This window comes from Hibiscus syriacus, unplaced genomic scaffold (genome assembly GCF_006381635.1).
Source record: "Hibiscus syriacus cultivar Baekdansim isolate YM2019G1 unplaced genomic scaffold, ASM638163v2 tig00110678_pilon, whole genome shotgun sequence".
Classification (NCBI taxonomy): Eukaryota; Viridiplantae; Streptophyta; class Magnoliopsida; order Malvales; family Malvaceae; genus Hibiscus; species Hibiscus syriacus.
This window is the reverse complement of record NW_024062822.1, coordinates 258651-388609: the sequence shown is the minus strand read 5'-3', so window position 1 is coordinate 388609 and position 129959 is coordinate 258651. Positions and strand designations below refer to the sequence as shown.

General features: G+C 34.5%; 2 protein-coding genes and 6 pseudogenes across 2 annotated transcripts; 2 read left to right on the top strand and 6 right to left on the bottom strand.

Annotated features, from left to right (window-relative positions):
- Positions 1–28130: 28130 nt before the first annotated feature.
- Positions 28131–30258, top strand: LOC120138141 (NEP1-interacting protein 1-like). The gene is made up of 5 exons (XM_039153725.1): positions 28131–28345; positions 28747–28925; positions 29264–29347; positions 29424–29591; positions 29665–30258. Exons 1-5 carry the CDS (start codon positions 28192–28194, stop codon positions 29785–29787), a joined length of 708 nt encoding a protein of 235 aa, XP_039009656.1. The 5' UTR covers positions 28131–28191; the 3' UTR covers positions 29788–30258.
- A 13374-nt stretch (positions 30259–43632) lies between these two features.
- Positions 43633–44858, bottom strand: LOC120138138 (annotated as a pseudogene).
- A 3857-nt stretch (positions 44859–48715) lies between these two features.
- On the bottom strand, positions 48716–49671 carry LOC120138067 (cold shock domain-containing protein 3-like). Its single transcript, XM_039153672.1, has one exon. It carries the CDS (start codon positions 49567–49569, stop codon positions 48841–48843), a length of 729 nt encoding a protein of 242 aa, XP_039009603.1. The 5' UTR covers positions 49570–49671; the 3' UTR covers positions 48716–48840.
- Positions 49672–50484: 813 nt separating this feature from the next.
- LOC120138106 lies at positions 50485–52511 on the bottom strand (annotated as a pseudogene).
- A 274-nt stretch (positions 52512–52785) lies between these two features.
- On the bottom strand, positions 52786–59786 carry LOC120138178 (annotated as a pseudogene).
- A 1876-nt stretch (positions 59787–61662) lies between these two features.
- LOC120138105 lies at positions 61663–62737 on the top strand (annotated as a pseudogene).
- A 22723-nt stretch (positions 62738–85460) lies between these two features.
- Positions 85461–91294, bottom strand: LOC120138177 (annotated as a pseudogene).
- A 10346-nt stretch (positions 91295–101640) lies between these two features.
- Positions 101641–103763, bottom strand: LOC120138048 (annotated as a pseudogene).
- Between the last annotated feature and the right edge of the window lie 26196 nt (positions 103764–129959).

Here is a 129959-nt window from a genome sequence, read left to right as displayed (position 1 = left end):
TTTAAAATTAAAATATTAAACTTATTTTGATTTGTTTTAAAAATATAAAAATATTGAAAATTAAATATAATTTGAATATTTTTATTTTTTTACTTTTATATCACTAAGGACATGTGTCATAATCATGTATTTACATTTATCATCTCCTAATTGAAGGGTTAATTAATAAAATTAAATTTAAATTAGGACTAAATTAATATAATATACAAGTATTGAGGATCAAAACTGTAATTATCCAAATTTCTATTAAATGCTACGTTAGCCCTCCGTTAGATTTTAACGACAGGTGGCTTAAATGATACCGATTAAATAGTTAACTGATCATATTGATGAAAATTTGAAAATGGTGATTGAAATATTTTTTCAATATTCGGTTAACGATTAATTGGGTTCGAAATCGGTTCATTAACCAAAATTATTAAATCTTATATATATTTTAAGCTTAAACCCATTAAAAATTAATGTCCATTATTTTTTAATCACACTAAACTCATTAAATTATTAATACCTAACTAATTTTTAATTCAAATAAAAAATATACATCTATTATATTTAAATTAATCTAATTATAAAAAATTATAAAATAATTTGGTTCTATCAATAATTCAGTTAATTCAGTTAATTCAATTAACGGTTAAAAAAAATTCAATTAATTCAGTTAATGATATTTGATTCTATCAAACCATTTCAACACCCCAAATTTAATCCTCGTCGTTCTTTTAAATTTTTCCGCCCCCCCCCCCCTCATTCTTATTAAAAGTACTAATGCAGCCAACACCTTAAGAGTTCTTTTGTTTTAAAATCTGTATGATTTGCCGACAATCATCATGTTATTTGGTTGGAAAATATCTTTGATTTTGACAAATTTCATCAAGAAACTTGACCCTGCCCTTAAAATATCTTATTCTCTTTGTTTACGAAATTAATATAAAAATAATCATTAATTAAATTTTAAACATTATCTCATTTTAATTACGTGTAAAAACCTCAAACCTAAGGAAAATTGAAATAAATGCCCTAAGTAATTATTTTAAATTATTACATAAACTAATTTTTTACAACTATAATATGGGTGGAAAAGAGCATTTTAGGTTAAAAATATATTTATAAAAATTGACTTAATAAATCTTAACTGCAGTAATAGTTTGTGTATAAATGTATCATATTTGATCCTTAAATATTGATTTTTAATTATTTTGTTAAAAAATATAATAATTTTCTTGCAATTGCATTAACAAAATTTAACACCAACGAGTTGGTTCAAGTGTTAAGATATCGTTTAAGTAAGTATTGAGTTGGAGTCCTTGTATATATAGAAAATCTTTATTGGGAGACTAACCCATCAAAATCAGTGCGACTTGGATCGGCTCGAATTAGTTAAAGCAAAGCCTTAAAAACCGGGAGGGCTAAAAAAATTAACATACATCTCATTGCCAGATATGAAATTGAAAACGACAACTGGACTACCCACAGATTCACGAAGGTGTTAGAAAGGCGTACAAATCTTCATTCTTAACAGCTTAATTAATATAATAGTTAATAATTTTTTAGGGTAATTATATATGCAAATGGGTTACGTATTGGCAAATCGGCCATTCATGCAGGTCATTATTTAGCTTACCCACCAACAGAATCAATAAGCATACCAATAACATTATTAAAAGGAATTTATAGTCACGATCGCTTGATTTTCATTGGAAGGAAGAAGAATTTAGAAGAGAAGGAGAGAATCATCGCATATGCAAATATTTTCATAATCCATAATCAAGTCAAAAACGACAATCCCACCCACATAATTACTTCAACCCAATTGCCCATGCTTTAATTTTGATATTAACAACTTGATTAAAATATTGGTGGAATTATTAATTAAATAATTAATTAGCACCATTAATAATTATTAGGTCTATCAAGTTCCAGAAATCTGGATTTTCCTTTTGACGAATTAAATAAACAGATCTTTGATTTTGCATTACTTCATGAATTTTTGAGCCTCCTTGACGACTATATCTTCTTTTGTTGTTGTTATGCTATCTTATATATAATATCTAAATCATATATATTTATATAAATTTTCATTTTAATTTATTATGTATATAAATTTTGACATATTTATGTTGGATTAAAATTTTCATTCTGTTGGATTTTTCATTAGAAGTATCATGGAAATAAAAGTACAAATACTATTAAAGTTGTATTTATAATTTGACGAGGGATAAGGTTAGAACTACATACAATAACTGATTCTTAAATCAGTTATATAAAGGAGTATTTCCCCAAGAAAGAGATATCTCATATTTTCTCTTATCCCGTCATAAAGTTTATACTCAGGGAATTCTATCTTTTTGTAAGATCACAACTATAATACAATCTTCAAGATCTCGATCTTTTAAGTAATCTTCAACATGATTTCATGTATTTTTTCGTAAATAGTGTTTATTTAATTTTTGATGGTTTGACATAATTAAATCCTAATTTCATTTCATGTTTTGTAACACCCTAAATTATGGGTTAGTAGTTTCGGGTTTACCGAGAGGTAAGTGGACCCCATGAATTTTATAATTTAAGTCATTGGACTTAATTAGGTCGGTATCGGGCCCAATTAATCATAAAGAGAGTTTTTGAATAGTGGAAAGATAATGAAGGACCAAAAGTTATTATTCATTTTTCAAAAGATGAAGCCTTTATATTATTTCAATTATCTTTTTCCTCTCATTTCTTATTTTTCTTTTCAAAGGTCAAGCCAAGGTAAGAGTTTAAGCGCTTTTCAAGCATCATTTTCATTCATAATCCCCCTAGCAATGTCGTTTTAATGAATCAAACTTTGAGTTTTTATAGTTAGAGAGAAAAATGGGAGTTTTCATCAAAATCACCAAGGAGTTTGGCTAAGCAAGAGGGCTTTATTTCTGGTTTCTAAAATCAAGGTAGTGTATTTCTAATCCTTTGGAGTATTAATCTTTCATAAATTTCAAGTAATTTTAAGATTGAATTTAATCATTTTAGGGTTTATATTTGATATCAAGATCAAATGATGTTTTAGGGGTTTAGAAAACATTTTTATGCTACTTTAAGACCCTGGTTAACTCCCCAAAGATTTAGCACATGATTAGGAACCAAACTATGACCTTATAATGATTTTTGGGTGTTTTTCTGAGCCTAAATAACTATTTAGGTTCTAGTATCACTATTAGGATGAACAATATCGATACTGGATGAATTTGGGCTAAAATTAGGGATTTCATGCAGAGTATCGATACTGAGGGAAGGAGTATCGATACTGAGGGAAGAAATATCGATACTGACCCCTTGGTATCGATACTGAGGGTTTGAGTATCGATATCGGAGGCTCGATATCGAGACCAGATGCTCGGTCTCGAGATCGCTGGTCTCCATACTGAAAAACTGGTCTACATACTGAAGGCTTGGTATCAATACCCAAAGTGGTTGAGTGACATCAAAATGTCAACTAGACTAAAGAGTGAGGAGTTTAATATCGTTTAAGATGAGCATCTATATTTGGTATGAGAGAATTACTAAAATCACCTTAGAGGCTAAAATTACCAAATTACCCTTACGAGCCTTAAAGCGAATAACTAAGAACGAAGGATCATTATAGAGGACAATCGATAAGCGATATGATGAATTATCAACCTATGAAATATAGGAATCATGTACTACGAGAATGTCAATGAATGGTGTATGTACAATCGTCCCTCTAACATGAGAGTGAATTAAAGGAAAACGTAACAAAAGCGATGATTGCGTGTAAATGTATTGTGATGTGGCATGCAATTATGTGCAAGTATACACAACCGAAGCAAGTAATACAATAGTGAGTGAGTATCGTCTCCACAGGGATTGAAGGTATTTCAAAAGCAATATATAACAAGTAAGGGTTGTCACAAACTAAGTCTAAAACTAACTAAATCTAAGTATATTTACAATGATATAAATAAATGAAGTATATATGTAGCAGATGGTATGTATAAATAGTGATGGAATGTTGTGGCAAGAATAGAGAAGCGGAGTGAAATTGTTGTGGCGAAAATTTATGAAATTGTAAAAGTGTGATAAGATAAGAATTTAAGTAAATTGCAAAAGTGCAAAAGTAAAAATTGAACTGGGAATGAGATAAGATTGACAACCTAACACAATTGAGCCTTCTAGAGTTAAATGGCATTTTATGGCAATAATATTCTATGTTAAGGATGATCTATGCTTTTATGAGTATATTGCCCGACAAGATTTGTTAAAATGCTCCTAAACTTTCTCAAGCAAGGAACCTGATAAAACTAGTTCTACTACAATACCTCTCAGCGTGAATTGCAACACTAGCCTATCGATTAAGTCATATCCCTTTTAGTCGAATGAAACCATTTCCTCATCTCTGAGGTGGGTTAAAACTTCCCCATCACAGTTTGGCTCCCTTTCACATAGATCTAACCTAGCTCTCTCGATATTAGGAATCTATACTAAGAAAATGACAATCTCTCAAAAGCTCTTACAAGATAAGCATATTACGCTACAACAAATGACAATCTCTCAAAAGCACTTACAATGCTACAACGCATAAAGATAAAAACAGTGAGAAAAATCAACATTTAAACATAAAAACATCCAAACTATCCATTAACATAAAATAAAATCATCCAACATAAATCTAATACCAAATAAGGTAATACATAGTGTGGCTAAGTTCATAAAAAAATATCCAAGTTAGTACAAACCCAAGAAGATAGAAATTAAAGCACAGGAGAAGAAAAACTCCCAAATGAGCTGCTACCATAACCTAGCTCCTCCACCATGCATCACCCTAGCAAGCTAGCCTCTCTCGAGATCTAGCTACTACCTTATTGAAGCCGGCTATGGAGGATACCACAAAAAGATGGAATAAGAAGAAGAAAATGGAAATGTGAAGTCGCCTCTCTCTTAGGTCACCTCCCAAAAAGCTCTCTTAAAAATGTAGGGTACCTTGGTATTTATAGAGAGAATATTTTTAGGGTTTTGGGCCCAAAATTCCTTTTATGCCTAGGTGACACCCTTCCCACGTGAGTGGGTATTTATTGTGGCAGGTGGTGCCAAATGTTGCAGCAGGGGTGGTGAATCACTTGGCTGGACAACTTGGCAAAGATATATTTGTATTTCGTTGCAGCAAGCCTTTCAGCGTTTCATCTACAAAGTGCTACATTAATAATTTATCCAGCATGCTACAGCGGCCACATCTTCTCTTTAAGCTTTCATTGCCTGAACAACATCAAAAAAACAAAACCTTTTCCCTCATCAACACCAGTTTTCAATAAATTTGTATTGTAGTAAGACTTTACCACCAAATGCAACTATATGACCTAAATGCACTCTAAATGCTATGACATGGTCTTTAGAACAAACAATAACCTAAGTAAAAAGGCACAAAATACAACTTTGTTACGACGTTATCACACCCCCAAACTTAAGCTATTGCTTGTTCTCAAGTAATGTATAATAATTAGCATAAATTAATGCTATGACAAAAGTTTAGTTAAGGTAGTGGTGTTGAGATAAAATTTCAGCGCTCAGAAATATTCAACTTTAACATGCTAGACAAATTAAGATTTCAAGAACTTTTCCCTAGAGCAAGACCATTTGCATAGTGTGTGTGTGTTATTGTATCCAATCTATACTTAACGAGGTTAGAAAAATTCTAATCAAGTTCCCTATTCTGCTTTAGTATTTCTTTACCAATTAAGTATACAATTACTCCCATTAGCATTATATTAATATAATTAATTTTTTTCACTAGTACGAGGAGAGTCCACCTATCATAACTACCATTTCACTCTCTAGATGAATTGGAGCAAACATTTAATCCCCAAGCTAGTTAGGCAGAGTCATATCGTGACTACTTTCATTCACTCGTATGCTATAGTTGTCATTTATTGAAATGCGGTATCCAGGCACTGCTGTAACGAAGAGAAGTGTCCCTCTACAGTTATGTCGAAGCATTTATTCCCAATTTGACACAATTCATAAACATACAAGAGTTTAATTCAATCATATATTTATTAAGTTCATTATTCATAAAGTTATGCTGCAGTAGGCAAGAGTTCTTTCATAAAAAAATTCTAAGTCCTTTAAGCATAAAAGACATACAATCGTGTATCAAAGGTTCACAAAGAATCAAGCTCTAAAGTTGGCCATATCAATCCTAACAGTCATGTACATTAAATTCACAACCATGGCAAAAATTTATCATCATCGGGCATCCTTAACTTATTTCAATAAAAACTAACTTAACCTAACTAAATGCCATAACATAATTCTACTAGTACTATCGATGCAAATGTTTAACTATGGCCTATACCTCCCTCAAACTTGAAAGTTTCATTGTCCTCAATGCATGAATACTAAATTAACTAAGCTATACTACATGAATGTAAAAACTACAAGAGGTACCTCATTGTGGTGTGGTCTTATCCCTAGTATGCCTGGTGCGTTTGCGTTTTGGGGTGGATTCTACTGGCTCGATTTGCTGGGTGGTCTTGGTTGGGGTTGTGGATTTAGATGCCACAATAGAGGTTTCAGCTACATACCCTACTGACCACTTTAAGCGGTGTCTAGTCAGGCGTGGTTCTACCAACTATGGTTGTACATGTGGGGGTGGGATCTCTTCAGTGTCAGCAATAGAGTCAAACACTGCTTCTTCATCGATCTTTTTTACATCATCAGGATGGGTGGGACTTTGTTGCCCTGGCGAAAGAATCTTATCATCCTCAGTATTGGACTAGGGGTGAGTATCAAATAGCTTATTGTCTTAGGGCTCCATGGGTTTGATAGCATTAGAGTGGTTATCGTCAGATTGATCAACTTCAGTGGGTGGGTCAATAGATTGTTTGGTATGGCGGTTTGCATCTTGAGGGGCTTATTCAGAAAATGTTGCGACAACATTTTTCTCCTCCAAAATATCTTCGAGGAAAGGAGGGAAACTATCGGTGTTCAAAGTTAACATCTCCTTGAAAAGGAGGACATAACCGCATCCATTTGCTTCACATAGCTGAAGAAGGTATTAATCTTGATCTCCAACCTCTCTACTTGTTCTTTCGTTTATCGCGAGAAGGTCACTATGGCCGTCATTCTTGCCGTAGTAATAATTTTTCACCTCTTTTGAGGATCTCTGAGGATCTCTTTGGGACCATCCTCTTCAAAACCCATAAGCTTAGGAATCAACTTCGTAGTTATGCCAGCCTTTGTTAGAATGTTTACTTCGAACATCTCCTCCACAACTTTTTTCTTTTTGCATATGATGGTGATCAAGTTTGGAAATATCAACGTTCTTTTTTTCACTTGAGATAGTTATAAACTTGTTCGATAATGACCTTCCGATATTGATCAGTCACCCAAAAATAATGTAATGCAAAATAAGCATTTGCTGCAGTGAGACAATTATGGTGTGATATAGGCATTAATTGAGTTTTAATGAAGTTATTTTATACCTTTACATGAGGCTTGAGACAACGTCTTTCCATTTTCCACTTGCTCGGGTTTTCTCTTTTCCATTGTGACCCTTGGAAGCATAAATCATCCAAGACCCCCATGTAGGTTTCAATATTCACCTCAACAATAAATTGTGTAGGTTGGTTGGGCATGTCCTTCAGCTTGAAGAAACGGTTAATGGCAGTTGACATGAAGCAAACCTTCGTCCCCCACACCTAGATTTCATGCTTCGTAGGTTTAGTGAGGTGAGCGTAAAATTCCCTCACAATGGCTGATGTGACATCACCAGATGCTGAACAAAAGCTTCTCAGTGGTATTATTACTGTGACAAAAGTTACTTTATGGGGAAGGCTCTTCACTTTCCTCCGACATAATAAAACTTTACTCCAAGCACACTGACTGACCTTTTATATGCTAAAATCTCTCATCAGCCACATCATCTTTAAATTTCTCAATGGGGGTTTGTGTATGCAGTTGAGAGGAAGAACCCTCACCGAAAATGTTCTTCCATCAGGTTATCTCAATTATGACAAAAGAAAACATTGTTTTGGCGAAAATAGAAGTTTCACGATGGAAACAAGAAAAAGAAAGAAAAACTCAGGCGGTGGTTATAACAAATCGGGGAGAAGAAGAAGTTGAGAGAAAACTTAAAAATAAAAACAAAGCAAAAAGAAATAGAAAAGTAGTAGGATGTTTTAAAGAAAAAGTGGGTGGTTTTGGGTGAGCTAATGCAAAATGAAAGAGAAAATTAAGGTAATAATGAGATAATATATATGACCGGTTAGTTTAAAAAGTTAAAAGGAATAAAAATAATAAAAATAATCAAAACAGATTTGTTTCACGGTGCAAACTCTGAAACATCATGGAGAAGAAGTGCTAACTTGTCCCACAGTGTTGGGGCTCCATTGTACACCTTGAGGTATTGACCATTCACCTGAAAAATTGACCCATCTTTTTGGTTTTTTATGTCCACATTCCATGTGGGTGCACATGATGCACTTGGAATAATCCAGACCATCGTGATTTCAGTTTGCCTAGAAAAAGCTTCAACCGAGAGTTGTATAGGAGGACTTGTTGACCTTCATGAACTTATCGTGACAGAACATTTTTGTCATGCCATCGTTTGGTCTTTTTTTTATACAAAAGAGCATTTTCATAATCCTGAGTACGAAATTCCTCCATTTCATTTAGCTTTAGCAACATTTTCTCACCATCCAATTGGGCATCCATGTTGAGCTTCTTAATCACCCAATAGGCCTTATGCTCTAGCTCGACAAGAAGATGACACGCCTTGCTATAGAGAAACTTGTACGGGGATATCCCCAGTGAAGTCTTAAAGGTTGTTCGATAAGCCTAGAGTGCCTCATCGAGCTTCGGGGATCGATATTTCCTATTAGGATTCACCACTTTTTCGAGAATCTGTTTGATTTTGCGGTTAGACACCTCAACCTACCCATTAGTTTGGGGGTGATATGTTGTAGTAATTTTTTGTCGTACCCTGTACCTTTGTAATGCCTTAGCAATCAACTTGTTATCAAAATAGGTACCTTCATCACTTATAATGGCTATAAGTGCTCTAAATCGTGTAAAAATATTCTTATAGATGAGCTTGAGTACAATATTTGAGTCATTTCTTGGTGTTTCTACCTACTTGGACACATAGTTCACTGCTATGAGTATGTAATGATTACCAAAGGATGATGAGAATGGTCACATGAAATATATTCCCCATACGTCGAAATTCTCTATCTCCAGAATGTTTTTCCATGGCAATTCATGTTTTTTCGAAATATTCCCAGTACGCCAACATCGATCGCATGACTTGTAAAATTCGTATGCATCATTAGAAAGAGTGGACCAATAAAATCTAGACTATAGGACCTTTGCAGAAGTCCTAACACCTCTAAAGTGGCCTTTACAAGGTGCGATGTGGCAATGGAATAAAATATCATGTTGTTCTTCTTCATAGATGCACCTCCTAATCACTTGGTCAACACATTGCTTGAATAAATTGGGTTCGTCTCATTGTTAGTATCGCACGTCATGTCTGAACTTTTTCTACCATGGGTATTTAAATTAGGAGGCAAACACCACTAATAAAAGTTAACTATGTTAGCATACCAAGGACATGCCGCGATAGATAAAATTTTCTCGTCAGAGAATTCCTCATTAATTTCTAGATCATGGAATTCATTTACATTATCTAGCCCAGATAAATGATCAACAACCTGATTCTCAGTTTCTTTTCTATCTTTAACCTCTAAATTAAATTCTTGCAGGAATAGTATCCACCTAGTAAGTCTAGATTTGACATCTTTTTTATTCACTAAGTACTTAACGACTGAGTGATCTGTGTGCACAATGAACTTAGTTCTTATCAAGTATGCCTTAAACTTACCAAAAGCAAATACTACGCCAAGTAATCTTTTTCAGTGGTTGTATAGTTTGTGATTCATTTAGTGTGTGACTAGTATAATAAATGACATGAATTTTTTTACCTCGCCTTTGCCCGAGAACTGCTCTCACAACGTAGTCACTTTTGTCACACACCAGTTCAAAGAGAGCTGTCCAGTCAGGTGGGACAACTATTGGCGTTGTGACAAGTCTTTCCTTCAGCTTCGTAATTCGCTGAAGAACTCTTTGTTGAATAGGAATTATTGATTCTGCCGTAGCAAAAGAACATAGAGGCTTCAAATTTTTTTAGAAGTCTTTGATGAATTGCCTGTAGAATCTTGCATGTCCCAAGAAACTTTTTATACCCTTCACGGTGGTGGGTTGAGGTAATTTCTCGATCACCTCAACCTTGGCTTTGTCGACCTCAATTACCTTCTGTGAAATCTTATGTCCTAGCACGATTCCTTACGTCACCATGAAGTGACATTTTTCCCAGTTGAGCACTAGGTTCACCTCTTCACATATTTTCAGTACCTTCGCCAAATTGCCAAGGCAATTGTCAAAATTGTCACCCGATACAGAAAACTCATTCATAAAAATTTACAAGAAATCTTCCACCATCTCTGAAAAAATGGCTAAAATACACCTCTGAAATGTTGCCGGAGCATTACAAAGTCTGAACGACATCATTCTAAAGGCATACGTATCATAAGGGCAAGTGAATATCATTTTCTCTTGGTCTTCTAGTGCTATGGCAATCTGATTGTACATTGATTATCCATCGAAGAAGCAATAAAAGGACTTGCTCGCCAATCGATCTAGCATCTGATCGATGGATGAGAGGGGAAGTGATCATTCTTTATCACCTTGTTTAGCTTTCAATAGTCCATACAAATCCTCCAACCCGTGATGATCCTCGTAGGTAATAGTTCATTCTCCTCATTGCTCACCATGGTCAAGCCTCTTTTCGTAGGCATGCATTAAATCGGCCTGACCCACGAACTATTAGAGATGGGGTAAATCACACTAGCATCCAGCCACTTGATGATTTCATTCATTACCACTTTCTTCATAATCGAGTTAAGTCTTCATTGTGGTTCAATAGAATTGAATTGGCAATCTTCTACCAGAATAATGTGCATACAGATTGTTGGGTTATTCCCTTCAATTCGGTCATAGTCTACCTTAAAGCTTTCTTATGATATGCCAAAACATTTATCAAACTGCATTCTTACTCAGGCGTTAGACTAACATATATTATAACATGAAAAGTAACATTATTACCTAGATAAACATATTTTAAATAAGATGGCAAAGGTTTGAGTTCCAAGGTAGGTGCATGTTGTATAGATAGTTTTAGGGGGACAAATTCATTAAAATCTAAAGGTTCGAATCGTATACCTAGTCTAGCTAGCAGCAAACTAGACTGCTGCACCTCTAGAGAAAATTCATCGGGCTCCTCAATGCCTTCATCTTCAATGAGCCTTCCGTAGTATTCAAGCTATAAAAAGTTGATGCAGCAGAACTTTGCAGCTTCATCATCTACCGTCGAGTCCATATCCAACATACTTTGGCATTCATTCAACTCATCCATATACTTGAGTGTGTTGAATACATTGATAGTTACACTCTAATCAGCTATTCGCATGGTGAACTCTTCTTTCTCGTAATGAGTGAGAATAAAACATGTGGCTAGAAAAGGTTACCCCAAAATGATGGGCACATTATTGTTGACCTCACAGTCGAGTATAAGAAAATCAACAGAAAATACAAAATTGTCAACTTTTACTATGACATCTTCAATTCTGCCTTCAGGATGCACATGAGATTGATCAGTTAGTTGTAGGATCACGGTGGTAAATCGATCATTACTCATTCCAAGCTTCAAGAAAATAGACTTGGGCATAAAATTTACACTTGACCCAATGTCACATAAGGCTCTTCCCACATATTTATTATCTATAGAACATGGAATAACAAAACTGCTAGGATCTTTTCGCTTCAACAGAAGTTTAATGAGTGCAGAACAATATTATTTCGATGTGGGGACATTTCAAAATTTTCCACATTTCTCTTCTTTGTGAGAATCTCCTTGAGAAACTTGGCGTAAGTATGCATTTGATCAATGACTTCTAAGAGCGGAACATTGATATATAGTCGGTCAAGAATGTCAACAAACTTGTTGAATTGGATATCATCATTATGCTTCTTCAGTCTTTAACGGAAGTGTGGTGAGGGTCTGACTTCTTCCACTATAGGCGGGGGGAATAACTTTTGCTGTTACATTTGTTTGTCCTGCATCAGCAGGTTTACTTGTGGAACCCTCATCATTTTTCTTATACACGGGTAATTCTTCTTACATTTCAGGTTTTGGTTGCACAATGATATGCCGAAAATCTTCTTGTTCCCCCCTAAACTTATCTTCTTGGTTATATTGGGCACCACTCCTCAGCTTGAGCGCACAACATTGCTCTTTTCTATGAGGCTTAGTGACCCCAGTATCAGTAGGGAGACTGCCTTCTTGGTGAGCATGTAATGTTGTAGCAATTTGGCCTCCAATGCTCTCAAAGACGAGCTATGACTTTGCAACAAAGCAACTTGATTATGAAAAAGTGTGCTCTGTCTTTTAATTATCGATGAATGTTCATGCAGTAAAGCCTTTGTTGAAGCCATAAAATCTTAAAGAGTAGCTTTAAGAGAATTAGAATTTGAAGTAGAAACTTGTTAACATTCTGTCGTGGCATATGTTGTTCCTGAAATCCAGAAAGTTTGGTAATATTTTGTTGTGGCATGTTCAAGTTGCTTGCATTATTTTTGTTTTCCCCTTGATTACCCCATGAGAAGTTAGGATGCTGATGCTGGGTTGTAGGTATTAGAATAGGGGTTGTTGTTGCTTCGATTGAAGTTTCCCAAGTAATTGATAGATTCTTGATTTTCAGGGCATTCACTCTCATGTTGATTGCCATGACATAAAAAACATGTAAAGCTGGCCATCACCTTGCTGGAACACTACACACTTTTCAACATATTTGTTATAGAAGAAAGTTGGGCAGACACTGAATCCTTAGCATCTAACTTGAATGTCCAAGGTATATTCTTTCCAGTTCCAAGCCTTGAAGAGGGAAATTGATAATCATTGTTGGTTATCATTTATAAGATGTTGAAGTCCTATTCGGGTGATTTATCAAACAAATTGCAATTTGCTGAAGCATCTAACATCATACATGTGGGTGCATTCACTCCATCATAGAACATCACGACTTGGGTCTCGTAGTGAATATGTGATTAATAGTACACTAGCGAAACAAACTTTTGTAGTGGTCCCAACACTCATATATTGATTCGTCATCAGCTTGATGAAAAATTGCTATTTCATTTCGAAGTTGAGTGTGCATGTTGGGCAGATTATACTGCAATAAAAAGCTTTTGCAAAGATCAGCCCAAGTTTCTATCGAGCCAGATGAAACTCCACTAAGCCAAGCTCTTGCTTGGTCACGCAATGAGTAGGGAAACAACTTTAGTTTTAGCACATCTTTGTGCACTCATTCCTACTTGAATGAGTCAGAAATTTCCAAGAAAGAATGTGTTACCTTGCATCTTCGTTAGGCATGCCACCAAACTATCCGATTGAATTTAGCATGTTGAACATGACCAGTTTAAGCTCAAAATGGGCTGTTTAAATCTTGGGTGCTACGATCCTTGGGTTGAGATCGTCCAGAATAGGAGCTAAGTGATCTCAAATAGTTCTCGATATCGGTACAAGTCCTTCGTTCCTAAATGCTGCAGCATTTGGATCTGCAGGATCTTAAACTTGCTGAACACCTTGGTTTGGTTTATTGTTCATTACTCGATTAACACATTGGGTACGTCGTCTTCTACGAAATAAATGATCGATTTCCAGAACTAGAGGATAAAGTGGTTCCTCGATAGTCTTTCGAGTTATGCAACAATAAACCTGAAAAAGTAATAAACAAAAACAATAAATAAAACGAAAAACAAAAACTAACAAAAACTCTTGCTATAGAGAAACTTTTAAAAATTAACCAACTGTCAATCCCCAACAACGACACCAAAATCTTGATGGCGTGTAAATGTATTATCTTGTGGCACAAAATTCTATGCAAGTATACATAATCAATGCAACCAAATACAGTAATGAGTGAGTATCGTCTCCGCAGATATTAGAGGTATTTCAAAATTAATCTATAGCAAATAAGGGTTGTCACGAACTAAGTTTAAAACTAACTAAATCTAAGTAAATATTTACAATGATATAAACAAATGAAGTATAATTGCGGCAGATGTTATGTATAAATGGTGATGAAATATTGTGGCAAGAATAGAGTGAAGTGAAATTATTGTGGCGAAATTTATGAAATTGTAAAAGTGTGTTGAGATAAGAATTTAAGTAAATTGTAAAAGTATGCTAAAGTAGTAAAATAAATTGAACTCTGGGAAATGAGATAAGACTAACAACCTCACACAACCGAGCCCTTCTAGAGGTAAATGGCATGGATTTGCTATAGCAATAATATTCTATGCTAAGTATGATCTATGCTTCTATGAGTCTGTTTCCCAACAGGATTTGCTAAAAATGCTCCTAAACTTTCTCAAGAAAGGAACTTGATAAAACTAGTTCTACGAAAATACCTCTAAGTGTGAACTACAAAACTAGCCTATAGACTAAGTCTTATCCCTTTTAGCCGAACAAAATCCTTTCCTTATCTCTAAAGTGTGTTAGAACCTCCACATCCCGGTTTGGCTCCCTTGCTCACGTAGATCTAACCTAGCTCTCTATATACTAGGAATATATACTTAGAAAATGATAATCTCTCAAAATCTCTTACAAGACTAAGCATATTACACTACATCAAACAACAATTTCTCAAAAGCTCTTACAATGCTACAACACATAAATATAAAAACAGTGAGAAAAACAACATTTAAACATAAAAACATACAAACCATCCATTAACATAAAATAAAATCATCCAACATAAATCCAACACTAAATAAGGTACTACATGGTGTGGCTAAGTTTATAATAAAATATTCAAGTTAGTACAAGCCCAAGAAGATAGAAAATGAAGCACAAGGAGATGATAAACTCACAAATGAGTTGCTACCGTGACCTAGCTCCACCGCCATGAGTCGCCCTAGCAAGCTAGCCTCTCTCAAGATCTAGTTGCTACCTCATTGAAGCTCGACTATGGAGGACACCACGATAAGGGATAAAAATAAGAAAAATGGAAATGTGAATCCGTCTTTCTCTTAGGTCACCTCCCAAAAAGCTCTCTTAAAAATGTAGGATACCTTGGTATTTATAGAGGGAATATTTCTAGGGATTTAGGCCCAAAATTTCTTTTGTACCTTAGGTAACACCCTTCCTACATGAATAGGCGGTTATTTTGGCATATGGTCCCAAATTTGCAGTAGGGTGGTGAGTCACGTGTGGCTGGACAACTTGACAAATATATTTTTGCTATTTTGTCTTTTCTGCTCCAGATCTACTATCCATCTTTCACCGTAGCAAGTCTTTCAGCGTTCCATCTACACAGTGCTACATCATCAATTTCTCCAGCATGCTACATTGACCACATCTTCTCCTTAAGTTTTCATCGCTTCTACAACACCACAAAGACAAGACATTTCCCTTAGCAGCACCAGTTTTCAATACATTTGTGTTGCATCAAGACCTTACCACCAAATGAAAAATGACCTAAATGCACTCTAAATGCTATGAAATAGGCTTTAGAACAAACAATAACCTAAGTAAAAGGCATAAAATACATTTTTTTACGGGGCTATCAAGCGACTAGAGTGACGTTACTTAGAGTTGAACCTGAGTCAGGTATCGGCCTTGCGGATAGTCTAGGCATTGAACAATAACCTCAGAAATTGTCATAAAACCCCGAGAATACGTAGAGACTTTGTCAGAGGTAGAAAATGACTAAAATGCCCTTAAGTATCAAACGACCAGAATAAAACAGACTAATAAACTCTCGTACCACATTCTAGATGAGAGAACGAGCAAGATAACAATTAGGAAGAATATTAAACGAGAACAGAAATAACTTAAATAACTAAATAGATAAGTATCATAAAACTAGCCTTTATGTGACACTCAGGAAACAGTCAGGACACCTGAGTTACTTTAGCAGTAGGACGATTGTCTTATTGTCAATATGTCTAGGTATATACCAGTCAGTGCCATGTCACTTCTTCTACCAACTGGGCGTGGATGCCCCAAGACTCGATGGAGTAAGTTGACATGGTGTACGTTTTTTATGTAGTTCTGGATCTGACCCCAGATTATACATGGATATAGGTAGGATAGAGGGGTGCATGAGCTCTGAGATGTAGCCCCTCAGTCGTACCATGATGCCTACCTCTACTTGTATTTTGTATAGTAGTATATGTAGGCTAGAGGAGTGTGTGAGCTCCTATATGTAGACCCTCAGCCGTACCATGATGCCTACCTCAGCTATGCGTATATGTTTATGTGATGTATAGCAGAGTCGTAGTCACAGTTATTATGGTAGTGACTCTTTAGTGGTGTACTCATGGCGAGTCCCTTAGCAGATAATTAAGGGAAGAGCGAGACTCATACTTCAGTAATAGAATAGTAAAGCATTAAGTAGGTAGCACTTGATCTAGATCATGCATGTACCTACCGTTCAGTACCTAATATTTAGCACACTTATGTTTATAAAACTTTTAATGTTGCTCTAGATTAGTGATTATATTGTTGGGCTTTGTAAGCTCAGCCTTTGGATGTTTCCGTTGGCATGTTAGTAGATCGAGCAGTTCATGGGGCACCGTTGCAGTAAGACTTCCAGCTTCTCCTTCAAAGTATTGTACTGTAGCTTTAGTGGGCATGTGTATTCATAGAACCTTACTTATGTATTTGAGTTATAAACCTCAAGATGTATTATTGTATTTTAAATTAAGTGTCATGGAGCTTTGGTTTGTAAAATGTTTTAATAATTGTTCTTTATTGTTTTATGATTCCATTAAATATGTTTTAAAAGAAAACAAGCATGTTTTGAAATTTAAGGGTTATCTCGATAGCACAATTAGGCCCAATCGGGTTTAGAGTGTTACTTGTTTATTATGATTTTTGTTTTAATAAGTGGTCTCATCTTCTCATCATGTTGAATTATTAAGAATCAATTGATATTAAAATTTGTGATTTAGGGATTAAAACTTCCGACAACCTATTATTTGTTCTTCAGTTATAGTGCCCGATTGATTAAAAGAATTATGGGTCCACCGCATAAAACAAATTAAAGGAAAAAGTTGCATTTGATATGTTATATTCTTAGTGTATGATTTTCCTTTTTTTAAATTAGTTTTAATATTACTTTACGTAATTTAGATAATCCTGATATAGATGCAATTGGTTTTATTCTTTGGTATTCGTGAGCCTATTTTGGCTTTTTTATACGTATGTTGTTTGATAATATATGAAATGTATATTAAATTCGGTTTGATTAAAATTTTAATTTTAATTATTGATTATTAAGTAAACTATTTTGGAATAAATAAATTTGTAATTTGGCTATCTTTAATATTTTCTGATATGATAGTGGATTCATTGAAACAAAAATGTTATCAAAATGACCTCTTTTGCGTAGATTAATTTATTTGAAATATTAATATGATTATGTGTTCTTGAGGTTCATGTGTTTATTAATTGACCCAAATGAAAGTTTATTTGGTATTCTAAGGTATTTTTATGTGAGGCATTACATTAATCCAAAGATTAGTCTTTTATTCTATATAGTTTACTGTCAATGTTTGATTACTACAAAAAGAGTATTGTTTACTGTTAGTATTATTATCCAAAGACTTGGTATTAATGTAGTGTTTGGTATCTTGTGATGCGAATTAGTCATTATTTTGAATTTATTGTTTGCTTATTTGAGCCTGTTGTTTATTTTGTTCAACTAGTTCTTCTGCTACCACAGTTTCTACTAATATCAATTCTATTGTCGTTCTTAATGAGACAAATTTCAAGGAATGGAAAAGGCATTTACTTATAATGTTTGGTTGTATGGACATAGACCTTGCATTAAGGGAAGAACAACCTGCACCATTCACTACGGAAACAACCCTGATGCAAAAAGGGATTTTGAAAAGTGAGATTGTTCAAATCGCATGAATCTAATGATCATGCAACACAACACTCCCGAAGCACTCAAGGGTATAGAATCTAAAGATATTACTAAGGTTAGGGTTTTCTTGACGAAACTGAGAAACGTTTTGCTAAAAACAATAAGGTTGAGAAAACATCACTTCTGACATATTTGATGTCTATGAAGTATAATGGTCAAGAAAATGTGAGGGAATACATAATGGGAATGTTCCATATTACTTCAAAACTTAAGGAACTTTATAACGAGCTTTACGAAGATCTACTCGTTCTTATGGTTTGGAATCGCTTATTACGTAGTTTGATAATTTTAAAATAAGTTATAACTGCCAAATGGAGAAATGAACTTTAAATGAGCCCATATCTCATTGTGTGCAAGAGAAAGAAAGGTTGAAGTAATATAAAACTAAAAGTGCTCATTTGACATGTGCCTATAAATATAATGGCAAGAAAAAGAAACATCAGAATGAAACTGATAAGGTTCAAGCTCAAAAGAACCAAAAATAGTATAAAGCTTGGTTTTAAGGGCGCAAGGCCCACGAAGACGTAAAAGGTCCCCTGGAGTCTAGGCGTAAGGCGCAAGCGTGCGCCTTTCGTATACGAAGCACACTGTTTGTAATATATTATATATATCAAGTGTAAACTATATTTTGTACTAAAAATAACATGATAAACAATATTATAATTCTTTAAAGATCAAAATATTCAATACCATTACCCTAACAACTAACAATTAACATCACACAAACTAACAAAAAAATAAAGTCCAAATAGAAGAAATAAAAAGCAAAGCAAATATCACCATTTTAATGTTTCGAGTTGTAACATATAAACAAAAAATAAAGCAAAGTCGAAAACAACTACATCAATACATTATCACTCCAAATCATTATCATCCTCGTAACCATCTCCATCATTGCCATCATATTCTCCATCTTCACTAATATCCTCTTCTATCTCATCATCATCATGCACCGAGTGGGAGCCGATCTAGGAGTAGAGCTAGAAGTTACACCTTTTCCCTTGCCAAATTTGGAGGAAGATGTAGAACTTTCATTTGTAATCCTTGATACTCTAGTCAAATACTAGGATTGTATGCTTTAGCAGCTCTATCAACTTGATTTCATGTCAAGTCATCGTCATCAAACTCAAAATCATCTTTATCGTTGTTTTCATCTTCCATTTTTCCAAGTAACCACTCGTTACTCTCATCAATATCCTCTAAGAGAATGACTATATATATCAAAATGCTGGAGGTATTTTTGGCTTACCAATGGCCACTTTGATTCAGTCTATTCTTGAGAAATAATCATCTTCCTCAAGTTGTATCCTTGATTGTGGAATTGTGCAAGAATGATGAAAGATCTTGAGGGTAAAGGAGAACCGCACACCTCGCTCCCTATGGTGAGTCACCATCGTAGATCCAGTGACTCACTAAAATGAACGGTTGTCCAAGGCCTATAAAAAGCCTTGAAAACTTGCAAAGAGGAAGACAACAAAAAAAGAGCGCAAACGCAAAGAAAGACGGAGAGAACACCACATAGCAACCAAAACAAGCCGAAAGCAAAAAGAAAGGAAAAGAGATCTTACCTCCGTCGAAGCCCAAACGTCATCGAAAAAGTGATTTTACCGAAGGTAAAATCTCAGATCTAGTTCGATTGACTAGCTTTTAGCGAAAAAGAAACTCGGATCGGGTAGAGGTTGTTTCGATCTACATTTTGAGCTATATTTATATTTTCCGGCCACCGTGATTAGTGACCGACGATCGAAATAGTGACCGGAATAGTGCCCGGCGGTGGCTGACCGGTGACTCTCTCCTTAGAGAGAGAAGCAAAAGAGGAAAATGAAGAAAAATGAGGGAAAATGGTCATTTAAGGCCTATTTATACCCTCCTCAAAACTACGTCGTTTTGGGGAGGGAGTGTCTGTGTAATTTCAGGACTGATAAATCACGTATGTGGTCCTTGTATTATATAATCTTCCATTATAGCCACCGAAATCAGGTTTCTATATCTTTTAATTTTGTCTTCGCATTTTATTTATTTTTGTTTTAGTCACTACTCGTATATTTATATATATTTAGGATAAATATCAAATTTTGTCCATATTAATTTAATGATTTATATTTTATTCCTAATAGTAATTAGGAATAAATTACACTGTTAGTACTTATATTTTATAATATTTCGAATTAGGATTATGATTTTTATTATTTTTTAATTTAATCCTTTAGTTTTAAAATAATAATTTTAAATATTATTTTTAGAATTATTTACTATTATAGTACTTTGCATATTAAGTATTTATTAATAGTAACCTTAATTTTTATATTTTCTTGATTAAATCATTAAAATTATTATATGTAATTGGGTTATATTAAAGGGATCATAAATTAAATTAAATACAAATTTGTTAATTTATTGCAAAGACATCAATTAATAAACCAAGGTACCAATTTTGGGCGTTGTGGGGGTGCTAATCATTCCCCACACGTAATCGACTCCCGAACTCATTTTCTGGTAAGCAAGCCCTTTTTGTGTTATTTTAATAATATTTTTATAAATTTTATTAAAATAACATAACATTTTGGTGACCAATCACACCTCCATAAATGATTGGTGGCGACTCCTCAAAATTGTGTTTTATCTTATGCTAGAAGAAAAACACTTACTTTTTCGAGACGAGATTTAGAAAACAACGACATTTGTTTTCGCCGGGTAAATACCGTCTCGACGGCTATATATATAGTCATTCCTAAATATACACTTCTTTAGTGCATTCATCATTTTAGGGAGCTTTCCAATATACTCAACATGAGATCAATACAATGTGTCTTACAAGGAGTCCTAGAGACTCAATTTTTTTTGCTTCTAGTATTTTTCTACAAGTTAACAAAATAACAAATTATTAAAAAAATCAATAGTAACATGGATAATAAAAAATAAAGAAATAAGAAATAATTAAACGAACTTTTATTTTGTACCGACTTTGACGTAGTTGGATGCACTATCCGTCACCACTTGGACTACATTTTCCTCTCACACTTCCTCCACCATCTTATCAAGCATCTTAATCAGCAAATTTGCATCTTTGACAATTTCTGGTACATGTATGGATTTAATGAACACAAAGCCCATTAGAGAGTTGACAATGAAGTTCACAATATCTTTTTAGACGATAAAATCATGTTATCCATCCGAAAATATTGAGTAATCTTTTTGTGTCCACTCCTTTTTGTGAGCCTCTATCACCTTTTGAGTGTAATATACTTCTTTCTTAAGGAGAGTAACTCTACTATCATGCATACTTGGAGCTTTTAAGTCGGAACCATATTGTCTGATAGTTTCACACATTTCTTTGAAGCTAGAGTGACTTGTCGCATTGAATGCTATTTTGACATCATAGAAAAATCTTACAATTTCCCTACAAGATTTCTCTCCCAATTCTTTTTCACAAGCTTCATGTACACCTCCCTCTTTGTTTGGATTAGCTTTAGGAGAGACAAGTAAATCCATTGGACCCTTGACTCTTGGTTTTTTGGGTAAGGATCTCTCACGCTTTTGACTTGAGTTACCCCCACTTGAGTCTAATATGTCAAGTTCTACTTTGTCATCATACTCGTCAATACCATGAGAAAACTCTTGGGTGACACTAAATTTGCAACCTTTGTCGCTTCCTTTTTAATCATGTAGTTATTCACTTCCTCCCTTACATGCTCAGGGTAATTAGGACACTTTGTTGCATTCCTAAATCCTCCAACCAAGTGTTGTTTCATCTGAAATACTCATCCTTTACAAACTCTTTTACAAAAATTGCAAGTTCAATTGTTCTTATTCGTCAGCTCTGTCGTTCCATATTTTCTTGCTGGATCCATACTGGTCGATGATCCAATTAAAGCTCTCGACCCCATAATTTAATTTTTAACAACATAAAATTCATATATGAAACATTTTATTAGAAATCGAATTAAACACTATATTAAAAATCAAAATTCAAACCAAACAGTAAGTCATAACTTAAGATGTTAAATGACATTATTTTTGCATTCTATTTCTTTCATTCTCTTAATAAATTAATATTTAATTGAAATTAAATATATATACCAAACTATCCATTATTAGTAATGAACTAGAATGACAGAATCCCTATATTAAATTGTAATATGCAATTCAACAATATTAAATGGTAATCTTCAATTTGGCATGTTTTGGGCATTGTAGTCATAGAGAGGAATATTTAATCAATTATAATACTTTCTGATTCGTTGGTTTAAATTTAATAACAAATTGTAATCGGTAATTCGGCATGTTCAGGTATTTTAGTCATAGGAAGGAAACAATTTTAACTTTCTGATTCATTTGTTTAACTTTTAAATGAGACTCCATATTTTTTGTTAAAAAAATGTTGAAGCAAAATCAGGGATCCCGACTGCAATTTTAAATTCATATTTTGTTATGGTTGGATTCACTGAATATTTAACCAATTTTATTCTTTAATATTAAAAGAAAAACAACACAAGTTATGCGGAAACTGAAAATAATTGTTCATCCAGAGATGAAGATAGAATGGAGAAAACAGAACAGGAGGAGGAGAGAATGAGAATTACATGGTCGGTGATGGCTGCTACGACGGTCGATTGTGGTGCGATGATCAATGAAGAAGAATACGGTGGTGGAGAAGAGAGGCGTATGATGGAGAAAGATTATTAGGGATTATGTTTGGTGATTGTATCGTGAGTGAGAGTTTTTTTAAGATGGGTTCTTATAATATTATAATATAATAATTTATTAAAATATTAATATCTTAAAAAATCTGAAAGGCGCAAAGACACTACATCCGAAACCTGATGCCTAATGCCTAGAGGCGCACGCCTCCGGGCGCCTCTTGTAAATCACCTCAACTCAACCTAGGCGGGCGCCATCTTCATCGTCAAGCTGCGCCTCGCGCCCAGACGCACCCGAGGCACGCCTTTGAATACCAAAGGATAAAGAAAGTTGTTTCTTTGGTAATAAGTCTAGACACGTGAAGAAAGATTGTACTAATGTCATGCTTGGTGTGCAAAGAAAGACATGATTCTTACTTTGGTATGTTCTAAGGTTAATTTAACTTCAGTACCTAGAAACACTTGGTTGATAGATTCTAGTGCTACTACTCACATATGTGTTTCTATGCAGAGTTGCCTAAACTATCGAAAGTCAAATAATGGTGAAAGACACATTTTTGTGGGAAATGAAAAATCGATAGAGATGAAAGAATCTGGATATTATTCTTCATTTGGAAACCATATGTTTACTTTGTTTTTAAATTCAAATGTTGTTGGAAATGGTTATTTGAATGCGTATGACAACCTTTATTTACTAGATACAATTGCATCTATAATGAAACCTCATACGTGGAATCAGATGGAACTAATCAAAAATTAAATATGAAATATTTGGCATCATTATGACATAAGCGCCTAGATCACATCTCAAAAGATAAAGTTGAGAACTTAGTGTCTATGGTATTTTGAGGTCCCTTGATTTTATAGACTTTAATGTATGTGTTGAATGCATCAAGAGAAAACAGACCAAAAAAAGAGATTAGGTGCCAACAAACCTACATACGTCTTAGCATTAATTCATACAGATATATGTGGGTCATTTCCTATGACATCATGGAATGGTCAAACATACTTCATACTATTCATAGTCGACTACTTACATTATGGGTACTTATATCTTATTCATGAGGAATCCCAGTCTTTGGACATGTTCAAAACTTATAAAGCTAAAGTTGAGAATCAACACAACAAAGAATTAAAAAGTTAGATCTGATTATGGTGATGAGTATTACGGTAGATATGATGGCTCAGGTGAACATCATCTAGGACCATTTGTCAAATTCCTAGAGGAATATGGTATTGTCTCACTATACACCATGCCAGGATCACCTAGTATGAATGGTGTAGTTGAGAGATGTAATATGATTATTAAGGATATGGTAATGAGTATGATTTCTCATTCTACCTTACTTGAGTCTATCTAAGAGAAGCATTAAAGACAACAATGTACATTTTGAATAGAGTACCCTCTAAAGCAGTTGTAAAAACACCTTATGAGTTTTGGATTGGTCAAAAGTCTAGTTTAAAGCACTTTCATAATTGGGGATTTCCAACTGAGGCATGCCTTATAGGTCACATGAAGAAAACTTCTAAGACGGGAAATGCAACATTTTTTAGGATGTTGAGTTTGAAGGGAGAAATAAGGTTAAACATTGCTTTTGTGGAGGAATTAAATTTTTATTGAGTTTTTATTATCACTTTTAATGATGTTAAGGTTCTATACTGATTAATCAAGAAGTGAATTCAGAACTTCAACAAGATAATGTTGAACAACTCTCTATTCAAGATGAGGTCATTGTTCCAAAAAGAACAACCTCAACTACCTCAAGAACAAGTTCCATTAAGGAGATCCATGTGACAAAAAAGAAATGTTATTATAGATGATTACATTGTTTTTCTTCAAGAAAATGATGATGATAATGAAATGATGGAAAATGATCCAATCAACTTTCATTAGGCCATGAAAAGTGCTAACTCTAAAAAGTAGATTGATGACATATGAGAAGAGTATAAGTACATGCAAGACCATAAAGTTTGGGAACCTATCCCATTACCTGAATGTGCAAAACAAATTGGTTGCAAATGGATATTTAAAATCAAGAGGGATGAAAATAGTAATGTGGAAAGGTATAAGGCACGTCTTGTAGTTAAAGGATATACTCAAAAGAAAGACATCGACTTTACAGAGACTTGCTCTCCAGTTTCATCGAAAGACTCTTTTAGTTCAATTATGACGATTGTTGCTCATTTTGATCTTGAATTATACCAAATGGATGTTAAGATTGTGTTTCTAAATGGCAACATTAAATAAGCAATTTATATGGTACAACTGGAAATCTTTGAGTCGGGAGATCCAAATAATACAATTTACAAATTAACTAAATCCATATATGGACTCAAGCAAGGTTATCGTCAATGGTATCACAAGTTTCATCAAATAGTCATCACTTTTGGTTTTAAGATGAATACAGTTGATCATTGTGTATATCACAAGTTCAATGAGAGTAAACATATATTTCTAGTTCTATATGTCGATGACATTTTGCTTGCCACAAATGATGCATGTTTGTTAAATGAAACCAAGAGATTTTTGTCTAAACATTTTGAAATTAAAGATTTTGGTGATGCTTCTTTTATCTTAAAAATCCAGACACATCGAGATTGGTCTCAGGGTATTCTTGGATTGTCACAAAAAATTACATCGATAAAGTACTCAAAAGGTTTGGCATGCATAGTTGTAAACCAGCTGGCACCCTTGTTGCTAAAGAAGACAAATTTAGTCTTGTTCAATGCACTAAAACTAACCTTGAAATTCAAGAAATGCAAAAGATTCCATACACATCAACTATTGTGAGTCTGATGTATGCTCAAGTAGGTACACGTCTGAATTTTACATACATTGTTGTGATATTAGGCAAATACTCAAGCAACCCTGATATGAACCATTGGATAGCGACCCAGAAGGTTATGAAGTATCTTCGAAGAACAAAAGATTACATGCTCACTTATAGGAGATCATATCATTTGGAGGTCATCGAGTATCATGATTCTGATTTCGTTGGATGCTAAGATAGCAGAAGGCAATATTTACATGCTAGCTGGAGGAGATATCCTAGAAAAGTACCAAGCAGAGTTTGTAGCATGTTAAGAGGCATCAAACCATGGAATATGACTGCGAAACTTTTCCATTGAAATGTATACTTTGGAGAACGTTGAAAGACCACTTAAACTATTTTGTGACAATAAATCAATAGTTTTATATTCCAACAACAATAGGAGCTCATCTAAGTCAAATCATATTGACATAAATTTCCTAGTTGTGATAGAGAGAGTGCTAAATGGACAAATATCCACTGAACACGTTGGAACAAACTTCATGATAGCGGATCTGCTTGCAAAAGGTTTAGCACCTAAGGTCTTTCATGAGCACAATGCTCATATGGGTGTTTTGTTTGCTTATATTTGTTTTTCATACATTTATACATTTGGTTATTTTCTAATTAGAAATAAAGTATTTGGATTATTCATTCTCTTTTATTATTTAAAGGCTGACCTCACTTATGTTTAAAGAGGACTAGCTGGAAATAGACACGTGTGGTTCACACTGCATGTAATTTCCATGCTACGCTCCATGATCAATCTATGCAATTTGATTATGTTTGTATATGTGACCATTGATGGGTCTAGTCATGATTAATATTGCAGAGGCCACTTTGATCCTATATGGATATAGTTGATGGAGGGCAGAGTTATAAGTACATACAATAACTGATTCTATCTTCTTAGAAGATCACAACTATAAGGCAATTTTTCAGATCTCAATCTTCTAGGTAATCTTCAACAATAGATTCAGGTACGCTTTTACAAATCTAGTATTTATTTTATCTTTGATGGTTTGAAATGATTATATTCTGATTTGATTTCAAGTTTATTATGATTTAAGCTCTAACAATTTGCTCGAGAATAATTTAGAAATTCAAATTTTTAGTTTTGTTTCGGTAGTAGGTGCTTTTGCATATTGATAAACATGGCTATGAAAGGAAGCATCAGTCTTCCTTTCCCAATTATTTCATGGAAACTTCCCTAATAAAAAATGAATTGAAAAATGAGGAAGGCTTTCTTTAAGGAAAAATGATGTGCTAATTTCAAAGGAAAATAACGTTAACATTTCGGAAAAATCAGAGCAGACGAGTAAAATACATATTTGAAAAGATGGGGTGGTGGGTTAGTTGGGACTTCGGAAAATAGCAGCATGCGAGAAGGTATCTCATCACCGTAATAGACACCACCAAGAAATGACCACTTAAATAATTAATTATAATTATATAAATATATTGATTATTATTTAATAGACTAAATAGAATACTATATCGTTAGTAATTTAAAAACAATAGACGAATAATTCTAAAGAATTATAACTTAAAAGAAGTATAATAATTATAATTATAATTATATTGATTATACAAATATATAATGATTTGTTATTATCCAAATTAATGATGATTAAAAAAAAGGTTTGGTTGCATGAACCGACCGATAATGTCATTAATTTTTTTTTTGATAAAATCATCAGTAATATTATATTTTTATTCTATTTTAATTATCAAATTAGAAATTAACTACGATATTAGCACAAATATATATTATGTTGTTCCATATTTTCAAATCATTTATTCTCTTCTCATTATTAGTCTATATATCAATTTTTAATAATTTTATTCGGATCATATTATCATATTATTAAAAAAATGAATTGAAGAATTTGAGATAGAAGACTCGAACCAAAACTTCTTGAGGTACTACATTTTTTTTTTTTTTTGGAATTACTCAAGATGTAGAGTTCTACTATAAAATATCTCATCAATAGGATAAAAAATAACTACTTACAATAAAAAATAATGGTCAACACCCCAATGATTATAAAGATAATTACGTTTTTATTTATATTCTACCAAAATTTATATTTAAATTTAACACACAAAAATAAGAGAAAATAAGATTTTAAAGGTGAAATATAAATTCTTAATTCTAATTATTAAAAATAAGATATGAGATGATCATAAAGAAAGAGAAAATGACATAAATATAAAAAAAATCCATATTAACATCATCCTAAATTTTTAGCAACCACGTAGGGAGAGAATGAATAGCTTGGTTAAAAAGAATAGCTTGGTGACCAAAATATAAAAAAGTAATAGGCTAATGATTAAGTAGTTTACCCTAAATACACATATGGAGAGAGAATGAAGAAATATATATTTGCTTTAGTCTAGAAAGACAGAAATTTTCGTGTTTCAACTAAAGCAGGTAGAGAGAGAAAACAGGGGCTGCATCAGAAAAATATTGGAGCTTTAAATGCTAGTTGGTTGATTCTCCTCTCTTAAGCACTAAGCATACCCACCCTACCTCTCCTTTTTTCTTTTTTTGTTATTTCCCTCTAATTATTTTTATTTATTTTTTCATTATATATAAGCTTCTTCTCAAACCCCCCCTGTTATTCGTTGATCACCTGGAAAACCGTTTCCATTTCATTTCTCACTGGATTCCAACAATAGAAAGGAAAGAAAATAATGGATTTTAACGCATACCCATCTCGTTTGCCCATGTCTTCGTTGTCTTTGTTTGGAGATTTCATTGAAAAGATCAAATTTTCTTGCAATTTCGCTGTTTCTGCCATCATTGGGAATATTTTCTCTGCTATCTTAACCTTCTTCTTTGCATTAGGTTGGGTCCTTTTTCTCCTTTGTTCTCAGCTATGCTTCATTGTTTCTTCAAAAGCTTTTTTCCCCTCTTTTTTTGAATTTTCGTTGATGATTTAATTTAGAACTGCTTCTTCATTACTATTTTTCTTTTATAGTAATCAATATCATTCCCTCGTTATTATATGGACAAAAGATGGATTTTATTATGATTCTGTTCCATTTTTGTTGGATTGCAATTATATGAATAATGTTTTTGCGTGCCGACAAAGCACTTTGGGATTAATTTGTCTAACATGTATGTCCGAAATAGACCCTCACTTTTTTGTTTGGTTTCTTAGGATTATTTAACATTAACGTTTTATTGCCCGAGCTGAACTTTAGCCTTTTTATACTAAAAATTTTGCTAATGAAATTCATCTACAGTGGGAACCTTGTTAGGGGCCATGACGGGGGCTTTGATAGGACAAGAAACGGAGAGCGGTTTTGTTCGAGGCGCTGCCGTTGGGGCCATCTCCGGTGCGGTTTTCTCGATCGAAGTCTTCGAGTCTTCCCTGGTTCTTTGGCAATCTGATGAATCCAGGATCGGATGTTTGCTTTACTTGGTGAGCAATTTTGTTTATTGCCCTGGTTTTATATGTTTAGTTATTACTTTCTAAGAAGGGATATGAAAAGAGAAAATCCATTCGGCTCGTTGAGTACTCGATGGCGTCTCGGCAAGTATCTTGGTTCGATAGCATCTTAGATGCCTGTGGCATGCCTTGAACCTAGTTTGAGTAGCCACCATTAGCTTTCTATGATGCCTGTGGCATGCCTGGACCTTGGATTCAGGTAGCCTCACCGATGAGTTCCAGGAAGCATGTGCATGAGTTTTCGACACTTTGATGGTAGTAATTCTTCTAAGCAGAGTTTAAATCATTTTTGTTTCACTGGAAATTTTCAGATTGATGTCATTGCAAGCCTTCTAAGTGGGAGACTTGTTCGAGAACGAATTGGTCCCGCGATGCTGAGTGCGGTCCAAAGTCAGGTAAGAATCTCTTCGCAAATCGATATTACTCTCATCAAATAGCAATTTACTAATGATTTTCAGTTTGTCCTACCAGATGGGAGCTGCTGAAACAACTTTTGAGGATGTCCAGAACATATTTGACGTTGGTGGTTCCAAAGGATTGGCCGGAGATTTGGTCGAAAAAATCCCAAAGATCAAAATCACAAACAAGAACAACGTGGATGCTTCCGGGGACAAAGTTTCCTGTTCTGTTTGCCTGCAGGTACAACACTAGTGAATCTTTTTTCAGTAAAACTAGTTGCATAAGCTTCTTATCGGATCGAATCTTTTTACAGGACTTTCAGCTCGGAGAAACAGTTAGGAGCTTGCCGCAGTGTCATCACATGTTCCACTTGCCTTGCATAGATAAGTGGCTCACTAGTCATGGTTCTTGTCCATTGTGCAGAAGGGATCTGTAATCTCGTTTCTTTTTTCTCTGTAAATTGTACAATTAGAATAGTTCTTCATAGTTTATTTATACAGTCGTTTCTCACCGGTGCATGTGTATTCGAGTAGCCGAATTACCCTATTCTTGATATCAACTCTTGCCATAAAAGATTTTGTTATGAAAAGATTTACAGTGTCTAGTTAAGAATCCTTGCAAGAATCATCTAGTGTTCTTTTATCGGTTAATGGCCGCTGCCGGTTTGGGAACGATCTTATTATCGGATCCGACTTTGAGCTTTGGATGCATTGGAATTTGAAGGAAAACTGCACTCTCCGGTGGAACATTTTGATTTAATACAATATGCCCTCCCTCCAATGGAAGTCGCTGATATCGTCATTCTGGAAGCAAATGTTGCCACTCATGATTCTGGCAGCTGATTTTAGTTTATTGTCCTACTGTTTTAGGCTCTTTTCAATTCAAAAAAAAAAATGAAAGGTCTGAATCTGTGTATATAATCTAATCTATACGCAAGTACAAGTGTGTAATTATCCCTTTAAATCATAGAAGAAGAAAATAATAATAATTGTTCCAATGAAATCATTATGTAATTTGACAACAATAGCATCATCACAAATTTTTATTTTTCTCTTAAACTAATTATTCCTTAAACAAATCACGCCATACATTTTATGGATAAAGAAACAAAAGAAAAATAAATTTAGTATCAACCAAAAATATATTCTCCATTTCTTCGGGAAACCTTTAAGATATCTAATATTAACATCGTCCATAATAGGCGTTATTAAATTAATAACCCAAAAATTATTTATTTTTTTTGGAAAAGCACCCATACCTGATTTGTTAAAAAAATTACCTCTTAAACTGCACACATAGGATTAATTCGCGTCCTAAGAAACTCAAGGAATAACCTCACTTTGGGCACGAGGTACTCCAACGTGGACATACTTTTCAGAAAGTGTAATTTAATTTTTATTTTAATGATCTTGTGTTACACATAACGTGAGGGTTCAAAGATTCACGTTCACAAAAGATTTGAAATTTGAATAGATTCCTGAACCTCACACTCTACACAACGTGAGATATCATTTACCTCTCTTCGTGGGGAGTGCGAGGACAACTATAAATAGGATTCCCCAAAACCAAATTCCTCACATTTCTCTTCCAAAAAATCTCTCTCATATTTTCTCTCTTATCTATTCAATTAGGATTATTATGACGGGATTACTAAGACTTGATCGAAAGCATGTATTCGATTATTGGGGGACAAATATGGAGGTAATTGTTATTTATTTATTTCGAATAATTTATTTATTTATTTAGTTCGAATAAATTAGTGATTTGTTTATTTATTTTAAATTATTTATTTATTTATTTATTTAAAGGGGTATGAACGTTCGTTGACGTGTTATATCAATCGTTTCCCGAGGCCTCATGTCGATATTCTTCTATATTTTCACGAAGCCGGTTTTGGTTACGTGAGCACTATAATTGGTGATACGAAATTGCATCCTCCATTAATAAACGCATTGCTGGAACGGTGGAGACTAGAGACGCACACGTTTCATTTTCATTATGGGGAGGCGACTATTACCTTGAAGATGTTGCATTCTATCTTGGGCTGTTTGTTAATAGAACGACAATTACTGGTATGGCCCATGGGTACTGGATCGGCTTGTGTGAGCAACTGCTTGAATTTACTCCGATAGATGACAATATGGATGGAGGGAAGATCAAGATTAAATTTTTAGACGATAATTTTTCAGAGCTACCTGCCAATGTTGATCTAGAAATTATGGAGGTAATTTTTGAAATCTATGTTTATTTATTTTAATTTTTTATTTATAATATTAAAATTTTATTTTATTTATTGTAATTTTTTGTCGATAAATTTTTAATTTATTCGCACCATTTTTATTTTGTAGCAATTTGCTTGTGCTCATATTTTACAAGTTATTGGGGGATCTTGATGTTTGGTAAATCTCAAAACAAAGTGTGTCTGATGTGATTGTATAATCTATGCGTTTTGCAGGGTTCTAAATATACGAGCTGGGGATCAACATTATTGACTTTTTTGTTCCGAGAACTATGTAATGATGTTGATCCAGACAAACAAATAATTGAAGGTTGTTTGATATTGTTACAATCGTGGGTTTGGTTTCGAATGTCATTTTTACAGTTGATCCCTACATATGGATGTAAAATCAGGTAATTGTTCAGGTTTCATTCGGATCCTGCCAGGTCAGGTAAAATCGGATACAAGTCGTGTCAGTTTAATTTGATGGTTTGAATCGGATCAGGTCGGACCCAGGTCAAATCAGTTTGGGTTATTTTTAGTTTGATTTGACATCAGGTTCAGTTTGGGTTCAAGTCGAGTTAATTTCAATTCAGATTGATGTCAGTTCAGGTAAAAAAGGTCCATGTCCGAAGGAGTTAAATACCAGGTTAATTCAGGTTCGGATGAATTTGAGTAAGATCTCGTTCAGATCTGATCACACCATTGACAAACAAAATTCAGGTTGGATCTTACTAGATACGGATTGACTTAAGCCCGGGTCATTTATTTTTGGAATAATTATTTTTGCCTTTCATGAACGTTGAATTGCAATTTGTAATTGTATATGACTTAGAGTAAATTACAAACTTGCTTCAAGGAGTTTCTACAATGCAATGACGACGAAGAAAGATCGAGAGCTAAACAAAGATACAAGGAGGTAAAGCGGGAAGCCAAGAAAACAGTGGCTAAAGCAAATGATAATGCATACGAGGAAATGAACAAGAGTTTAGAAACCAAGGAAGGACAAAATGACATCTTCAGGCTTGCAAAATCCAGGGAAAATAGGAAAAAAGATTTAGGAAGCATTAGGTTTATTAAGGACAACAATGGTGTTATTTTAGTGAAAGATCATGATATTAAGAGGGATTTGGGTAGTTACTTCTTTGGCTTATTTAATGACGGTGCCTCTCCCTGTAGAGATAGTATCGTTGATGGGTCAGCCGACCATCATACTACGGCCAATGACTACCCTACAAGTAGAATTGGGTTTAAGGAAGTCAAAATGGCTCTTAGAAAGACGGGGAGGGATAAATCTGTCGGTACAGATCAAATTCCTATCACTGTGTGGTTGGCACTAGGAGATGAGGGAGTTAAGTGGTTGACCAACATCTTTAATACTATTTTAGAGACTACCAAGATGCCAGAGGAGTGGAGAGAGTCTACGGTGATTCCAATCTATAAGAATAAAGGAGATCCCCAACGTTGTGGCAACTACAGAGGTATTAAACTACTCAGTCATACCATGAAGCTGTGGGAAAGGGTGATAGAGGCTAGGTTGAGACAGGTTACTAGGGTTTCGGAAAACCAATTTGGCTTTATGCCAAGCAGGTCTACTACGGAGGTGATTCATCTACTTCGACAGCTTATGGAGAAATATAGGGAAAAAATAGAGATCTTCACATGGCGTTCATTGACCTTGAGAAGGCATATGATAGTGTTCCCTGCGAAACAATATGGAAGACCTTGGAAACGAGACAGATCCCAACTGCTTATATCCGGGCGATTCGCGATATGTACTGTAGATCTACTACATACGTCAGGACTAAAGTTGGCGACACCGAGGCATTCCTAGTGGAAATCGGACTCCACCAAGGGTCGGCTCTTAGCCCTTACATCTTCACCTTGATTATGGACGACATCTATTGTGCGACACCAGACGGTGTTCCATGGTGTATGCTTTTCGTTGACGACATTGTCCTAGTTGCTTAAACAAAAACTGAGTTGAATAGTAAACTGGCAACCTGGAAGACTGCTTTGGAAGAAAAAGGTCTACGGATCAATATTGAAAAGATAGAGTATTTATGTTCAAACTTCAGTGGGAACCAAAACGATGAAGTTGTAGAAGTATGCATCGAAGGACACGTTCTCCCCTCAAATGATTGTTTCAAGTACCTAGGGTCTATGATATATAAAGATGGAGGTATAGATGATGACGTTACACACCGTTTAAAGGCGGGATGGCTAAAGTGGAGGGTTGCTACTAGAGTTTTGTGTGACAAGAATGTGCCTCTAAAACTTAAGGGAAAATTTTATAGAATGGTAATAAGACCAGCGATGCTGTATGGATCAGAATGTTGGGTAATCAAGAAGGATCACGTAAGGAGGATGGAGGCCGCAGAAATGAGAATGCTTCGATGGGCATGTGGTAGAACTATGTGGGACATGACACCAAACTCTACTATTAGGATGTTCTTGGGGTGGTGCCTGTATCCGAAAAATTGAGGGAGGGAAGACTACGGTGGTTTGGGCATGTCCTTAGGCGAAAACTGTCGGATGCGGTCAGGAAGGTAGAGTCGATTACAATCGACGGTGCCAGAAGGAGAAGACGACCAAGGCGGAAGTGGGAAGACTGCTTGAGATCTAATTGTAAGGATTTAGCCCTTACCGAGGACATGACCACTGATAGGAAAATATGGAGACTTAAGACCATGGTAGCCGAGTAGTGCGGGTCACAACCACAGGGTGTAACATCTCTGTCTTCTTTTTAATGCATTTGTAGTAATTTTCATGACTTCTATTTTTTATACGTTTCTGTCATTAGAATTTATGAAGGCTTAGAACTAGGGTAGCGAAGTAGTGTTGCCTTAGTTTAGGTTTTAACCCATTTGACTTTATACCTTCTCGTAGCTTGCTATCGTTCACTTTTATGTATCATTATCTTCATGTTTCCTCTTTTTAATTTTAGTCGGGTCTTACGTTTCTGTCTATATGCAGAGATTTTTACGTAGGGATTTATTTGCAGGGATTACTTCCCATTACATACGCGCATATGAAGATTGCATATGAAGATTGTTCAACGATGTATTTATAAATTTATTTATACATGCATTGCATTTTATCTTTATTTTTAATTGTCTGACTGCCGGAGGTCTTCCACGGAAGCTGCTCTCAACCTGGCGTTGGGGGTAGCTTACTATTCTACCTCCCTTTTACCCCATTACATATGGAATAGGGTTTTGTTGTTGTTGTTGTTAGAGTAAATTACAAAAAAAATATACATAATTATGGATCAATTTTGGTAAAAATATAATTTGAAGGACTAAATTGAACTAACGTGAAATTATAAACAAAAATTTAAATAAATTAAACAACACACATTGATGAGGGATCAAATCGAAATAATTTTAAAATTTCAAGTTGAAATTATTATAAAATTGGACTAAATTATATCCATTTATAAAGTTGGTGAACAAAAATTTATAGGGTTTGGAGCTTATAATATAATTTATAAAATATAAAATGAAGCTTATTATGCGATTTATAGAGTATGAAGTAAATTACAAAAATATAAATAAGAATTGGTCAATTTCAGATACAAATATAATTTTAAAGACTAAATTAAATAAATATGAAATTACAAATTAAAATTAAATAATTAAACAACATAGAGGGATTAAATTGAAATAATTATAAAATGTGAAGAAAAATTATAAAATAGATTGAATTGTATTCATTTCAAAAGTTGAGGAAAAAATTGAAACAATTATAATATATATATATATATATATATGTATACATATATATATATATATATATATATATATATATAATATGTATGATGAATGTTATGATAATGTAATATATGTATATATATTATAATGTACATTATATTTATACATACAATATAAGCATATACTTATAAAAGTATATAATATAAGTATACAATATACTTATAATATACGGATATAATATATATATATATATATATATATATAAAGTGTATATATATATAAAGTATAAATTATATACTCTATAAAGTGTATATATATAAAAGTATAAAATATATACATAAGTATGTATATATAAGTATATATATGTGATGTATGTACATAAGTATATACATAAGTGTATATATATAAGTATATAATTAAACATGAGTGACTAAAATAAAAGATTCTAAAATTAACATTTACATTTAATAATTATGGAAATTAAAGAAATAAGGGAAAATTAAAAGTAATTAGAATGTATACATGATTAAATTGCATCGAATTGAAAATTCAAGAAGATGTTTACAATTAAACCATACTAAAATTAAAGAAATCAAAAACCAATTTACAAAATAAAAAGCAATGGTTGTTGAAGGAGCGTGGGCCTAATTAACCAAAAAAATCTTATTGGACACTTATCCAACTTCCCAAATTTCTCAAAATTTTCTAATTTCCTTCTCAATTTCAATTTCAATTTCCCTTTATTCCCTCCAAATTCTCAATTTCCCAACTTCCCAAAATTTCCCAATTTCTCTATAATTCTCAAATAAAATAAAAAGTTCCACACAAAAAAAAAATCTTTACTTTAAAAAGCTTTCTCCCACCACTCACTTTGAATATATATATATATATATATAATTTCAAATAAATTCATCTTATATGTCTATTTTAAAATTTTATGTTAAATTATATTTAAATTATTAATTAATTATTACATTAAAAATAAATTAAACTTATAAATATTTAAATTAATTTTATATAATCTAATAAAATCATGTTCAATAAAAAAGTTATTTAATGAAATTAATTTAATGAATATAATTAAGATTTATAATATAAGGATTATAATTAATATAGAAAATAAGTTTATTAATTTAATTATCATAACTAGCAATTTGTTCTAACTTTTAAAATCGATTATATTAATTATCATAGTTTATTATAAATTTAAAATCTCACAACTTAATCAATTGTAACTTATAAGTTAGGTAAATATCAATCATGTCAATAAAAAGTCGGATTATTTACAAGTTTAGTCAATTACATGTCAGGTTCATAATATGTTAGGTTGATAACAAGTCGGGTAATACCAGTTATTTACCAGGTTAATCTCGGGTTCGAGTTCATATTAGTCGGAAGTAGGTCAAGTTTGGTTATCATATTATCAATTCAATCCGAGTTCAGGTTATTCTCAAATAGGGTGCAGGTCGAATTTAGATCCACATTTTCCAAGTCCAACTCGGGTTCAGGTCAACACTAGTTCAAACTCGAGTTAGTTTCAGATCACCACCTCTCAAGTCACAAACAATTTTGACTCGAGTCAGTTTCAGTCAGTTTTACAGGTCGGGTCAATTTTTTACATTCTTATTCTTACACAGACGACCCCATTTGAATTTTCACTACTTTGGATGTAATTAAAAATAAACTACGTGTATCTATTTAAATTATTATATGTTTTTTGGGTTTTACAAAAAAATTTATTTTATTATATGAATGATAGGTGAACTGTTACACTAACTCCGGCCCACCTACCAAGAACTTTGTGTGATTTTAAATTGTTGATCGAGAAGAAGACAGATAAGACAATCGATTTTATAATTTTTTTGTAAATTAAATATCAATTTTTTATTTTAGTTTATCTAACTTAGTTTAAAAATATTTGAGTAGTTCGTGTGGATGTCGTACAATTATGATGATATTAGACTGCGTATTCCAGTTGAAATAGGTCTTAGTTCGGATGTTTGGATGTCGATAGTCTTGTTGATAGTCTATGTGATAATCGAGTGGCATCTTACTGATCGCGTGCTATGAAAATTTAAATGTGTTCGATTCCGCTATAACCTCCAGACTTGGATGCCTTGCATCACGTAACGCGACAAGGGAAGACAGGTGCTAATTGGGATATGCATCATAAAGAATGAGTGATGCAGTGGATTGTGAGATTACATAGACGACTCATTTTCGAACCCATATTCGACTACAGTGTTTCAAATGATTACATGTTGTGGTACAAACAAAATGGGAAATCTCATACACTGATAGAGGAGGAGCAAGCACGAGAAATTTATTTACGTCCCTAAAATCGTATGTCGACACAACATGGTTCTAGAGGGGAATCAAGTCTGCATAGAGGAAAATACATTGCAGCCTCATCATCAGGAACGAAAAAATTACCTACAGAGGATTAGATACCGCTGACACCGCCTATATTCACCCACTCGACACATTCAACATTTTAACATATGACACATCCTATGGAATTTTTTTTCACTGACGCATTTTGTTCATATCCGGCGGTCGTTGTCCCTTTCCATTGCCTTCCTCCACCAGTTCAACCATATTATCCGTCACCTCCATGTGCATCTGTTCTACCATTGGCAACGGACTTCGACTCTGATAGTGTTGAGCAGACGCCATCGTAGAGCATGTTCTACACCGATCTTAGTCTCAGTGCCAGTGGTGGTACTGAACATGTAGATGGTGCTGACAATGATGATGATGGTGGTGGTGGTGGTGGTGGTGATGTTAATGATGATGAAGATAGAATGATTCGTAAGAATCCTCGTCGGACTCGTTGTCCACCATGGTGTGGAACGATGGACATAGGAATCATTATTTTTTTCTTGAAATGAAAAATATATAATTTATGAAAAAACTTGTTCTAATTTTTTTAGTTAATCGAAATCCATTTTCTTTTTTATGAAAATAATATTTGAAAATAATGTTCTATTTTTTATATTATGAATTAAGTTGTGATAGATCAAATATTCAAAATATCAATCAAATTATCCTTCAATAACATGATAATTTATTTAAATAATGATTTATAAAGATAATAAAAAAAAGAACTACATGAGTTGTTTAAAGCTCTTTCTCTCAAAGTTCACGGGCATAACGTAACAGAACTGCCTCTTCGTCCTCATGGTCTTCTCATAACCAAGTTACTTCTGCATTACTTGGTGAATATGATTCTTCATCAAATTTTACTGTCAACTCGATGTTCATATCACCAACACGTGTGATAAGGTTAACATGTAATGTGCTTTAGGGTCGGGCTTATCAATGAGAACTTTAACTTGCAACAAAGACATATGTTGTGTTGTAGATTTTTTAAGCTCCGTTGAAATCAAATCGTGACATTGAAGGAAGTGTATAAATAAGTTTCGGAATGGAAAACAGTTGCAGAAAATCTCGCAATTAATATTTATTTTACGAAGGTATCCATCCAACATGGTTATCGTTTGTTTTTATAGATATATTTTATTCCAAATCTCGCGCCTTTTAGAATGTGAGACTTGTCATGTCAAATCAAAAGGTGTTGCCACTTTAGAAATCTCTGTTACGTCAAAAAACTTTGTGGAATTCGCGTTTTACAGAGTGTGTGTTTCCTGTTACGTTAGGAATCTTTGCTATGTCAAGAATCTCTGTTGAACTCGCGTTTTGCACAGTGCAAAAACGTTGCTTATAAATAACCTCCTGTTGATATTGTAAATTTTAACACATTGTCTCTACTTATAAGAGATTTCTCTTATGGTGGCATGACTTGACACGAACCTTAGAGATCTTTATGTCAATATTGGTTCTATAAGTTATGCCACCCGAAGATGACGTCTTTTATAAAAGTCATGGCCTTTCTCGTGAAAATTCTTGTTTCATCAAAATTACCTTTTTTATCAAACCAAGAATTTTTTATTAAAGACATCATTTTCAGGTGGCATCCTCTGTAGCTTGTACTTTAATTTTTTTTTTAAAAATCATTTTAGCATTTTTTTCATGCACAAAATAAGTTTTAGAACCAATTTTAAAGTGATTTTTATCTCGCTTACAATATATCGAATGTCTCCATATTAGCCTCAGCTGAAAGTAAATTCCAATATTACTCCTCTAATATTATAAATTATGAAAATTTTGAGATTAAATTTCTGAAAATACCTTTAGAACATACCTATAAGCACTTGCGATTTGGGTTGGAAAACTATATACCTCGTATCGGAAAACGCAGGGTATGTTAAATATTACTAGCGAAAAATTTCTCAGAACGTTTCAATAACTTATGAACCTCGCGTTCTGCGTAACGCTAGGTCATTAATATCAATATTAAATTATATTCTCTGAAAAGTGTGTCCACATAAGAATATCTAGCTCCTCGTACAAAAGCGAGACATTTCCTGACATTTCTTATGATGCGAGTTAGTCATACGTGTACAGTTTATAAGTATTTTTTTAATAAATATGATGTGAGGGTACTTTTCCAAAAAAAATAATAATTTTTAGGCCGTTATTATTTTAATAACGCCTCCGTAAAATAATATCTAATATTACATGAGCATACACAGTAAATATATTCACATCAGAATAACTAACAGGAGTGTTAAATCGTACCTCTTATGATTTTCTTTTATTCTCAAAAACAGTGAACAGGGATCAAATATTTAAAGGAACTAGTGTAGATGTCGTTTCAATTTAAAACGACTTCAATAAATAAGCATTAGAAAGCGTGTATCAAAATTTAGGACGCTTTGACAACCAGGTATTCAGGATGAGGTCCAACCGCCGACTCATACCAATGCTTGGAAGAATTTAGGAAAATGTTGGCCGCTTTTAATGCCATAATGCTTTAGATTATGGAATTTGGGAAATGTGTTTAGTTTCATGTGTAAACTACAAGTATATAAAGTTTCACTTTTGGTACATTTTAGTACTTGTGCTTTCAATTTTTATAAAATCACACCTAACGTTTAGTTTTTATTTCATTTTAGTACCCGTCGTTAAAATCTTAACGGAAGAACTGATGTGGCATAACGTGATATTTTTTTTTAATATTTTTCAAATTTCCACTTCAACAATCAAATAACATATTTTAATTATTTTTAGTTAACCAATAGGATGGTGACACATGTCACCACCTATTGAAATAAAATGAACCCAATTTTACATTACGTATATTTAATTTATACTCCATTACCACCATAGAACAATAAATTTTAATTAAAATAGGACTCAAACCTAGAACCTCTCCAAAAAAATTAGTGTCTAACCATTAAACTAGTCCATAAAATTAGTTACATAACATCAATTTTATATTTAATTTATATAATTATTTAATTAAAAAATAAATTATTTAAAATATAAAATATTTTGTTCATTATAAATCAAATATTTTAAATTATATTGTTTAATGATACGTAACCGTCAATAGCTATAGAAAACAATTTGAGATATGCGGAGTAAAACTTGGTTTATTTACCGCAACGACGGACTTGAACATTTCCAGTCATGGTTTCAGGAGGAAGCAGTAGGCAACACAGCCCGCAGTAAAATGTCATTAACCCGTTTGACGATTGAACTGTCAATCCACCGGAGTCGATATGATGTGATCCGCGTAGACTAACTAATTCATATTTAGAGTTTGTAATTATCATTTTAATAATATTATTATTTATATTTTAATAATAATTTCTTGAGAAAAAAAACAAAAAATTATAACGTTATTGATTGCTGGCAAATTATTTTTCCTTCCTCAAATTATTGGTACCAATTGTTCTCAAGCAAAATACAAACGACAATCAATTAGTTTAATAATGATTTTTGCTGTTTTTGTGATCAATGTACAAAAAGTTTAAAAGTTTAATGGCTATCAGTATAATTTACTTTATTTTTAACTCCCCCAGTGACCCATTTATTCTTTCGTTTTCCCCTCCATATATTAGCATTGAATCAGTATGATTGCTGCTTCATTATTATATGTTTAAAGATCAATGTACCTCAGATGATTTAAAAGAAAAGTTTGAATTAAATTATGAGATATTTTCATATTGATTAACGAAATGATTTATGATATATTTGGATATGAAATATCCAATATATTTTTATATGATATTTTATGAAAATATATTTGAATGAAATTTCTAAACTGATTTTTAAGCAAGAACTACTCAAAGTATGTTATGTGATATATGCATTTTTAATTATGGATTATTTTCGCTATGAAATACCCAATGCACTGGTTTTGATAAATGGTAATGAAAAATGCTACTGATTGGAAATGTTGAATTATAAATTATATGAATTTAAAGTAAAGCCATTGTATGTTATAGTGAGAGTCGTAGGTACAATTGACATGTCATGAGGTGAAGTGATTCTAATTCTGATATGGTACATTCTGTATCGCACCGTTGGTGCAAATGATATGATTGCACTTGGAGTACATAGTCTAAGTTTGATGAAAGCACTGAAGTACTTATTGCACACACTCGTCTGACTCACGTACCTTGCATTCTCATAAATATACATTGGGCTACGATTTGAAAGTAAAGTTATGAATCTGAAATAAATTATGAATTTGGAAAGTTCTGAATATGAAAATGAAATTTCTGAGATATATTTGAATGAAAAGAATTATGACATGATTATTATGTTCGATATTGATTATCATGGTTTTGACAAAATTATGAGATGATGATTTTCAGGTTTCTGATGAGGAATAGCTGCTTGAATAAGTCGGTTTGAATATTTAAATTATTATAATATTATTAAGTTGTTTTATATATGATATCACTTTAGCTTATTTATAATGTCTCACTAAGTGTATACTTAGCTTGTGATGATTTTCACGCGTAGGTAAAGAAGAGCAAACGAAGTAAGTAGTTGAGCTTAGCATCAATCAACCAAAAATAATTACAGATATCAATAATGACATTATATTATTTTAATTTCCTAGATGGCATGTATGCAAATAAGATATGCCTGAGATATATAGTTATGAATATAAACATGATTCTAAGATATGTGAGTAAAAAAAATATAATTTTATCAGAATAAGAAACATTTTAAATTAGATGATTATCGACAGTTTATTTTATGATAGAAAACAATATAGACCTATCTATTTGATGCCTAAAACTGTTGTTGATTTGGATGATCTAAATATTATATTATGATTTTACGTGACTAATTTATTATATTGAAAGGATTAAATTGGATAAGTTTTAAAGAAGGAAATTTGTACCGATTTTTCAACTATAAAATGTTTGTAAATGTTATGTGACATCTTTGACTCGTATTCGGGTATGTATACGAGTTAAGGGTGTTACATTAATGACTTGACAATATTTAGGATCAAATTAAAATTAATACGAAACATGTTTACGATGATAGCTATGTACATTTACATGTCTTATTTATCTTCAATCATTCAAGGAGTGCATGTTTTAAAAATTAAACGAAGAATTCTTGAAACCCTAAATAGTTCTCTCAACTTAACATCGATTTTTCTTATTTATTTGACAGACGACGGCATCGACCTTGATGTTGGTCACTGCCTCATCGATCGTCCACATTCCTTGATTTTCATTACTTTCTTATATCGTATCTCTCTTTTATTTTATTTTCAATAACGATGTCTTTATGTATGTGTGTTTTATTATTTTTGATAAAATTTGTATAATTTTTATCTTCTAAAATTATTGCCATGTCAATAAAAGTGTCCTACAAAACACGTATATCAACTGATGTGAGGTATCTCTGTCAAAAAGAACATTATTGTTTTTAGCAATATTTATGTAAATAAATTTAAAATTGGTATTATTCCTAGAAAATACCATGGTTGGAACTAGACGATTAATTGATTGCTTATTCAAAAACTAATGAAGCTTAATTTTGACTTTGAAGATGCCACGAATAGACTGTTGCCAAAAGGTGAGGGAATTCATTCAACATTGTTATTGATTAAGATTTTCAATAGAAGTGGAATCTTATATCACCAACAAATATCTCCTCTTTCTCTTTGCCTTTACAAACCGTCACTAAAATCTCTTGACAATTCATTGTTCTGTCCAGCTCTAAGGAAGTTTAAATCTTTCACTTTGGTTTACGAGCTGTGAACCATAATATCTGAGATCAAAAGTTCAAAGTTTCTATTTCTTTTTTAGCATTTATATATGATTTTTTTTCCTCAAATTTATTTTGAATATATAATCTATTTCTGAAATAAAATGATTTGCATATGAATATGTGTATTTCAAGATTAAGATATGCATGGTTTGAGTGACCTACCTAAACTGATACAATCTGGATTTTGTCCTACTTTTCCTTTGCTGCTGTTGTTGAACTTCAATTGGGAAATTAAGGGCTTAGAGGACAAGAAAAATGGCAATGGCGAAGCCGATTCGGATAACAGAAAATGGTCGGATTCCGTTTGAGTTTCCGGTGGCCAAATTTGCTAGGCCATTGACTTGCCAGTGCAGATGCCTGAACCGGATCCGACCCTGTTGCCTTTGCAGTGGCAGGATCCTCAGAAGATTTCAAACTGCATGAAAAATTAATGTCGTATTCAGTTATTCCAGTACCAAGTTCATAGGCATGATGAATTTAATGAACTGATTATGGAAATTTACCTGGGAACATTGGGACAGAAAGTGATGGTATAATCAGCTCCGGTGCAAGTGAAAGTGCTAGTGGCATCATCAAAAGCATAGCTATAGGATTTGGGGCAAGCTGACTTGAACACTTGCGAGTACATGGACGGCTTACAAGCGGCCGGACTATTGTAGGCTCCACTACAACAGTACTCTGGGTTCCCGAACGCGTCGCAGGCACTCTTACAGGCGCCTCCGCCGTTGATTCGCAGTTCGGACGGGCACTTTTTATTCAAATCCGTCAAGCAACCGGTGGTGGCACACTTTCCTGAGACTCCATTTCCTTCCACAAACATAGGTAAATTGTAACCATCAACCAGGCTCACGTCGTAGAAGTCTTGTGATCCCGAACCGAGGGTGAACTCGGCTAAGGTGGCCGGCGGGATGGCTCCAGCTCCGTTGCATTCAATTTCACCGGAGCCGCAGTCACCGGTAGCGCATGAACCGCGGCCGGAGTCATCGAAATTGCAGCCTGTTCTACCCCAGAACCGACCTGCCCATCCAGTAGGAGCCTGGAAAGAACGAGAGGTGCCTTTTGTGAGTTCAAAGCCTGTACTTTCAAGCTTTGAACTTCCTGGGTTAGCTAGAATTCCAGGCCATACTGTGTAATCGCATTTGTTGATGAATATGAAGGTTGCAGCCGTAACACCTGCAAGTGAAAAAACAGAGGATCGTATCAGTTTACTTACAAAAAAAATGAAAATGTGAACCAACCCCATTTTTTAAAAGCACAATTCGCATTACCTTGAAGAAACACAACGAGAATAAAGCTTAAGAGGTAATAAAAGAATGGCGATGACTGGGAAACAGAGCCATGAGTGTAATATATTCTCTGCTTTTATTGCTGAATGCTTGTTTCATTCAATTCTAAAAAATGGAATAGAATTTGAAGAAGGCTGAGTTGAATGGCGGTGGGGGAATCTAATTATCTGCACCACATCCTATTTATAGCCAAGCACCAATCAAGACAGTCGATAGACACTGCCAAATGACTCCCTCGTTGTCATTTGTTTGCTTCTATGGCTCCTTTTGCCTAATAATTAGTCTTTTTTTTTTTCTAAAAAAATCTGTTAATGAGAGTATAATTCCAGTTGTTAATACAAAAAGTTTTTCATAAAGTTAATAATAGTTCTTTAGGAAAATAAAATACTACTCTTTGGTTTTGTGCAGGCAAACATTACTATTTTTCTTGCAATATATATGGATTTGTTAATTTGAACTTGTTTTTCGGAAGGGAGATGTGATGCTCAATTAGAAACTGAACTATGAAATAATCTTTTCAAAGCATTTTTTTCCCATATATATTTGAGACCTTTGGAGCTTAAATTCAGTTCTCTAAAGGGATTCCTCTTCTTCAGTAGATTTTTACAATGCAAATCCAAGAATTGTGCTCGTCTCACAAACCTCTGACCAGCAGCGACTGTCCCAAGATTAATGCAAGGTCGTCGGCTTTTAACCACATTAATGTTTTAGATTTGTTGCGGTAACTTCCATCCAAGTTCGTTTTTCGTTTCATTTTAACAGTCATCTCTAACTTTTACAATGGGATAGCTCTTCAAGTGACCTAATCACCCTTTCATATATTTTTTTAAACTATTTGGTATTTTATCTGTTGATTGACTAATCTAAATCGATTATTAAGAAAATTTATTAAGAGAGTGAGTCCCCTAATACGATTTATTTTATTCATAACGTCTAGATTCAAACTTGTTACAATCTATGATTAGAAAGAGTTGCTCGGATTGTGTGTGCCAGGGACGAAGCCAGGTTATGGATGGGAGGGGCAGCTGCCCCACCTAACATTGACAGACTAAATACATTTTAGGTCATTAGATATTTTAAAACTATTACAATTAAGTCATTGCCCCCCAAATTTCTCGTATAATTATTTTTTGGATACCAATAGTTTTAAAACTAATAGAACCAAGTCTTGACCCAAAATTTATCTGATTTAATTATTTTTTAAGACATATAAATTTTAAAATTAGTATAATTAAACCCCCAAACTCTTAATTTTTATGATTTAATTATTTTTTAGGATCATGTTTATTTTAAAATTAAATAACTTGCCCAAGGGATTTAAATTAAAATTATGGTAGCATTTTCGGTTGCGTTTCATTTAACGCGATTATGGAAATAACAAGTGATATTGCAGTTAACTCGATTGCGCAATAATGATTTTAGATAATATCTTTACCATTATATAAAGATCATTATTATGATAACGGACCACTATTTAAATCCTTTTTCCCCTTCATAATTTAATCCTATCTCCCTTCATAATTTAATCATGTCTCCGTGGATGTCTCCAAACACCTTTTTTCCCTTCTTTTCTTTGTTTAGGTATGTTATCTCAATACATGAACAAAATAATTCAAAAGGAAAGAAAAAGAAGACAAAAGCACAACAGCCTCAAAGGGTTGAAGTTCTATGCATGATCAGTTGAGTACTTTTATTTGAATGTCGTTATTCTTTAATTAAATAAATTTAATCACCAAGTAATCTTTAACGAAGTATCCAATATATCTCGAGTTTTAAAACTTCTATTTCAAGTTAATATGATGTTTTCAAAAATATTCAACACCTGCCTAACAAACATTCATAGTAAAAAGATTACATTTTCAAATCCATCTCACATTTGTTGGAAGGCAACTTGATAAATAAATTCATAATAAGAATTTGGAGGAGTTAAATCACAATGTTCATATTATTGGTAGCTTGGATTTTCATCTTAAAGCTCAAACTAACAGCCTCCAAATTGTTACCAACTCATGTTTGTAAAGTCTATCCAAGTGGTAAAGTGAAAAATCAATGATGCGCACTAAGGGCAAAAGTTTTGATGTTAAAAACTTGAGAAAGACGTCAGTATTTTTCCTGTAATCATTCTCTTTCACTAACAAAATAGCAATCAAAATAGAGCACCTAATCTTAGTGGCAACTCTAATCTAATCATGATTAAGTTTTGCTAAGTTGCATATGTTTTCGATGTAATCATGGTGAAACAGACATAATATCCTTTCTAATATATGTATACTATTGTGTACTGAATTATTATTTATTATAATAAAAATTATCTTTACATATTAATTAATTTAAGATGATAACAAAAAAAAACACATTCGAATGACACAGTTGCTCGACTTTAATGTTCAGTCCCTTTCTTTTTCTCACCCCATTCAACCTTACGAATGCGACTGGCCGACCGTTTAAGGCCAAGCATCGGATTGCAAATGATTTTTTTTTTTTGGAATTGTTTAGAATCTTTAAGATGAAATTCTATCATTGAAAGAATCAGAATTATATAACAATAACGTGTAGGGCAACTAAGCTACTTCATGGGGGGGGGGGTTCCAGGCTTGTGAGTCTTTTAGGGTTTGTCCAGAAGCCAGATGTGAAATTATTCCACCTAGCAAGCTGGACGGTTTTGTTTATATGATATCATCGGTCGGAAAGTAAGAAAGAGAGGGTGATGAGGATGCGCTGTGTGATGTTTGCCACTTCTCAGCCCCATGAAAACGAATCATCGGTCATGACGATGCACACCGTTCGCCACTTGTCCATCCAAAATTACACCCATGGAACACGTTATACTTCCACTACACGTCAAATGATTAACCCGATTACTTTTTCATGTTTTTCACCCGATTAATTTGATTGGAAATTTTTAAATTTAGATCGACTTAAAATATGAAAATCAAGGACTACTTTGATTTTAATAAGCTCACAATATAAATCCGTGTTGGGAAATGGATGATACTTATATCAGCCCAAATCTTTAGCCCCAATACGTTCCCCCTGAGACCACTAGTGATAGATGATGCTAATAAGTATGGGCTTTGTTACCTTATTAAAGAGTTGCCAAGTCATTTTCAAAAACAATATTCCTACTTGAACAATCGCCAATTGCCTAGCCCCTTCGATCCCACCATAAATTTTGGGAGCAAATAATGAGAATGGAGAGCTTTTATGGTAAAAAAGAAAGCAAGCCCTTTCCCAGAGCTTAGATCAAGCATCATGATATTGCAATGACCACACTCAAGAGACCCTTTCAATGGTTAACTACTCCTAGTATGAATATCAGTCAATAGAATGAAAAAAATGCAGACCCTACTCAGAGTGATTAAAACAATATGATAGAGAACTTAAACTTCTTGTGCTTGATGTAAATTATCAATAACCATTCACTTTAACACAGCTGCTAACAGCTTCTATAAGACGTATGATCAAACATCTTCATCACTATTTCCTTCCTTCACAGAGCGTCAAAAACTTCAGCTGGACATAAGAAATATATTAAGATCACCTATAAAACAGCTCTGTGCATACATCCTAGCTAAGAGAGAAGAATCAACATCACTTTCAATTTAGAAGCTGTTATCTAACAACTACTAACTAGGACGCTATGCAACAAAACAGGCATCTATAAAGACATGGGGCGTGGCATAAACATCATGCCTACACCAAAAAAAGCTAGAATCCATTTCATCAAGAGGATCATAGAATACAACAAGATTTAGAAAATAACTTACTTCAAAGCATATAGGATCAATGCAGAAGCACAAAATATTTTAGAGAAAAAGCACCTATAAAACAATATAGAAACAATAATTCACACTTGAAAAGAGATGATGAATTGAGAAATAACCCGAAGGCAATGATAATAATCCAAAATAACCAGAACAACGAAAATAAATTTTAATCCAAACCATCTCAACTATGGATCAAAACTGGAAAATTCTTCCCCACCCCAAACACATAAAAGGGGAAAAAAGAGATGGATAATCCAAAACATCCTTATGTATAGCCTCTAGGAACCATAGAACTCCAAAACATAGGAAAAGAGAAATATTTACTATTACTCTTTCTTTACCGGGCATTCAAGTTTAAGCTGAAGCCTTCAAGTTCGGACACTCCCTTGCAAAATGCCCTGCCTCGCCGCATTTAAAGCATTCTGTTCCTTTGTTATTATTGTTGTTGCAATCCCTCGCCATATGCCCAAACCCTCCACAGTTAAAGCAGCCTCTGCCACCGCCACCGCCACCACTGTTTCTATTGCAGTCCCTGGCAAAGTGCCCAAATTTCCCACAGTTGTAGCACTTTCCAGCCCCACCACCGGCATATCCGCCAGCATCCCTCCTACAATCCCTCGCAAAATGCCCCGCCTCACCACAATTATAACACGAGCCCCCGCCGCCACTGCCGTACCCAGCGTTATTGTAATTATCGTTATTGTCATACGAGCCTACGTCGTTATAGCAATCCCTAGCAAGATGATTCGTATCCCCACATTTATAACACCCGCCGCTCCCGTTCCTCCTATCGTTCCTCCAACCGCCGCCGCCGCGAGGATCCTTCTTACTGATTTGTGAGCCACCGAGCGCGGTGACATCAACAGCCTGAATTTTCCCACCGTTTCCTTGGGAAACGGTGAACTCAACAGATTCGCCCTCGGCGAGGCTACGATAGCCGTCGGATTTGATGGAAGATTGATGGACGAAGAGGTCTTCGCCGCCATCGTCAGGATGGATAAAGCCAAAGCCTTTCTGGTCATCAAACCAGAGGACCTTGCCGGCGGATCTTGTTTGCTGTTGCTCTTGCTGTTGCTCAGCCATCGGAGCTGGTTGCGAGATTTGGTATAGCAAAAAGGAAGAGACTTTTTGATTTGTTTGTTTTAGGGTTTCTGAGTGTGAACCAACAAAAGGCGAATTTATAGGGGAAATTATGGGATTTGAGAAGAAAAAAAAACTGGTTAGGGGCAAAGGCTACTCTAATTGTTGGGGGCAGCACGGACTTTTTATTCCTCAACTGGTTAGGTTAGGAATTATATGTTATTTTTGCATAAATATTTTAGAAAAATGACCTCCAAACTATACATGATTCTCATATCAGTCCTTAGAGATTTTTTTTGGGTAAGAGATATTTCTTAAGCTTTATTTTTTTTTTTTACATTTTATACAAAGTGTACAACATTCAATAACAATAGCCACACCTTCATCAGTTGATATTATTTTAGTCATATATCATCAAATTTTATCAATCAAACTACTTAATTATTTATATATTATCATTTAAGCTATTTATTGTTAATATTTGATAAAGAAACTGACGTTGTAGTTAAAAATAATATAATTACACATTTTTTTATTACTTACACATTTTATTTAGTTAGTTATAATTTTAATTTTATTCAATCGATTTAATTATTTAATTATTTTGAGATATTAATTCTCTTAAATAATATCTGTGATTAAAAAAATAACGTAAATATAATAAATTATATTAAAATGATCATTTTATAATTTACCTCGGCAATACTCATCCAAATTAAACATCGAATCAACTGGATATCAATTGTTATAAAAAAAAACATGCATTTTCTGTAAAATTTGCAGGTGTGGCCTCAAACCCTATCAAGCATTGGATACATGTAAAACACATGGTCATGAGAATGAGCAGGGGAAATTGTAAGTTTCGGTTGCTCAGAAAGGGAAGAAGGAAGAATTGTTTGTGTAGGGGGGTTGATTGGGACATACGGTCCACAGTTAGTAGACTTCAACATTCCATTGCTCAGATTTCTTCAACTCCCTTTTATACTCGGTCCAATCAATACCTGAAACAAGTTCAAATACAATATTAGATCAGGGATAAGCCATGAAGATTGAATGAGGGTTCAGGGTTCATTCACCATCTGCTGCAGCAAGTGAGACCATTATGTCATCAATTCCCTTCTCCATGCCTTTCAGCCCACACATGTAAACAAAGGTGTTGTCTTTCTTGAGTAATTCCCACAGCTCTTTTGCATATTCAGCCATTCGGGTCTGAATGTACATCTTCGCTCCTTTATCATTAGTTTGTTCTCAGCTCACAGCAAAGTCCAGTCTGAAGTTGTTTGGATTCTTTTCCTTCATTTTCTCAAATTCCTGAGCACATAACATTTGGACATTCCATTCAGAGAATCAGACAAGTCCATGAATTTGTTTTTCCAGCTTTGAATGCTTACCTCTTTGTACAACAATGAGCTACTTGTAGGAACACCAAGGAAGAGCCATGCCAAACCATTGAACTACAGGTTTGTAAGTCACTCATTAGAACAATAAACATATTGATGAGTTCATGCCGCTGGTAATGATTCTCTTGTTTTTTTACCTTGTAGCCTTCATGCTTTTCAAAGAACATTTTCCACAAAAACGATCGGAAGGGAGCGATTCCTGTTCCAGTAGCAAGCTGCAATGAAGTAACCGAGTGTGAAAATGTTGTTTTGGAGCAGCGATTATCAATATGATGGAATCTGCATTCTACAGTGAATTAATGAATGATAATCTCGGTCATATACGAACCATGACGATTGTGGTATTAGGATCTTTCGGCATAAGCATTTCCTTTCCAACAGGTCCTGTGATTTTAACTTCTGCCCCAGGTTTCAAGTCACCTGAAGATTAAGATCAAAGCATTTTAGCATCAGTACAGTAAATCAACTACAATATCCTTTAACAAGTGAACATTATGATGAAACATAAAGAGTGATGCATTCGTACACAAGAAATTTGAGCAAACTCCTTTAACAAGTTCTCCTTGTTCATTGGTGTATACCAGACGTTTCACACATAGGGATACCTGCAATAATACAATAAGATCATACAAAAAAAAAAAAACAGTAGAGCTGCATGCTAATAGGTATATAGATATCCGTCACAAGATTTGCATCTTAAACTACAAAGAAAAGTAAGATTTGAAGGCAAACTCACAGTTTTAGAGTCCCCAAAATCACCAATAGCACTGATAGCAATAGAGTATAATCTCAGCTTGTGAGGTTTCCCATTCTTGTCAACGCCATCAGGAATCACCCTATGGATTGCCCTTCTCTGTAAGAAAGTTCTCCTGATCCAATCCAACCAGCCAGTCAGTTAAGATGAAAGATTTGTTTTTTCATAGATAATTCCATAGATATGCAAGTCTCCATTACCATTGAATCATCCAATGGTTTCTCTTCTTTTTTTCACATAGACATACGTGCAAATATGTTCAAGGATTTGATTTTGGCATACCCTCAGTGCTGAAGACCATATGCCAAGTCTCTCCAGGAGCATCATCACCGGTGATCTTAGTGTTTAAAAGGCATCTGCCAATGTAGGGCTCCTTTGGCTTGAACTTGTTAACCACAATACCTTCATCGTCCTTCTTGGATTCATTCACAACTTTTTCAGGAGCTTCAGTTGTAACCTGGGCTCGGACCGAAACCAATCTCCCTGCACTCGACACATCTCTGTAGTAAAACGAAACCTAAAAAAAGAAACAGCTCACCAACTGCATGTATGATGTTTTAACTAGTACAAACAAGAGTTGTTACCTTCTTGAACGTGATTCTTTCAGGAGAAATGATAGAGGTTCGAGTGGTAAGAGAGGTGGGATTGGTACAAGGAAAGGAGACTGCAGCAGTTACAGCAGCCATGGCTATTGAGGATGAAGAAAGAAATAAAGAAATGTTATTTGATGTGTAGTTGTTGGTGAAGAAGTAATGGGATGAGATGAGGAATTCTAAAAGGATGTGGTTGGTATTTTTCTCTATTCATTTGAGTTTGGATGCTGAATTGGGTGGAGGAGATTTGAAGCCTCTACGAGGATAAGTCTATGTGCAAATGTTTATGTGAATTACACCATTTTCGTTTATTCGTAACTGTTCAAATTCAAACATAGAGATTAAATTCGTCGAATAAAAAATACAATATGAAATAGAAGATGGAACAGGGGGTCCAAAGGGTCCACCAATGATGAATCTGGAAGAAAAACGATGGGATATTGACTTGTACTTGATGGGAAAAGTGATTAAATCAATGAAACTCCCTTGAACCTCTAGACTGATACATCTCTAATCTACTTTTTGCTTCTGGTAGGATTCTGTCCACTGTTTCGTCCTGCGTCATGTTGGATTGCTTGAATACCCATTCCAGCACCGTCAGCACGGCTTGGGGGAGTTCTTCGTGTTGGGGAAAACGGGCCACACGAACGTAATTTAAAAAAAAAAAAAAATGGCTGTCCCTTTTTCCCATATGTATGGAGTAAGGGGAACGTAATTTTAAAATTGATCTAAAATGTCAAGATTAAAACCACCAAAGGTTGTACAGCAGATAAACTTATCAAACTATTGAATATTGAAACACAATGGAAAAGAACCGAATAAAAAACAATAAAGGAGAGAACACACTAAATTTACGAGGTTCGACGAGAATATCTTCTACTCCTCGGGCACCACACCAGATGATAACTTCATTATATCGCCAATATTACAACAAATGGAATTCTTTGAAATTCCCAAAGTGGGGAGAATGAAGAATACAAGAGGAAGAGAGAACTTGTTTTTAGGATTATTTCTAATGGAAATACTTAGGCCTATTTATAGTTGAGTTTCAAGAACAATATGTTCAAAATTTGGCCACTTACCAAAGAATTTTCCAATGTGTATAAATTAGCAACCAAATATGAAATTCACATGTTCAAAGTTTGGCCACCAACCAAGATGAAATTTTCAATAAGTTGGCCACCAACCAAGATGAAATTTTTAACTTGTCAACTTAATTTCTAGACAAATCTAACACTTCGTTGTCGGGTACGTGGAAGGCAATGTAGCATAGGAGAACTAATGCAGAGTGCTTAACAATTTCTTCCCCGAAATACACTAGCTGAGTCAAATGCTTTGCGCCCCCTGCTCTAATGATTGACTTCGAGTGACCAAGGTGAAGGTAGTTGTTGGTGCAAGCGAATCTGGTAATAGCAATGGCAGCCTCATTGGAAACTTCAGCTTCCCTCTTGTCGAGAAATTTAAACAATGGGGAAATCATCCTCGTTTTGGTTGCTCGAAAGGTCCTCGCCAGATTATCGATGGCCTTGATACAAGGAATCAATAATTCTGAATCGGCCTTCCGATTATCTTCAACAGCTGATCCACAACGAGCTTACAAGCATGAGATTTAGGCTTAAACGCAGACCTTCTCAAATCGGTATCCTGCTCTGCCACAGTTGTGATCTCCACCAACGCCATGGCCGAATTAAACCGGACTTCTTTGGTTCCTTTTTCTAGCAAAACAACAAAACATAGCAGCGCTCTAGACTCGGTGATACTACGACAGATGGTTGAAACCCCTTGGCTAGATGTCATAAAGCTCTAGCTGCCATTGCCTTCATATAAGCCTTGGTAGCGATGTCTTCTGTTCTCTTCCCTTCATATTTGCCCCAGACATCGAACCATTCTGCTGCTGCTGTTGATGATGAACTTGATGAAACTTCTTGGCATTGCCCCGACTGTTACTCCTAAAATAATTATTACCCGGCATTGACATGGTATTGGTAACCACACTGTGCAGCTGATTTGGCATTTGCTTCCCCATTGGATGCGGAATCGGATCCCGATGATCATCATCGACAACATTCTTCATATTATTGGCGTTCAAATTAGTACTGCTTGCCATAATCATCGTGTAGATCGACGTTGCCTTGTTACTAGTAATGGTGTATTTGATGGGTTCTTGAATGGTTTCAAACGCTAAATGACTGACGAGTAACCAGGTTATTTTATGCTAAGCGATCAAATCTTGGCATTTTGGGTAATTAGCAGCCAGCTCTAACACCGCCCAGGCTGTCACGGCCTGAACTTTCATCGGAGCTTCTTTGAGGATTTTCGCAAATACTGTGACAACACCAGCGTGGATCAAGTGCTCAACGCATTCCGGGTCCCGACCCTTGCTCTGGCTGCGTTTTCATGGCCTTTGTTAAAAAGTGTAAATGACAGAAATATACACAGTAAATAATTGCAATGCCTTCATATTAACTGGTACACTGCTTTTATAACCATGGTTTAGCTAACCACTAACCACCTAATAAACTAATTGACTTAGCTAACCAACCTAACAGACTAACCACTTTTACATGCACGTGTTGTATTAACAACAGTCTAACAGATAGCCATCTTGTTGACGAAAACGGGTAAAGAAAACAAAAGAACACGAGAATTTTACGAGGTTCGGTAATGTGCTTACGTCCTCGGTGCCTAGGCGGCGCTAGAAGTTTTTTTTATTCAATGATATTTTAGGTCTAGGTTACATCTCTATTTATAATAGAAAACCCTGGTACATAATTACAAAATTAACCCTGTACCGTACCGCGGGGCTACGCCCCCGCACCCCCAACCCACATAATTCGTAACCCCACAACGAGACTTTCTTTGTAAGGACAGTTGATGTTCGCTTCGCTCACTCCGCTCCATCTCCTGTCCTCTTTACTGGTATATTTATGAGCCATACCTAACAAATCTCCACCTTGGCGAATATCCTGCCTCTTGAAAATTCAATGTGGGTTGGGTTACCTTGATTTTTTAACAACTCGAAACATTCAACAAGTCCAAGCAATGCTTGAACTTGTCTGTCGTAACTGGCTTGGTGAACATATCAGCGGCATTCTCATCAGTATGTACCTTCTGAAACAAAACCTCTCCAGATGCAACCAACTCTCTGATCTTGTGGAACCTTACATCAATATGTTTAGTTCTAGCACGATACACCTGATTCTTAGCCAAGTGAATAGCACTTTGATTATCACAAAGCAACTGAACTCCACCTTGTTGAACACCCAACTCCTTCACTAAACCAGTAAGCCATAAAGCTTCTTTTGCAGCCGCTGCCATGTACTCAGCTTCAGTTGTAGATAGAGCCACAATAGATTGAACAATAGACTTCCAACAAATAGGCCCTCCACCAAGAGTAAAGACATACCCTGTCGTAGATCTTCTATTATCCAAGTCACCTGCATAGTCTGAATCCACATATCCTACAACCAAAGGATTATCCCGCTGACTCCCAAAAAACAATTCCATGTCCCACAGTACCCTTTAAGTACCGAAAGATCCACTTGACTGCTTCCCAATGTTGCTTACCAGGTTTAGACATGTACTTACAAACTTGACTAACAGCATGAGCTAAATCAGGACGAGTACATACCATCGCATACATCAAGCAGCCAACAGCATTAGAATACGGAACCTTTGCCATATTTTCAGCTTCCTTATCTGTCTTAGGGCACTGTTCTGATGAGAGCTTAAAGTGATTCGCCAATGGAGTGCTAACTGGTTTCGCGCTGCTCATCGCAAACCTTTCTAGCATTTTCTCAACATAACCCCGTTGAGATAGCCGCAGTTTCCTTGAGTCTCTGTCCCTGCAAATTTCCATTCCAAGAATTTTCTTTGCAGCACCTAAATCTTTCATATCAAATTCCTGACTCAATAAAGTTTTCAAACGATAACATCATCCATGTTCTTCGCAGCAATCAACATATCATCAACATACAGTAATAGAAAAATAAAAGAACCATCATCAAGGCTCTTAACATAGACACAACAATCATACTCACATCGGTGTAGCCAATCTTGATCATATAGGAGTCAAACCGTTTATACCACTGTCTCGGAGACTGTTTTAACCCGTACAAAGATTTCTTCAATTTGCAAACTAAATGCTCGTTTCCAGGTTGAGTGAAACCTTCAGGTTGCCGCATGTAGATCTGCTCCTCTAAATCACCATGCAAAAAAGCAGTTTTTAACATCCATCTGCTCTAAATGCAAATCCCAACTAGCCACCAATGCAAGTACTGCTCGGATTGAAGTGTGCCTGACCACAGGAGAAAAGATTTCATCATAATCAACTCCTTTCTGCTGTGAAAAACCCTTCGCTACCAAACGAGCCTTGAACTTCTCCCCCTCTTTTTCTGTTACTACTGGTTTCTTCTATACACCCATTTGCAACCAATCGGCTTCTTACCCTCAGGAAGGGGAACTAACTCCCATGTGCGATTGTGATTCAAAGACTCCATCTCCTCAACCATGGCTGCCATCCACTTGTCGTTTTCCTGACTAGTAACGACATCATGAAAAGTAACTGGATCATCACTGCTAACAGTAAGTGCAAAAGATACCAAGTCTTCAAAACCCAATCTGTTCGGAGGCTTTATATTCGTCCGTCTCACCCTGTCTCTGACGAGACTATAATCCTGCAAATCATCCGTAGTGGAACCACCAGAAGTCGGTTGAGAAGTTTCTGGTTTCTCAACTGGAAACTGCTCAAAATCTACCACTGTCGTGTCTTGCTTCTGCTGCAACATAGACTGTTCATCAAAAACGACATCTCTACTAATCACAACTTTCTTCGCAACTGGATCCCAGAACTTGAATCCTTTGACACCTTTCTTGTAACCCAGAAAAATGCACTCCTTCGATTTTGCATCAAGTTTGGATCTCTCATCAGCAGGTACATGCACATAAGCAGGACAACCAAAAATCCGTAAGTTATCAAAACTAACATCATGACCAGTCCATACCTCTTCTGCAACTTTCCCAGCCAGCGATGCCCTTGGTGATATGTTGATAAGGTAACACGCCATGTTAACAGCCTCAGCCCAGAAGTGTTTGGGAAGCCCCGCATTCAACCGCAAAAATCTGGCTCTTTCATTCAACGACCTGTTCATTCGTTCCGCAACACCATTCTGTTGTGGTGTCTTGCGCACTGTAAAATGCCTCTGAATCCCATGCTCCTTATAGAATTGTAGGAACTGTGAATCTGTGTACTCCGTACCATTGTCAGACCGCAAACACTTGATTTTTTGTCCTGTTTGGTTTTCTACCTCAGCTTTCCACAGCTTGAACTTCTCAAAAACTTCAGATTTCTGTTTCAAAAAATACACCCAAACTTTCCGTGAAAAATCATCAATAAAAGTAACATAGTACCTAGATCCACCCAAAGACGATGTCGTGGAAGGCCCCCATACATCAGAATGCACATAATCAAGAATCCCTTGAGTTGTGTGCTTCGCAGTCTTGAAACGGACTTTAGTCTGTTTACCAAGAACACAATACTTGCAAAAATCGAGCTTACAGCTTTTGACACCATGCAACAGTTTCTCTTGTAATTCTGCCATACCACGTTCACTAAGATGAGCAAGGCGCATATGCCACAATTTTGTCGTATCATCACATGACTCAACAGAGTGAACTCCACCTGCAACGGTACTCCCTAACAATCTGTAGATATTCCCTGCAGTCATCTTGCCTTTCATCACAATCAATGCTCCTTTAACAATCCGAATGGTTTCCCTATCCTCGTCAGCCTTAGGGATAAAAACCATTCTTGTGCAAAGTGCCCAAGGAAATCAAATTCTTCTTCAAGTCTGGGATATGTCGAACACCACTCAACGTCCGAACGGAGCCATCGTGCATCTTAATTCTGACATCACCAATACCACAATATTGCAACATCGATCATCACCCAAATAAACCGAACCAGAATTAACCGGCCTGTATGTCGAAAACCATTCCCTATTTGGCGTGATGTGATAAGAACATCCAGAATCAAGAATCCAAGCATCCGTCAATTGTGTCGTTGAAATAGAAAGCATATCACCCTCACTGCAATCAGAATTATCATCCTCGACCACGTTCACAGACTTGGATGAGCCATCACGCTTCTCATCAGTCTGCTTTTTCAACTTCGGACAGTCTCGCTTCATATGTCCCGCCTCCTTGCACTTGTAACAGTGAATCGTCTTCTTATCCCTGGATTTGGATCTGGAATTCCGCTTCCCGGACCCTGCCTTCTCTGGCTTCCGTCCATGATCTCGATTACCCTTGACATATAAGCTATCGGCTTGAGAGCTTTCCCCTGCATTCTGCTTCCGCTGGTTGTGAGCCAACAAGGCTGCAGTAATCTCCTCAACATTGATAGTCTCTTTCCCATATGTAAGAGTAGTCACCATGTGTTCGTAAGAGGAGGCAACGAACACAACAGAATCATCGCTCTGTCTTCATCCTCAATTTTCACATCAAGCCGAGCCAGATCAGAAACGATTTGATTGAAGACATTCACGTGTTGCGCCAAATCGTGATCGTCCTGCATCTTCAGCCCATACAGTCGCTGCTTCAGATACAGTTTTGTCGTTAAGGATTTGGACATAAACTGACTTTCCAACTTCCTCCAAATTTCGTCTGGAGACGATAGATGCATGACGTGATACATGACCTCGTCCGCCAAGCATAATCGTATGGTTCCTGCCGCTCGCTGCTGCAATTCTTCCCAATCTTCCTCATCCATCGACGCCGGCTTTATAGGTCGCAAAGCCTTCAAGATCCCTTGCTGCGCCAATAGATCCTTCACCCTCGTTTGCCATAATCCGAAGTTACCCTGACCATCGAATTTCGCGACTTCGAATTTTTCTCCTGACATCTGATACCAATTGTTGACGAAAACGGGTAAAGAAAATAAAGAACACGAATTTTACGAGGTTCGCAATGTGCTTACGTCCTCGTGCCTAGGCGGCGCTAGAAGTTTTTTTTATTCAATGATATTTTAGGTCTAGGTTACATCTCTATTTATAATAGAAAACCCTGGTACATAATTACAAAATTAACCCTGTACCGTACCGCGGGGGCTGCGCCCCGCACCCCCAACCCACATAATTCGTAACCCCACAACGAGACTTTCTTTGTAAAGACAGTTGATGTTCGCTTCGCTCACTCCGCTCCATCCCCTGTCCTCTTTACTGGTATATTTATGAGCCATACCTAACACATCTAATAGCCTTCCATTTTCCCTTCTTCGACTAATTTCAATAACGGTCCAACGCCTCCTTCGATAATCAGTTTTCCATACCGATCATTGTCTCTGGCTAGCAAAACAAGTGAAGCCGCCGCGTCGGACTGGTTGTCGAGTGAACCGGTGTAAAGAATTGCGATTTGTTCCCAAATTAAGCATAGAATCGGCTCATAAGGAAGAGAAAGAGTCTCCCTACAAACCATGGCTCATAATTTGGCTAAGAAACCACTTGATTCGGATGCTTATGTTTTTTTTTTGGGTCAGAATATCCCAAGTTTCTTGTCATTGACGTAAAGAACAATTTATTACTGGATTAATAAAAGAACGTTGGGTATTCTTTTCTTCTTATAGACCTCGACTTTGTGTCGGTAAAAGTAATTTTTTAAGGAGATCCATTCTTTTTCTTTAAAAAAAACTATAACAAGCATGCATATGTAAAAAAAATTACTTATATTAGGCACCCAACTGAACCGAGAGATACGTGCGTTTGGGATCATAGTAATTCTTTAGATGTGTTTAATTAACCTCCGATGTTTACTAATTAATTATTTATTCATTATTTTTCTAATATTTGACCATTAACGTTTCATTTTAAGATTAAATTTTCATATGTCGATGGAAATATTTAGTTTACAAACGCTTAACACTAAAAGAATATGGACTATTTTACCCTAAATGAAATGTTAAGGATCAAAATGTTATATAATAAGAAAGGGATAAGTGTTTTTTGATTAATGCTTGATTTTTTTACCATAAAATAAATCTAGGTTAAATATTCTAAAAATAAATAAGATCAAAATGATTATTTTAGTAATGTTAGCGTTAATTTATACATTATGTCTTTCGTTAACGATTTTGATGTTTGTGATGAACAATTCCATTCATGCCCAAATTGACTCATATTTTACGTCTACATAATCATTAAATTTGGATTTTTAATTATTTAAAATCAAGAGTGCCATAAAGAAAAATTAAATTTCGAAGCCACCTCTTCAAAACCAATCAATAAGAAAAACATATGACATCGGGGAAGTGATCATGGATAAACATCCATGTACGATATCATTTAAGGTAACATTAGTGATTTATTGTATTTTTTTAAAAAAGGGAAAATATTGATGTTACAATATTATTTAAAATTTGATATGAAATCTTTAATAATTATTAAAGTTATATTGAAAGATTATTATCTTTAAAATTTTAATATTCAAAATAAAAATTTACTTATAAATCAATGATTATTATGTAATTTATCCCTGAAATTTTTATCTTATACCCTTTTACATTGAAATATAATTTAGTTCCCTAAACATATACTTATGATATTTACCTCATATTTAATCATTATAAATTTTCATTTAATCGCAAAAAGTTACGACAAAATTAAAATCGTCGAAAACTACTACCTACCAACAGTATCACTTGTAACTGGTGATAAATTTGTCTAATCTTTTATTAACATGAAAAATAATTTTATCAAGATGGTTAACATTAAAGCACCAATTCCTATAGCAAACTACACATTTAATAACGCATGCACTCATCCCTATTATAACGAACAGATGCGAATTTTTTTTCATTATGTCAAGTGAAAAAATTAATTGCCTCAATAGTTCAGTTTGAAATTTATTTTACAATCAACGATAAATGCTATAGTACATAGAAAACTTATCATGTTAACGCTACGAATTTATCTAAATAATATTTTTTTATTTAAAATCATCATGTTGATGTAACGAGTTTCAAATCATTGTAATAAATGTCATAAATACCTAAATAATTTGTTTTGTGCTATATTGAGCTAAATAATTTATATTGAACCAATTTTGCCAATAGATGCTCCCGCAACTTGGGCTTTTCTACGTCTAACCTTTGACCGTATCCAATTTCTATTCAAACAAAGAAACCTTCCAACGGCTAGTTTCTTTTTCATCCCTTTTTACAAAACGATGTGCCGGCCCAGCCAGCGCTCGCCTCTAACGGTCGAATTTCATATGTATTACCGTTTAAACTCGGTCATCATATCTCCATATATATTTCGCTTTCCCTCTTTCCCCTATACAAACCTTCCATCTTCTTTTTTCAAACTTTCAAAAACAAAAAAGACTCAACTTTCCGACTACCTGATTCCTCTTTTTTCCGGTTATTTTCAATGGAGACCCCTTCATCAACAAGACGAGTTTCAGGGTCCATGACTCTGGCTTCTTTGAAAAACAGCAATATCACTTTTTACAGTGAGTTGATTTTTCATTCTTCTTCTTCTTCTTTTTAATTAAAGAAATCTAAGATTTTATAATCTGGGTTTTGTTAAGTTGTTCTTTCACTAATCCTTGTTTCTTGATGTTTTGTTTTGTAGAAGGAAATAAGGAAGAATCTGACAAGAGTGTGTCGAAAACAAGAACAACGAATGGGAAACGGCAAAACGAAAGGGCTGCTCTTATCGATTTAACGAATGACTCGCCCATCGTTGGGCTTGCAATGGAAACGCCGTCGTCTACTGTAGGTAAGCAGCGGGGGTAGTAGAGCCAGGAGCATGATGATGACTCCTGGTTCCGGTGAGGCTTTGTTAAGAGGTCAAGTCAAGACTCTCTTGCAAAAAGTAGAAGAAGAAGGTGGTTGTGTGAATTCATCAATGGGGATTTTGGCTCCTACTCCTGCAAATACGCCACAGCTCTCAAATCTTTGTGTGGATAGGTTGGGTTCAATAGTGATAGCTCTTCCTGTAGTTGAAGAACAATGGAGAACAACAATGGAGAAATTACAGGAAGCGAGTCTTGAATCACAGAAAAGTGTGGTAACTAGGTCTTTGTTGCTTGATTTCTCTGAGGATTCATCAGAATCCTATTTCGAGGATCAAGGAAAAATTAGTACATGCAAAGAGGAGGATGGTAGCATCTATGATGAGGATGAAGTTGACGGCTACTATGAAGAAGTGAAAGAAGTGGACGTCGATGATGATGGAGGAGATATTGACGAGCTTTGTGAAGGTTTAAGCAAAATAAGAATGGAAGAGATGTTTAGAGGGAAGCACACAAGATTCGTATACAACAGTGATGAGATGGAAAGGGAAGAAGATGATGCAATGCGGTTAAAGGCATTGCCAACGCCCAAAGGCAAACACCTGCACTTTCATTTAGAGGAAGAAGATGAATGATTAAGTTTTCTAGGTTTTGGTGGATGTAGATCGGTTGTCTATCTTGACACCCACCTCTGAGCTTTTTTTTTTTGTCATTTTTACGGCTTCTTTTTCGAAAAGATACCATGAAAGAAAGATTGCACATATTATTATTCATGTGTATTGAGTAATAATCTGATAAAAGTTCATCATATTAATTATCCTTTACTTGCCTCGTTTTCTTCTTCTTTATTTTTCTGTTACATTAGAAAGTATAAAAAACGGAACACGTAAATATAAAACGACACGTGATTTCTACCTTTCCCGTCCAAGCCATATTTTTTCATTAATCGGACTCCGATAAACATTATGGATGTAAATAGAAATAATAAAGGGTTGGGATATCGATCTTACCATTTTTTACTTTCACATTAACTTTGTGGATTTTTATGGATTTAGATTTAAATAACTTGGACACCGTGGCATGTAAATCCACATTAAAATAAACAAAACATATAAAATTCGTGAATTATTTAATAAGCCAACAAACATATAAAATTCGTTTACCTAGTTATTCTTTTTTAATATTTTATATTTAAATAGTGACAAAGATAGGGGTTAAATTGACTACTATATGAACTTTTGAGTTTAAATCGTGAAACCTAAGAAGTTTAATGATTAATGACATAATTTAACCATTTCCCTGAATATATAAAACCACGCTCAAAATAAACAAAACAACGTCAACTAAACTTTCAAAAATCAACCAACAATAAAAATATAATTACTTATTGAAATCCAATTTATTTACATCTGTACATGTAAAGTTACAGGTTGTGGTGAATGAGAAATTGGCTGTTGTATCATAGAGCTGCGTTTTTATGTGGTATAATAGGACTAAGCTAGGCATTGGACCCCTTTTATCATGAAGGCCGTACAACCCCAAAGTTAATCTTTCATCATCTTCTGATGATGCCCTTCCTTCCCCGCATGTCTTTTGCTCCGTATCTTTGTCCTTTGATCTTGTTCTTTTTGCCATCGATCGACAAATCTTTTTCCATTTTCTACCTTAAACAAAAAGGGACAGAACTCCATATAAGATATAACTCATCACTATCACTGTATCACTGTTACCCCCCAAATAGCCTGTGGTCATGAAAACGGAAAACCACTTGCCCACTGGCTATTCAATCCCCCTGCGAGAAGAGATATTCAAATTCTTTTTGTCTTTTCTTTTGTAAATTTTGGGATTGATTGTTCAAACCATCTTCAGTCATGCCCTAACTTGTGCTTGAAAATGGCTACATCATTAATATTGTCTATAGACACTCGTTTTTGTTTAGGTTTTACTTTTATTTTTTTATTATTATCTTTTATTCTCAGGTTACAAAATTATACATGCCCGAAACCAAGGCCTAGACAAAGAAAAATCCGGCCCATTACAAAGGACCCAAGAGGATCCAGAAGCCTAAAACCAACCCGACCCAATATCCGGCCCAAGATCTGAACCGTCTTAGGCCCAAACAACCCAAACCACTAGGGTTCTTCACTTCTACTCAGCGCCATCCTAGATTCCAGTCGTTGGATCAAATTTGATCCAACGTTCCAAGATGACCCATATAAGTGTTTTAACCCTAAATATCTTCCAACCACCGCAGACAAGGGATCTGGATCGTTCGATGGCGCGCGTGTGATGCATGCGCCAACCCTTTGACTTCCCAGCCACGTGAACTGCCATCGGAGCTCCCCGCCGCCACTGTCACGCTGCTGTTTTTATTCTACAGTGACCACATACGATTTCCGTCAGTCAAAAATTAGTCTAAAAATTAAACAAATATGACGAAATCCCGAGGAAATCAGGGCTCTTTCAAGAAAAATACCCTCTTCCCTCAGTCATCAACATGCATCGCCATAAATTAAAGGGGAGGATTTAGAGAGAGGGGGAATCGAAGAAGAAAAAAGAACAGGGGAGAAAAACAGAAAAAAAAATCAGAGAGGGAGAGAGGAACTAGTTCGAAAAAAAAAGAACAAAAACATAAAATAAACCCAAAAAAAAGAAAGGATGATAAGAGTTACCTTTTGGGTAATATCTGATCTTATCAGCTTCATCGTGGGGTGAGGAAACACCCCAAAAGTTAAAACGTTATGTTTGTTTCTTCATTGTGAGGATTTAGGTTTAGAGGTTTGATTTGAGTCTCGAACCGTTGAATGAGGTTGTTCGGGGCCTAAGGGTGTCAAGAGGAGCGCTTTAGCCTCTTGTCCCTCATCGGGGCCATCGATTCGCAGTGGCTGATTGGTTTGTGTGGGTTATGTTTCAAGGAGGCGGGGGGGTCGTGGGGGAGTTCTCTCCTTCGGGTCTCTTTAGAGGTTGGCTAAAAGGAAAATGGAATAGGATTTAAGAGAAAACCCTTAAACAGGTTTATATCTCAGATCTAATACGACGTTGTATAAGAAAGGTGTTCAACGTATTTTGTTCTTGGGTTAATAGCAGCTTTGGTCCTTGTAGCTTTGTAATCTCACCCGTTTTTACTTTTGGGGGGCAAATCACATTTTAGGTCCCTCTAGCTTTGTAATGGATGTAATCAGGTCACTTAATGAAATTTTATTCTTCCATTTCGAGCTCCTTATCTGTTTTGTGTTTCATTTTAGCCCTATATTTTGTATTATATCTGTTTAAATATTTAGATATTCAGCTGTTAATTTTGCGTAGTTTTCATTTTGGTCATTATTCAATGGTTTCTGTCTGTTTCATTTTGGACTCAATATTATTTACTTTTCATTTGATCATTATTTGTTCATTAATGTGTTTTGGGATAATTACTTGGTTATAAATCCTGATTTGTTATTTATTTTATTCTAGTTTTTTATCTGCCTAAAAGATTATTATATACTTTATGTTTAAGGTTTCAAATGTAGCATCAGTTCATTTTAGTCACTATATTAGTGCTTAATGCTTGGGACTTATTGCCCATTTAATCCTCACTGTTGTTTTAGTTTTTTTTAATCCTTGAAGTGATTGTATGATGTGTGTGTATTAATAATTGTTATTCTTATGTACGATTGCTTTGCATCTTATAATTATTTTCATATTTTTATAAATAGTAGATATTAACGTTACAATATTAGTATATGTGTATACATTCAATGTTTTAGAACCTCTATATATTCATATACGTGTGTTTGTTTTTCTTTAGATTCGATATTTTTCAAAGACTACAAAAAGCTCGTTTATTTGCTAATTTTTAACATTTTTATCATTTGAATGTTCTTCGAGAACACCGATTTGTAGAACGGGCGTGGAAAGCATTGCTTGATCGAAATAGTGTAATCGAATACGACGTTCGAACGAAATGTGAACTCTAAATAAATTTAATTTATTTTTTTAAGTGATAATCAATTCGTTTTTATTCAAATGATGTAATGGTGTTGTCTTAAATATCAACTTATTTTATTTACACAAATGTCAATATTCATTTTTATATTCGATTTGCGTTTTCATATATCGATGAAGGAATATGAGAGATAGTCTTCTCGTCGAATGATGAGCAAATATGAATATTTCTTGTCGAATTAAAGGATTTTCCCTAATAAATAATTTGAAGCAAATTAATCAAACTTTAATAAATGAATCACATTCTAACTATATATTTGATTCACAATTTCCATCTTTTACGAGAACATGTAAGCGATTGAGTACCAATTTTAGGCGTTGTGGGGTTGTTAATCCTTCCCCACACGTAATCGACTCTAGGACCCGTTAAATCGAATTTTTGGTAAAAGCAAAAATTTTGTCTTACAAAATGATTTTCTTTAATTGTTTAAAAATGTTTAGGTATTCAACTTACCTATCAAAGGTTGATGGCGACTCCCATTCAAAATTAATTCAAAATCGCACATTTTTCAAACAAAAAGTCATAATTGTTTTTTAACTTAATTGTTTTTCAAAAAAATGGTTATGACAGCTCAGACTCTTCTAGGGATTTTTTAGAGAGTCGAGCTGTAAATCACTTACACATTGTCGTTGTGGTGGAAATTATAAGTTCGAGCCTATAGTTAACTTATGATTCATTATTGAAGTTTTTATTTTTTTCATATTAATTATCATCTATATTTTAATCTTTGTTTTCAGTTGTGTTCAAGTTTCTATTGAGAGTTTTTTTTAGAGTCAAAGGTTTATATATTCCTCCTCACACACATCACGTGCATTTACATGACATAAGCTCTAGACTCGAGCTTCGTTCCAAACAAGTGGGGTGAACGCTTTACTCTCATAAGAATTTATTCTTCGTATGAGTTTTAGAAAATAACCTCTGAGGTACACATACCTTATGACTTCGTAGGAATTTATTCCTCGTTTGGGTATAAGAAAGTGAATCCCCTCGAATTGAACTCGATCCATTAATACATGTAATGGGTTAGGATTGAGGGTTTGGCAGCCCAAGGGGGCATCGATACCAAGGACAAATCGAGTACCCTTACCATGCATATAGTGAACCGTAGAACAGTCACCCTAGGTATAATCATACCAAACCTCTGCCGTCAGTAGGTACCCAAAATAAGTGTACACAAAGGGGGAGCATTTCTAAACTTTTACCTTTTGCTTTAAGTTCGTAGAATATATTTACTCTCTTAGAATAAAAGCATGTGAACTAGATATCATGCGGTTAGGATTATTTTCTTGAAAATAAATCATTTTGGGTAGAAAGCATGTACGAGTAGGATTATTATCTAATGAAAACATGCTCGAGTAGATATCATGATTGGGTAGGTGTTGTATTTTTTATAGCATCTTTTAATTTTATTGTTTATCTTGCCCGTACTAATTTATTTCTTTTGTTTTGTATCATTTTTTTTTCATTGCATTTCATCAACAAACATAATATGAAAGTGTTAATCCGCGGGATATTTAAGAGAAAATTTTCACAATGAGAGATAAAAGTTTTCAATCAAGCAATCGCGTACGTAGACATGTATCGAGGGCTAAACGAAGTTCAGAGGATAGAAGAAGGAGACTTGCTCGAAGATAGTGCAACATTTGAAACTAGAATGATGATCCATTGATCCCGGGAGTAATCCAGTAGATTCTTATTTACGATCATATCATAGCTAGTCATCAAGGAGTGGCACACTGACTTCAGCACCGCAAGGACATTAACCGAGTTAGGTTTCAGAGCATTTGAGGGCATCATTTTCAAGAACGAAGATCCGAGGCGAAGCAGTGATTACTTCAGACTCAACATCTAAACGAAAGCATGTCTATAAAATGGACTTTCTTGTAATGTGAAGGCTTTTATTTCTGGTGAAAATTATTCTATGATATTCACCATTGGGATCAACATTTTTTGCATCTGTATTTGCATCTTTGCATTCTGCATGACATTCATTTAATCATTTTACATGCATTAATCATATCTCGTGGGGGACTATAAGGAAGTATTTCTAAATGTGTAACTTCATTCCTACAGTAATGAGAATGGATGCAAAATTCGAGAAATTGAAGAAAAACTAGAAGAGAATTTGCAAAGGATGCAAATAAGTTGGAAGCTAAAATGGAGCAAACCTAAAAGGTCACTGTGGATCGCATTGCTAAACCAAGACAATCTAATTGACCAAATTATAGCAAAACTGACTGGGCTCAATCAAGAAAGAGGCAAAGAGAATATTTTCTTTACCAGAGAAACCTCTGATTTGTGATGGCACATGCTAATCCACCAATACTCATTTCGCCCGAAACACTTCCAAGCCACCAAGTAGGCTTCTCCACCACTAAAACTCATGCAACTATGTTAGATCATCGTGATAAGCCTATTGATCGCAACATTTCAAATCCTGATAAGATGAAAAGAGCCAAGAATGAGATCCCTGAGAACTTAAAAAAGTAGTGTAGAGAGACATTCAAAGGAATGGGAGGACAAAGCTCTCATATTAAAATGGATGCAAGAGAATTAGTTTTAGTTCCCGACTTGGTGCCTATTGATCGCAACATTCAAATCCTGATAAGATGAAAAGAGCCAAGAATGAGATCCCTGAGAACTTAAAAAAGTAGTGTAGAGAGACATTCAAAGGAATGGGAGACAAAGCTCTCATATAAAATGGATGCAAGAGAATTAGTTTTAGTTCCGACTTGGTTCTCCCGCCCAATTTCAAATGATCGATTTTGAAAAGTACATGGAATCAGTTGCTCTAATGCCCATCTCACGATGTTTATTCGAAAGATGACCGGATACACCAACAATGATCAGATGTTGACTATTACTTTCAAGATAATTTGACTGGACCCGCTTCTAAGTGGTATAATTAATTGACTCGTACTCAAATCCTCTCTTGGAAGGATTTGGCTTGTTTTTTTTGGGTCATACAAACACAAGACTTATATTACCCCTGACGAACAACGCTGCAAAATATGGAGATGAAGAGTGATGAGAGCTTCCGACAATATGCCAAATGATGGAGGGATTTGCATCTCAAGTGCATCCACCAATGATTGAAAGAGAGTTCATCACTTATTCATCAACACATTAAAATCTCATATATTAAACACATGATAGGAGCTGTTACTAAGAGTTTCTCTGACATCATCATGTGTGGAGAAATGATGAAGAGATGTCAAGAATGGCATGATAAGATACACTAGAAGTACTGACATTGAGGAAGGAGATGAGATTAACATAGTGGGATCTTTTCTAGCTAATCAAGGGACCAAACCTCATAAGGTGTTCCGCGAAAGGACTCACATCAATCCAATTCCAATGGCGTATGAAGAATTGCTCCCAACGCTGGTTGAAAAATCCTTATTAATCCTATTCAATCCAAGCCAAAATAGTCCCCATATCTTGAGGTCTATGATGTTGATGTCGTATGCAGTTACCACATAGAAAATTTCGGACATTCCGTTGAGAATTGTGGGGCATTGAAGCAAGGTCCATAATCTGATTTATTCAGGGGCATAGACAGTCGAATAATGATGGGGAACTAATGATAACAATAAGAGATCTTTGCTCTACTAGGAAGCATTTTACAATTGCATTAAGAGCATTGCTTTGTTTGAACTCGTTTTTGTTCTATCTTAAATTTTTTTTAAATATTTTAATGATTGAATTTATATTACCTTCTAAGGTTGAATAATTGAACAAGTTTTAATCTTGTAGTTCTTCGAATATTGAATGAATTACAGATTCTTTTAGTTGTTCAAAAATTATAGATTCTTGACATATGGCAGGTTATACATCTTTTATACCATCCAAAACCATAAATAAAGCTCCCAATTCTTTACACGGAATAATTTTAATTACTACCAAAAGACCAAATTTGACATTACCTTTTTTGAGACTTTGAAACATTGTCTTTATCTTTTTTGAGACACAAAACGTCATACATTTACCTTTTGTTAAGCCAATAAGGCCATACCATCGTCTTCTTAGACGCAAAACCAACATTTTTTTTCTACCAATAAAACCTGAAACATTGAGTACAAGATGTTCACTTGAACGTGAACTTTCCTACAAGAAGACACAACGTGGGGCATCTCGCATCAATTTTTCTTAAGATGAGCCTGAATAGTGAGACATGCAGGGAGCAAGAAGAAAAAGGAAATTAATTCAAAATAATTCTATCATGCATTAATTGTATTGTTTCATGTGAATAACATTAATCCTGAATATCTATCCCCCTGAGATACCTCTTCTGCAAAGACTTATGTGTATAAATGATGAACATCTTTTTTTCTTTATCCCTTCACAAAAGAAGAAAATATATATCCCTTGTGTTCTCATTTGAGCATGAATTATATTTTCTTCTGATTCAACCCTAACCAAGTATCACCCTCCACACTGAGGGGCAAGTTAAAAAATATGCTCGCAATGAGTGAGACCATCAATCCATATAAGATACCAAAATGTAACCAAATGCCAAGTACGAAGATCAAATCAAGGTGAGTATAAAAGCAAAGAGAAAAGAAGCAAAAAAACAAAGAAAAAACAAAGGAAAAACAAAGGAAAAAAAGAAAAAATACAATAAGCATATGCAAAGAGTCCCTTGAGTCAACGACGCTTCGAGCATAAAACCATAAGATTGACGAGTACAATCATTCCAAATCAATTCACTAGAAGATCATGGACATCAAGAAAATAAAAGACATACGAACAAACTCAAATCGAGCAAGATAAGATTGAAGGTATCATAATGAATTGATCATTGGTTCAATTACCCTTAAACACTTGTTTGGACCTATTTATTTCTTTCATAACCGTAACCATAGCCTACATTACATGTCTTAATGTCCCTTCTAATCATACATGGATTTCTAAACAGAAGATACTATCTTTAGATCTCATCCTGCCCATCAGGATTAATCTTTTATTACAAAAGGTTTTCTAAATCTTTAATACATGATAGAAAAAATAACAAAGGGGAGCTCAAACGTAAATTTTGAATAATGTCTTGAAACCAAAGGAGGATTCGAGTTGAAAACCTGAAAAGTCAGCTCGAATATAAAGACTGTGCAGATGTTGTATAGAAGGTGATATCACAAATCCCATGACAAGACATCACATAACCCGAATGTGCTTATAAAGTTGAGAACCGGAGAACACTTCCAGTAGATGAGCATAGAAGCTACTCCATCCAATCAGTGAACATTAAAGAAATTAGAATGCCAAACCTTTGACCAAAGACAACAACCTGAGACATTTTGCCCTCTCTTACTTAACCCTACCCCAAAGATATCATTAATCTTGACACTTTCAATAGCTATAATTGTTTTTGAAGGATTAAGAGGGTGATTAATTCTTTGATATCCAATGAACTCTTTTTTATGATTTTGTTCAATGAAACTTAGAAAGTGACATATTTTCAAAATTTTTATTAAAAATTTTTCAAAGTTCTTTAATTGATATTTTTCAAAATTTTAAAAAAAAAAAAGAAAAACATTTTCAACAAGACAATCTCTCTGGAGTAGATCTTTTATTTGACACGTGTCTCTCAGGCACAAAGCTCATGCTTAGAACCAGTGCTGGAGCAAGAAACGATGAATGTTGGGGCATTTTTTGGAGGCCATATCTTTCTGGAGTACAAGATCATTGAATTAAGCAGACAATCATTTTAAATGAGGAAGAAAGGCATGAAGACCAAAATGGAAAAGCAAAGAAAGTGGAGCCCACTATATATAACTGTTTTATCTATTATCACAACATATTGTTGCTTTGTTCTGGTGATTTCCCATGCATTAATGTTGGAAGTCAAAGCATCCCACTTATATTCCTACTGAGTTTTACTATTTAGTGCCCTTGCAACGCTATACAAAAGCCATGAACACCATGCAAAGAGTTTCCCTGGTTGAAAATTTTAAACAGAAGACATATGAAATGATGAATAAGTTGCTGACTATTTGAGGACATCCAAACTCCCTTGAGCTCCACAATTCATTCTTGTTCTATCTGATAAGAGATTTCTGATATTTATGAATCTTACCAGTTTGGCATAGTCACACAGTGTATGGCTTCAACTAGGGTCAATGATCAGCACCTTACAAATTGGCTTTTAAAAATCATGCAAAGCTAGGATGAATTAATTCGATGTTAGTAATTGAGAAAACACCTTTAATTCCAGTTGTTTCTATGGGTCTAACTATCATCCTTGGCATAGATATGTCTCATGGTTTTCTGGGGCAGTCTGATATTCCTCAATTACTGGTTGTTAACTCCAGGTAGTGGTCTTTGATTTCCCGCTACAGAGCAGCTGTGCGTATACAATCTCCAAGCTTTAAATGATATTTTCTCTTTTCAAACTATATGACAGGGATGATGATAGTATCGTGAGTGAAGCTCTGCTGGATTTCAACACAAATTCAGATAGAGAAACCCAATTTTTTTTATCAGGGGAAGCTATGTTGGATTTCTACACAAATTGTCACGAGTCAAGAATTGCAAGATGCACACTAGTGCAAACAAAAGAGAATTAAGATAGAATGAAGACTGCTCATGCAACCATTCCCATCCATATCAAGAAACATGCATCAACCTGCACATACACATCACATGAATTTGCACATTTGCATCATACATTTATCATCTCATTGCAATAAAAAAAAGGGAAATCACAGTTGGATGATGACTAACTTCACACGAAGGAACAATGTCATCTACAGTCGACATCCTGAAGTGAACGATCAGATCTTCTAAAGAATTTCCTAAAGCAGACAGTCTATGAGACTTGAGATTGTGTCTCTCAAAACAAACTTCGTCTCGCTTAAGAAATTTTCCACAAATTTTGAAACAAAATTGATCTCACTTGAGATTACTTTTCTCAAAACAAATTTCGTCTTGCTTAAGACAACTTTCCTTCGAAACACAAATTTGGAAATTGTTTCACTTGAAACAAAATTGATAACCATTGAGATTGTTTCCCTCGAAATAAGTTTTATCTCTCTTGAAACAATTTCTCTTGAAACACAAATCCTTGTGATTGTTTCTCTTGAAATAATTTTTTTCTCTCTTGAGACAGTTCCCCTTCAAACACAAACATTGAGTTTGTTTCCCTTGAAACAAATTTTGTCTCGCTTGAGAATGTTTCTCTTTAAACAAGTTTTATCTCTTGAGACAGTTTTCTCTTGAAACATAAACAATGAGTTTTCCCTTGAAAAAATTGTCTCTCTCGAGACAGTTTCTCGTGAAACAATTATCCCTAATGATGGCCAGACGTCCTCATCACGTAGGAATAATGTCATCCACCGACCAGATCTCCTCATCACGTAGGAGCAGCATCAACATTAGATAACCTGACTTCCTCATCACGTAGGAACCGTGTTGTCTCCCAAATTATCCCTAAATATGGCTAGACATCCTCATAAGGTAGGAACAATGTCATCCACCGACTAGATCTCCCCATCACGTAAGAGCATGTCACCCTTAGATAACCAGATTTACTCATCACGTCGGAACCGTGTTGTCTCCAAATTTACCTAAAAACTGCCAGAACTCTTCATCACGTATGACCAGTGTTGTCCTCAGCAACAAATTATCTCCAGATTTACTTGATTTCCTCAACAAGAATGAACACGTCATCTACAAAAAACATATCAAGTTTCAAAGCCAAATAGAGAACCAGACAAAAACTCATTGTCTAATCGTCTTTGCCCTATTCTTGTTAACACAAATGAGCAAATAGGGGCAGCTGTAGACACCCCGTTTTTTTTGTTCTACTTTTTTATTATTATTATATTATTATTATTATTATTATTATTATTATTATTATTATTATCTTTTAATGAAATTATACATGCCCGAAACCAAGGCCTAGACAAAGAAAAATCAGACCCATTACAAAGGACCCAAGATGATCCAGAAGCCCAACAACCAACTCGACCCAATATCCGGCCCAGGATCCGATCCGTCTTAGGCCTAGAACCCAAACCCACTAGGATTTCTTCACTTCTCTCAGCGTCATCCTAGATTCCAGCCATTGGATAAGATTTGATCCAATGGTCCAAGATGACCCAAATTAGGTTTTAACCCTAAATATCATCCAACTGTCGACAAGGGATCTGGACACTCGACGATGCGCGTGTATCCTTTGACTGCCCAGCTGCGTAAACTACCACCAGAGCTCCCCGCTGCCATTGTCACTCTACTGTTTTCATTCCACATTGACCACGCATGATTTCCATCAGTAAAAAATAAGTCTAAAAAATCCCATTAAAAATATGAAGAAATCCTCATGAAATCCCAAGAAAATCAGGATTCTGTCAAGAAAGATACCCTCTTCCCAGTCATCAACATGCATCGCTATAAATCAAAGGGGATAATTCAGAGAGGGGGAACTGAAGAAGAATAAACGGAAAAACATAAAAAATCAGAGGGGGAGAGAGGAACTAGTTCGAAAAAAGAACAAAAACATAAAAAAAACCAAAAAAAAAAAAAATAACAAAGAAAGAGGAGAAGTTACCTTTTGGGTAATATCTGAGGTTTCTCAGCTTTATCGTGGACGAGTAAACACCCCCAAAGAAAAAATGTTCTATTTTTTTATTCATGGTGAGGATTTAGGTTTAGGGGTTTGATTTTGATCTCAAACCGTTGAATGAGGTTGTTTCGGGACTTAGGGGTATCGGGAGGAGAGGCTCTTTTCCCTCATCAGGGCAACCGATTTGCGGTGGTCGATTGGTTTGTGTGGGTTATATTTCACAATGTGGTGGGTCGTGGGAGAGTTCTCTCCCTTCTGGTCTCTTTAGAGGTTAACTTAAAGGAAAATAGAATAGGGTTTTAGAGAAAACCCTTAAACGGGTTTATCTCAGCTCTGCGACGTCGTATAAGAAAGGGGGTTTTCAGCGTGTTTTCGTGTTTGGGTTAATAGTAGCTGTTATCCTTGTAGCTTTGTAATCTCGCCCATGTTTTTCACTTTTTGGAGGCAATCACAGTTTAGGTCCCTCTAGCTTTGTAATGGATGTAATCAAGTCACTTAATGAAATTCCATTCTTCCATTTTGAGCTCCTTATCTGTTTGTGTTTCATTTTAGCCCTACATTTTGTATTATATCTGTTTAATATTTATATTTTCAGATGTTAATTTACGTAGTTTTCATTTTGGTCATCATTTAATGGTTTCTTTCTGTTCCATTTTGGACTCAATATTGTTTTTTTTTTTGATCATTATTTGTTCATTAATGTGTTTTGAGATAATTACGGTTGTATCTCTTGATTTTTATTATTTTATTCTAGTCACTTTTTTATCTGCCTATAAAATTATTATGTACTTTATGTTTTAGGTTTCAATTGTAGCATCATGTTCATTTTAGTCACTATATTGTGCCTAATGATTGGGACTTATTTCCCATTTAATCCTCACTGTTTTGTTTTTAGTTTTTTTTAAATCCTTGAAGTAATTGTATGATATGTATGTGTATTAATAATTTTTATTCTTATGTACGATTGCTTTGCATCTTATATAATTATTTTCATATTTTTATAAATAGTAGATATTAATGTTACAATATAGATGTGTATACATTCAATGTTTTAGAACCTCTATATATACATATACGTGTATGTTTCGTTTCTTTAGATTCGATATTTTCAAAGACTACAAAAAGCTCGTTTTATTTGCTAATTTTAACATTTGTTATCATTTGAATGTTCTTCGAGAACACTGATTTGTAGAACGGGCGTGGAAAGCACTATTTGATCGAAGTAGTGTAATCCAATACGACGTTCGAATAAAATGTGAACTCTAAATAAATCAAATATATTTTTAAGTGATAGTCAATTCATTTTTATTCAATGATGCAATATGTTGTCTTAAATATCAACTTATTTTATTTTATGCAAATGCCAATATTCATTTTTATATTCAATTTGCGTTTTCATATATCGATGAGAGAATATTCTTTTGGTCAAGAAATATGAGAGATAGCCTTTCCGTCGGAGGATGAGCAAATCTCAATATTTCTTGTCGAATTAAAGGATTTTTCCTAATAAATAATTCGAAGCAAATTAATCAAACTTTAATAAATGAATCACATTCTAACTATATATTTGATTCACAATTTCCGCATTTACGACAACATGTAAGCGATTGAGTACCAATTTTGGGCCTTGTGGGGGTGCTAATCCTTCCCCTCGCGTAATCAATTCTCACAGTTAAACCAAATTTTTGGTAAACGCTGACCAATTGTTGTCTTACAAAACGATTTTTCTTAAAATAATTTAAAATACATTGTTGAGTTAATCGATTGACGGAATCGGCCAAGAGGGGTGAATTGGCAATTAAAATTTTGGTGGAAGCTTTTGCAGAATATTGAAAGTAATTGCACAGCGATTTAGAGTGGTTCGACTTTATCAACCAAAGTCTATGTCCACTACCTTAGCTATCCACACTAAGGATTTTCCAAAATTCACTAATTTGTTCTTTCTTTTGAGGCCAAAGAGATAACCTTACACACCTCAAGAATATACCCCAATTCTTGAGAACACTCTTTCCCAAAGAGAAGATTACAAATTTGCAAACTTACAAGGAAATCCTCACAAGGTAGATTGTTCGCACAATTCTAGAACAAGAAAAGAACACTCCAAATAATTACAAATGAGCACAATGGTGTTCTTGAAAGGAAAATTGGCTTGATTTGCACAAACTTGGTGTTTGATGCTTTCTCTCTTGTTTCTCTATTTTTTCTTGTTGGTCAAAGGCTTCAGAACTTGTTTAAATACACCTTGAATCACTTCTGAACGTTGGGGATGATTAGTGGATAATAGAGCCATTTTAGTGTGAAATCATTTAATAAACAGCTTGGAGCGTGAAGAGAATCGATCCCTAAGTGTAAAATTCAAATATTTCGACCATTGAACAGTAGGGGGAATCAATACCCCTGGGGGAATCGTTCCCTTCGAGCATACTGGAATTCTCGGAGCCAAACCATTCAGGGGGGAATCAGTACCCCCTTGGGGGGCGGTTCCCTCTGAGCAATCTGGAATTTTTTGCTTTGAAATGGTTCGAAATATTTTGTAAAATCGTTTTGAAATTATTTTAAGATTAAAACTTAATTTTACACTTGAGTAAGGATTTAAAATGAACTTTGAAATACTTTGAGTAATATTTTGATATTTGATTTTAATATATCGAATATGCTTAGAAAATCATTTTCAAAATTAAAATTCTTTTAATTTAATTTGTTATATCGAAACATCAAAATGTTTTCAACAATCTCCCCTTTTTGATATAACAAACATTTAAGATTTTCTAATTTCAAATGAATTTTGATTTTGAAAAAAACTACTCCCCCTTACTTTAACACTACTCCTCAAAAACGCTTTTATCTCCCCCTTTTTGTTAAATCAAAAGACTCGTAAAGATTTTAAACAAGGTTTTGAAATCATTTAGCCAATTGATTATAAATATATATAGCTTAAACTGCTAAGAACACAATCAAAAGGTTAGCCATTAGTTTCATAATCCAATATTTATAAACAATGTGAAATGACAAAAATTGGTCATAATGCAACTATATATAAATGATTCAAAATAAACATTAAGCCCAAAATGAAGTGAAAATCAAACCAAATATATAAGCATGTAAGTTCAAATCCAAATATCCAACAAATTCAAACACCCAAAAAAAAATCCATGAACATCAAAATGTTTTACAATTCAAAGTTTTGAGTTCGATAAATCCATTGTCCCCTTTCCTTATCCTTTTTCCATCTTGCTTTCTTCAAGGAAGTAAGATTGATTTGGTTTTGAAGAGGGATAGAATATCTGAAGAGACCCTAAGACCGAGTTTGATAAACAAATTACTAATGACAACCATAACCAAGGTTTCTATATTCTTGGAGGAATAGTGTTTATGAAAACTCACTAAGATGATATGTGGTATTAATCTTCTTTTTATGTTGGATACATTATATCCACCATATATCTATGTTCCTAAGGGAGGAGTACCTACCTCCGAATGGTCTAAACCACCAAGATATAATGAAGAATCTATCACGATAAGTTCTTAGGGTACTCTCACTATCCTTACACTTATATGGAATCCACAGTCTCTTTTTCATTAAACCAGTTATCTAGTCCAAAATGAGTAGCGATTGTGCCGGAGTCAATAAAAATGAATTGTCCTAAAGATAGGATCGAATTCCTATAATTTCATATCGGCGCTCATTTTGTACAAATACTATATTGGAATAGAAAAATACGGACTAATTGATGATAAACCAAAGGTTTGAGTTTAAAGTTTATCAAACTTCTAGGATTTAAGAGTAGGAAGATATTGAAAGTCCATATCTTCTATAGCTTGAATCGAAGGGATACGTTCTTCCCGGATTTTGTATGACTCAAAACAAGTATGGTAACTATGATATAGATTTTGTCTACAACCAAGTACGTGAAACAAGAGTTCAGAATGGTCATATTTGGGTTATTTGGATTGGGTAGAGGAATAAGAGGTCGGTTTTGACTTGAGCGATTAGATAATGTCTTAGGTCATTTAGGATTTGACATGTTTTAAGAATCGGAATAGGTAACCTGCAAATTTAAACACATGTATGAAATATCAAACCCAAAACTCAAATGAGTCCTCGATATTTCAAGGTTCTCTAAATCGAATCCTAAAGGGCAATGTTTTGAAAACTATTGGAAAATAATGTTTGAAAATCATAACGCATAGTTTTTATGAAAACAACATAATTGAATCAAAAACATTAATTAAAACAACAATTCTCGATTTTTTTATTTCGAAATTAAAAAAAATTGAGTGTTTTTGACGAAATTGGTTGTAAAATCATCATATAACCAATGCCCGATGTAATGTTCATCTTAGAACTAATCAAAACTAGTCCTAAGTTCAAAATCAATTAAATAGAGGATTTTGAAATATTACCTTGAAAATTTGGATTTTATGAGAATGCGATGTTTTTGCAAGGATTAGAAGTTGAAGAAAGATCTAATTCCAACTTGTATTTGATGATTTTGGCAAATGGAGATTTAGAGAGAAAAAGAGGATGAACAACGTTTAAGAAAGAAGAGAAGTTTTGAGAGAATGGGTTTTCTGGTCGTGATATATCCAGAACCCGTGGGGGTATCGATTCCCTCAAGGAGGGAATCGGTTCCCATTCAAAGGAGGAATCGGTTCCCTTATGGGGTATCGATTCCCTCTGCCAAATGTTTAAAAATATGTATTTTAAACATCCAATAGTGTTAAATAATTAATCCTAGTGGTATTGACAACTCATATTTCGAAAATTAACTATGTTCAAACAATTGGTATTGGCAACTCATATTTCAAAATTAACTATGTTTAAACAATCAAATTTGTCATTAAAACATCATTTGAACAAACAATTAATTTTCACTAATAATCATAAACTCCCCCTAACTAATAGCAATGAATGCAATCAAAAATTACCATTATAAGCATTTTTTATTTAATCTTAAAAGTGCTAAAAAATATTTTAAACACTAAGTGAAGATAGGTCGTTAAACCTAATTCTCTCCTAAGTGTCCAAAATCTTTCCTTGTCTAAGGTTTTGTAAAGATATCCGCTAATTGGTGCAAAGTATCAACAAATTCTAGAACTACATCTTCCTTAGTGACATGGTCTCTAGTGAAGTGATGTCTAATTTCAATGTGCTTAGTTCTAGAGTGTTGGATTTTTTAGTGACAAATAACACTAGTATTGTCACACTTGATAGGAATAGTACCTACTTCAATTCCATAATCAAAAGTTGTTGTTTATCCATAAAACTTGTGCACAACAACTACCGGCTGAAATGTATTCTTTTTCAGTGGTAGATAATGCAACACAATTTTGTTTCTTTGAAACCAAGAATCATCATATTTCCAAGGAATTGACAAGTACCGGAGGTGATTTCCTATCTAATTTGTATCCTCCATAATCCGCATCAGAAAAGGCATGCAAGCTAAAGCTAGTCTCTAGGATACCAAAGTCCTAAACTAGGAGTGTCCTTAGGGTATCTAAAGATTCTTTTAACAGCTAGTAAATGTGATTCCTTAGGGCATGATTGAAATCTAGCACATAAGCAGAGAACATAAGCAGATACTAAACATAATGTCCGATCTACTTGCAGTTAGATAAAGTAAAGATCCAATCATTGACCTATATAATTTAACATCTACACATTTACCTCCTTCATCTAAGTCAAGGTTTGTTGAAGAGCTCATTGGAGTGTCATGAGGTTTGCCATTTTCCAGTCCAAACTTCTTGAGCATATCTTTGATGTACTTAGCTTGATTGATGAATATCATCTTTTCTTTGCTTGATTTGGAGTCCTAAGAAAAATGAGAGCTCCCCATCATGCTCATTTCGAATTCACTTTGCATTAGCTTAGAAATTCTTGGCAAAGAACATCATTAGTAAACCAAATATTATATCATCAACATAAATGAACTACTAATAAATCTTTACCTTTATGCTTTAAAAACAATGTAGTGTCAACCTTCTCTTTGAAAAACCTTTTTCAATTAAAAAATTTGACAATCTTTCATACTAAGCTCTTGGAGCTTGTTTTAAACCATAAAGTGCTTTTGTCAATTTAAGAACATGATCCGGAAATTTTGAATCTTCAAAACCTGGAGGTTGTTCCACATACACTTATTCTTTTATAAAACCATTTAAAAATGAACTTTTAACATCCATTTGATGTAGTTTAATTCATGAAAACATGCAAATGCAATAACATTCTAATTGCTTCCATCCTAGCTACGGGAGCGTATGTTTCATCATAGTCTATGCCCTCTTCTTGAGTATACCCTTGAGCAACAAGTCTAGCCTTGTTTCTCACTATATTACCACTCTCATCAAGCTTATTCCTAAATACCCATCTAGTACCTACAGTAGATTTATTACTATGCCTTTCAACTAATGTCCATACTTTACTTCTCTCAAATTGATTTAACTCTTCTTGCATCATAATCCAATTCATCATTTAATGCTTCTTTAATATCTTAGGCTCTATGCATGAAATAAATGCAACATAATTACAAATATTTCTAAGAGAAGATCGAGTTGTTACCCCTTTGGATGAATCACCTATAATTTCACCATCCTTGACATAGTTGTACTCTATTGGATAAGATACTTCCCTTTCTTCAATAGTTGGATTCTCAAGAGGATCATGAGTTTCCTCATCTTTCGTTTCTTCCTTTGATGATGATTTTCCAACGTCATGTCTAACATCATTTGTATTTATAATACCTATATAATCATTCAAACAAGAATCCTTCCTCGGAAGGAGATTATCATCGAAACAACATGTATAGACTCTTCTACAACCAAAGTCTTTTATTAAATACTCGATAAGCTTTAGAATTTAAGGAATAACCAGAAAAATTCCTTCATCACTTTTAGCATCAAATTTGCCAATGTTTTCTTTACCGTTGTTTAAAACAAACATTTACATCCAAAAGGATGAAATAGCTAATGTTAGTCTTTTTATTTTTGAAAAAGTCATATGGAGTTTTCTTTAAAATTGGCCTAATCATTACTCGATTTACAATATAACACGGTATTTGTGGCTTCCGTCCAAAAATATTTTGGCAAATTATTTTCACAAAGCATGGTTCTAGCCATTTCTTCTAAAGTTCGATTTTTCCTCTCAACAACTCCATTTTGTTGAGGGGTTCTAGGTGCTGAAAAATTATGGCTAATACCATTAGAATTACAAAACTCAGTAAATTCAAGATTTTCAAGTCAGTTCCATGATCACTCCTAACACTAGTTATAGAGTAACCTTTTTAATTTGGATTACTTTTGAAAACGTGATTAATATTTCTAATGCTTCATCTTTAGTACTTAAAAATAGAACCCCAAGTATCTAGAATAGTGATCTACCAAGACAAATGCATATTGTTTTCCACCCAAGCTAGTAGTCCTAGTTGGCCCAAAAAGATCTATATGGATCAATTGTAAACTCTACTAGTTGATACGTTATTAATGGATTTAAAAGAAACTTGCTTTTGTTTTTCCTTAGCACAAGCTTAAAAATTTTATCATTATCAAATTTTAGTTTAGGAAGCCCTCGAACCAATTCTCCCTTGAACTAATCGTTGCAAAACACTCATACTAGCATGTCCTAGTCTCCTATGCCATAACAAATCATCATGCTCATCCCTAGCAACTAGGCACAAAATAGTCATATTAATAAAATCTAAATGCATCATGTATATATCCATATTTTATGACCACAAGCATAATCGAAAATAGATACAATGTCAATCAATTTTGCAATCATTTAAAATAAAACATTGTATCTTTTATCAAATTTTTTTCAATAGATTATGCTTTTAACTCATTCACATATAAAACATTATGCAATGTTGATTATAGAGATTAAGAGCACATGCATAAGTTTTTGAAAATGTTATGCATTAAAACTTTATAATATTTAAACAAAAATCTATGCATAAACATTAGAAAAATTTCAGGTCAAATTGTGCAAAACCAAAGTTCTTGAAAAATCGATATCAATTGTTAAAGAGATATCAATTACTTTTTAAAAAAATTTTGACCAAAAATTAATATGATGAACTAGAGTTTATAAAACATTACAAAAAATACCATGTTCATCATACAATTTTTTCAACATACATGAGATAAAACATAATTCAACATTTTAAAACCTCATGCATGCATAAACTAAATGAGCAACCAAATAATAAACATTAAGTTTAGAGGTTACTCATTCCCTTTTTATGTGTGGCTAGAGCATCTTGAATATCATCATCTTTATCACCATTGCTCTCACACGCCCATTCCCTTTTATGTGTGGCTAGAGCATCTTGACTCATCAGCTTTATCACCATTGCTCTCACACACCTACAAGAGACATTTAAGTAGATTTTGGTATCCAAATTGCTTTGGATCCTTGAACATTAGTTTCAACCTCTTGTTCCTTTTGGAACCCATACTTGTCTAATTTTTTAATCGTTTCCTTTCTTTAAAGGATAAGTATGTTCCTTATGACCATGATAATGACATGTGAACATATTGTCATTATTGAACTAGATGAATTATTTAGAATGATCTCTTTTTCTCTTGTTAACATTCAAGCTTATCTTTCAAATTGAAATTTCATTTTTCAATACTTTCAAATTTCATTTTTGAGAGTCTAAATCCTTTTTCAAGATTTCATTTGATTTTCAAAATCCATTTTCATTTCTAGAAGAAGTTTGTTTAATTTGAAAATTTCTTTTTCAAAGTTTTAGATTTTATTTTTGAAAGCTCTAACTCCTTTCTCAACATTTCATTTTGATTTCCAAGTCTGTTTAGCTTTCAAAAGAAGATCATTTTTAGCAATAAATTTAGAAATCAATTTATTGTATTTGGAGTTCATGGTCTCAAACTCCGAAAATAATTTATCATAAGCTCTTGTAACTCATTAAAAGATTTTGAGTTTGATATATTTGAGTTAGAAGATACCTTTGGCTCTGTGAGAGCTAATAGAGACATCACTTTTATTTGGTTCTTCTTCTTCCTTTCTCTATAGATCTCCTCAAGCTTATCCCACATTTCCTTGGCACTGAACAAGAAGAAACTCCTTTATATACATTAGGATCATTGCACAACACACATGTGCATAGCCTTTGAGTTTTGTTGAGCTTCCTTTCGTTCTTGAACACTCCACTTATTTGCCTTCTTAGTAGGAGAAGAATATCCTTTCTTGATTATCATCCAAGCTTCCATATCAAATGCTTTGATGAATATCATCATACACCTCTTCCAATGATGATAATTTGTTCCATTAAAGTGTGGAGGTACGTCATAGGTCTGGATTCTTCCATGGAGAATGATCGAAAGTAGACGCCATCTTTATCGATTTAACTCTTCCCGGATCAACTCGAGGCGATTAAACCTTCAGATGAGTGAGGCTTTGATGCCAATTGTTGAATTAATCGATTGATGGAATCGGCCAAGAGGGGGGTGAATTGGCAATTAAAATTTTGGTGGAAGCTTTTGCAGAAAATTGAAAGTAATTGCACAGCGATTTAGAGTGTTCGACTTTATCAACCAAAGTCTACGTCCACTACCTTAGCTATCCACATTAAGGATTTTCCAACAAATTCACTAATTTTTTATTTCTTTTGAGGCCAAAGAGATAACCTTACAACAACCCTCAGAATATACCCCAATTCTTGAGAACCTCTTTCCCAAAGAGAATATTACAAATTTGCAAACTTACAAGGAAATCCTCACAAGGTAGATTGTTTGCACAATTCTAGAACAAGAAAAGAACAATCCAAAATAATTACAAATGAGCACTAATGGTGTTCTTGAAAGCAAAATGAATATTGAAAGGAAAATTGGCTTGATTTGCACAAACTTGGTGTTTGATGCTTTCTCTCTTGTTTCTCTATATTTTCTTGTTGATCAAAGGCTTCAGAACTTGTTTAAATACACCTTGAATCACTTTTGAACGTTGGGGATGATTAGTGGAGATAATAGAGCCATTTAGTGTGAAATCATTTAATAAACAGCTTGGAGCGGGGGGAATCGGTACCCCTCATGGGGAATCGGCTCCCTAAGTGTAAATTCAAATATTTCGACCGTTGAACAGTAGGGGGAATCGGTTCCCTCCGAGCATACTGGAATTCTCGGAGCCAAAATATTCAGGGGGAATCGATACCCCCTTAGGGGAGAATCGGTTTCCTCTGAGCAATCTGGATTTTTGGCTTGAAATGGTTCGAAATATTTTGTAAAATCGTTTTGAAATTATTTTAAGATTAAAACTTTGAAATACTTTGAAAAATGAACTTTGAAATACTTTGAGTAATATTTTGATATTCGATTTAATATATCGATATGCTTAGAAAAATCATTTTCAAAATTAAAATTCTTTTAATTTAATTTGTTATATCGAACATTAAAATATTTTCAACATACGTTTTTTAGATATTCGACCTATCTATCAGAGGTCGATGACAACTCTCATTCAAATTTTTTAAATTAATTCAAAATCGTCCATTTTTCAAATAAAGGTCATAATTGTTTTTTTAAAAAATGGTTATAACACTGTAAATCTGTCATCGAGTAAGTGAATGAGGCAAAAAACCATCTCCTTCCAATTTCCGTAGAAATTGTCCTAAACTAACCATCATATTCATAATCCTTTTTTTTATGTTAGGTTATTCACTATCATGGAATATTATAGGCAAAAAGAAAAAAAACAGCACATAATTTGTAGAAACCGATGGTTGCACTGTATTAAAGGCATAATTAGTTAATTAGTACCTGATTGGGAAGACAGTTGGCATCATAAATATTTTTATTAGACGGAATCTTGTGATCTGCCAGTGTACGAGTTGAGGCTGAGCTCAAGTGAAGCTCGAGCGCCGGTGTAGCCATCTTCGGACTGTACCACCCCGAGTGGCGGCTGTCGGGTTTCATGTTGCTACAAAACTCATTGATGTACTCGCCGTGCATGGGGAAGAGAGGTAGGGTTTCGATTCGTGTACCTGTATCAGCTTCTTCTTCTTCATAATAATAATAATATTCTTCATCCTCTTGTCCCTCTTCGTGTATCCCTTTGATAAATCTTTTCGGCTTGAAGAAAGCGTAAGGCGAAGAATATGCTCTTTCTGTGCTGCTACCATATGCTGATACTGAGCAATCCTGGGCATAGATAGTTGATAGTAAAAAAAAGTAGAAATTTCTATATAGGATCCTCTCCAGGTGAATTATTGGGGGGTTAATTACTTAATTTAAATAGAGATTCGTTTTAGCTTGAAGAACAACCTCTAATCTGTTGGCCTTTTTACAAGGAAGCACAACAAAAGGTTGTTTCTTTTTATAGATGTTCAAGGGATCATGGGATGAACATTGGCATGCAGAAATATGTTTAGTTAAATTTCTTACTATTTTAACAGTACTTACCTTAAAACTCTTTCCATTGTTATAGACCCATACCCATAGTTCCTTATTTGCCTTGTAAGCACATCAGTAGAGGAAGACGATGAAGGAGAATAACCTGCAAACGCAACGCACAATATAATTTAATCCCTGTCTACGTTGGAAAGAGGAAATGGAAAGAGAAAAGGGAAGAACCAGGAGTTGGTTGTTATTTGCAAGTGTGATGGGGCATGAATGATGATGAGTTGTGGAAGAGGAGAACCTAGTCTTCTGCCTCTCACGAGCCTTGTGGTTCTGAAACCAATAAAACCATTCTGCATTCGATTTACCGTACTGTCTAAGTGTAGCACAGATCCTCTGAATCTGATCACCACTCGGGGACCTAACTCCATTGTTGTAGTAAAGCTCCTTCAATATTCTCTGCTCAGTGGTGGGACTCCCCGTGTATACTTTGCCTGCACAGAATGCTCCCTTTCCCACTGTCACCGCCACTACCATCTTGATCATTTGAACCTTGTTGGTTTTGCTGCTGCTGCTGCTGTTGTTGATGGGTTCCATGATGGAAAAGAATCAAAGAGAAGCAAACAAAGATGAGTCAAGAGAAGAATCAGAGAATGTTAATTAATCAAGTAAAAGTGTAAAACTGCATGAAATGGAGGGATGAAGAGAGGATATCAGAGATAATATCTCAGAGAGGACTGATTGACAGAGAGATGTTCATAAAAAAGGAAGGACAAAGAGGGCATGGAAAGGAGGATCAGTGAAAATTGCTTGGATGAAAAGGCACGATGAGTATTATCATGATTAAACCAGCCTTTCTGATGAAAAAGAAGGTCATAAATTTTAAGAGTCCCAGAACCAGATGACAAAGATACTTGTTACAATGCTTTTCTCTCTAGCATTCTTGGCTATGACTTATAGTGCTTTGATTACCCTATCAACCGCTCATTTGCTTTTTTTGTTTTTGTTGTTGTTGTTGTTGGGATTTCAGGGATTTTGCTTTGATTACCCTATCAACCACTGCTGATGTGCTTAGTTTTCTGCTATATGAAATATGCTTTTAAGTGGAACACAGGATATACCTAGGTCTAGCAAAGTTCAGTTCTTGAATTGAATTTTATCATATGAGATGTAAATACTTAGCTGTGGTCCATGAAATAAATGCATATATGTGTGTGGCATTAGAATATTCACATGAAAATGAGAGAAATACAAAATGATTTAGATGTGGGGAATTAATGAAGATAACAGTTTCTTGTGATTTGGGCATTGAGGAAATAGCAAAGTAACTTCACCTTTCTCATTTGAGCATGTATTCTCATTATGTCTAAATCATCTTAATATGAAACTCACATGATGAATGGTGGTTATGAAAAAGTAACCCTAAGGAAATCATAAATTCCATTTGGAATGTTTGATACAAAAGATTGCTGGACTTATTACATATGACATTTATAAATTTGAGACCTGACATACTGATTTTCATGATTTTTATCTTTTAGAAACACCCATCCTTGCTTCTAAGCTATATAGTCCTACCTTATATTTAGCTAATATTTCAGCCCACTTTTGTCTTTTCAGTCTCAAATTGCAGAGATACGATTATCTTTAATCACCTTGTTTTTACTTTGCAGCCATCTCTGAATTTCTTGTGTTGCAAAATGTTATAATGTCCATCAATTCAACATGTCAATAGTCTTTATCCCCTTTTTCTACAAATTCAGACTGCTGCTGCAATCCCCTTTTATTTATTTTCCTTCTTTCAAACTTTTTCAGATTGTGTTTAGTGGATGATTATGACATTACCATCATGATGAGATTGCCGCTCCTTATCATGCACGGGTTTTCTAGCTCCACCCAAACACTCTTTTAAAACCCTTTTTAGCCATGATTTGCCACTGAAAAAGGTTTTTCTACGGGTAATCATATCCCTCGTGCTGTTATTTTCTTCTCCCATATCTCTAAACATAACATCACAATATCTCACCTCTCTCTATCTGTTTGTTCTCTCATCAATCCTTCTGCCAATGAGCATGGTCTAAGGCAAACCCTAGCAGCCACAATCTCGCTTTAATAACGGCAGTTGCTCATAAATACATTTAGAGCTTCAACAAAACCTACTTATAATGGATGATTGACACTGAAGTTCTGATAACAGACAGTGTCTTAATATACTTATAGTTTACAGGATCCTAGTGTGGACCGAATTGTGACGTAATTAGGGTTTGGACCACCATTTTTGGTCTAATTATTTATTTATTTATGTTTGTAATATTTGTATTTTTAAGTCCAAAAATTTCGGCTCTAGTACAAATACGGATGTTCCATCTACACGTTATTTCATACATATTTGGATTTGGTTAGAGGTGAGATGCAGTGGCCTGGAAGCTCAAGCTTTCATTCCCAATGATTTTCGATGGCTAAAGCTGCAACCCTCAATATTATTCATCCTTATCATCATGAACCGATACGATATCTCAGTTTGAAATTTTTAGTGCAGATTAATAATGCCATGTTTGATCATAAAATCAAATATTAAATTCTAAAACAAACTGATTTAGCTAATGAGAAATTACTTCTCAACATCGTAAAGGAAAACAAGTACATGCAACCATGGACCGAGGAAAGATCTAATGTTAAATGGTACAAAATTATTTTATATTAAAAGAATAATGATTTTATAATATTTAAATTTAAAATTGAGAGAACTAAAAATATTGTTTAACTAACATTTAAATTAAAAAAAACTAAAAGGTTATTATACCAAAATTTTGACAGAAATATCTCAGCCCCTTTTCAAATTCCTCTTTTCCTAAGTTGAAACTCCCACAAACCCTTGTCAAAGGAGGTTAAGCCGAAGCCAACTATATGTCCGAACTCCGACGCCGGAGATTAATGTCTCTAAAGTTGCATATGTGTCTATTATCATGAGTGTAAGTGTTTAATGTCAAATGATTGAAAGTTGTCTTTAAATAGATATTACTGTACTTGTTTAATTTAATAAAAATATATAGTTGGTGGAGGCAAAATGATCCGTCCCTAAAAGTTTAAATTTTTGTTTTTTAAATATTTATTTTATTAAAATTGTGTTTTACTCTTTAAATTTATAATTTTTTTTTACTTAAATTTTTTTAAATTTATCTCTAATTATAAATTATATTTTTTTTCTTTTGGGAAGATGCAATCGTCTTCTTGATAAATATTACAATACAATTGTCGGGCACGCAAGTAGGAGGAAGTGCATGCCAGCCGATCAGCCTTCTAATGATCACCTTAAAGAGATGCGTATAGGATCTACAATAAAATGTTAAAGGACTAATAAAACAAAAAAAATCAATTTGTTTTTAAACAATGATAATTAGATTTCATTACTAAAAATAAAGAAATAAATTAGAATTATAATACATTTAAACATAGAGATAAAATGAGGACAATAATCTCCAAAAAAAATCATACAAAAGAATTAAATTTAAATACACAAAAAAATGAATTTCCCTATGAGAATGACGTCTAATATCAAAAGAATTCAATGACCTTTTTAAAACTCCTTATCACTCTTGAATGAACGCTTTACGAAATAATAAATGAGTGATGAGCGAACCAAATTATTTGGCAGGTTATTTCGCTACGCATTATGATTATATCGACAAATAATCTTTTACCAAAGAGATGATCTAACTATACTGACCATAGACAAATCAGTCAAAAAATAATATCGTAAGCCTTTGTGCTAGCACTAAAACGACTGCAAAGGTGTGTGAAAAAGTTTCAAAAACCATAAGGATCTTGCCACATAAGCAGATAAACAGCTACAAGCTTAAAGAAAAATATGTCTTAAAAACATTATTCTTATTCAAATTTGAAAAGAAAAAAAAAGGACATGATATAAAAAAAATAAGAAACTAATATCCTTGTGAATGGGCATGGGACCCGAACCCGATGGGTTTTCAAATGTGATGTTTGGGTCGGGTCGAATTCGGGTTTAGAGTGAAAATACCCGACCTGACCCAACCTGTAAAAATATATTTTACCTTGTATATTTAGAATAATTATAATAATACCCCATCTATATATTATTTTTTTTAATTAAATCACCGTTTTTATTGAATAAAATAATATTTTTTATTTCAGGCCAGGTCAGATCGGGTTCGGATTTTATATCAAATAATCGGTCGGGTTGAGTCAGGTTGCGGATATATATATTTTCGGGTCGAGTCGAGTCGGGTGAAAGATGTAAAATTTTTGGGTCTGGTCAGGTCGGCCGAAACCCAAACCAAACCCGACCCAATGCCATCCCTAATAAACCAACATTGAAATTGATTCCACCACCACTAAATAAAAAGAAAAAAGATAAGATGACATAAATAATAAAAGAAAACCTAACTAAAAAATTGTCATTACTCCTATTAATTTGAATTATAAAAAGAGGAATCAAATATAATAAAGAATTTTATTTTTAAAATCAAGTATAATTAATTGTTATTAGTCACAATCCTGATAACGATACCACCAGGTCTGTTATTCGTTCTCTGTTTTTATTTGAATTTCAATCTGGGTTTATTTATATATGGTTGTTATTTGAATACATCATTGATAATTTATTGATTTTGCTTTGTATTTTATGTATTTTGCTAGGTTTTCTATCCATATATTTGCTTAAATGTAGGCCTAGTATATGTTACATTGTGCGATACAAAGGTCTCGTAGTTGTTTAGCTATTGAATGTAAACAAAAGACATTTCTTTAGCTAAAGGATTCTGATTTCAATTTCTTATATGCAATGCACGTTCCAATGATAGTTTTTGTTTAACCCTTGGAAGGAAGTGGATGATGATGGTTTTGGTGAGAGGTTTGGATTAATACTGTTACCTTAATGACATTTTGGGGTATACTCTGGACAGGATCAAGCTCCCATCAGGTGCCAAGAAGATTGTTCCAAGTGGTTGTCGAGCCATGATCAGCCAGGTTGCAGGTGGTTGAGGACTGAGAAACCTCTTCTTAAGGCTGGTAATGCTACCATAAGTATAGAGTAAAGAGGAACTGCTGGCCTAAGGTCGTGGTGGGCTATGAACCCAGTGGAGCATCCCCATGGAGGTGTGGTAACCATCACACATTGGCCATGCTAGTACCGTTAGGCGGGATGCTCCTCCCAGACAGAAGGTTGGTCTTATCGCTGCTAGGAGGACTGGTAGGCTCAGAGGGCAAGCAGCCGCTACTGCTGCCAAGGCCGATAAGGCTCAAGTCTTGTGACATTTCTTGTGTTCTAGTTTTTTCAGCTCTTATTGCATGCAAGTGTATTAAGCACATTTATGCTGAAAATTTTGTTTGCATTTTGGGAAGTGGTAATTGTTTGGACTTGTTTTTTGGAGATTGTTTTCAATTGAGATTTTTACTCAAGTACTCGATGTATCCTTGTTATGCTTTCCTTACTACTTTTCCACAGTACTTCTCTTTGGTTGGAGTTAGAGTTTGACTTTTTATTCGTATCTGGACCCTGAATTCTTAAGTCCTATGTTGCTTGATTCATTTATACTCTGCAGTTAAGTTTGTCTTGATATGAGAAAAACTACAAAATTTACAAATTACAATTGCCTTACTTGCAATGCAATAGAAAAAATTACTCACTGAACTGTGTTCATAACTCTTTTGAAATAACTGTTAGTGAACTATTCATATCAGGCACAAATAAACATCGATCTTGGTGAAGAAAGAATATGACCAATTATTTACAGACTAGATCAAAAATGTTAGTCTGATTATGTGACAGTAGAAGTGAAGTTTGATTCACAGTTTACCTCTTTGCTCCGAAGATAAGCTTCGTTTTGCAGTCAATTTGAAGCGTACACTGCAAATGGCTAGATCGAAGAGGTCAGGTCCTTGGAAGCTATTCTCTTGCACAGTGTGTCGTAATTGCTGAGGACCTCAGTTAATCTTCCTTTAAGCTCCCCAAGCTCCACTTGCAATGTATGAACTACATGAATTATACAAGACAGTTAACAGATAGTTTAATCAGATTCCACAAAATGTTTAGCCACATTCTATATGTACTAAACTATCATTCAGGATTGGATTACCCCCCGATAGATGTTGTGAAGTCGTCTTCATTGTGGAAACCGAGTAGTTGAGGCTGTGGAGAAGTTTAATTGCCAAAGCATTTGCAACTTCTATTTTGTCTTCTATCTCCTCCTGCAATGATTTGTCCAAAGGACTATGTATAACATAATTGTTATAAACTGAACCAATAACAAATTCTTAATCGGATCTTATGTTAATTGCGGAGTGATGGAAAAATAAGAACTTGATATCGAGTACACATACCCACCGCAGAAATCCACCCCCAAGCCACTTCAACACCGTCCTTGAACTCACAAAAGTTATTAACTGGATGACATACCTGGTTCTTGCAGATCATTGTGCCTTCTCCTCTTGCCAATCACCATACGTTGAGAACAGCTCCAGCAGCACTCTGGATTACTGTAGTTATTTTATAGTCCAAAAAGAAACAGTTGAATCGGTTCAAAAAAGCATAACATCACAGAACAAAATTATATTTTTTAAACAATCACAGAACAAAATTATGATATATTGGCACTTCAAGATCAATATTAACCATTTATAGCCGAAATTACTACGATTTCTTTCTATAGTTAATGTACCAATTCCTCTCTCTCTATTTTAGTTTGCTTTATTTTGTTCAGTTTCAGTAAGCTTTACCGTATAAGAGGTGTATTTCCTATAATCTAGAGTTCTTTCCATAAAGTAAAAAGGCTTTATCTTTCTGGGTTATCACTAGTAATTCTAATATATGCTATAAAGCAATCAAAAGCTCACAAAATTTCCCAAACAACTATGAGAGAAAATCCCCTTTTCACTAATGAAACATTCAGTTGTCATAATTTCTCAGTTATTTTCAGTGGTTATTCGGAGGATTTTCTTTAAAAAAAAGGTTTAAAAAGATTCGGGTTTACCTTGAGCTGAAGATGAGAACGGTTTTCGCACTAGAATATCCGTTAAGCTACCCTCCGTCGGCGGTGTCGTGAGTATAGGAGATGTCATAGTTCGGGGGGAAAAAAGGGAAAGAAAATCTTTAAATTTCTAATTTTATGGGTGGGGATATTAGAAACAATTTTCAAAATGAATCTTACAATTCTAAGGGATTTGAGCTTCTGTAAAACGGGATCGACTGTATCCGATCGCTGAGAATAGTGGTGATTCGATCGGCTGAACTCTTCATTGCCACAATCAAGGTTAATTCAACAATTACGAAATGATTAACAGAATCCTCTCGTGAGCTTGCAAATGTATAGAGAAATCGGAAACTTACAGGTGAAGAAGCTGAGAGAACAGATTCAGAGACGCCCATTGCTGGAAGCTTCAGAAACGACAAAAAGAGTACATTTTTTTTTGGATTAAAAATTTGTTTGTACTTTTATAGAAGTCAGGTTAACGGGGCAAGACGACCCGAAAAAAATCTTAATATTAAAATAATTATCCAAAATATACCCTTTTTTTTAATATGTGACTAAATTATTTTTTAACTTATCTATGTGTTTAACGTTACAAACGTTAAAAATATTAAAAATATTAAAATAACTTTTATGATGATTTTAATATTTATTTTTTAAAATATTAAAAATATTATGATATTTATAAAAAAACTAACTTTTATTATATTATAAAATAACCTCAAAATCTTAAATCCTAAACTTAATCTGTCGTTGCCGTCTTTTCGGGCCACGACCACTGCCACTGACATAGTTTCTGTCATCCTCTTACTCATACGTTGTCGTAATTTCCGTCGATTGGTCGTCGGAATCGTGTGGGATCGCGATTTTCATCCTAAGATTATGGGTATAAAACGTTGATTCATCGTCGATCAGTTACGATTTCATAGGAGTTTTGGTCGGTAGGGGAGGAGAGGTCGGGTGGAGCTTCATCGATGACAAATGGCGGTGACTGATTTGGATTTAGGGGTTGAAATGAAGGATTTTAAAGTTTGGATTTATTTCAAAATTTGTGTTTATTTCAAAGTTTGGATTTATTTCAAAATTTGTGTCTTGTTTTTAAATATATATATATATATATATATAATTTATTTTTATTTTTTAAAAGTTAAATAAAAATTTAAAGTTACTAGGTGACACGTGTCCTTAACAAAAGAATTAACATCATGAATGTCCGGACACGTAAATGGGTAATGTTTGTAATGTTAGGCACCGGGATGAGTAAAAAAAGTTTAGACGCCTATTGAGGGGAAAAGGTATAGGATTTGAGCATTTATTTTTGGTATAAGCAAAAAAAAAAAACATTTTGCTAAATTATTCTTTAGATAAATTACCTAGGCGTCGCCCATTATTAGGTTTCAAAATTTATAAAATTTTAAATTTCATCACTAACACCTTTTATATGTTTATTTTGATTACTCTCTATTAAATTATTGACGAAAATAATAATATCACCCCCTTTAATGGAGAAGACATATTTAGTTAAATTTGTAGAAATGATTTTAAAAATGAATTGATATATAGAATTAGAATTATCTAAATTATCATTTTATTTGTTATAAAATTTTATTTATTTCAAAAAGCATACTTAATGTTCATTTTTTGTTTTATTTTAGGATCACGTCGTTAAAAACTTAACGAAGTGTTGTACATGACATTTTATGGATAAATTACTCATTTATCGCTCAACTATCTTCTCACTTTTTTGGTCATTAAGTTTAAAATCTTCAATTTAACTACTTAACTTTCAAATTGCTCATATTTTAATCAATCTATTTATTTTATTAATACTTTTTATGACATTACAATTTTATTATTATTATTTTCTTAATATATAATTAAAATATCAAAATTAAATTTAAAAGTTAGAGTAATTAAATTATGAGTAATTTGAAAGTTAAGTAATTAAATTAAAAAATAAACTTAAGTGACCAAAATAGGAGTGAGAAGATAATTGAATGATAAATTATATAATTACCGTAAAATGTCATGTTGTAACAGTTCAAATAAGTTTTTAGCTCCATATTATTTTGAAATAAATGAAAGTTTAGAATTAATACAAATTAAAACTAATAATTTAGATACTAAACATACATTTTACCTAAAAATAATAATAAGTTACTTATTTTTATTATTTCCACAATAATTATTTTTGCAATGAAAAGATATAATGATAAATTTAATTTTTTAACGTTTACATATTTTGTTAATTTAATGGTAGATTTTTAACTAATTTAACGATTAATTTTATTTTTATCAACATACTCTGATATGACAATATTGATATGCCAATTTTACGATAAGCTATGTATAACTCTTTATTGATGGTCTTTATCTTTATTTTAGTTGTGAGAACTAACATTATAGAATATTATTTATAAAATTTTTTAAAAACATTCTTTATTTGTTGATATATTATGTTACACATATAATAAAATAAGCGTCGAACATATTATCATATATTTTTATAGAATTCACCAGTATTACTAAAAAAGAGATATCTCAAATTACAATAAAGATTTCTAATCATAATCTTAAATTAAGCACGTAATTAGGATTTTTCTTAAAATCATTGACACAAAATCGTACAATGATTGATACAAACAGATCTGATCACATCGATAAATGTTAGTTGAGTCAGTAACAGTTTGTAGACTGTTAGTTGTTAGCTGATCAGTTAGTTTGTTAGTGGTTGTTGGCTTGTTCATGTTGACAGTAACTGCTTCTTAGCAGTGTATAAATACCTTGTAAACATGTGGCTTGAAGATGCATCTTGATCATTGAATATACTTGAGTTTTCTTGAAACTGATACATCTCGTTATGGTATCAGTCGCTGGTGGTTCTGGGTGAGTTCGAGGAATTCCTTTCTCTCCGCTGCTCGTGAATATCTTTGTGTCTCATTCGTGATATGGAACTTCAGCTTGGGTGTGCGAAGAACTTCTCGAACAGAAGGTCAACATCGTCTTGATGAGACCAATTTCTTGCTCTGGAAGCAGCAGGTTCTCTTAACCATCAGAAGCCATCGCCTTAAACGACTCTTAACTGGAGCGTTACTGCCTCCACCAGAAACTGTAGTTGATGAGAATGGTGAGGAACGTGTTAATGACAGTTATGAAGAGTTCGTTGCTCAGGACAGTGCTGTTGCTTCTTGGCTTCTATCAACCATCAATCCCCAGCTTCTTCCTCAATTTGTAGGAGCAGAAACTGCTGCAGCAGTTTGGCAAACGGTGTTACAGTTCTTTGCAAACAGGTCCACAACAGCATTAATGAACCTCCATTATAAACTCCACTCGTTGAAGAAAGGTGGCGACAGTATGCGCACGTACCTCACACGAGTCAAAGAGGTGTGCGATGCCCTTGCTTCTTGTGGGAGTGCTATCTCCCATGTCGAACACATTGTTACGATCTTGAAAGGCTTGCCACGCGAATACCAGCCATTCATGGCCATCATAACGACAATGAAAGAAACGTTGTCCCTTGACAACATCTGCACTATGTTGATGGATGCCGAATCTCAGTTGGCAGGATTTGATGAGCAAGTTGAGCTACTTCCTGCCAGTGCAAATGTAGCTCAGGGCAGTATCAGTCGTGGGCCCTTCAATTCTTCTAATCATCAAGATTCCAGGACAAATCGCTCTGCTAATGGATCTAATGTGAGAAATCAAGGCAGGGGGCGTGGGCGAACCAAGTTGCAGTGCCAACTCTGTGGCAAGCTTGGTCACTTGGTTGATCGATGCTGGCACAGATATGATGAAGAGTTTACATGTGTAACAACCGAAAGTTATGGATCAGCAAAAGACGATTCAGGGAATGCACGTTATGCCTCTGGGAAAGCTAACTCAAGCTGTGAATGTTGTTCTAAAGGATGCTTGGGTGCACCCTCTTCTAGCATGCAACCACAAGCCAATGTTGTCACTGCCACTGCTGATCGATGGGTAGTGGACTCAGGGGCCACTCACCATGTTATCCCCGATGCCTCCAACATGGTTACTCAAACCGACTTCCTTGGACCAGGTAAGCTTACGGTAGGTAATGGAGTAACTCTTGACATTGATAAGATTGGCAAAGCTATTATTCCTTCTACTACTCGTGTGTTATTATTGAATAATCTGTTACATGTTCCCCAAATAACCAAAAATCTCCTCTCGGTCTCCAAGCTTGCTAGAGATAACGGTGTCTTTCTTGAGTTCCATGCCAAGAAATGCTTTCTACGTGATGAAGCAACTAAACAAATTTTGTTGAGTGGAGAAGAAATAGATGGCTTGTACTCTTTTCAGAAAACTAGTGCAGCAGTAAGAGGAGATATTAACGTAGCGTCAAAGCCTTTGCAAGATGAAGAGTTATGGCATAGGCGATTGGGCCATCCCTCCTTTGAAACGTTGAACAAAGTAGCAAAGCTAATTGATGTAAAGCTCTCCTTTGATGTAAACAAAGTTTGCTCTGCCTGTCATGTGGGCAAGAGTCACAAACAACCGTTTGCTCAATCCAATACAGAATAAGTTTTCCATTTCAGCTTGTTCACACTGATTTATGGGGGCCTCCTCATGTTGCTTCAAATGGATTTAGATATTACATATCCTTTGTTGATGCCTTTACACGCTATACGTGGATTTATTTGCTTCGTACAAAGTCACAAACAACTATGGCTTTTCAACTGTTTCAGAAAATGGTCCATACACAATTTGGAATGACTATCAAGGCAGTCCAAAGTGACTGGGGTGGGGAATTTCAACCTTTTGTTGACATCCTGGCGAGTGATGGTATTACTCACAGGTTAACCTGCCCTCATTCGTCCGAACAAAACGGCAAGGTTGAAAGAAGACATCGCCACCTAGTTGAATTGGCATTGGTTCTACTATCCCAAGCCTCGATGCCTGTAACATTCTGGGCTTATGCCATTGTCACAGCGGTTGGTCTCGTGAACAAGCTCCCAACAAAAGTGCTGCAAGGAATTTCTCCCTTTGAAAAACTCTATGGCATGCAACCAGACTGGAAGTTGCTCAAAGTCTTTGGATGTCTTTGCTTCCCCATCTTCGACCATTCCAAGACATAAACTAGACTTCGGTCTCAGCCCTGCACGTTTTTGGGTGTTAGTCCATAACACAAAGGCTTTCAGTGCTTAGCTCGGGATGGGTGAGTTTATATCTCCAGGCACGTGGTGTTCAATGAAGGCTTCCCTTTAAAGAAAGGCTCGATGACTCGAATTCCATTGCTCAACGCTCATACTACCCTCAGGAACTCGACATTGTGTCCAATGTCAAACAATTGGTGAACATACAAGGTGACAAGATAAAAGTCTGCATGGATCATTTAGTGGTGAATCACAACCACATGAAGATAATAGCAATGTGCATGTTGATGAGGCACACACTGGTACAGACTTAGGAACTCATGATGATGATAATGGTGAACCTGATGAGAACGTACAAACAGTCTTGAGCAACATATAAGTAACAACGGCCATAGGACTCACAGTTAAGTCAATCTGATCAGCACTCGGTACAGCTAAACAGTGAAGAGCATGTTGATGAGGCACACACTGGTACAAACTTAGGAACTCATGATGATAGTGGTTGTAGACAAGAAGTTGCAGAACAGTCTGCACCACGACAAATACAGAACGCACATCCTATGCTGACAAGGAGTAAGTGTGGAATCTTTAAACCAAAGCTTTCTCTAGTTTTTTGATGATGTTGTTCCCACAAGTATTCAGGAGGCACTCCAATCTTCATAATGGAAGTGTGTTGTTCAAGCAGAAATTGAGGCGTTGGAAGAAATGAGACATGGTCTCTAGTTAAACTGCCACCTGGGAGAACGGCAGTTGGCTGCAAATGGCTCTTTAGGTTAAACGTAACCCCGACGGCTCTGTTCATCGTTACAAAGCTCGTTTAGTGGCCAAGGCTTCACTCAGTACTGGTCACGACTTTTGTGAAACTTTTAGCCAGTGGCCAGGTTCTCCAGGTTAATGTCATCCTTACCTTGACAGTTTCCAATGACTGGGAGCTGAGGCATATAGACATAAATAATGCGTTCCTTAATGGTGATCTTAAAGAGGATGTCTTCATGCAGCAACCTCCAGGATTCGAGTAGCTAGCTGATGATGGCTCGACCTTGGTTTGCAAGTTACAAAAGGCATTATACAGATTAAAACAAGCACCCCGAAACTGGCATTCCAAGCTGAAGGAAGCCTTGTTGGAAATTGGCTTTCAAGTTTCCCGAGCGGATCCATCCTTGTTTTTTAAAGACAGTGGCAGTAGTCGTGTGTATCTGCTAGTGTATGTGGACGACATATAATCACGTGAGGGTCTTCTCATGGCATTAAAGCTGTTGTTGACATGCTGCAAGGGAGTTCTCTCTTAAGACTTGGGAGTACTAAGTTACTTCCTGGGAATTGAAGTATTAAGGAGTAGCAGGTCTCTTGTCCTTAGCCAAAAGAAATTTGCCTTAGAGTTGCTAGAAAGGCTGGTATGAAAACTGCGGCTATGTGTTCCACACCCATGACTTCAGCATGCAAATTGTCACGCGAAGAAGGAGAGCTGCTTGAGAATGCAAGCGAGTACAGAAGCATTGTGGATCACTGCTTATCTTTGTCACACTCGACTGACTTGTCGTGAGTGTAGGAAAAGTTGCGCAATTCATGCATGACCCCGAGTGACACATTTTGCTGCTGTAAAGAGAATTCTTAGGTACCTGGCAGGTACGGTGAACTATGGGTACTATTTTCACCATCTGACAACAAAGAATTGGTCTCAGCCTTTGCTGATGCAGACTGGGGTGCCAATCTGGATGATCGAAGATCAGTATCGGGCTATGGAGTATTCATTGGCAAGTGCTTGTTGCGTGGAGTTCTAAGAAGCAACGATCGGTGTCAAGGTCACCATGGAGGCTGAATATAAGAGTGTTGATGCTGCAGCTGAAGTCACATGGATTAACACCTGTTAACTGATCTTGGTGTTCAACAGCAAGGTAAGTCGGTAATTTGGTGTGACAACACGAGTGCAGTGGCCATGAGTGCCAACCCAATTTATCACGCACAGTCCAAGCATGTTGAATTGGATGTGCATTTTGTTAGGGAAAAGGTTGCTGCTGGGCATATTTGTGTTAATTACGTGCCTGCTGCACACCAAGTGGCGGATAGCCTCACTAAACCGCTGTCAAAAGAAGCATTTGAGGAGTTTCGAGACAAAGTTTGTGTTGTGCTGCGATGAAGGAAGTAAGGTGAAGATGCAGGGAGAATGTTAGCTGAGTCAGTAACAGTTTGTAGACGTTAGTTGTTAGCTGATCAGTTAGTTGTTAGTGGTTGTTGGCTTTTCATGTTGACAGTAACTGCTTCTTAGCAGTGTATAAATACCTTGTAAACATGTGGCTTGAAGATGCATCTTGATCATTGAATATACTTGAGTTTTCTTGAAACTGATACATCTCGTTAATAAAACGAACCGTAAAAATGGATCAATTATCAAACTACCGAAAGACCACCGATAAATCCGTAAATCAGAGTCGAGCAAAGTGAAAAAACTATCCACAAACGCAAATTGAGTATCCAAATTCAATCCGAGGGTTCAAAGTAAGAAATATCAACATGATAACATATAAGTATCATCTTGATCAGTTGTGACGATGTCAAATCAACCCTTAAAAAAGATAATAAAAAAATGGCCAATGATCTAAAACGTGTCAAAGCAAGAAAAATGTTTATAAAGATAAACTTATTAAAAATTAAAACAAGAGAAAATAAAATGTGATAAAAAAATAAAATGATAATAAAAATTATGAGTAATCGACAATCAATATCGAGGTTGGTGTCGCCGTCAATCAACAAAGATGAAAAGAATAAGTAAATAACAAATACGGTCAATTTAATAAAAATCAATATTAGAAATTAAATTTATATTTACCAAACTAAAGTATCTGTGTAGAATTATTCAAGTTTAAACCAAGACATATATTACTTTACTAAAACTTCATATGATTCTTGACAGGAACAACAAACTCGATTGATATGGATTTGCTTCCATGATTTGAAGGACCAGCTAAGGGATCAACCGTATTTTCTTTTTTAACATGATGAAAAGTCAATGAGATCACCATAGTTTCATCTCCAAAGAAGATTATTACATAGGCCATGCCTATATTGTCAATCCATACATCATTGACGAAGAACCTGTTCTGTCATTTCAAGCTCAAAATGCGTTTTATTCTGGTTTTGCATGAAAAAAGTTGTCTGGTTTTGCTTTATCAGTGTGCTATGATTAAGCATCATTGTTCTCCAAAAGTTAATTAATTATCTCCTAATTATAATTAAGCCATGAGCATTTAGTCAAAGGGAAACATATACCCATAAAGACAACTTCTTAGGCATGCTCCAATAGGAGCCACGTTGCCCACGCATGCTAGACAGACCATGGCCCCACTAATCCTACACCAGATTTTCTTAGTTTTTGGATTGGGGTTTTGTTTAATGGAGATTCCATCATTCCAGTGTTCTTATATTTTGTTTGGTTCCCGAGAAAATCAAGTTAAAGATGAGAGCAAAAAATATTGGGTTTTTATTTCCCAACTGCTGATTTAAGCTACTTTAGAGAGAATTTCATCACTCATTTCACAACCATTTTTTTTCTCACAAAAATACGTCTCATTATGAATAAAATGTTTATAATTAATTAATACTTAAGCGATAAGATATCTTCATCGTCTCCCTTCATTTATCAAACATGCATATCACAATCTGAACTTGAAGAACTCAATAGCTCCCTCAACGTGTTCCCTTCTTCTAGGCTCTGCAACAACAGCGACCATGTCTGAGTTACTACAATTATTGGCATCAAAGCTTGAGATGGAGGCTCCTTGTTGATTATTATATCTATCTTCATGACTCAGTTGTGAAGCGACAAACTTATCAAGGGCTCTCCAGTCAGTCACTTTCTTGGTGTTGTTGAAAATTCTTTCTGATTTTCTTCTCTTTTTCGTAGTTATATTTTTATTCTCTGATACGAGATATGGAGCTTGGCTTGTTCATTAATGGCAGCGATGGGCTCTCTAGCTGGGGAAGCTCTATAAACTGATCAGAGTAAACAAAGTTGTTCAAATTATCTGCCTCCCTCGTCTCTTGCTTACGCAAAGGTGAAAAACTCTGTGATTGCCTGGACATGTATTCCATTGGATCTACACCGAGCTGAGACTACTTGGTCATCATAGAAGTAGCTCGACTCCCACCCACCGCCTATGCTCTTGGCTTGACGCGGTGGTTTTTTCTTAAAAGCACGGCAGACCACCCATCCTTCCTCCTGCAAACTTAAGTTATTGTATTGTTATTGTTGGTACAAAAGATTAATATAATAATCTCGAATATAAATTATATAACATAGAAGATAGAAGAACATGAAGGCTGATATTGGTATAAATAATTTACCCTATTTTTTATAATAAAAAAGTATACTAATGCCTTTTTTCGAATTTATTTTTGGGAAGTCTTCTTCCTAGACATTTAAGTTGACATATTAGTAAAACGGTCTTTCTATGGATAGAAAAGGAATGATTCTTTCAATCTTTCATCGTATAATTTTATATAGTGGGCCGTATTCAACTTTAGTTATATAAGTTTACATTTGATATTATGATAATGATATACTTTAATGAGCTGAATGCTTTGTACTATAGTATGTAAATATAAACTCTAAAGGTACGTAATTAATTATGGTGAGCAAGGACATTTGACCAGTTATCAAGCTGTTTATCTTTATTCATAATAAGTCATGAGTTTTAGGCGAACTATCTATTTCTTGCTTGACTAAAAGTTCAATTTCAATAGACAAAATCTATAGTGTACTAGTCAGAGCTATCGCTTTAGTCTTCGAGTTCGATCTTGAAAAATTCTTCACCCTTTCGGTAAAAGGTTCGGTTCCCAAATACTACGTTTTATTTCTTGGCTTTCTTATAGTAATGGAAGCCTAACCCTTTCATTTCATTATTAGGTCAAGAAAGCCTTTCAAAACTACTCAGAATGTTGGACGACCATCATGCACGATAATTAATAATACCTTTTTCATTTTAATTAAATAACTTGTGTTGACAAAAGAGGGACGGCATACAAAGCAATAAACTGATAATTGAAGGGGTGAAAAAAGTGAATAAAATATATAATTATAAATGTGCTTGCCTGAGGAGGTCCTTGTCGTCGGTTTCAAGCTGTATTCATGCATGATCCAGTCACTTTTCTGCCCATTCGGAGCTCTTCTTTATAGAAAACCAGTGTCCTCATGCCGATGAGCTTCGATTTTTATCATACACCGCCTTGTCCCGCCCTGTCGCTTTCCAAAAACCCGCCTGGTTGCCCGGTTAGTCCTCGTCCCCGTCGGATACTTCTTATCCTTGTGGCTGAAGAAATACCACTCCTTTTGCTCCTCGTATCCGATCCTGCATCTATCTGCTCGTCGTCGCCAATATTCAGTTCACACGCATACAAATACATAAGTTTAGAGGAAACATGCATCCGTTTCTAGGGTTAAATTAAACCGCAAACCCTAACTATGGATCGATCAAAAGAAAAAGGAAAAGAACCTTGAAGATCCCAGGGTTCGATCCTGTAGAGATCAATGTCTCTGATAACATCGAGATCGATCTTTTGTGAAGCGACCTTCCTCAGATAATAGCCAACAAGCTCCTCATCGGTGGGGTGAAACCGGAATCCTGGTGGGACGGTACTTGACTCCATCATAACTACTGCATCAAATTCACCACTCTTTATAACTGGCATCATCTCTAAATCATAACCAATATATAATTAAATACCTTAGAGAAGAAAGAAAACAAAGGTAAAACGTTAAAGGGAAAAACAAGGTTGAAGAAAGTGTTGAACTCTCCATTAGAAAGGTGACGAGGGTTATCATAATCATGTAGCTAGAGTTTGATAAAAACGAAGAGAGAACTTGTAACTATTCCTCTCTCTCTCGATTCGTTCTGTAAGGTAGATCTAAAACGGACAGGTAGAGGTTTGAGATAATGATGTTGTCTAGTGTTGGGTGAATGGTGGAAATGATAGCTTCTAGAACGGGGTTTCCATGACTAAATTATTAACATTAGTAAAACTAAGTTCTAGCGTATAAGAATCATGGAAGAAGGTTTTACTAAAAGGTTTGCTTATAATTTTATAATTTTTAATAAATAAAATATAATATATTAGATAAATTTAATGATAAACTTTATAATATATAGTACAGTGAATTGAAGATATATGGGCAAAAGAAAAAGGTGTATGACGTTGCTATAACAATTAAGCACGCGTTATTTGAAAATCAAACAAACAGAAAAGTTTCGTTGATCGGATCTATAAAGAGAAAAGAAAAGCAGTTTTGAATTGGAAGCAGTACTTGCAGAGTCTTTGTCTCATTGCAAACGAAAATGGACTCTGTCAACTTTGTCTGTTTGTCGAGAATTTCCATAGCATTTCTCACGCATGGACTGGTGATATATCAGAAAAAGACAAAAATTGCAGGGTTTGGCTCTCAATTCTTGGAATAGTTAGACTTTTAGTTTCAAAACGTTCATAATCAACAACAAATGACCTATTAACTTATTCAGATTAGGTAAAGCTTATACTTGCAGAGGTGGAGATTCTTGTATATTCGAACTCTGGGTTAGGTTCAATGACAAAGAAATATGAAAAAACAAGCAGCCGGTGTGAAACTTGTGCAAGAAGGTGACTGAGTCATACTCGACAGTGCTAGAACAGTACATAAAGAAGAATGGTGAAACTTAAAGTTGATTTTCCATGAAAATTCAAAAGCTTACCTGGAGTAACCATTCTCGTGTAGCTAAATTATTCGTTTTTGAGAATTAGAATGAAGAAATGAAGACGACAAAGGAGGAGGAAGAAGAAGAAGATGTGAGGAAGAGGCAGAGACAGATGAGAAAGAGAGATAGAAGAGAATATAAAAGGGGGGAGGGGGTGGCAGGACCGCTCGATTGCGCATGGTTGATGGCTGTCCCAGGTACAATCGTCTTTGCTATCTTCTACACAAATCACTAATTCCCTTTATTTTTTCAAAATAATCCTAATTATTTTTTACTAAAAAAGAATATATATATATATACACATACAAAATTTACATGAATTTCATATGATATTCACAAATTTGAAAGAAATAGGGTGATATACATTGTATAGATATTTATGGTTTTTAATAGTAGTATTATAAATTATAAACGAAAATAATATATAAATAGAACCCTGAACTCATCTTGGCGTGACTAATCCCGAAGATTAGTTAGCATTATAATATATATGTTGTTTTGTTATAAAGTTTCCAACTTTAACGTGTCGTAACATTCTCGTGATAATTACTGTAATTTATCCTCTCCTTTTCCGTTTAAACTTTTTGACATACAAGCCACGTTGGCACACCACCACAATCCACGCTGTCCTTCTTTCCATCCGCCGTTGTTGGTTCTCACGCCTCTCGCTTTCTTCAAATTTACCAAAAAAGCCCCTTGGGAATTTCAAACTCAAAACTCGAGTGAAAAGATAAACTGTGAACTGAGGTTCGTGATTGATAGGGATATTACAGTCATTTCATGTGGTATTACGGCCTTCAAATGATTTCGCGACATATTATGGAGAAGGATAAAATATGATATAAAAAACAAAAGTTGAACATTGGAATCCAGGTGGCGGATAGGGGTTGGTTGATTGACAATGTTCTTTACGTAGAAAACAAAGGGAAAGACAAAACTCAATTACCGAAGGACCCTCACATCCACTTCTGATTTCAGTTTCAGCTTATTATTCTCATGTTTAATAATCAATTACTAATTAAACATTCTCTTCCCGGTATCAAATTGGTTTCAGGCAGTTAATCCGATAGAATTCTCTCTCTCTCTCTCTCTTTATTATATATATATATATATATATATTATTCTATATTTTTAATATTTAAAAATTTAATTTCAATTGAAACAATAATTATAAAATCTGCTAAATTAAATTATGTCATTAGTTTATATTGTTTGTTGTTTTGTTTTTTAATTTGATAATTCTAACTCGTATAATTTTTTATATTATTTCTATATATTTGAGTTAAAATTAAATTCTAAATTCTAAAAATAACATGGATTAGAATATACCAATCTTTTTATTTGAAAGGGTAATAGCAAAGCAAATAATTTTGGTCAGTTAATTAAGTTGTTCATTTTTTTATATAATCTTAAATCATGAGTTTTAGATACACTAGGAACACCCTCTTCCTTTCTTTAGAGTCCTCCTTCTCCCCTTCAAGATTGGATTAAGAATATATTTAGAATTTATAAAATAAAATGTAATAATATTTTTTATTAAGAAAAGAAAGAATATATTATGCCTTAAACAGTAAGTTGATAACTTTAACAATAGTTGATGGGTATTTAAAGTCGACAATCACTAGTCGGGATTCCACGACTCATCTTGATCAATGCCTTCTCGATTTCGTAATAGCAATCTTTAGTATAATATAACCGTAAATAGAACGAGATGGATGGTGAAATAAAGTGTATAAATTGTGAAGTAACGGCGGAGGGAAACTTTTACTTACCATATTCCGTTGCCATCCCTTGTTCCAAAGAAATTATTAGATTGTTTTGACTTATCATGTTATCTATAGTCTCAACCAATAAGATCTATCTGTAACTTCAAATAACTACACACTCCTTTTTACATGTAGGAAAGAGGTGAAGATTCACATTGGAAAAAAATGAGGTGGATGATCTTATTGGTTGGGACCACAGATGGCGTGGTGAGTCGAGTCCATCTAATAATTTTTCCTTATTCGGTAATAAGATATCTCTTACTAACCGAAAAAATAAATGGGTTAACTACACCGATGATCACTTATGTTTGTATTTTATCCACTTTTGGTCACTGATTTCAAAATACACAAGATATTGTCACATTCTTTTTTATTTAATTAATATATGATCACTTTTGTTTTCATTTATTTAAGATGTCATCACCACGGGTTAACTTCCTTTAACAGTTAACAGATTAAGTGATGTGATATTTTAGTATAACCATATATTTGATCCCTATTATTTACATATTCTCTCAATTTATTAATACTTTTAGTAAATTAAAATAAATCACTACAGCAAAATAGAATTTTAGTGGCGCTTTTTTAGTCTTATAGCGGCGTTTTAAGCGCCGCTAAAAGTATTTGCGGCGATAGGAAAAACGCCGCAAGAAGCGCCAGCAATACCAACGCTGCTAAAGTTAGCGGCGTTTGAGAACAAAAAACGCCACAATAGGTCAATATATATTACGGCGTTTTTTGAACAAACGCCGCAAAAGGTCGATATCTATAGCGGCGTTTTTGGAACAAACGCCGCAAAAAGTTATGATATATAGCGGCGTTTCTAGAAAAAACGCCGCAAAAGGTCAGATCTATAGCGGCGTTTTTGGATACAAACGCCGCAAAAGAGCAGACCTATACTGGCGTTTTTAGAACAAACGCCGCAAAAGGTCAGACCTATAGCGGCGTTTTTGGACACAAACGCTGCAAAAGGTCAGACCTATAACGGCGTTTTTAAACACAAACGCCGCAAAAAGTCAGACCTATAGCGGCGTTTTTGGATACAAACGCTAATTACCTTTCTTTAGCTAATATAATTGATTTTGCATATTTCATTTCTGCTATACATCACCTAAATTTATATCTAGCTTTATCTAATTAACAACAACCATATTTTAATTAAGACAAAAAACATAAAGAAAAATACTTAACAACAAAATAAATTAAAGTTTTTTTTATGGAGAGAGAACCTTAAAAGACATTAAAGTACAAATGAGTTACAACTGAACCTCAAAGTGTAGATATACATGGATTGTTGTTCGATACATCCTCAATTTCACTAGCGTCATCATCATAACCTCCAGATATGCCTTCTAAAGCTACTTTGTTTCCCACTTCATTGGAATTTGTCATATTCATCGTCTTGATCTTATTTGAAAGTATCATTTGACAGTGAATGATCTCTCCTCAATAGATTAAAAACAAATGGGAAACGTTGTGCCAGTCTATTGAAGAAGCCGCTTTTTTTTGAAGTTTGTTCTTTAAGATTACTGCAATTACAATAATTTAGATGAGACTAAGAAGAGAAGGAAACAACCAGCAGAACTTGCATTCATAACCTACATGTGAGTGATTGAGAAATGAAAAAAAGATGTTGCAACAAACAAAAAACAGGAAGTCAGGAACCATGAAAGCTTTATCTGCTTATAGTGAATGTTGAACCCAGAAAAAGAACGGCATAGGTCAGCTATATCTAAAATGACAAACTATTATTACTGAATACACTACATATGAGTACAGTTTTTACATATTCTACAACAACATTATCATGTAGTGATGTCTGTAAAAGTAAAACTGGAGACGATGGCGTACAAAGCATTTCCAGTAAAAAGAAAAGTTTGGCTCCCAAATGTTCTAAATAATCTAATTGGGAGATGACTTTAACATAACATTGAAAATAAGAATAAAAGTTACCTGCCATGTGCTTTTCATATTTTGTGACAATGCCTAGATCTTTTTGATATTCAGCTGCAGAAATGAGGATCTTCAATTATGCGCTATTGTTTCTCAGATCCTAATTTGGAGATTGTAAAATTTTGTATTCTTGATCCCCCATTGTCAGTCAGGAGGATTCCACAAGCTTCACCAACATAGCCTTATTCATATATCTTCTTTTTCTTCAGAAGGGTAGGAAATATGGAGACCATCCGATAAGGAAAAGCACGGACAAGGTCTTGAAATCATAGAGGTCCTTAACAGACCTGAGATCCCCAAGTGCGAGGCCAGCCTGAAGAAGATACAATGGTGGTCTTAAATCAGATAAGTTATCTGAATATATATATGGCTACCATCTTTTTCTATCATTTGACTTGCATACAACACCAACGGATTGAAATGAATTAAGTCTCAACACAAAGTTAGAGACTCAATTCCATGATCCATTAGATGTTGACAAATAAATATACCCAAATGACATCCATTGAACCCAACCTGACATTAGGAAAATGTATCCAGGGAAATTCAATAATATATGAAGTAAGAACCCTATTACAATAAGAACCGGGTCTTTATCAACAAGCACCTACTTCAAACTTTTATTTATAGAAATCTCCCTAGTTAGTCTCTATGGTTGAACAACTCAATATTTGGCTAAAAGTAGAAAACTGATGTAGATGGATATGTATAGTGATCTTGTAGAAACTTTTCTTATTCCAAATTGTTAAGAATACACATCAATATAAAACCTTCACAAACAAGGCATAGCAATAAATTGGATATGACACAAGCATCTGTTTTCTTTCAACGGACATTTTCAGGCGACAATACCAACAGTAACAGAAAAGAAGATAGGGTAAAACAAGTGAAAGATGCTAAATTAAGAGGGAAAACACGAACGAACGAATAGTTCTAAAGACAGTCACAAGAGGAAAAATGAAGGTACCTCAGCTTGAAAAAACCTTAATTTATCAGGCCACAAACAACTGACCAAAGGTCTGCCAATCAGCTTTGATAGAAAAAAGCAGGAGCATGCTCCAACTGTGGCATTGAAGACAACCAAGAAAAGGACTTTAACACCAAAGAGAGCTCCAGCTAGCAAAGACATGAAAATCGTTCCAGGAATCATAAAAGTTTGCATGAAGATATAAGTTGAGCAGTAACCCAAAATGAATTGTGTTGGGTAATCCTTTGCATATGTTGCAATATTATCTTTGAAAAAGAACAGAAAAACAAGGACTTCAGTAAAATAAGTTGCAGCTAAAACATCACAGAAAGAAGTTTCACGACAAAGTAGAAGCACCCGGCAACAAGAAAGTAGTAAATAAACAAGTAAACTAAAGTACATGATAGAAATAAATTAGGAATGGTAATTTCAGCAACATTGCATTGTTAGTACATAGCTGGATATACTCGGTATGCAATATTCTCCCTACAATTTGCATTATTCGATGCCCTCACATGATCCACACATGAACTAACTCATCATTAGTCATAGATTGCTTTTAAACTCCCTAGTGCTACACATTAAGGACAAAACAAATCAAAGGATTCATTCCGGGCAGAATATAAATGATAAGAGTTCTCATCCACAACTATCTTCACCTACAATATAACAAGAAAAAGGAGGCATATTTCAATTTAAAAAAAAAATTAACTACAATTATAAGCTAAAATATTCCCAATAGTTCTCTCTAGCTCAAAATCCTATATAAACCACAAGAAATCTAAAATGGGCATTTCCAAAATCAACAGCAATGATCAAATCCAAGGATTTGGCACACAAATTAAGCTTATTTCTTCATTAATTGAGAGAGAGAACACCAGTTTTTATATAAAGGGGGGGGGGAATCCTACTTGAGCAATCGTAGATCAGAGATGGAATGAGGGATCTTGAGTTTCCCGTACTCGGTAGCGGGCATGGTCAGGTAGATGCAGAACAAGCCGGTAGAAAAAATCAAGAAAACCCCGAAAAAGGCAGCCAATTCCCACCTTGAAACGGGGAACCTCTCCGATTTTAACCTCTTCCCCGACGGAGAATCGTCATCTTCCTTGCTGCTGATGCTCAACAATGCCGCCGCAGCACTCTCATCGTCCCTCAACACATTCCTCGGAGCCGCCATTTTAGAACATCGACAAGATGAAAGTGCACAGAAACAAAGCTGTTGGGGGAACTTAGGATCCCAAAAGAATATAATGACGTTAATAAATGGAAACAAAAGGTTGCTGAAGAATTAAAGAATCGTTTATGTGGGAATAGAATGGGGTGTTATGATGAACCCTATTTTGAAGAGAAATTTTTTTGAATTGGATGTGCGAGACCCCAGAGACCTTTAAAGCAATGCTTTGTTTTCGATGCCCAGACTGAATCTATGGAATTAGGGTTTTATTTCGATATGTTAAAGTAGTGTTCAGTAGCAATATTTTTTTACGTAAACGCCACTAGGTAATATGACAATTGTGGCGTTTGGTATTAAAACGCCACTAAAGTACGAGTCTATAGCGGCGTTTGGTTTAAAACGCCACAAAAGTACGTGTCTATAGCGGCGTTTGTGTAAAAAATGCCACTAAAGTACGAATCTATAGCGGCGTTTGGTATTAAAACGCCACAAAAGTACATGTCTATAGCGGCGTTTGTGTAAAAATGCCACTAAAGTACGAGTCTATAGCGGCGTTTGGTATTAAAACGCCACAAAAGTATGTGTCTATAGCGGCGTTTGAATAAAAACGCCACTAAAATACTAGTTTATAGCGGCGTTTGTATAAAAACGCCACTACATTACGATTCTTTAGCGGCGTTTTTATACAAACGTCACTAAAGTATAGTATTTTGCGGCGTTTGTTCAAAAACGCCACTATATGTAAACAATTACCGGCGTTTTCAGTAAAAACGCTGCTACATCCGCCGTTAAAAACCATTTTTGCTGTAGTGAATTTAATCCTCAAATCGAATGATGTCACATGTCACTGGTGCAATGTGTCGTGCCATACGTAACCAATTGGTTGGAGGACTAACTTTATTTTAATTTAATATATTAATTTTCCACAAATTTGTTTTGCTTTGTTAAATTAAAATAAAGTTAACATTTCAACCGAATGGTGGCACATGACACGACACTTGATACAAATGACATGTGACATCATTCGATTGGAGGATTAAATTCATTTTAGTTTATTAAAAGTATGACTACATTGAGAGAATATGTAAATAACATGGACTAAATGTGTGATTATACCAAAATATTTAACGGCAATTAACCCGTGATAACCACATCTTAAATAAATAAAAATAAAAGTGATCATATCTTAATTAAATAAAAACGAAGATGATCATATCTTATGTATTTTGAAACCAGTGATCAAAAGTGGACAAAACCCAAACATAAGTGATCATCCGTGTAGTTAACCCAAAATAAATATTCATATTAAACCCAATAAAATTTAACAAAAATATTACAATCAGATAAATGTCTAAATAAATAGATAATCATTCATCGTTTAATGTTAGAAAGTTAGTTCTTTTCCATACATAACTTGTATTCATAAGTTAGTCGAAAACTAGAACTTGAATACCAAAACAATGAAGCAACAGAAGCAATCCGGAATGCAAGAGGCTAGACATGCCAGCAGAATGGCCAAGCTAGCGGTCCTGCTTGACTATTGATACTATGTTGTTATCACGAAAAGAGTTAACGGTCCCAAGCTAATTACTAGAAAGTTAAGTCATGAAAAACAAATGATCCAAGTTTACCGCATGGCAGGGGTGATATCCAAGTTTACCGCATGGCAGGGGTGATGTAGGTTGATTGTTTTAAACGCTTAATCCATCAACATTTGGGTACGTTTGGTTCACAAAATATAAGATTACATTTGAGAATAAGATTATCAGAATGTAACAGTACTCTAGGAATGTTGTATTACCCTGTTTGGTTTGCTTAGCAGGAATGTAAGATTACATTGTTTGGTTGGCGGAATATATATTATTATAATATATATATATATATATATATCTATATATATATATATATATATATATATATATTAAAAAGTAAAACTTTAATATTAAATTATAAACATTTGAATGCAAATTTATAAAAATATTTTAATTATTACAGTATCTAAGTTTAAAGAAAAAAACATTAACAATTAATATAATTAGTATATCAAATTTATAATTTTAAATAATTCTCATAAGTATTATATTTATTTTATAAAATATAATATGATGAAAAATAATATTGTGATCTCGAGTTGACAAATATATAATTTTAATGAATAAAATCTATTTTAATAACTCAAATTAAATATTATTTTAAATAATTAAATTTTACAATAATAATATTACACCTCATAAAATTATAAAATATTAATATACTAAATATTAACAATATAAAATAATTTAACTACTCAAATTTATTAATATTTTATTTAATTCAACTATTAGTATATTATTATTAAGTTTATAATTTTGAGTAAACCACGATAAATAACAATTGATAATGATTCATATGAAAAAAATTTATTATTTCAAATGTATTACGTCCAAAGTGATGGAAATTGTTTATTATTTAAAAATTTGAAGGTAATGACATTCCTACTATTTTAACCCAAAATGTTACTATTGATAATAAGTTATTACATGGTGATAATCTTTTTCGTGAACCAAACAAATAATACAATTTCAAAAAAGTCATTAATGCACTATCCAAACCCCCCGGGTTATATACATTTAAAATTTGGTTAAACTTTACAAAACAATTCTTGAGTATCCGGAATCATACATGTTGAACTGATATATCTAATGCAATAATTAGTAAAATTAATGTGGTTGGAAGAGTTAGCGTAAGCAGCAAAAGAAGATCCTTGAATCCCTTTTGGAAATCGACCACCCTCCAAACTCCTTTCTCTCTCTTTCCTTTTTGTCTATCTCAATCCAAGAAGTACACCTTACCCGCCTTCCAAGCTTTTGTTTGTTAATTGTTATAAGATATTTTGCTTTTGAAACTTCAAAAACATGTTTAAGCATATAGAAATATTATGTATTCTTATAAACCTAATAAATTCAGTCCACTCCAAAACTCATTTTCAATAAAATTGAAAAGGGAAAGAAAAGAAAGAATCAATGGTTTTAACCTAACACTTGAACTACACTCATATAACCCAATGCTCTCCTTTCTTTTCTCCACTCTATTCTAAGGTGTGAAACTCAAGCTTTATCTCAAGAGGCATCCACTATGATTGCCTTCCACCACTTTCTCATATATACATATATATATATATGAAATGAGACTATGATTGATAATGGAAACTATTATACCCAAGTATAACCAGGGTTCTGATGTTAGAATCACTGTGAAGGAAGGATCTATGGTGGAAGATCTGGATTGGTGGTAATGTTGAAGTTTTGAACTGCATATTTCATTTAGGGTTTCACAGGCACAAGTTGAACCTTTCGTTATTTGTCAGATGTTCATTAGTCAGTCGCATGTAATTCCTTTCCAAATGGACACGTTTCCCAAAACAAGAAGAACTCTAACACATGGGGCCATTGGCTTGGGGAAGAAAATAGAAGGCATGATGGTTTCAAGGGGTCCTGGAAGCAGATGGTGTGGTTTCACAATGCGATTTGGCCACTGCTTCTGGGGTTGAAGTCTTTTTTTTGGGGGGGGGGGGGGGGTCCAATACGCATCGATTGCAACGCGCATGAATTGACACTTGTTGCTCTTTCCGTGTATTTCGCTTTTCGTACACGAACAAAACTGGTTTTTGGTTCCTCATTTTACTGCATATTTGGCCTTTGATTGCATAAACTTTTGTCAAAAAAGTCCATTTCCTGTTGCCTAACCCCTTTATTCCATTTTAGCAAGCGTGATAAGACCCCCAACTACAGCGATTTTTGGAGAACTGTCGGTACGAGTGAAAGGGTTACTTGCAACGTTTTAGCAAAGAATTTTGATCATTGCTTTATTTGAATGTACGATCTGAGTCCACAAAGCATTGATAATCAATGTCTTGCAATTGAATTCTTAGAGATGAAAATCATAAAACACAATTATGATGTGACAAAAGGGTTTTGGATCGATCCCACAATGAAATTAAAAGCACGGGTAAATATATACTAAATAGGCAATATATAGCAAAACGGGTTCATAACAAAAGGCTTGTGGATAGCAATAATAAAATGATTAAACTCGGATGGTTTGTCAACTTTACTCATTAGCCATAATTATTTAACCACTGATGAAATTCTTTGGGAAAATACATGATTTCCCATCAGAGTGAACGTGTGGCTCCTCCATGGATTGTGCTCGAAAATGAGTTGCATTCTCGCTCAAAGTAAGTTGAGTTTGATCATCCTCGGGTCAACTTCATTATAACGATTTGTTCTATGAGTACGATCGATGAATCTAAGTGCTCAAAATTGAAAACCTTTTTGTTTTGTGTTTGTGATCAACAAGATTTGCTGAATATATAATGATGAAAGTTGATAGAATCATCCATCACTTTCCTATGAGGTATGTATAATCCAATTTTACTTCTTTACTAAATGCATTAATATTATTTTTATAGAAGACACTAATTTTATTAAAATCGACAAATATTCCAAATTATAATGAAGATTTACAATCATAGTCGTAAATTAAGCACATAATTAAAACAATTTCCTATAATTATTAACACAAAAACTAGCAACTTAAGATCACATAAGGACCATGCAAGGAAATATTAAAAATCTAATCGAGAAACTTGAATAAATATAGATACAAACAGATCTGATACATTAACAAATGAACTACAAAATAAGATGAAGTTATTGAAAGGCCACGATGAATTGTAAATTAGATTTGAGCGATGTAAGCGTATAAAAGTACTATATTTTCTACCTTTTACCCATAATTATTGCTAGATTTAGGATCAGTCTAGTTGCATTATTAGTTATCCATGCATGATTTCATAGTTTCCTTCACAATTAAGTTTGATATTGCATTTTGGTTGGTTTTTGTGGAAAAGACACTGTTGGTGTGTGTTAATTTGTGCAGGATAATGCTGATTGGAAAAATTCACCTCATTAAGATAATCACATCAAATAAAATGAGAGCCCTAAAAAGTTGGAATTCCACGCATAGTTTTAAGGAGATAAGGAAGTCAAATTTGCAAGGAGTTTTAGGATAAATATAAAAGAGATTTATTCTCTCTTTTATTCCAACTAAAATTCATCCTCATCAACAACCAATTTAACTTAATCTTCTCATATAAATCAAGAACCAAACGCACAAGAAAAGGAGGCGGCTAGAGAGAGAAAAGTTGAGCGCAATCTTCTTGTTTATTTCCTTTTCTTTTTGATTCATGTTGTCAGAATCTTTATCTTGTATTTCTTTTGCACCCAACCATGAACTAAATTTAATTGGCTTGGGTTATTGGGTTTTGTGGTTGCGAAAACTATTGGATTAGTTTAAGTTCTTGATTGCGGTTTGAATTCAAAGTTTGTTTATTCTTGGTTCTTTAATTGATTTCTAGTGAATTGGGAGAGGATCTCGAGAAGTATCTATTTATATAATCTCGGGAGAGTTAGATTCAAGAAAAGAATGATCATGATCTTCATTTGAATGAACATTGATGAAGGTTAATTTATCTTAGGGATAATATTCAGATTTCACATGTTAAAAAGAGCGTAAGATCAGTTGTTGTCACCTATGGTTAAACAGGATGTATACCAACGCATGCACAATTAACCAGTCCTTTGGGTTAGGGATAACAAGAAGGCATTGAAGACACTCTACCGAGCTTGAAGGAGGAAACCTAGTTGCTACAACAATTGAATAATTTTCAGTTGTCAAGGAAATAGAGTTGCCTCGACAATCAATTACCCAGACTATCTAAATAGTTATCACACTGAACTCATAATAACTCAGCCTGCTTATCACTTGATATAACTCTACTTTTATTTACTTGCTCATTAGTTATTTGTTTATTCACACTCATACTATTACCAATTTATTTCTTTTTACAGTGCAAGAAGTTAGAAAACAGTTGTTCACCAATCCCTGTGGAAACAATATCTTTCTATACTATACTTGCGACGTGTACACTTGCATAATTGCGAAGCACTTAATCATAAAATAAGTTTTTAACGCTGTTGTCGGGGATTGACAATATCAACTTGATTTTTATTTCTTGTACCTCAATATTAATATTATTTTTTGTAATATCCTCAATACCGGGTTAGTGGACTAATTGTAAATTTTAGAATTTGGGGATAAACGTAGAATAGTTGAATAGTTCAATGATTTATGTGGAGATATTTCCTGAAAGTTATTAGTAAATATTAAAGGAGTCAAGGGCAAATGAGTCATTGAACGGAAAATAATTAAATAATAATTAAGGGGTATTATAATACCCATGTGGAGCATGATTGAAGAGATAAGTTTTCCAGGCAATTCTCTTCTTCATCTTTTCTCTTCTCCACGTGAAAGCTCAAGCAAAAGGTAAGATTCTTTGTGTTGATTATTAGCTGAAATTTAAGTGGATTATGATCATAGATGATAATTAAGCTTAAGGAAAGCTTAATTGTTCTAAAACAACAAGATGAAAGGTATATGAGAGATTAAAGATTTGAGTTCTTAAATGAAATCTTGGAATAGAGTTCATAATTAGAAGTGAAAGTTAAATTTGACTTGTCATAAGTGAAATTAAGAAGTATGAAGTGTTAGAATTGAATTTAGAACATGGAAAATTGGTATGATTCTAATTTTAAGATCATAATGAGATATGGAAGATAAGATGGTTTATATGGATATAAGTTGGTTAAATAATGGTAGTTGAGTTTAATGGTATGATAGGGGTTTAAAATAGAAGAATTGAGTGAAGAGTTGATGATTTTGGGTTTTAACAATAATTTAGGTAAATTTACATATTAGGGTATTTGTACCCCCTAAAGGAAAAATTGAATTTTGGTTCATTAAACTAGCTTAAGTTATTACATCAAGTTTAAGGTTTATGTTCTGATAATTGTTTTAAAAATTATATTTATGTATATTGAGCCTAAACAAGTTCCGGAACAATCAAAGATTAGGATCGAATTAAAGCAAGGCTAAGGTGAGGCAATTAATTTATCTTATGTTATTGAAGAACATTGGCTTGCGATGAGCCAGTGACAGAGTTACTATGGTAAGAAGTAACTCTAAAATGTTATTGTATGTGACATGATTTCATGATTACATATGTAATATGAATGACATGAAATGTATGCATGCTTAATATTTGAGTGAATATGTTCTTGTAAGTGTTAGTGGCTTATGTAAATAAATAGAAAGGTGAAATAAAATAAGTAGTATTTACTGATAAGGTAAAAGGGGATTATGTGACAAAAAGCTGTATGAGGTGAATGATATAATAAGAAGCTATGTGATAAGAAGATATGGGTTTATGCGATATAAAAGTGTATATGTGAAATGACATGATAGGTGATAAAACCGTAAGCCTATATGAATATGTGATATGAATGTGATATATGTGATGTATGTGAAGCATATGAGAACAAGAGATGACAATGATTTATATGTCATATGAACACAAAAGAAGTGTTATAAGCTAAGTGACATATGATTATGAAATCATATGAAAAGTGAAATGTACATGTGAATATGTGAAGTGATATGAATATAATGCCCATGTTATGTGATATGAGAGCTAGTGGTATAGTTGGCATGCCAAGAGTAAAGGGTTTACCTATGTTCTACAGAATATATGGACAGAATTACCTATGTCTTTCGGGACATATGGACAATATACCTATGTTCTAAGGAACATAGGGACAATTTACCTAGGTTCTTCGGGACCTATGGATATTTTGCCGAGGTTCTGTATGACCTCTGGTTAGGTCATTTGGGACATTTATACGAGCTGTGGTAACAGCATAGTGGTGCACAAGCTCAATGTACTCACATACCTTAAGTTCTCAAAAGTATACATGGGCTAATACATGATCTTTAAAGATAATAAATAACTTGATATGATACTATGTGTGCTCTGTTGTTAAATGACATGGATGCCCAATGGTGATATAAAAGGAATTAATGATAGTAATAGATACTGATAAGTATGTTAATGATATATGTATATGTGTGCATTGGTTATACAATGATATATGCTTTTATATGATATGATAGATTAATTGTTATGCATTGATATGAGTAGAGTAATATCATGTTTTCATGCCTCACTAAGTCAACGACTTAGCGGTGATTGTTTCACGCGTAGGTTCCAAGAAGAGGAAGATTGGTAAAAGTTATGCAAGACATGCCAGTTTATCCTTTCCAAAGATCAGATCGAAAATTGAATAATATGTATTTTGTAAAATCATATGATTGAATTTTGTAATGTTTTAAATGTATATTTGTACATGGAAATTTTATACGAATGAAAGATTAGTATTTTATGAGTTTTATACATATTTTGCCGAGGTACTGTAGCAGGGAATCGGTTCCCTGTAGCAGGGGAATCGATACCCCTGAAGCAATCTGGAAAAATTATAACATTAGGTACTGTTCATGATACTATTCATTACTGTTCACGGTATTGTTCATACCATATTTTATTGTTCATAAAAACATATATTTTCTTAAATTGGTTATAACAAACATGATTCAACAATATATTATCATATTTTCTTAATATAAGTTCAAATATTTTGCTATCTTACAAGAATACGGTTTCAAAAAGTCAATGTGACATCTCAGACTTATATTCAGATCAGATACGGGTTGGAGTGTTACATTTAATGGTATCAGAGCTACGATTTAGCCGATTCTAGGCTAAAAATGAAGTCAAAAGTGTTTTAAAAAGTATACATGCCAACACAAATTGGAAAATTTTCTGATCTGATAGGGTAAGGAGTGTGATGTCTTGTTAATAGAGTTAAGTTGTTGTTGTTGAGTTAATCGATCGATGGAATCGGCCAAGAGGGGGTGAATTGGCAATTAAAATTTTGGTGGAAGCTTTTGCAGAAAATTGAAAGTAATTGCACAACGATTTAGAGTGGTTCGACTTTCTCAACCAAAGTCTACGTCCACTACCTTAGCTATCCACACTAAGGATTTTCCAAAATTCACTAATTTGTCTTTCTTTTGAGGACAAAGAGTAACCTTACAAATCCCTCAAGAATTATACCCCAAATTCTTGAAAACACTCTCTCCCAAAGAGAAAAATACAAATTTTGCAAACTTACAAGAAAATCCTCACAAGGCAAGATGTTTGCACAATTCTAGAACAAAGAAAGAACACTCAAGAATAATGCAATTAAGCACAATAAGTTTTCTTGAAAGCAAAAATGAATATTGAATGAAATAGGCTTGAAAATACTCAAACTTGAGGTTTGATACTTTCTCTTTGATTCTCTCTTGATTCTTGTTGATTTTTGTTTCTTGTTATTGATCAATGGCTTCTAAGCTTGTTAAATACACCTTCAAATGATTCTGAATGTTGGGGATGATTGGAGTCAATAGAGCCGTTTTAGTGTGAAATCAATTAATAAAACAACTTGGAGCGTGGGGGGAATCGGTACCCCCTCATGGGGAATCGATTCCCTAAGTGTAAAATTCAAATCTTTCGATCGTTGAACAAGGGGAATCGGTACCCCCTTGGGGGGAATCGGTTCTCTCCGAGCATTCTGTTTTCTCGGATCCAAACCATTCAGGGGGGAATCGGTACCCCTTTGGGGGGGGGGGGAATCGGTTCCCTCTGAGCAATCTGGAATTTTTGGCTTTGAAATGGTTCGAAATATCTTGTAATTGTTTTGAAATTATTTTAAGTTTAAAACTTAATTTTACAATTGAGTAAGGATTAAAAATGAAATTTGAAAGATTTGGAGTAATATTTTGATATTCGAATAATTATATCGAATATACTTAGAAAATCTTTTAGAAAATCTTAAAATTCATTTATCTTAATTTGTTATATCGAAATATCAAAATATTTTTAACAATCTCCCCATTTTTTTATATAACAAAACATTTTAGTAATTTTAAGATTTTGAAATCAAGTTTTGAAATTATTCCCCCTTACTCTAACACTTCCCCCTTTAAACACTTTAACATATCTCCCCCTTTTTGTTAAATCAAAAAGTCTTTTAAAAGATTTTAAACAAGGTTTTGAAATCATTTAGCCAATTGATGATAAATATTTATAGCTTAAGCTGCTAAGATCACAATCAAGAGAAACGTTAGCCATTAGTTTCATAATCAATATTCATAAACAATGGCAAAATTGGTCATATATCTAACATGATGTAAATGATGCAATAATTAATAAATTTAACCAAACCAAATATATATAAGTTCAAACATCCATAATCCAAAGTCACATCACGTTATGATCTAAATAAAGCTAAGCAAGAACAAGGCCTAATCGTCCATCGGCGCATTAGGAGGAGATAAATGTGTCCAAATATTGGTCACATCACGTGAAAGTGCATCGACCCTTTCGTCCAACGAATCGAAGCGACGATTCATCGTTTCGGCGGTAGCGTTCAGATTTGAATCGATGGATGCAAGCCTCAAATTAATGTTCTCCATAAATGATCGGAAGTATGGAGGCACTTGATCTTCTTACTGTACTTGTTCCTCGTGCTGCTCCGGTTCATCGTCAGAGTTGTCTTCTTCCGGAGGTTGTTCAGTAGAACCCAAGACCAGTTTTCTTCATTGATCTTCCATCCCGATTTAGTTAAACAGAATAGATTGATTGGTTTTTGAGGGGAAAGGAAGCATCAAGACCAACTCTAAGCCCAACATTCGAAATGATTTTTTCCTTAAAGGTGAAAAAGTGAGATTTTGAAAACCACATTAATTCTTAATTATCCTCTTTTTAATTTAAAAACAAATGCGATTTAAAAGACCTCTCGTTTCAAAAAATTGTAGAGTTCCTTTACGATAAAAAAAAATACGGTTCGAAGAGTCGCCACCAATATTTGATTAGGGTGTGATTGGGCACCCAAAAATGTTTTGTCATTTTAAATGAAAATTAATTTTAATTAAAATAACAAATTGAGTTATGCGTTACCAAAAAAATGAGTTCGGGAGTCGGTTACGTGTGGGGAAGTATTAGCACCCCCACAACGCCCTAAATCGGTACCTAGTCTCGCCACCAATATTTGATTAGGGTTGATTGGGCACCCAAAAATGTTTTGTCATTTTAAATGAAAATTAATTTAATTAAAATAACAATTGAGTTATGCGTTACCAAAAAAATGAGTTCGGGAGTCGGTTACGTGTGGGGAGTATTAGCACCCCACAACGCCCTAAATCGGTACCTAGTCGATTAATTAATGTCTTTGAAATGAACTTTAAAATTCGAACTTAATTTGACTTTTGATCCCATAAAACAAAAATGTAAATTTAAAAAATATTCAAAGCACTCAAATAAATTAAATTAAATACCGAGTCATTTAGAAAGATAAAGAATGTTCGATTTTATAAATATCGAGACCAGATCTTAAAAGTTATAACAACCTTTTCTCGATAAATTTAAATAGCCGAACATTTCTTTTTCTTCCATTCCTAAATTTTAAAGTGATGGAACAATTTTTAGGCGTCACTAATGGGATACACTTTTATTTTAAAATCATTAAAAGCGGACCTCAAATGCATTATGACAACCCACTTAAAACAATTTTAAATTAAAAGTGTATTACCCTTAATCCAATTACGTAATATGTTGAGTTATGCACATGAGGATATCATACAAATATATTAAAAGTAATAATTATCTAATTAATAACCACCTATGTGTACATGCATACATATCATCATCATTCAAAATGAAACATACATTCGAAAACAACCCTAACTAACTATATATGCATACGCATAAAAACTTAAACATGAACTAAAATGTAAAAAAAACTAACTTAAGGTTAAAACATAATGACGTAAACATATACTATTGTAAAAATGATAAAAATTAAAGAACTTAAAGAACATGTGACCAAATTATATGGGAATGTAAATCTGATGCTAAAATAACAAATTGTACAAGCATTGAATCATGATACAAAAGTAATAACATTCCAGGCACCAGGTTATAATTTTTCCATAACAAACAGGATTAAAGTGTAAAAATAACTAAATAGGAGGAGCGTGAGCAGAATATACCGAAATAATAAACGGGAAACTAATCTGGAAATACAATATTTGGACAAAAGGAATCCTGAATTCGAAAAGTAGTCCCACAAGTGACCAAAGTAAAAAAAAGCTAAACCTATGAGGACTAAATACTAATTTACCCAAAAAGTTAATATGAAACCTAAATGAAAACTAACCTACATGGCTACACTAACTCACGCAGAACCCCATCCGCCTCACACTTCACTCTTCACTCTCCCCTCTCTTCCACTCCACATGGTCAAAAGTAAGGCTTTTCGAGCCTAATAAACTCCAGCCGGCCACCATATTTTGGTGTCCACTCCTCACTTCGATCACTCCCAACGACGACCCGAGGTAAGTTCTCTTTTCCTTTTATTCTATTTTAAATCTCAAGACCTCACTTCTACTCTACGAATGGTGGACATACCCCACAGAAACCGTTGACGCCGACGCCAAGCTAACTGCCCTAACGTATCTCCGATACAGGTAAAAAACGAGACCAAGCAAGGTATGAACTAATTCATCTTCTCTATCACTTCTTAGAAATAAAACATTCATGGAAATTGCTAGCAATTAAATTAAAGATAGGAAATACCAAGAAAATTGCTCCTTGCTTAATATTGCTTTCCTGAAAAATGAGTCTGTTACACTACTTGATCTCTTTCTCCCTATATGTTTTCTATTATTTTCTTAGAATGGTCTCTGGTTCTTCTTTCTTTCTGCTGATCCTCTCCGATGGTTCCTAACTCCCCCGTTCTCTCAGTTAATTTTTTATTATTGTTGTCATCCACATTTCCAGTGGTTAATCAAAAATTAAAACCCCCCACTCTCTACAAATTGTTCCCTCTCTTTTCTTGCTCAAAACTGTTTGTCTTAGTGGCTTAATCCAACTGAGCACAGGTTGGGTTAAATATTATATTGGGCTCGATTCGACTTGTCTAATATGCTATAAGCCCGGACAAAACGAGCATCTACAGCTGCCTCTTTGCTCATTGTCGTGCAATGAGATAGAGGAAAGATCAATAGATGATCAGTTTGTCCGACCATTAGAACTTCAAAAGATAATCCGCCTTTCTGCTACTCCAAGATAATCGAGACTTGAAAAATCTTCAAATGACGGGTCTGCTCCCTATTCTTCCAGGGAGTATAAGACTCGAACAATCTTCGGCAAACATGTCTTCTCCCTATTCATTCAGGGAGTATAAGACTCGAACAATCTTCAATAAACGGATCCGCTCCCTATCCGTTCAGGGAGTATAGAACTCGAACAATCTTCATAAAACGGGTCCGCTCTCTATTCCTTCAGAGAGTATAAACTTGAACATCTTCAACAAATGGGTGCTCTCTATTCCTTCAGAGTATAGAACTCGAACAATCTTCATAAAATGGGTCCGCTCTCTATTCCTCCAGAGAGTATAGAACTCGAACAATCTTCATAAAACGGGTCCGCTCTCTATTCCTTTAGAGAGTATATAACTCGAACAATCTTCATAAAACAAGTCCGCTCTCTATTCCTTCAGAGAGTATAGAACTCGAACAATCTTCATAAAATGGGTCCGCTCTCTATTCCTTCAGAGAGTAAGAACTCGAACAATCACAACATGTCTGCTCTCTATTCCTTCAGAGAGTACATGACTCAATCTTCAACAAACGAGTTTGCTTTACTACTCTTTTGTGAAGGCTTATAAATGATTTGCTTCACTACTCTTCCGTGAAGGCTTAACTTTGAATCGCTTCACTACTCTTCCGTGAAGGCTTAAGTTTGAATTACTTCACCGCTCTTTCGTGAAGGTTTAAGATTAACTTGTTTCGAAGGCCAAACCTGAAAATCAAACATTACCAATCATTAATGTATGTTTGAAAAATATTATACACAAAAATTTAGAATTTGAGAAAATTTCTAAAAATCCATCTCCATCGTGAAAACTTGTCTGGAAGCCATTGGATACGTGAATCTACTTTGGCTCAGTTGTCGTCTAAACACCATCTTTTCAAGATTTCAAAACTAGTTATCCTTATCTTGATGCTTTTATATCTTCAATCTTTAACTATCCTTGGGAAACCTGTAGATATTTAAGCCATCATGCAATTATGAATGCCATGATCATACTCATACCTAAAATGTATGCAATTATGCAATTTAATGCATTTTCTTCTTCGAATGAACACCATCTCTCTTGATCTCAATGGAACCTGGTTTCATCTTGGGCACAGAACATTTGACCAGTTCACCCCAGCTAACAATCTCAATTCCATATCTCTCGGTTTAACAGGACCTTGACTTCTTTCTTTCTTGAAACCCACTAGTACCCATGACCAACTTCTTAATAAATGACAATCTCCTTGGGACATCTTTTAATGGCTGAGATTTTCTATGAACTCCAAGGTTTTAGTTTCCCGTAGCCACACAAGCTTACATGTTAAAACCATCATCAGCTTCAGAATACCTGCATTTTCTAAAACCTTTTGCACAATAATACAAAATGATATCATGTACTTCAAGTTAAGTTATATGTTTTAACCTTTCAAAATAAGATGCTTACAAAAGGGAAACTAACAAGAAAAGACATCTCTTTATTTATAAAAATGCAGAGAATTTTTAGGTAACTACATGGCAAACTTTTAACTGGGAAAAGCAAAAGAACAAAAGAGTAGCATATTCAAATATCAATAATGCAAATGCTTTTGAACTGGTACACCGTTAGAATGACTCGAGTGTAGCTTCTGTCGAAAGGATCTCCAAAATTGTGATGATGCTTAAGAGTGTGAAGCTACTTCTAAACTCCCAAATCTCTATCATTGGATGCCCTAAACCAATATTGAATCTCATGTGCATTCAATTTCTCTCTTGGTTATTTCAATCGAGACTCATTAATCTTTAGTCTCAACCCTGATCACCAACTTTCATTGTTACTATCCATATCAGGAGCTCTTTCTACTTCTAGAATCAATTCAGAACCTCCACCATGCATGAATTCTGAATTTAAACAAAACTCAAGTCGCCCTTTGCGGGTTTTCAACTTGAGACTTCCTCTGGTTTCAAGACGCCCTTTGTAGATTTTCATCTTGAACCCCCTTTTTATTTTTCTCTATTTTTTCATTTTTCATTTTTCATTTTTCTCTTTCTTCTTTTTTCATTTTTTCATTTTTCATTTTTTATTTTCATTTTATTTTCATTTTTTAATTTTTTTTTCATTTATTCTTTAAGCGAAATATCTTTTAACAGCGTCGGAATTCACTGGATAGGGTAATTTCGAATCGTCCATTTCGGTTAAAACTAGAGCTCCCCCAGAAAATGCTTTCTTGAAAAAATACGGTCATTCCCTATTGGGCATCCACTTTCCTCGGAAATCTTTCTGACTAGGCAACATCCTTTTAAGGACCAAATCTCCCTCATGGAATTCTCGAAGGCGAACTTTCTTACCATCTGCCTGTATCATACGTTTTTGGTACATCTGACCGTGATAAATAGCTTTCAATCTCTTTTCTTCAATCAAGTTCAACTGGTCATACCTAGCCTGTACCCATTCTACCTCATTGAGCTTCACGTCTGACAAAATCCGAAGTGAGGGAATTTCCACCTCAATAGGTAAGACACCTTCCATCCCATATATACCAGAAAAAATGGAGTTGCCCCAGTTGACGTCCGTACTGCAGTTCAATAGGCAAACAGAGCAAATGACAACTTCTCATGCCAATCCTTGTAGGTCTCAGTTATCTTCTCTATGAGCCTTTGATGTTCTTATTAGCAGCCTCTATTGCCCCATTCATCTTTGGGCGATAAGTGGTGGAATTATGATGCTTTATTTTGAACTGCTTACAGACCGAATCCATCATCTTATTGTTTAAATTCAACGCATTATCGGAGATAATCCTCTCTGGCAAACCATATCTATAAATAACCTCTTTCTTTAAGAATTTGCATATTGTCAACTGGGTAACATTTGCATAAGAAGCTGCTTCTTCCCACTTGGTGAAGTAATCTATGGCTACCAGGATGAAGCGATGACCATTTGAAGCTTTGGGCGAAATTTATCCAATAACATTCATGCCCCACATTGAGCACGACGCTGTCATTACATGCAACGGATGAGGAGGAGGATGTATCTTATCTCCATAAATCTGACATTGTGACATTTCGGGCATAATTGATACAGTTTGTTCCATAGTTGACAATAATACCCAAATATCATAATGCCTAGCCATAGCATGCCCATTAGCATGGGTACCACATATTCCCTCATACACTTCTTCAAGAATCAACTTGGCTTCTTTCGTGTTAACACACCTTAACAAGACATGATCCAGACATTTCTTGTATAGAGTCTCACTATCAAGCACATACCCTGATGCAATTCTTCTAATGGTTCTTTTATCATTCCCAGTGGCTTGTTCTGGATAACTCTGATACCTTATATTGCAAGATATCATAATACTAGGGGTTTCCATTCTTCCTCTTCAAATAAAATAATGGACTGGATACTCATAAGCCTTCATTTTAATGGCATCATATTGAATGCTCGTTCATCTAAATGCCGCTGGCAGTGTGGCCAAGGCATCTGCCATTTGATTCTCTTCTCTGGGGAGATAATTGAAAGTTACTTCTTTAAATTCTTCAACAAGTTCCATAACCAACTTATGGTATTCTACAAGCTTAGGATCGTTTATCTCCTATTCTCCTTTGAGCTGGTAAATTACCAAAGTTGAATCCCCATACACCTTGAGCAATTTTACTTTGCGTTGAACGGCAGCTTTAAGACCCATAACACAAGCTTCATACTCGACCATATTGTTTGTACACTCAAAATTAAGTCGACTGGTGAAAGGATAATGTTCTCCCTCTGGTGAGACCAAAATTGCCCCGATTCCATGTCCCATGGCATTTGAAGCACCATCGAAGTTAAACTTCCAATATTTACTAGTGGATGCCACTGCTTCTTCTACCGAAATAGACATTAAATCCTCATCTGGGAAATCAAAGATCAACGACTCATATTCTTACGAAGCCCTGCTTGCAATGAATTTCGCTATAACACTTCCTTTAATTGTTGTCTGGTTTACATACTGGATGTCAATTCGACAATAGGATCAACCAAAGAGCTAATCTTCCAATAATGAAGGCACCCTTAGATATTTCAAGGGATCAAGCTTGGATATAAGCCAAGTAGTATGATACAACATATATTGCCTAATCCTTCGGGTAGCCCATACTAAAGCGGAGCACAACTTTTCAATGTGTGAGTATCTAGTCTCACATTCAGTGAACTTCTTGCTGAGATAATAGATAGCCCTTTCTTTCTTCTCAGTTTGGTCACGTTTCCCCAGCACACACCCCATTGAATTTTCATAAACCGACAAATATATAATCAATGGTTTGCCTGAGATGGGTGGCGCCAAGATTGGAGTACTCGAAAAATATCTTTTCACTGCTTCAAAAGCTCTTTGACAATCCTCACTCCATTCTCCTGAGTTATTCTTGCGAAAAAGGCGGAATATGGGATCACACTTTTCCGTCAGCTGTGAAATAAACCGAGCTATATAATTCAATATCCCGAAAAATTTTCTGACTTCTTTTAATACTCATGGGGCTGGCAAGTCTTGAATAGCTTTTACTTTATCTGGTCTATTTCAATTCCTTTGGCTTACTACGAATCCCAACAGCTTCCCAGATGCCACCCCAAAAGTACATTTATTTTGGGTTGAGTTTTAGCTGGCATCTTCTTAGTCTTTTAAAAAGTTTTCTCAAATTCCCAATATGTTCTTCCTCTGTCTTAGCTTTGACAATAATATCATCGACATAAACTTCTATTTCTTTATGCATCATGTCGTGAAATAACGTCATCATGGCCCTTTGATATGTTGCCCCTGCGTTTTTCAATCCAAACGGCATTACTTTATAACAAAATGTTTCCCACATGGTAACGAACGTCATTTTTTCCATATCTTCAGGGTTTATCTTAATTTGATTGTAGCCAGAGAAACCATCCATAAAAGAGAACAAAGAATTTCCAGCAGTATTATCCACTAGAGTGTCTATATGTGGCAAAGGAAAATTATCTTTTGGACTAGCTCGGTTAAGATCTCTGTAGTCGATACACATTCGAACCTTCCCATCCTTCTTCGGTACTGGGACGATATTTACCACCCACTCAGGATATTTAGCCACTTTAAGAAACCCAGCATCAAATTGTTTCTTCACTTCCTCTTTAATATTGAGCAGCATCTCGGGTCTCATTCTTCTCAGTTTTTGTTGTACCGGCTTACATTCTGGCTTTATTGGTAGTTTTTGAACAACCAACTATGTATCTAAACCCGAAATATCTTCATATGACCAAGCAAACACATCATTGTATTCTCGAAGCAATTCTAACAAATCTTGTCGTACTCCAACTGACAGAGTGGTACCAATCTTTACTTTTCTCTTATCATCATCTGTCCCCAAATTCAAAATCTCAATAGACTCTTTATGAGACATAATCTGCTTATCTTCATTCTCCACCATTTTCAGTAATTCAGAAGGTAGTTCACATCCCTCATCATCATCACAATCCTTGATTTCCCCTTGACATATAGACTTCTCGAAATCAATATTCAGGTCAGAGTCATTAGCATTCATATTATTGATATCTGAGTTCCTGAAAGAAAAATGAAAGAGGATATATATATATATATATATATATATATGGGAGGATCTTTTCCCATATAAATAAATAGAAAGGAATAAATACATACATATATACAACAAAGAATGAATGAAAAAAATGCATGGGAGAATGTTTGCCATTTGGAACTAACAGAATGCATCTTTTATTGAAAGTGAGTGAAAACAAACAGCTTAACCCTTTACATAAAATCACCTATTGCCCCAGTGTATGAACAACAGGGAGAAAGTTCCAGTGCATTACTCTGTAACAGATTTGTAAACTACAGGTAGTTCTTCCGCGGTCCAATTGTTCAATACGAAGCCCAGCGGTACAGGATAAATGCCCATAACTCTCATTTCCTCAAACTCACCATCAATTATAACATTAATGCCTAAATCTTCTAAGGCCTTCTCAACCATCACTTCATTATTCCTTGAATTCCCTTGAAATATATGCCCCCTAGATATGAAAATGCTGCTCAACGGCATGAAGGTCATGGGTTCCCAGCTAAGGTCTTCACCAGTCAATCTGGCTTTTCTCATTTCCTGACCCTTCTTAATTCCTATCCCTTGAAGTTGGCTGGTACCCCAAACCAAAT

Bases quoted from the DNA above. Each gene is read 5' to 3' on its own strand.
- LOC120138141 (XM_039153725.1), top strand. From the start codon at position 28,192: ATGGATTTTAACGCATACCCATCTCGTTTGCCCATGTCTTCGTTGTCT. The intron at 28,926-29,263 runs GTGAGCAATTTT...GGAAATTTTCAG, and splicing joins TCGGATGTTTGCTTTACTTG to ATTGATGTCATTGCAAGCCT. The intron at 29,348-29,423 runs GTAAGAATCTCT...TTGTCCTACCAG, and splicing joins TGAGTGCGGTCCAAAGTCAG to ATGGGAGCTGCTGAAACAAC.
- LOC120138067 (XM_039153672.1), bottom strand. From the start codon at position 49,569: ATGGCTGAGCAACAGCAAGAGCAACAGCAAACAAGATCCGCCGGCAAG.